Raw genomic sequence first — 125,059 nt, forward strand, 5'->3', positions numbered from 1 at the left:
AGCTTTCTACCTCTACCAGCCAACGGTTCTTTCGTGGCGTGCGGGACAAAAAACTCCCAACGCTGCTGCGGAGGCGGAGGGCGCTTTTCACTCACGGAGCACAGTGTAGATGGCGCGGCGATAGGGCGCTATTACCCAGCGTTCCCCTCGCAATTCTCACACTAACGAAGCTATTTAGTTTAAATCAGTATAAATTGGAATCACTAAGCTCACAGGCCGCATTGTTTCGGTGTCTGCGCTTGCGTCGCGCGATGGTGTAGCCCCGAGCTAGCACAGCAGGATGGCTAGGTTCCGCTGTCTCACCCTCCGAAACAGGGTCCTCTCCGATTCCTTTCTTCCGACACTGGGCCGGGCTACTGCGGCGGCGTCCGCCGCTCGAGCCCGGCCGTGGCCGACGCCTGCTGCTGCGTTCGGGACGGCACCCCCTCGAACCCCAGGTGACGGCTGGCAGAATCTCTCATTTCCCTCTTTCTAGAGCCACGTGTGTGAATTCAAGTGACTTCGCATGGGTAATTGTGGGTGTCGTTCACAGCTTTGCTTTCCAACTACCTTCACAGCGCGGATTTGAGCCATTTTTTTATATATAACAAAGATTGGGGCGAAAAATTATGTGTTATGCGTGAATAGTAATAATAAAAATTTGGCTGCCTGGCGTCAAGATGCAGAAAAATGGGGGCTAACATTCTGGCGATTCCTGAAGGTAAGCCACGCTTGTTATTTTAATTCGAAAATGTTCCTGCATGAAATCAAAAATAAATACGTTTGCTGCTTCAAAACTAGGCCTAGTCTCGAGAGAAAAAGGCCTCCGGGGATAGCAGCAGTTGTTTGTGTATGCATGTGACCAAAACACGTCTTTGGAATTTTTCTAGAAAAGAGAAGTTTCTTCCCTGCAAACTAATTTCAGATATTTTATAAGTTGCGTCAAGGAGCTATACAGTAAAGCCCGCTTATATCGAACACGGATATATCGAATTATTGCCTATATCGAACTCTTGTATAATTCTGGTAAAAATTACATGCATTTAAAACTTTTTATATCGAACGCGATTTTTTATATCGAACTCTCCCGCGCGGAATTTTTCGTTCTCCTTAGGCATGCGGCACGCTTTTCCGCAATACTTCGGGGCGCAGCGGTGGCGAATCCCTCGCGAGCTCGAGTGCGTCCAGACCGGCCGTGGACGAGTGGACCAGCTCTACGCATGCATGCCGTTGGAGCCGAAAGCGCCACATTGGGCGCTGCGGGCTCCGGTGTCACCGAACTTCAAGTCCGCGCCACTCGCTGCGCGCACTTGCTTGGTTCGCTGAGTTCTCCATTATTCGCTTGCATCCATGCCTGTCTACGCTCTGTCGAAGACGCCGAGGACTCCATACCGCTTCCGAGCACGAGCGAAGCCGTCGCTGCCATGGCCCTGCTACGGCGAAAGTGCAGTGCCACTGAGGGCAGCGGCCTTGTGCTTGTCGACTGTTTAGATACCGTGGAGCAAGCAGTCACCAGCAACGCGTTGCACTCCAAGAAGCAGGCTACACTCACACAGTTCTTCCGCCCCAATAAATTGTTAGATGCGACGCATCTATGCGACGCATCTCTTGCTCTGAGGCATGTCCCTCCTGCGTCGGCGTCGGCGGCGTCTGCACGCCACCTGCGCATGCGCGACTCTCCTCCGCTCTTCTCTCCGACAGCTGTGCGCAACACTCACTCCGTCTCATTATCATAAACAACAGCTGCGTGCGCGCGCTTCGCTCCGCTCCCGTCGCGCAAGTGCGCGCATGCGCGACTCTCCTCCGCTGTCTCCTCTCCTTCAGGCGCTGTGAATACAAAGCGGGTAGCGCGCTGCGGCGGTTCAGTCAGCGCTCGCTCTCGTTCGACTTCGGGTCACAACACGTTTCCCCGATTTAGAGAATCAACCCAACGGAAACACCAATTGAACTCCCCGATGCGTCGCATCACACCAGGGTTCCCTCGTGGGAAGATGGGCGTAATTTTTGTTTTCTTTCGGAGAAAGTGTCGTATCAATAGTGAACTGCAGGGTGGTAAGAGCTCAGCGTTAGGCTCGTGACTCCGTCGGCAAGATTGCTCTCATAGTATAAGTTTTTTGCTTCACTTTCTATATCGAATTTTTGCTATATCGAACTTTTTTATAATCCTCGCGCTGTTCGATATAAGCGGGCTTTACTGTACGTAAATTTTTCGTTCAAATTAAAAATATCAAACATAAAACACCTGTCCCATATATTCCAAATATTCCAAAATATAGCCCATAGGACGACATAAGGAATGCGCGAGGTAAGTGCTGATTGCCTATACTTCACTGGCTGGCCCAATCATTTAAAACTTTTCTTTGAAAATGCCCCACTGGTGTTGTAAAATAGCAATATATTTTGAATCTTTGTTTGCGCTTTGTGTTTATGATCGCTTTATACTAGAACAAGCTTTTCTTCGCTGATAACTCAACGGCATCGAACCGGTTGGCGAACCGGTTCAAGCTTCCGGACCGGTTCGTGAACCGGTTCGGCACCATCATTTAATCGAACCGCAACTGAACAGGAACGAAATGAATTCACCGGAACCCGAACCGTAACCAAACCGGCATTTTTTTTCAGTTCCGCACCCTGGTTAAAAACTGGTTTTATGGGGTGTATTTTTCATTTCCTATTATAAAAATCCCGCTCACGTCTAGTTTAGTTAACAGAACAGGGATAGCATCATTTCTTTATTTAAGTGTGGCCTTGATTATGTCTAATTTCTTGTGCTGAAAAATGCTGACATGTAGATTTTAATCAGTTTAGATTTGTTTCGCACATTTAAACGTGTAGTTAAAGTATTGTCTAAACTTTTTGACCGGGCAGCTTAAACGAGGGACGGACATGCAGACATTCCCGCGGCTAGGTAGCCAAAGCACGACTATCGCATTTAATAAAAAGTGCGCATGCGCAGCACCGAGGCTGGTCTTTGCCGATGACAAACTCGTTAAAGGCGTCCAGCAGAAATAAAGGTATTTAATGCCTGACGCGAGGTATACATTGAGGTGTCAACGCGTCCGCCTGTTGCTGTCCGGGAGTGGACGTCCTTGGGGATCGAATATCTTCACGCGAGCGTTGCGGCCTTCGAGTGAGTGGCTTGAGATAAAGGTACCGCATGTAGCACTTTTCCAAGGTCCGTGAAGGCATGCATTCAACCCGTTGCAATCACTGTGGTTTTTTTCCCTGCCGTAGTCTTCAAGGTGTTCGAAGCTGCTTTCAGTTCGGCGAGGGCTGGTGGCTTCTGAGTCGCGTAGTAGTGCCAGGTTTGAAGAAGTTGCTTGTCACGGCCCCCCTACTCCAGTGGTGACGAGACTGTCTGAGACACTGCTACAGTGGTTGACGGAGGTTGCGATAATGCATCTATATGCGCTGAGAATGCTGAAAGTTTCTTTAATGTGTAGCGAGTGCACAAAGGAAAAAATTGGCTCCAATCCGCGCTGTGAATGAGGTTGGAAAGCAAAGCTGTGAACGACACCCTCCACAATTCCACATGCGACTTCAATTGAATTCACAAACGTGGCTCTCGAAACAGTGAAACCAGAGATTCTGCCAGCCGTTACCTGGGATTCGCAGGGGCGCCGTCCCGAACGCAGCAACGTCGGCTACGGCCGGGCTCGAGCGGCTTACGCCGCCGCTGTAGATGGCCGTGCCTCTAAACAAAAAAAAAAAATTAGCAGTGGCTTAGCTCGCCTATGCCAGGATGTACGTATCGTGAGCTAAGGTTCAGCTGGCTATTCTTAGCTTTTATGGATGTCTAGGATTAGCTTGATTATCATGCTTAATGCGGCTTCAACGACACACACACACGGTGTACGCATTATGTGACACATGTGTATTTATCAAGCGCTTGCGGAGCAGCGTCACCCATCGCCCCAGAGCTAAGCTGGTTCCACATTCGCACGCCGGTGTTGCTGCGACGCACGACCCATGGGTTCAACACCAGGCCACCCGTGGCATGATCATCAAGTGGACCGGGCCGCCACGTGCGGAACGGAGGTCGGCGAAGACGCTGGGTGCGTGGGGTGTGTGAGAGACGCCGGGCAGCGAGCAACGTTCTGTGCACTGTGTGACGTCACTGCTCCTCGCGCATGCCCATCACGGCTCTCCAGGAGCCACGCAAAACTGCTCAACCTCGGCCAGTGTAGATCACGCTACAAAACGGAGAGGAGCATATGTTTCGGAAGGTGAGACAGCGGAACCTAGCTATCCTGATGTACCATCTCGGGGCTACACCCCCGCGCGACACAAGCGCAGACACCGAAACAATGCGGAATGTGAGCTTCGTAATTCCCATTTATACAAATATAAACGAAAAAGTTTCGTAAGTTTGAGAACTGCGAGGGGAACGCTGGGTAATAGCGCCCTATTGCCGCGCCATCTACGCTGTGGTCCGTGAGTGAAAACCGTCCTCCGCCTCACCAGCCGCCTCGGGAGTTTCCTGTCCTGCATGCCACGAAACAACCGTTTGCTGGTAGAGGTATAAAAGTTTTCTTTAAAACAGATGCTTTGCATGAGAACCTGTTCGGGTTTACAAATCTATATCGACGGCGTACTGCGCTAGTCTCTCTGTCCCCCCAAAATCTGTCACTCACAAGCAGAAAACAGCTAGATGTGGCAATAAACAGTTGCCTTCGTATCTTCCTCGAACTTCCCAGAGGGGCGTCGTTCTTGGGTACTGTTGCGGAAGCTGGCTGTCTGCCCTTGGACGAGATTAGGCTCCAAGATACCGTACGGATACATCTGCGACATCGGATGCACGCCGAAACCGATACAACAGCGCGCATGATAAAAAATGGGCAACTCAAGCTTTGGTCAAACATTGCAGACATTGCATCTTTCCATTCCCTCCCAGGCACCAAATTCAATGTCGTCTTATTTCCCACCCTGCACCCTTTCGCCATTGCAAATTAGATGCACCATCCCGAGAATTGGCTCTAGAAATGATATGCCTTAAAGCGGCTAGTTACAATTGACACTCGGCCACATTATCCGGCTATACTCAGGCACAAACCAAATTTTTACAGACGGAACATGTACGCTTGATCGCAGTTCCTCTGGAATCTTTATCTCGTCCACTGGAAAGATGTTCTCTCATCGTCTTGAGCGGGAAACGTCATCAATGTCAGCCGAGCTTCACGCCATCAAGGAAGCCATCCGGTACATTCTCCGCCAACCGCCGGGGCAATGGACCATCTTCCCCGATTCCAAGGCAGCCCTTCAAAGTCTACTGCGCAACGACTGCTTCATTCAACATTCACCAACACGCCTCTCGTGAAATAACTTACTTGCACCACCTAGCCAAAGACATTGGGCACCAAATGCATTTCAGTGAATTCCAGGCCACTATGGTGTTCCAGGGAAGGAGAAGGCAGATGAAGCAGCTCGCAGGGGTCTTCACATGCATAATAGGAGGAAGGTCTTCTTCACCAAGCATGTTGTCTCAGCTATGACGAAGGCACTTGTTTTAATGAAGCGGAACCGTCTCTGGTCTCTTCCAGAGCACCATTACGCCTTCTTGCACTACGTATACCACGAGCTCAGGATTAAGCTGCCAGAACGACTTCCGCGCGGACTAGAAACTTTATACCACCGATTACGCCTCAATGCAGCGCTCACGGAAACATACCTGTTTCGACTCGGTGCAACCTCGAATCCGTACTGTGATAACTGCGGATCGCCGGAAACCGTAGAACACCTACTGTTAGAGTGCCCCGCTTACATAGTCGCAAGGTGCTGTTTGGAGCAGGAGATCGAGCGCTAGCGCTGTTGCGCGAGGACTGGCGAACCGCGCGGCGGCTATGAGTGCCGGACCCTCGAAGTGGCAGCCCTTCGATATTAGCAAGGATCCCATGACCACCTACAACGACGTTGTGAAATGGTATCGTTTACGCAGGAGAACTATGCCGCCCCCACACCCGGGTCTCACCCGATCGGAGGCAGTGCTCTACAGACAATTACAGACCGGTTCATTACTTACTCCAGTGCTTGCTGAACATATATGCCCAGTGGTGTATGAGAGTGACGTGTGCAGATTATGCGCGAAGGAACGGGCCACTTCGGTCCACATCCTGTGGAACTGCGAACTTAATCCGTGTGAGGCCAGTGCGATGACAACGATCCCGCCGCAGTTTGAAGCTGCAGCGCGGAGTAGAGACTACGACACCCAACTTCAGGCCGTCCAACAGGTCGCGGCGGCCCTCGCTAGACAGCGACCGGGGAACTCAGCGGGGGAGGGCGCAAACCTTCCGCGACCCGCGGATAGTACCCGGATGCAATCTTAAAGGCGCTGACGTGACGACGTCCAGGCCACGTCGCGGTAACTAGGCGCCCATGTTAGGGTAGCCCTACCGTTTGCAGGCTATCAATAAAGTTCGTTCTCTCTCTCTCTCTCGAGCGCTTACGCCCAGGACCAATTAGCTTAAAAGTACTCCTCGGTCCATGGCCCTCCCCTTCAGCTTAACGCAAAGCACTAGTGGCGTTATTTGAATACCTGGACGAGATCGGTGTCACTGAACTGACTTGACATACTACGGAGATCGTGATGTTCATCGAACTGTTCTTACAAACTCCACGTAGTGTGCTTTTTTCCTTACTTCTTTTCTCCTCGTTCTTCCGCCCTGTTATCTATAGGGCCTTTTCTACCCTCCCCTACCCATGGCCCCGCTGAGTAGCATGTCAGTGTTGTGATACTGGCAAACCTCTCGGCTTTCTTTTTTAATAAAGAGCTTTCTCTCTGTGTGTGTGTTATTGGGTTTATTTGCTTCGTGTAAACAAACTGGTGCCACTCGCATTACGCAGGGAAACGCTGCATGCACAATTTTCATCCAGCTTATCTAGGCCGAGGCGAAAGTGCGCAGGCTGCAAAAACTTCGATGTATGTTCAACTTTGCGTCCCCACCGAGGCAGAGACGTTTTATGCCGGAAAGATAGAGAAAACACCTTTCTTTCTTTCTATCATGCAATATTTTTGTCACATTTAAAGTCAAAGCTTATTCTTTTATTTTTTGTGGTCGAGAGGGCTTTGGATTGGCCTAGAAAATATTGGCAAAGGGGGTACACGCACTCACCCATATATTTGAACGTGCGCAGTTGAGTTTCAACTGCGAAGGGTCGTACCGCAGACCGCTGACCTTTTCCACGTGTAGTGCCCATGTCTTGTGACAAAGTACACGATAAGATATTTTACAAAGATAAACACACGAGCAAGATAACGCCTTATCGCGCTACAGGCCAAAACTAAGGAAAATTGTCGGTGTCTCGAATAGCAGAATACGGAATGACGGTGCTGGCGCGTTACCTAGAGCGGACCAATAACACCGATTCTTAGTAAATAACGCGTAAATTGCCGGAGATTAAGTATCACAAATGATCACGGGGATTTAAAAAAATTTGGAGAAAGAGATGAGAAACTGCAGTGTAATTGCGAACCCGCTACTGTTCACGCAAACGTTTTGAGATAATCTGAGATTAATGTTGCTGATGAGTATCGTTGAGAGCTGACGAATCTCCCCCGTTTATCAGTATCGCTGAGCGATAGCCACCTGGGAATACCTTGAGTCCTGACGATTGAGAGAACTTATTGGCCACTTGAAAATGTTTTTTCATGCAACGCTTTAGGATACTCACAAATTGTAATTGGGAAACATAGAATTCAATTTTATAAGTTCGGAGCGCGTATCTTGAGCCAGTATGCCAGCGTGACGAATAAGAAAAAACATTGTTCCTTTAAATTTAGGTTCACCTCCTTGGTGGTTGATAACGTCAAATTAGATAAAAATTGGCTCGTTGTACGTGCCGGTCGCGGGTTCGATTCCCGGCCGCGGCGGCTGCTTTTCTGATGGAGGCGAAAAGCCAAAACGCCCGTGTGTACGAGATTTCGGCGCACGTTAAAGATCCCCAGGTGGTCAAAATTAATCCGGAGCCCTCCACTACGGCGCGCCTCATCGCCTGCGTTGCGTCGGCGCGTTTAACCCTACAATCAATCAATCAATCAATCAAGCAATCGTTGTACGTGCTGAAGTTACCCCTGGGTTATGAGGGTCGTCGTATTGGAGGGTTCGGGATAAACTTCGACCACCTGGGAATCTCTAACGTGCGCCGAAAGCTCGATACATTGGCGTTATCGCCCTTCGCCTCCGTCACATGAGCGTCCACTGTGGCCGGGACCCAACCCGCGTCTTTGGGATCAGCAGCAATATGCCTTTGCCACTGCGGAGTGTCTGTAGGCCAAAGTCACTCGGGGTATTGTTAAAATGTATCGGCATATATTCTCTCGCGATGTGTTCTGCAACGCCTATGGAAAGATCTACTCCCCCTCTGTCAGATTTTATGGCTGCCGTTCTATTATCGACCTTCTGGAACCCACCGGGATAGAGGGAAGAAGGGCCTCGCTAGCCGGTTACTTGTGAAAGCAGAATATAGAAAGCAGACGCTATGCAACACGTCTCCGATACGGCGCATGGCACGGTGCTGCCTAGCATTGCAATGTCTTATGCGCTGTCTGTTGGCGTTGTCAATACACGTCTATGGCGACAGAGAATCTTTGTGCGTTTCAAAGCTGCCGAACTAAGCCGACACCAAGAAACCAGACTGGGCGGTGGTAGCGGGGCCTCTGGTTCCCTTTGGTCGTGTCACTCCAATGCAAGCGCGCAATGCAAGACACCCTGACAAAAATATTTTAGTGCTCGCCCTGACAATTTCACTCCTCCCGTATCACGCCACTGCGGTGCATGCACATTTATAAGTTCATCAATATTTTTTGCATATTTTCCTTAAATATCTGTTACGGCTATACTGCAGCCGGGTGAATTAGAAAACGTTGGCTCTTTTACCTTGAACAAAGTTGTATTTTGTCTTCATGGCTTTTGTGAAGGCGCATACAACCGATTTATTTGGAGTATGCGCTCTCTATCCCAAACTGAAAGGGCATCACTCGAAACAACTGGCACCGAAACTGTATTCCTTATAGGGCCCTAAAACGTTTGAGGCCGAACTTTTCAAATCAAGCAACCATAGGTATGCTGCCACAACGAATACTGGCAACAATGACAGTAGGCATCTCGGCAAGGTTCTTTTAACTGTACGTGAGGTGAGAAGGGGTAGCTACTCCATTATGCATTTTTCGGACAGACGTATTGCAGCAGAAGGAGCTAGCTGCATAGATACAGTAGCGTCACGTTTAGACACATGTCGCCAGCTTTCAGACTTCAAAAATTTCAGCGCCAAATTCAAACATATTCAGCCAAATTATTTAGCAATTATTTAGCAATAACCTATTATCTCCACATAAACCGCTTTGCAAACACTGAAGGAACACATGCACTAACACTCAATCTGGCGTAAAAGACGCCTCCGTTTTATTCAGTAAAATACACGCGCCAATCTGCGTGCGCCAAGCTTCTTGTAATAAACAATCGTCTGTCGAAAGTAACACGTGAATGCAGAAAACACGGTTATATCACGAGCCTTTCTTTTTTCGCTTTCTCTGTTCGCTTTTCAAAAACACAAAATTCACAACCTGGAGAGGACAGGGTTTATTGTCAAAGCACAACACTGGCAGCTTACATTGCCTAACACCCTGAAAGTTTGTAATGTCCTCACTTTCCTACTTTACTTATCTTGCAATTTCTCCGCCGTTGTTTCGCTAACCGTACGCCTCTATTGTAAAAAACCGACTCGTCGCTTCGAGAACCACAGGCTACTTGTGCCGTATTAACAAATATAGACAGGTTTTATATTATCCGCTAACGGTACAAGAGTCGCTATGGTAAAAGTTACTAGATGATATTTTCCTTTTAACGCAAGCTGTCAAAACACTGGGTCAATTCGAACCTGCACAAGTCGCAGTCATTAGAGCACAAGGTCAAAAGTTACGAACTTTCACAACGACTATGAAGATCTGCGTACATGCCCTCATGCTTTCGGGTGGTTTTCTTTTTTTGCTCTGCAGTTCTGGAGTGAGTGTGGGAAACGTCGTAATAAAGGATGATAAAACAAAGGATGCTAAATGAAATTGAGCGGTATATAACCAACGTCCCGAGGAATAGGTTGAAAACTATTTTCTCTTTTCCGCGTGCTTCTAATCTCACAAGGTATAGCGAAAACCGCCATTACACCACACTTAAATCTCGACTGGTAAAGCAATCATTTCAAATAGTACATCAACATTTCGCACAGGACATGTCATCAAAAACCATGCGAACACAATAAGATGCCACAGCTTGGCTTCGGATCACAAGCTCAAGAGTCTGCAAAAGGCTGCATTGGTCACTCTTCTTCCCGCAATGCGAGAAAGGGATGTCAAGCTTGTCAAATTATAGTTCTAGCCAGATCATAGGCAGACACCGCCTCGATCTGTTTTCAGTGGTTAAGAGTTGGTCGGGGTTCAGAGCTCATCGTTGCGTATGAAGCGGTTGCCCTCGGAGTGCTTTCCGGTGTACTTGTACTTGAGCATGCCGTAGACGGTCTTGCGCTGCTGCCCGACGCCGTGCTGTGGCAGCGGCGTGAAGCGGGAGTGGCCGTTGTCCTCGGAGTCCGACATGTCCGTCCACATGGCCCCGATGTGCAGCGGAGGTCTGGCGACACGCATGAAGGCCCCCACGCGTCGGGACTCGGCCCGTTCAGCATTGCTCACGGCGCGCGAGTCGAGGAACTTGAGGTGCCGCAGCTTGTGGATCACGAAGTAACGGTACCTGCAAGGAGGGAAAGCAGGTGCATGAGCTTACGTCTTTCACACACGCAGACAAACGCACGCACACACATTTCATGTGTCATGATGTTTGATCCCACCGTTTCTAAGGTATGCATCTGAGGTAAGGAAATACGTGTGTCCATAAGCAAGCTTTTTCCCTTACCTCGCAGGTTGCAGAAGAGCTACCGGCGTTCCTCCCAGTGGTCACTTTCCAGGAAACTATGAGTAGCATTATAAACTGACTCGGCAACTCCACCCTGCCTCACATACAAAACTTCCTAGAGAAGACAAAATAAACCTCCGCCTGCTCCAAACCAACACTTTCTGTCTCCCGACTCGGCTCCGCTTTACACACCCTGACAGATAGTCTGCAGAATGCTACAATTGCTGTCAAGTGGACAATCTACCTTCATTCTAGGGCATACACACAAGCCAAACCCTCCGACTCTTTTCTCTCACTTCCCCCTCTCGGAGCTGTACGAGGACTTTAACACCAACAGTCAACTAAACGTCCATCTCCTTTTGGCGGTCACAGGGACTTAAGAACCACTTCAGAAAACAGATCATATATGTTTCTACCACCATCTAATAATGCTACACTTGTGTAGTAGTTCAACGCCGGTGGTAAGATTGAACATTTCTCCCCAGCTGGCTATCAATAGCTACTTACTAATGCGTTGATGAGAATCTGTGCAGTGGACTAAATGCGCCGATAATGCGCAATCCACAATTTTTCTACGATCAGTGCTGGTAATATAATGGTAATTGTACGTCGTATAGGGGTATTTAAGGCAGTTATTTTCCTACCATTTTACCAGACATACAGTACCCTGTGCAATTTTTGCCGCAATTGAGGTACGGTACAAATATATTCGTGGAATTTCGTACACAACCAAGCCCTACCACCATTCTCCCCCTTCCCCTCCTGGCCTATGCACAACACTGCTGGATGGAGGACCAGATCATTCTACTAGCCATGCGAAGACGACTAGAGAAACACTTCGGTTCCACCACTTAGGTTGCACTGCCACTTCAGCGCTCATTAAAATATTTTCTCTCTCTCCCTACCGTGTGGCATTGCAGCCGACGTCGCCGTCCTAGACCATTCACTTCTCGCGGTTGCCTTGTTGGGCCCACGCCTCCATCATCAGCAGCACCAGTCTATCTACGCCCACTTCAGGGCAAAGGCCTCTCTCAAAGATCTCCAATTATCCGGGTACTGTGCCTGGTGACCCAGGCCGTTTGTGCTGCGTCAGGCATTGCCATCCCGCACTAGGGACGACAACCACCCAATACGATCACTTCAAGACTAACACGCAAGATAGTACCCCTGCTGCTCCACCCACTCGTGACCATAAACGCTTCACCATCCCTCGTACCTCTGGTAGTCGTCGTCGTCGTCCTTGTCCGGGTTGCTGATCTGGTCGGGGCAGGCCGGGTTGCCCAGAAGGCTGAGGAAGGTGAGAGAAGGGTAGCACTGCTCGATGCACGACACCAGGTGCTCCAGGTTGTCGAAGTGGTTCTTGTTCAACGACAGCGTGCACAGCTGCGAGTTGTACCGGAACTCCGACGCGTCCCGAAGCTCGTTGTTGTCCAGCACGAGCTCGCGCAGCTGCGACAGTTGGTCAGAGTAAGGAGCCAGTTTATGACATTAATAACGCTAATTAGAATTCTCTGGCTTCTCGCCAAGCCTTTTGGTCTAGCTGTTTGGACTCCCTAGGTAACGGTTTCTGCTCCCTAACCTTTTTGTATTCTCTACCTATTCCTCACCCTAATTTTCAGATTCAGCGTGGCAAAAAAGGAAAGTTCCCTCCAAGTAAAGCCTTGGGAAAATACTTCCTTTTGTAAAACCATGGAAGCGGCAACCAGTCATGCACCATTCGAGTCTATCGACTTGTTTAGCTAGATCGTAATGCTAGTGGAAAAGATGCATTCCGAGATAACATGGTTTCCCCAGACCAGGAAAGAAACTATGGCCTCCGTCGAAGCAGATCCGAGTTACACGCTCTATAGTGATCTCGAGAGAATAGTCACTTAGGCCTGGCTGCAAAATCCCAGCAACTTTCCTGGACATCAAGGCCGCCTTTGATTCGGTATTCTACCGAAAATTCTTGACGCTCTTAACGACCATGTCTTTGGTGGAAGGATAGCAGACTACCGGACGGCGGACTACCTTGGCTGGCGACACTTTTATGTCTATCCCGACAACCCCACTTCTTATTACGCTGTAGCAAAGGGCATACCACACGGTGCCGTACTAAGTCCGTTGCTGTTCAACCTGACCCTCATTTCACTCATAGAAATCCTGCTGCGTGGAGTAAAGATCACATTATACACAGATATCTGGCTAATTTCCTTCTCGCGCACTGCGAAATACGCGTAAGCATTTACAGCGAGCCCTCCACAGCATCTCTAGCTGCCTCACAACGGGCGGCGTTCAATGGTCTCCAGATAAGAGTGTGGCCAAGACTCCACACGGAAAAAAACATGGATCGCCATCCATTGATACTAGGCGGGCGGATACTTATGCAGGAGTTTAAAGATTTCTGGGAATTCTAATCGACCGCAACACGAAAGGTCATTACGAAGCCGCTTTTCTTCGGGCGCTCGCATTTTTAAATGTTGTGCGGGTGGGCCGCGCTGGGGCAGTGAATGCCGTTCAATGGTCGTGCTGCGCAGGACCTATTTGCTATGTGCAGCTTCCCTACCCTACAGAAAATAAGAGACAAGCTAGAAAAGCCTTGAGACGGCAAGAGACATCAATTTACGCTCCTGCCTTGGACTTTCCAAGGCATCTTCTAGGATCAGAACCGTTACAGAGGCGCGTTGTTTGCCTCTTAAAGTAATTGCACAACAAAAAGCTCTTATATATCGTATAAAGGCTTTTCATAGTCATATCGTCTCTAAGTTCAGTTTCAGTAGCTCTGCATTGTCCCAAACGATTCATAGCATACCACTGTCGGTTTTAACCCAGCCCCCACAAATGATGCTGCCACATTTCCATCTTTGCAACCATGCTCCCCTACAAATTCAGTGTGGTATCCCAGGAATTAGCACTAAAAGGAGTATACCCTGCAGTCAGAAATTATTCACATCGTTCCAGACAACATGTACAGAACGCATTCAGTAAAAGCGATTATATTGAGTAATGGTTCACCGTCCCTGCAGAGCTCTTCCTCTGGATTGCACGTAGCACAAATGGATGAACACTTTCATTTTGTCTAGAGCGACAAACATCATCGACAGATGCCGAGCGGTATGCCGGTCACGAAGCAGTTGTTTACATCCTGGGCCATTCGGCACTATTGGAGCATCATCCCAAATTCGAAGGCAGTTCTGCTAATATCGAGGAGAAGTAGGTTTTACACCGCTAGATTTCAGCCTGCGATGTTTAAGACCTTCACCGCTTAACCTGCGTTACTGGACACAGCGTAAATCTGGAATAGATGCCTGGTGCCTGGACATAGCGCCTTATAAAACCAAGAAGCCGATGAAGCAGTCCGTAAAAGCCTTTCTTTACTCTTTTACGCCTGGTGTCTGACCGCACCGCTCAACGCCGACCGTTTTGCGGTAACTGGAAGAAACCGTTTACAAAGTGACTGCAGTATACCCATTGCTTTTTGCACTCGACTTACTATAATAACAGTCAAGGCTGCCGAGACAGCGCCCTCTTAACCTTTAAACCCTATATTACAGTCTACAGATTAATTGATTGATTGTAGGGTTTAACGCGCCGACGCAACGCAGGCGATGAGGCGCGCCGTAGTGGAGGGCTCCGGATTAATTTTGACCACCTGGTGATCTTTAACGTGCGCCGAAATCTCGTACACACGGGCGTTTTTGCTTTTCGCCTCCATCAGAAAAGCGGCCGCCGCGGCCGCCACGGCCGGGATTCGAACCCGCGACCTCGTGCTCAGCTGCGCAACGCCTTAGCCACTGAGCCACCGCGGCGGGTAGTCTACAGATTAACTCAGGGTACACAAACACTTACATGTTTTTCGCCTTGGAGTAACACAAAGCCATACTGCTAAAATTGTTCCCGGATTGAAAGAGTTCGACATATTTTAATAGAGTGTGCGACATACATGACACCGAGATCCCACTTCCTCAAAGAAATCAAACGCCTTGAACAAGGACAAATGAGACTTTTTTCTTTCGAAATGATCCAGATTTAGAAACGGACACTAAGTCGGATAAAATTGCAGTGATAAGAAAAACTCGGCAACATTCCCATTAAAAAGGGTTGGAAAGGGAATGGTGGAGATAACGCCCTGAAAACGTGTACGCAGATCGTAGTTCGTATCGAAAATGAGTAAGATCCTGCTCTTTCGCGGATCAAAATGAGCCAAAATCATTTTCCCAATGGGAGTGTACTTTTGGCTTGACTGTTCAGACCGTTTCGGGGGTCTTTTCGGAAGTTTTTGTTTTCTTTCGCTTTTCTGAGCTGGCTTATTATGAATTCAGACGGAAATTAACAGATAGGCGAAAGATCTGTCGCCAGATATTGACGACGAAGTGACCGGAAGAAGAAGTAAACGAAATGAAACTGATAGATGTATACAATGATTTCACTTCGTCCCACCCGTCCTCACGCAATTAATAACTATGGTTATATTTATTTATTTTTTACTCCCATGTTTACCATTTTAGTACTTAACTAAATATCCGCCGCTCACAAGCCTAGGCCGTTTCCCCCTGCCCCCTCCCTCCAACGTCCAACCCCTATGAGGGTACGAATAACTTCATTAAGGTGAAGAAGAAGATATGAGCAGCCTTTTTGTGAAGCGTTTTCGAAATACATGGCAAAGCAATGAAAAGCTTGCTTACTGAGTGAGTGCATTCAGGCGTGCCAACGAAAATTATCCTAGGGAGGAATTCTAAACGCTGCTAATGGGGCCAAGTGGACTCACTTGCTCTCCGTGTGTAGTTCCACTATTTTGGAAGCCCTGTTCCATATTTATAATGCCTTTTCCACCAAGACTCAATCGCACCATGCTTGAAAGCCAATTTAAATAAAGTTTTTATAGGAATGCCGCATCAGCTTGAGTGTTTTAATTAAATATGAGCCAAATTCCTGCTTACCACCCCAATATTGCTCAAATTCACGGTATACATTTAAGTACTTGTCGCAATGAACTTCCCATAGCTGATGTAAAATACATCGTATAATACCTTTGACGGCGTCGAATTTAGGTCCAGTAAAAAACTTCCGCCTGTTTCTCAAATTCGCGTAAGGTTGCGACAAAAAAACGCCTCCAATAACTCTCAATGTTTTTCTAGGACCATGGACTTGCCCTTCGAAACAGAGCCAAGCTGTAAAGAGTTTGTTCTCTTGTTTGGATGACAAGAGCCAAATTTCGAAATTATAGATTATCTGGCGCGAGCTCAAAAGAAAAAAAATGCGTGCAAGTCCGCCATCACGCGCCAAGTGCCCACCAGTTATTTTTGTAGCGTGAGCTACAGTGGCCGAGGTTGAGCAGTTTCGCGTGGCTCCTGGAGAGCCGTGTTGCGCATGAGCGAGGAGCAGTGACGTCACACGGCGCACAGAACGTTGCTCCTGCCCGGCGTCTCTCACACACCTCGCGCCCAGCGTCTTCCCCGACCTCCGTCCCGCACGTGGCAGACCGGCCCACTTGATCATCATGCAAAGGGTGGCCGGGTGTGGAACCGATGGCTCGTGCGTCGCAGCAACACCGGCCTGGGCCTGTGGAACCAGCTTAGCTCTGGGGCGATTGGTGACGCTGCGCCGGAGCCGCTTGATAAATATGCATGTGTCACATAATTCGTATACCGTGTGTGTGTGTGTCATTGAAGTAGCCGTAAGCATGATAATAAAGCTAACCCTAGACAACCAGGAAAGCTAAGAATAACCAGCTGAACCTTAGCTCACGCTACGTATATCCTGTCATAGCCGAGCTAGGCCACTGCTAATTTTTTTTCCTGTGAAGCTCTTTCTTAGGCATTTCACACCTCCGTCCCCGTTACTCATCCGGGTAGTATGTAGGCGAATATAGGCCGGGAAACCTCTCCTCGTTTTCAATAAAGGCCTTGCATCTGTCCCTCCTCCCTCTCGCTCGTGGGCTCTGAAAGAGCATTTTGCTGCCCCAAACACGGAATACATGTGAAGGAAGCGTTCGTTCAAGCTCAAGGGTTGCTGTTCAATACCTTGCAACCGGTATACGACTATTTGTGGTATGCGACCCTTTGGTAGGCTCAGAGTACGCCCACAGAATTCACAGAGCGGGCACAGATTTCCTGAGGTCGACTTTACTATAGTGCTTGCGTTCAAATTATTTCCTTCACACCTTGACTCATCGCCTAGGGTGTGCACCAGGATGAACCGAGCGCATGAAGCGCTGTCCACTACACCGCTGCGGTTGCGCGCTTCTTGGATACACGCATCGCTGTGCTAGACTCACAGCGGCAACAGTCGGGTACGTGTAGGCTCAGGCCCAGCGTTTTCCCTGGAGGTCTTACGACGGCAACCGCTGCCCGCAACTAAGCGCAAATGAGCAATTTTGCCAATGGGTGTACTGGTTGACGGTGAACCTCACTGTGGGAACTTGTGACTGACGTACCATGTTCTCGCCGAAGAGTACGTAACCTTTACGTTGATCCTTAGGATGTTCTTTAACGAAACATGCATCACGAATTAATCGTCATAATCGGTTTAGTTTAGAAGCCGTGTTCAAAAAATGGGCTCATCGTTCTTCATAGTTCGGCGTATTTACTTCGTTTTTAAATCGTGCTTCCGCAATCTTTTAACAGAAAGAAATACAAAAACGCGAGTTGCCGCTTTTGTGGTATAGGTAATGATGGTTCTGCGGACATGTCTTTCTCTAGCTCATGACCGGCCGCTGCAGAACCAACCTTGTTTTCGCGCCTGGTCACTTTTTGCGAGCCGGGCGTTCAGCTGCGGCAACACGCGGAGTCGCTCGTGCAGTTGCTGCAGGCTCCTCGGCTGTTCCTCTTCCCGTGGTCCGAGTCACTAGACGGATTGCCACCCGATTTGGATTCCGAGGTCCAGCTACTGTCCGAGTAAGCATCTTCTGCCCTCGGCGACGGCAGCCGCTTTTTCGCCTGGGGCTCATCGGCCATCTTGGCGTACCGCAACTCGAGTAATGTCTCTATCTTGTGGGCCATGTCAACCACCTCGTGTTCTGCAGGGTTGTGTCTGTAGCAGTTCTTGAATATCAACGAAATGTCCTCTGCGAAGGCATCTGTACTGTCGTACTCCCGGTTGTCCATCTTTTGCTCGACTGGCTGTTCCCATGTCCATAGGGTGCTTGATGATCTCGTGGTAATCGCGCCGCCCGAGTAGCTGCGCATCCACTGGTTCGCCTAAGGGTCAGGCGGGTGCACTGACGAGAAGCTCCTTTTGTTCGGCGAGCTTCCCCATTAGCTTGTAGCTGTGTTGTTGGGTGGCGGCAGACAGGCGCTTGATCGGTTTCTCGATGGGTCGATCGCTCACGGGGCATGCCGAAATTTTCGCTTTCTTCGGCTCTCCAGGCCACCTTGCCGAGAAGCCAAGAAGGGACAATAGCTCCAGTGGCAACGTGGTCATTCGGCTGTCTTCTTCACAGCAACTTCCACCTTGGAGGCCCCCGGCTTACAGAGGGCCATTTGCTTGACTGAAAACGACGGGTGTTCGGTTGGACGAGTAGGTGCCGACGTTCCCACCAAAGAGCTCCTTCTTGCTCTTTTTTTAAGGAAATGGTGCCAACGAGCTGCTGAATTGCAGGGTGATGATGATGCTTAGCGGCTTCCCCTTTATAACGGGGTGGCGTTGCACAGCGACCTTAATCGTAACGCTACTGTACAATCACCTCGCCAAAAAAGAAAAAGAAAGAAATCTTTATGGAATTTTTGTGATAGCCTGACTTCTTTGTTCGCATATCTTATTAACAGATTCTTCTCTGCCAGTTTTCCACCAAGATTCTAACCTCCTTTTACTAACCTTTACTGCTGTCAAATTTGATTTTCCGTTAACCATAAAGCCAAGGGCTTCTGGAAGCTGGATGTCTTCCTCACTGATAACTGGACGGATACCTTTGCACTCCGTTACAATATGCTGCATTGTTTCTGGCTCCCTGCCGCAACCTGCGCACGGTTCTTCCTGTACCGACGCGTGGATAAGCATTTTTGTCCGCAAGCAACCGGCCCGAGCTTCAAAAAGCAATGCACTCCCTTTGGTATAATCAAAGAACCTTTCACTAGTGATGTCCCACTTCCCGTTTTTGTAGATATCTGAGGACTTCTTTGCGTTCATCCTCTTTTTTCACGTTGTTGTCCCCGATTCTTTCACTTCATTTTAAAGCAAAGCTTTCTACCTCTACCAGCCAATGGTTCCTTCACGGCGTGCGGGACAAGAAGCTCCTCACGTGGCTGAAGAGGGGGACGGCGGTTTTCACTCACGGAGCACAGTGCAGATGGCGCGGTGAAAGCGCGCTATTACCCAGCGTTCCCTGAGCACCGGTGGGCGCGACGGCGGGAACCATTCCGCCTGCTTTGTCGTCTGCTTTAGCCACGGTTGTTTTGGGCCTGTTTCGGCACAGCTTCACGTCCATTGCGCGCCTTCTCCGTGCGGCTTGATTAACTTGTTCGACAGCACCTCCTCGGTAACCCGGACCCGACGGAATGAAGTGGTCGTACGGTACAGATGCGCTAATGTATTGGTTTGCAGGGCGAGAAAACAAAATGTAGAGACAACGTACAGACATCTGGTCCATAGATAAGCGCTACTAATTCGGTTGTTTTAAGAGGTATTGCAAAAGGCGAAAGGAGCAACTGGTTCTGATAAATAGCGAGTATAAGAGTTCCTTCGAAATTCTCGCAACTCTCAAACTTGCTAAACTAACTAGTTTAAATCGGTATGAATGGGAATCACTAAGCTGACAAGCCGAATTGTTTCGGAGTCTGCGCTTGTGTCGCGCGGTGGTGTAGCCCCGAGCTAACACATCAGGAAGGCTAGGTTCCGCTGTCTCACCCTTCTAAAGACGCTCCTCTCCGTTTTTTTTTTTTTTTTTTCTGCCGACCCACGGCCGGGCTACAGCGGCGGCGTCCGCCGTTCTAGCCCGGCCGTGGCCGACGCTGCTGCGTTCAGGATTCCGCCTCCGCGAATTCCAGGTAACGGCTGGCCGATTCTCTGGTTTCGCTCTTTGTAGAGCCACGTGTGTGAATTCAAGTGACGTCGCATGGGCAATCGTTGTGGGTGTTGTTTAAAGCTTTGCTTTCCAACCGCCTTCACTGCGTGGATTGGAGCCAATTTGTTTATTGCCTTCTTGGTCGTTTCCCCTGCGCTTCCATGTTTCATATACCGTGTCCTAAGCCTTCTGGTTCTCCTCCTCCTCCATTGTGTGTCCACGCGTTTCATGTAAAGGTGTCGAACACTCTGGCCGCCCATCTATGGTCATCAATTTTTCTAAGTCATTCTTCAAAACATATTTTGCTCTGTGCTTCTCTCACTTCAAAGGAGGCGCATCCCATGTCTCCCTGCACTGCCTTGTTTTACTGTGTGCTCCTAATGGCAATCGACCTACCACCCCCTGATTTACTTCCAGCCCAGATTGAATCTCTGATTTCACTCACACTACTGCGTTTGAGAACGTGAGTGCCGGTACCATTACACCCTTCCAGGTTCCTCTCACTACTTCATATTTGCTATACATACCCATAGTGCTCTGTGCTTCAAGATAGAGGCGTGTCTTTTTCGCTTCACTCTTAAATGCTCTTCATGAGTTTGTAAACAGGCCTCGCCTTCGTTTATCTATATGCCCAGATAGTTGTAATTCGTTACCCACGGTATTGTTGCTTGTTGAACGAATACCGATTCGTTACGGGAGGCGTCTTTAAAAACCAGAACTCCCGACTTCGCAGTGCTAAACTATAAGCCCAGTTCAGTGGCTTCTTCCCCGCTTTTATCTGTGAGCTGTGGCCGACTCAGCAGGTGCAGCTCAGAGGTGATGACGCCGCCGTAGATGCCAGCGCCGCCTGCTGAACATAATCGCTTGACTGTGTCGATTGGGAAGCGCCCGTCAAAGGCGGGGGGCATTGTCGCTGCTGAAGACGTTTCTGCTTGCTGGAAGCCTGAGGGCTGTTTTCCGGACGCAGCACCGCCTTTGTACAAAACGTTACCACACGCCTCAGTTCCTAAGGTGCCGATATCCGCCCGAGTCGTCCACTCCGTGAGATAAAGGAAAGACCATAAGGTTGTTAAAAAATCCGTGGCCGTACACATGCCGCTCCTCAAAGCCCAGGTGGATCTTCAGTACGCGAAATTCAGTGCGCGCCTTGGCTTGGCTTTAGTCATTATTCATACCAATGCATAAAACAACATTCAGGATTTTTAAGCATTTCTCACTTTACCGCCGTGGTGGCTCAGTGGCTAAGCCGCTGCTCTGGTAAGAAGGATGCGGGTTCAATTTGCAGCCGCGGCGGCCGCTTCTCAGACGGAGGCGAAAAGCGAAAACGCCCGCGCGTTGAGATTTCGGCGCATGTAAAGCATTCCAGGCGGTCAAAATTAATTCACAGTCGAACACTACAGCGCGCCTCACAGCCCACCTGATAGGTTCGGTGCGTCGAAATCCTAAAATGATTTCTGTTTAAGAAATGTTTCGCTTAAAAAATAGAAAAGATTAAGAAAGCCTCAGCACCTCTTACTCCATGAAATACCTCGAAGTGTTTTCATGCCCAACTATAACCCACAAATACTTTGCATTTTTTTTAGAGATATCTTGGCTAACATAAAACACAGCGCTGCCTAGGCAAATAAAACAAGCTCAAGCGCTCGTCATTTTCACAGCCTGCGTCTTCGGCCGATGTGTCAGTATGTTCAGTTCTTGGGTCACACCAGGAGCTCTTTAAAGGGTCCATGAAGAGAAAATACAACTTTGTTTAACTTTAAAGAGTTAGGCTTCAGTACCTCACTCAGCTTCATTCCGTCCACGACAGACGTTTTTTAACCGATGAAAACGCAAAAATACTTAAGGACTTTCAAATTTTCCGCCACAGTGACGACGTTATCGGCGCGAGTGACGTCATATGGGCCAACACTAAAAGAATAATTTTCAGTGGGTTAGGTGCACGTTTGTATTCAAGTGATTCGATCAAACGGAACTAGCGGCTCCACTACAATCGTCCAGTCATGTGTCCTGGCGATTGATTAGTTCGACCGCCGTCAATCGCCCAAACAAGATTCCGTGACGTCATAGAAAAGTTGCCGAAAACTGCCTAGCGAGTCGCCACAGCTCCACACGTTTTCTTGAATATATTCGTTATTTTTTGGAAGTTAATGGTGAAATTGGTATCGTTTTTATCAGGACAAAGCAGCCGTTCTAATGAACCAAACTTGTATTTTGTCTTCATGGCTCATTTAAGAAGGAAACACAAAAGAGAGGTGACGCTCGTATGCGTGCGCCTCTTTAGCGAGGAAGAGCACCAATCCACCGAATCTTAGCAATATGCGGCTTCGCTGTAAAAGGATTAGCCCTTAGAATTGATTGGCGTTTAACTTCACGGAAAGTCAAAACAGCGAAGGCACACACAGCCACCTTGTCAGCAGGAAGCACGTCATAGAGCTGAAGTACAATTAGAAAAAGCCCCCCGTCAAGAATGCAAATTCACTGAGAATTCTCGAAAGTCGAGAATGGGGTCCCAGCGGTGTAAAATAAACGAAGGCTGCGGTTCCAGTGGATGTTGCGAGACGCTGGAGACGGAGGACATTTAAACAGACGGAGGAGGATAGAGATAACGATGCTGGGAAATTGAACGTATTGATACGAGGCGAGGATGCCATGCAAAGTGTATTCACACTACTTGCAATGAAGAGGCTAGGTTACCGCTAGCGTACAACAGCACAGCGGTCACCGCACCAAGTCTCGTATTTCTGGTGGGCGTATATGCATTTCCTAGTCAGTACAGCCAGCCGTCTCCTGAGCTTGCTTATGGGGGTTATATGACAGCATAAACGTACCTAACGCATACAAAACCACCCGAACTGAAATAAATAACTGCAGAAACGGACCTGCAATAGTTGAAAACCACAGTGTAGGAAAATATTCAACAGAAGTATCCGAAACCGACCTAAAAGGGGGAAAACCCGCAAAAACGTACAAGAAGCAGTAGCTGAAACTGACCAAAAGCAACAAAAGTACCCGGAATCCCATTTTTAATGCATAAAGATGTCATAAATAAGATTGTATGCGTGATAAAAAATGTTAATATTCAAATATGACAAACCCTTGAAAATGAATGAATGAATGAATTTATTTAGAAGGAGAGGTCGAACGCCTCGTGCAGGGGAAGGGGAGGAAGAGGAGGGGAAATAAACCAGCGGGGGGATTGGGTTCAATCACAACGCATGTCCGCCCCGCACACGGACCACTTGATTTAGGTCATTTTCACTAGACCTGTACGTTCAGCAAATGCCCACAGGGTGAAAATAAAAAAACGGTAACGGGATTTGAACTTCGGTTAAGATGTTTCCTTCTAAAAAGTGAAACTACTACACAACGAGACCATGCGGTCCTGAGCGATTAAATTGAGGGCCACATGCACGCGGACATACTTTCAAACGTGTCCCTAGATGGCGCCATGCGTCGCTTGGTTGTGCTGACTAGGAAACGCCTATACGCCTTCTGGGGGTGGTACCAGTCAGATGGCTCGTACCAACTCAGGGATATTGGCCCGGAAATGGTTGCTTGAATTCCTCTGTCACGAAAACTCAGCTCCCAAGCTATTTCTTTCTCTTCTACCAGCACCCACATCTGCCCGTGCCCTGTTGAGGAACATTGTTTATTTGTTACTTACGCTCTGTGGCAAAATGGCGCAATAAAAAATTACAACATCTTCCCGTAGGGGAACCCTGAGTAGTATGCAAAGCAGCCATGGGGTCGATTCAAGGGCCCATTAGTTTTCAGTTGGTCGTTTCCCTTAGGTTGGGTACAGTTTGGTTTCCATGTAACTACCACACTTTTCACTTACCGGAACTACGAAATGGGAAATTGCATTGAGTCCATGGCTGTTTCGCATACTACTCAGGGTTCCCCTACGGGAAGATGGTGTAATTTTATTAGATGCGACGGGGCTATGTCCCTCCCTTGTCGTTGCGCCGCCCACACCCCCACTGCGCATGCGATCGGCTTGCTGAACGCCCGGTGGTGTCTTACCCTTTAATGGCTCCTTGAGCGACAGTGTTACCGGTGTCTTCCTGGGCCGGCCTGAGATGAGCCGAGCATGCGCAGTGGGGGTGTGGACGGCGCCACAATAACGGAGAGACATAGCCCCGACCATGAGATGCTGGAGCGACAGTGTTGCCGGTGTCTTCCTGGGCCGGCACGAGACGAGCACGCTTCCCCTTAAAGGGCTCCTGGAGCGGCAGTGTTGCCGGTGTCTTCCTGGGCCGGCGGATGGATGGACGACGGACGACGGACGGCGGAGCCGAGAGCAAGAGATGCTTTGCATCTAAAAACAGTGACATACACCCCCGGTGCTGCAAGGGTCGTCCCTGCGCTAAGAAATATCTCTCCAGCGACTTGCATCGCTTGAGGCGTACTGCGTGAGCATTGGTTCTCTTAATTATCAAGCGCCAATTAAGAGAAAGTTGATTTGATTGATTGATTATAGGGTTTAACGCGCCGACGCAACGCAGGTGATGAGGCGCGCCGTAGTGGAGGGCTCCGGATTAATTTTGACCACCTGGGGATCTTTATCGTGCGCCGAAATCTCGTACACACGGGCGTTCTTGCTCTTCGCCTCCATCAGAAAAGCGGGCGCAGCGGCCGGGAATCGAACCAGCAATTTCGTGCTCATCAGCGCAAAATTAAGAGAAATTTAACGCTTACCTAGTAATATTCCAATCACAGTAAAATCCCTATTTTTATCATTAATATTGGATTTTAACGCACTGAAGCTTCAACCGGCATAAACGGAGCGACAACTGTACGGCCAAGGATTAATAAAACCGCTTGGCTTATCCTTTAAGGTCCACCGAGTGGACGACTAAGAGTGATATAGACCACCTGGGTATCTTGGGCGTGCGGAAAAAATGTACAACGCGGTGCGCCCGGCAAATAGCCCGAAGGCCCAGGCGGGATTGTGCCTGAAACCAGAAACGTCGACAGCAGCGCAAATGCTCCGGCGTCTTTGGTGCGCACCTCCTAAACGCCGTGTTCAAGTGATCATCGTCAGCAGGGGGCGCTGGCATCTAGGGCGGCGTCATTATCACTGGGTGGCAATCTAGCAGCTCATTTACGGAGGAGGAGAAGAAGAAGAAGAAGAAGAAGAAGAAGAAGAAGAAGAAGAAGAAGAAGAAGAAGAAGAAGAAGAAGAAGGAGAGGAGGAGGAGGAGGAGGAGGAAGAAGAAGAAGGAGAAGAAGAAGAAGAAGAAAAAGAAGAAGCTCACAGTCCCGCGGAACCCGTTGTGCACAAGCAGTGACCATATTCACAGCAAGAGTGGTCGGTGCATATTTCCGCCATCGCGGTTTGTACCGTGGCCTTTTTAGAGAGTGGAGGATGTGGGACACTCTCCTGCACTCGCACGTGTACCGCACTGCAAAGAGAATAAAGCTCTCCCGCGCCTCGCGCCATGCCCTTGACGTCATGCGCGTGGTGCCGAGCACGCATTCCTTCCAACAGTTTGCACCTCGGGCCCTGCAACTCAACCGTCGAACCAACCAACCGTCGCACTGATACCACCATCACCACCTGCAGGTCCAACCGACTGCAACGCCCGTCCGTCACTCCTGCAAATGGCCCTGCCGAAGCCGGCGTCCTTTACGGTGAACGTTTCTGTGCAGAGTAGAGCGGACGCCACCACGCCGCCACTGGAACCACTGCTCTTCGGAATGTCGGCAGGGTGGCCAGGAGAGCCCAAGAGGGAAGAAATTTCGGCGCGCAGCGACAGTGATCAACCCTGCAGGAAGCCGATCAAGCACCTGACTGCCACCCAGCAGGAGAACTACGAGACAACGGGAAAGCTCACCGAGCAGATGAAGTTCTGCAACGCCATCCTCAAGGGGCTTCCCGCCAATGAACATGTGTTGCCCTTCCCAGAACCAGTGGATGCAGAGCTTCTTGGGCTGCGCGACTACTATGAGGTCATCAAACACCCTATGGACATGGGGACGGTGAAGCACAAGATGGACGACCGGGAGTACGACAGCCCCGAGGCTTACGGAGAGGACATTCGGTTGGTATTCAGCAGCTGCCGCAGATACAGCCCTCCAGAGCACGTGGTGATTGCCATTGCCATCGAGTTGCGAACTTTATTCGCCTTGCTGTACGCCAAGATGCCTCACGAGCCCCAGTCGAAGAAATGGCAACCGTCGCCACAGGCAGAAGATGCTGACTCGGACAGCAGCTGCACGTAAAAGTCCTCCTCGGGTGGCAGCCCGTCTAGTGACCCGGAGTACACGGGGAAGAGGAACGGCAGAGGAGGGTGCAGCGACTGCGTCAGCGACTGCGCATCCTTGCGCACCAGATCGGCCTGCTGGCAGCGGACGGGCGCAAGAAGAATAAAAGGAAGGAGTAAGGAAGGGACCGGGCGCAAAAAACAAGAGTTCTTCTGCAGCGGCCGCTTGTGAAGTAGAGAAGCCCAAGACGGCGGAACGACCACCGTTTCACGGAAGCGGCGGCGCCCGTTTTGATCTCTCTTTTCGGGATAAAAGTATTGCAACCGCTATTCAATTAAAAACGAAGTAAACGCGCAGAACTATTAAGAATCGGGCTCCCAATTGTTTCAATACGACGCTTAAAATAAACCGATTATGACGATCAATTTTTGAGACATGTTTTGTGAAGCGTCCCGTGTTTTGCGTGTCGGAGACGCGGCCATTCAATGGACCGACGGTAGGCCTCACGTCGCACCTTGAGCACTAACGTCGCCCACCGGTGCGTGCCGCTACAATGACTGACGTTGCTCGTAAAGCTCAACTTCAAGACCAACTGCACTAATGTTTTTCTTCGTCCAAATTTGATCCAAATGTCGATGCTCTTAAAGCAACCATACCGAAATCCTAAGCTTCGTAAGCACAGAGCACAGTACCGTCGTTCAAAGCACTTCCGCGCAGATGACGTTTGCACCTGGCGGCTACGTAAACTCGTCGGACGCTTCAAAGGTTGGGTACAGACTACATTGACTTGAGCGCTTTTTACAGCGCTCGAAAGCCTGGCTCCACCCGGTCTGAGTACGAATAAAACTAGTACTAGTATTCATTTATCCCACTATAAATATTTTCCGTGGTTTCAATGACTACGGCTTCCACCCCGGCCTTAACGGAGAGACACCTCGATACGTGTGCTTTGGAGAAAAAGACACGTACGAGTTCGATCACCGTGTGGCCGTGGAAACGTCGCGGCAGTTAACACGTTCCTTCAGTAACCGTGAGCTTTGTGCCTTCAAGGGGTCCTGAAATACCTTCCGCCGATGCATGGATGTACATGTAACCAAATAAGGCAATGTATTAGCAATCTCCTCCCGCAAGAAATTTGTTAAAGCGATGAGTATTAGCGGAGAAATCGTAAATCAAAAACCGCGCATTATCGTCGCGCCGCGTTTCCTCCTCTTTTCAACTGTTGACGGCGCGCAGCACTCCCTCCCATGATGCTGCGCTAGTCAGCGGTGACGTACTTCCGCATTAAGGCCGACCTCCATGCAGCGAAGTTTCTCGGCGAACTTGGCGCGGCGGACGCCGTGGTTTGACGCGCCGCTCAGTTTTCGTCCACCCCAACCTCCATGCAACGTGACCCGGCGAACGCCGCCGATGGAAGACAGGACAGGAAGTACAACGAAGTACGAGGCTGTGATTGGCTGCGGCCTCAAAATGCAGTTTGCCGCTTCCGGTCGCGTTCGCCGCCGCGCGTTCGACATCTAGCTCGCGTAGATCGCCGACGAACAGCCGTATTTTCGACGCCGGCGGCGAAGCGGCCGCCGCCGGGAGACGTTCGCCGCCTTTTCGCCTACATTTCGCTGCATGGAGGTCGGCCTTTACGCTCCTCCGACTGCCGTCTGCTACGGGCAAGTTTTGTTGACACCATGAATTCCGCACTCCGCTCAAGGATGGATAAGCGAACGAAAAATCTGGCCGCATGTGTGCGGTGGCCTGGCCTTGCCCTTTCGCGGTGTGCGTTGCTGCAGTGCAGCACGTAACTTTTAATCGGCGGCGAACTCGCAGCCGCTGGGGAGGATCTTGCGCTCGGTCCCTTTCATGCACCGCGCACTGTTTATCCAAAAAGCGCCGTATCAGATGTGGCCCCGCTGATGGCGGTTCTTATTTTGCGGTGGTGCTAATTCCTGCCGGAGCCATGCGAAAAAGACATTTTAAACCGATACAGAACCCGTGCACAAAACGCTTCAATCATGCGACCAGTTCAGCTTGGGGCGACGCGTGGTGGAGAGCGGCAACGTTGGCAAAACATGCTCCGGCGCGGCTCTGAGCTTTCTAGCGCTGGAGCGAGCGCCTTTCTTTGACGATCTCAAACATCGGTTGCCTTGGCAACAAGGCACAAACCGCCCCAAAAATCAGTTACGGTTGCGTGATCCCGGTTCAGCTCGGGGCCCCACCTCGCGACATGTGGGCACTGCAGGCGTACCACTCACTCTTATTAGGAAGTGTGAGATGCGTTTGGCATTACAGGAGGCGATGGTGTGTGTGTGTTGTGGACGCCTTTGTTTCGCGATGAAATGCGACGTTGTGCTTCTGCGGGTGGATAGTGCTTCCTAGAGTCACTAAATAAACCTTATTTAGTGACACTAGTGCTTCCCATGGTCTGGATTATCTTTCTCGAGCGACGTACGACTCAACCTCGCATGGGGTATGTGCAGTGTGCGTGGCTAAAAGCGATCTCGGCTTGCGCGCCAGAGTTAAGTGACTTGCTGTTCGTCCCCGCAAACCGCGCGCGAGGTGAGTGCCGAATTTACGACGGGCAGGAGGAGGCCACCCATCGTCTGTCAATCTAGGTTCAGACTTGCAACGCATGTTATGACGTTGTGTTCGTTCGAAACGCATCTCTGGATTGTTTTGAAGTGGAAAAAAATGTATCCGTTAAACCCGGGCATTCGGCTCAGGGCGTTCTCTGCGATTGCACGAAAGAAGTGCCACGGGGCTTCAACGCTTTCTTTATGGAACGTACTCCGGTAAGAGAATATCCATGTCGTGTTATGACCGTGTTGCATTCAATACGAACGGTTAAGCGTTTGTTTACACTTGTTTCGTTTGTCGTAAAATGTTCAAGCACTCCGACACTCCCCTGGCAGATCAGCCGGCGAGTCGACGCTGTGCAGACGACTCATCTCTTTGCCGGAAGTGCGTGAAAAAGCCGCTCAATAGCAGGGTGTCTAGCTCATGACGAACATCTGGGAATCGATGATGTAGACATGTGAAGATGGCGGCGTCCAAAAACACGAAGGAAAGGGTGAGAAAAAAGCGACAAACTTTGCAACAAAAGTGTGAGCTTTCCGCTGCACGTAAAAAGAGTAATACTTGGCCCAGATGACCTTGACGACCCAATCTAATGATTGCGCTACTTCATTTAGTGTGCTCAAAATGCCTTTCAGGGCCCCTTTCAGTTTTCATGAGTGACAGCATGGGAGCCTGAGAGCTGAAGCGGAACTTCTGCTTTTGTCGTGATCATTTTATCAAGAGCCAAAGTAATTTAATCGCCCAACAGCCCAAGCTACGAATTCTCCCCCCCCCCCCCTCATTTTACCACCTGTGTGGAATAAAGGCTGGCACCGTTAGTTAAAAATGTCGCAGAGTGTTAACGCCAGCCTGTATATTTAGGGACGAAGCCCCTTAGGGGGTCGGTCTGTCGGCCTTTCTTGTCGTCGTCTTCATTCGTACCATATAAGCACGGTACCGAAATAACGAGACAGTTGATTTCCGAAGCTCGCGCTAGAACGTTGCATCTTCGTGGGCAAAAACGCGTACTAACAAAACACACCGGGACACACTTTTCAACGTCTCGCACTAGAACGCTTCGTGCTTCAAGCAAAGCTGCATACCTCTACCCCCAACGGTTTCATCTTCGTGGCGAAAACGACAAGGCAATAACAATACACGGTATACACTGCATGCTTCGCCCCTCCTCAGGTTTCACGTTAGTGGAGATGGTTTGGGATTTTTTTAATATGTAAGCATTCTTTGCCGAGTACCTAAAAGATCGTGTTGTGCCTTGCAAAGAAACCAAAAAGCGCGCGACTAGTTGCCGCGGATAGATCGAGGTGCGTCAGCTCGAGAGAGAGAGAGAGATCAAACTTTATTTAAAGCGGCCCATGTCCGGGCTGCCGAAAATGTGGTTCTGGTGGGCCTGGAAGACTTTCAGGTGGGAATTCCGCAGGTGTCAGGGCCCCGCACGTGGGCAATGTGCCGGGCGAGGCGAGGCCAAAGGATGGGGCGAAGATCAGGCGGAGGAGCGGCCCAGTTTTCCCATGAGTATGGAATGTGGGATGGTAAAAGGTGTGGATGAAGAAAGTGAGGTGATCTCCTGGCGCGAGGACAAGTCCAGTAGGTGTGTTTAACGTCGGGATAGGCACCACACACCTGACAGTGGGGCGTGCCATCTCGGGTCATGATATAGTGAAGAACGAGGTCACAAGGGAGGGAGAGAGTCTGAGCCTGGCGGATGTAAGTGCCTTCGCGGCGTGTGAGGTCAGAAGTGGGAGGAGGAAGATTACGGCGAGATCTGCGAAGGTCCTTCAGCTGTTGCCTCCGGGCCTTGCGATGGGCGGCGCGTTCTTCCTTGGGGCTGTAGTCCTGGGGCCAGGGTTGAGGGTCGCTCGGGTTTCGATTTGCACGAGCAAGGGCATGAGCCCTTTCATTCCCTACAATTCCCGGGTGTCCGGGGACCCATTCTAGAAATACGTGCAGGTGACTGTGGGCTGCCATGTAGCATGTCAGCTCGTGATGAATGTGCGCAGGTAAGGAGTTAGTTGCGAATTCTCTGAGGGCAGATTGGCTATCCGTGCGGATGGTAATTTGGTCAGTTGAATGGGGTTGCAGCATGATCGAATCGGCAATGGCTTGAATTTCAGCAGCTGTAGAAGAAGGTACATTACAGTGTTGACGGATGGTTTCTTCACGTGGACCTACCGTGACAGTTGTGGCCATGTTGTCGGTAAACGTGGCGTCTGTGTAATATGTGTCATGTGATGGGCTGGAAAGATGGAGGGCTCTACTTCGGCGCCTGCCGGAGTCTGAAGACGGGTCCATGTGGCGTGGGATGGGCTTGACCATTATTCTAGGAATGGTGTCCCATGGTGGAGGTTCTTTTGGTAGAGCAGGTAAGTGAGATGTCGCAAACCCTATATCAGCCAGGATGGTGCGACCTTGGGTTGACGTCGTGAGCCTGTGCTGTTGGGCAGCGATGTGCGCGGCTACTTTCTCCTCAAGAGTATTGTGGAGGGCCGTGTCGTCAAGAAGATAGTTGGGGGCGTACATGGGCACCCCGAGCTCAGTTCGTAAGCATTTCCGGATGGCGATCTCCAATTTATTGTTTTGAGTTTTCGTGAGTTTAAGGTAGGGAAGGGCGTACAAAACTCTGGAAAACATAGTTGCTTCTACTATCTTGCGAAGCTCGTGTTCCTTGAGGCCTGTTGTGTGGCGGGTGACTCGACGAAGCATGTTATTGATTAGATTGATCTGATTGGTAATACTTTTGGTCCATACTGTGCTCTTCCCATCTTGTTGCCATGTAAAGCCTAGGATGCGGATGTGGGGTCGTCGGGGAATTGGGTGGCCATTGACAGTGAGGCTGATAAGGGAACGATAGATGTCTGCTTGTTTGTTACTCTGATTAAGAACAACGACGTATTCCGATTTTTCTGGGGAGCATTCCAAGCCCACGGATCTTGCATGAGCTTGAATAATATCCAAGCCATCCTGGAGGGCACGCTCCTGGGCACCCGGACTGCCTCGAAAACTCCAAATTGTAATATCGTCGGCATAAATGGCATGGCGAAGATCCGGAACCGAAAATAATTTAGAGGGCAGGTTTTTCATAGTTAAATTAAACAGAATGGGCGATAGGATGGAGCCTTGAGGCGTACCACGGCGTACGGAGAAGGGGGCTGATGATTGGTTGTCGGGTCCAATAATGCGGGCAGTGCGATTGGATAGAAAATCTTTGATATAATTGAAAAGGCGTGTGCCAGGCCGAGTTTCTTGAAGGCTTTGGAGGATCGCGTCATGCTCGAGTCGTCCAGCCCAGACGCATTTCCAACACGCTGGAAGCACTTTGGATTTGGAGAGGGGTGCATGGACATAAAAATTAAGCAGAAAAAAAATTCACGCATCTCCACGAAGTGAATCATGACGAGTGGGCGAAGCTCTGGGGATCGTTCTTACCGTGAATACCCCGTGGCATTGCCCACTCGCGCCTGTAAATGATAGACAACGCGTGCGTACAGTATATACAATTCCAATCCAATCCGATACAATTCAATTTAATCCAACCCAATCCAATCCAGTTCAATGCTCCTCGCGCATGCGCAACACTATGTACACGGACGCAAAGCCCCGGACAAAGCGAGGCCACTAAAATCATCCGGCCTCCCGCCTAACGACGACGATGGTTGAGTGCGAACTTTTCTTCAGGCGGAATAGAACGGGGAAGGGTCAAAGTAAAAGCCGCGTCGATCAAACGACCAAACTGCGTGCGGGTAAAATTCGAAGCTGAACCAGTCAAAGTCCAAAGAGTACGCGAGTCTAAGTCCAAGCTCAGACAACAACCAAAAAAAAAAACTCCCCCCACCTCCCCGAAGGGGATCGTGCGGAAATGCGAATGCATTGGGTGCACCGATGAGTGCGCTGCGGCAAGCAGTAACGGAGAGAGGCGTGCGCTCCACTGCATTTATATACATTTTCCGAGCGCAGCGAGCGGAGAGAGGGTACGCGGAGAGGAGAGAGAGACCCGCGCAACACGCCCGCCCCGCGCGCGAGCTCTCTCTCCCGCCGAGCTCCGCGATGCGAGCGCCCTCACACGTTCGAGAGCGCTCCTCCTCTCCACTCACTCTCCGCTACTCCGCCCGAGCTCCGCGATGCGAGCGCCCTCACACGCGCGAGCACGCTCCTCCTCTCCCCTTGCCCTCCGCTACTCCCGCCCGAGCTACCACCTGCTCTGGTTGCTAGGCGCGGCACAGCTGTTGCTAGGGGCGGGGAGGAGCGCGGAGAGATATACACCTGCGGGCGCACGCCGACGGAGCACGACACCCCCCCCCCCCCCGCGCCGCGCCGAGACGACGACGACGAAGGCAGAACTACGAGGCGCGCGCTGGAGGAATGCAGGCGCACGCCGACGGAGCACGACAACCCCCGACTAAGAAATGCATTCGCATTTAAAATTACGCCCACCTCCCCTCGCGGGAACCCTGGTGTGATGCGACGCTGAAGGGGGTTCCAATGTGCGTTTCCGTTGGGTCGATTACTCGAATTGCGTGAGCAATTGTCGGGTAATGCGAGAGAGAGAGAGGGGGGAGCAAGCCTAGCACGGACGACCGTCGACTGAGAGACCGGCCGGAGCACGGCACTCCGCTTAATGCGCAGCGCGCCCGAAGGAGAGGAGACCGCGGAGAGAGAGGGCGCTCACATGCGCACAGCGCGCTTGCGACGCGCGTAGCGCCGCCCACCGGCGGAGTGAGAGAGCGCGCCGCACTGCACGCGCCACAGATGTTGGGGGAGAGGGCGCGATATCACGGCGAGAGGAGAGTGGGTGAGCGGAGGAGAGACGCAGCCATGGAGAAAGAAAAAGTTAGGAGACTGCGCTACCGGAGAAACGTGAAGCCTATACATAAAAAGTAAAATCGAAGTCGGCCCAGGCGTCACTGCACCACGTGACCCCACCGCGCTGCCGCCGCGAGCTCTTCAATTTCGTCTGCTCGAAACTACTCTGCTGCCCGTTGTCGCGAAGCCTGCTATATGTTGGTTTTTTTTTTTCCCACGGCTTTTGTCTTTCGCACATACGCGGCACTCCTGCCCGCACGCGGGCATGAGATCACCAAGCAAACACATGCAGAAAGGACGGGGAAAAGCTACCGCCAACCAAACACGAGAGATCCGCCGGAGTCGGAGACCGCCGCCGCCGCCGCCGCCGCCGCCGGCCCACCCGACCATGGAGGTCACGTGCTGGGCCGACTTCGGTGGTTTGAGAAAGAGAAACGGCGGAGGGAGCGGCTTCAACGGAGCTGGGCTTGCGAAGGCTAACTGCGTGACGTCATGCCGTCTCCTAACTTTTTTTTTTTCGCCGCTAGGTGGCGACTAGTATGGATGGCGCTCACGTTGGCTCTGTGTTTTTGCCGCAATAAGTGCGGTTCAACCACCCCCAGTGACCTACGAGTTACACCATCGTGCTTGTAAAGTGTTCCGCTACACCACGGTGGAAGTCCCACCTCGAACAGTCCTCCCGAGAACCTTCTGTGAGTCACGAAGATTCCTTGGTGAGCTAAGCCTACCCAGCGACACGTCATCGCTGCCGCCGCCGCTGCTGCGGCCCGCGATGCTGGGCCGCCAGCAGGGACCTCAGAAAGGCCCCGCTGCCACGACGTCGCGTCAGAAGAAGAAACTTTCGGCTGAACAGCGCATCGCAGAGGTGCAAACTGGCTCATCACGACCACTAGACTTGACCGGACGGCCCCCAGTCCCTCCCGACCCAGACACCCAGATGGACCATGATCAGCGCGTTGAAGACAGCGGGGACAGTGATCCCGGACCTGTCTGGCAACGCAACCAGACGAGTGCCACCGCAACTATAACCAAGACAGACCGGGTAAGTCGGCCCCGTTTACTACTCACGCTCAGACCACTGACCAAAATTAGTATCAGAGACATCCCTAAAGGCCCCTTTGCACACCTGATCGGCATTACAGCCCCTCAGACCTACCTCTCTGAAATCGCATCTCACAAATACGATGTCGCCGGCAATTGTATACACATTACAGTGTACGATGAGGAACACGCCCAGCGTATCGTTCAAACCACAAGTATACAAAGTCGTCACAATGGCAAAATCATCGCCATCCCCGTCGAGGTCAAGGAATCGCATCACCGCCCGAACACGACACGCGGAGTCATCGAAGTCGAACCGAATGAGTCTAATGAAGACATCCTGAGGTGGCTTCGATGTGAGCAAGCTAAGGTGCTTAACGCACAAAGAATAGGCAAGACCAACAGAGCAGTCGTCACTTTTGACTCTCCAACCCTCCCTAAAGTTGTGAAGTACTATATGGCAATTGTCAAAGTAACAGCCTACTCCCCGAAGCGTATGGTATGTTACAATTGCCACCAGATCGGGCACATGGCGAAACACTGCCCCCATCCTAGCGTCTGCCGCACATGTGGCAGGGATCATGATGGAGACCAGGAATGTGCCACCACCGTTTACTGCGCTGCATGCAAAGACGTTGGTCACATAGCAGTCAGCCCGAAATGCCCAAGCCGTATCCCAACTCCTTCGAACACACCAGGTAACGACGCAGCCCGTGGTATTTCATGGGCTAACAGAGTGGCACAGTCCAGCAGCACTACAGCCTCTAATGGAGAGCTCCCCATAGCCTCGAAGCAAGATCACCAATCCTCGTCTTTAACTGCGTCAGTCAGCGCAGAAATCCTTGCTCAACTTGCCTCTTTACGCAACGAACTCCAACAACTCAGGAAAGAGAATCAAGAACTCAAAAAGGCCCTTGCCGAAAAGACAAAACCAGCACCTCCGCCCCAGCCACAGTCCACACCTCCCAAAATTTCTTCAAGACGTAGCCGGAGCCCCACCTTTAAGCGCACGCCCACATCTCAGTCCAGAATTGACCCTGAACTCAAGGAATTGCTCAACATTATCCGATCGGACGTTCAGAAAGAACGGGCCGCTCGACAAGAAGACATTAGCAAAATTCGTAGCCTTCTAGAATCTCATGTAACGAAAACAACGTCAATGATACAGACCATGACAAGTCAGCTACCGCAACAAGACCCCAAAGAGGAACCACCTCGCAAAATTCCACCACGTACAAGTGCGCAAGGTCAGTAGTGGCTGCACCCATAGTATTACAATGGAACTGTCGAAGTTTTTTGCAAAATTCACCAATATTACTGCAGAAGATTCAACAACTTAAACCGCTGTTTATTCTCCTTCAAGAACCCCGAAGCATTCCTAAAATCAATGGATATGTTACGTATTCGGACCCTGCAATAACATGCAAGCTAACAAGCCCCCGAAACTCTGCCCCTCAAGCACCAGGGTACTCCCTGATACTGGTTCGACAAGAAATTGCATGTCATCAGATCAAACTCCCTGGACTTACATCGCAACAGCACGAAACAGTAGTAATCCGTGGCAGACTTCCTAATGGCAAAACAGTTCTTGTCGCCTCGTCTTACTACAAGCCGATCACTGGATCTGCTCGACACACCTCTTTTCAATGGGTCACAGAACTCATGCACCAATATCCTGCCACGCAGACAATAATTGGTGGCGATTTTAACGCCAAAAACACAACGTGGGGATACGCAGCTACGGATGTTAGAGGAAAACTTTTGGAAGAAACGATGGAGATGAACAATCTTATGCTGTTAAACGACCCCTTCGAGGCAACGAGAGTTGGATTGCATGCTTCCCAGAAAGACACCTCTCCAGACCTCACCTTCGCGTCACCGGGGTTAGTAACTACGTGGAAAACATTCGACACCACTTGGGGCAGTGATCACTTTCCAATATCAATTTCCCTTCGTGGTAAGCGAATCCGGACGGCAAAAACTTTGGAACTGACGAACTGGACCTCATTTCGTGAAATTCTCAACGAATCATCAGACCCAGCAACAGACTTTCATACTTTCATAAAGCGTATTCAGAATGCTGCCCAAACCTCTAAAGAGTCCATAACATGCTCTGAGGACACACCTGCCATGGACGGCCACTTAGCAAACTTGTGGAACCGAGCTAAACACCTAACTCGTAAATACAGACGACTAGGGAAACGCCACGTCGACCTAGTGAAACTAAGGCACCAATACAAACTGATTCAAGAATATCAGAAACAATTGGCTCATGAGCACTGGCAAGAGCTATGCTCAACTTTAGGCAAAGAGCGCAAACTCTCGAAGCTTTGGAGAATCTACAGAGGCATGACAGGAAAGGGCAAACAACGTCTTCCCCTCTTCGCGACGCTCACGCTCCACAACACCCCGGAGGTAGTCGAGCGGGATATTATAGCAACGCTTTTCCCTTCAGCAAGTACGCAACCCCGCCCGTACCTACCTATAATCGAACTAGACTCGGACGACTCAGCTTTAGACACCCCTTTTACGATGGCAGAACTTCGCACCGCCATCCGACAAAGCAAGGTGAAATCATCCCCAGGACATGATGGAGTCACGTGGCAACACATTCGTAACCTCGACGAGCCTCAGCTAGAACAACTTCTTGGCCTTATAAATCATTCCTGGAACACAGGAGAAATTCCTGACACCTTGAAGCTTTCCCTGGTTAACCTCATTCCAAAGCCTGGAAAAGACCCTTCTGTCATCTCCAACCTTAGACCCATATCTCTTACACCCACGTTATGCAAACTGATCGAACGCCTGATTAACAACCGGCTACAATATCATTTGGAATATGTGAACCCATGGTTTCACCCGTCCCAAACTGGCTTTCGTCCGTACCTAGGGACACACGATTGCCTCTGGCTCTTACGACGGGTAATCAACAGATCCCCGTACGACCGCGGACTTCCTGACTACGTCCTTACTGTAGACCTTCGGAAAGCATTCGACAGAGTAGATCAAACGACGATTTTGACTGAACTCGCCCAAGCCTTCCCCAGCAAAAAAGCACAAGTTTGGGTTCGTAACTTTCTCCATAACCGGCCCATTCAACTCAGCAGCACGCACCCTGGATGGACACCCAATACCTACTACAACGACAAAGGTGTTCCACAGGGATCTATACTCGGACCCGTGCTCTTCAACATCGTCATGGCCAAGTTAGCCAAAACTCTAGAACAGGAAACGTCAGCCCGTTTCGCAATATACGCTGACGATATTACGATATGGACGGAAGGTAGAGACTACTCGTCAACATCCGACATGCTGGTCGAACTGCAGGCGGCGGTGAACAGCCTCGAAGCATGCATACCGAAACTTGGCCTAGAACTCGCCCCAGAAAAGACAGAACTTCTAACGGTATCAAGCGATACCAAAACGCACCCCGTGGACCCTGCTCTGCTGTACATTGGAGACACAACTATCCAAGCGACACGTGGCCACGTACGCCTCCTTGGTCTCCCACTTGGCAGTAACAATAGTGCTAAGATATGGTTAAAACAACTACGACAGAAATGGAAACCCATGCTCAAATTAATCGCGAGGCTGTCTAACAAATATGGTGGCGCAAGTCAACAGGCATGCCTCTCCATGGCCCGGACAGTTGCAATCGGCACTCTCGCATATGGAGCGCCAGTATACAACCTGAACAAAACGAACACAAAACACCTTCGGGTGCTCCATAGAGCCACATTGCGTACCATCACAGGCCTCCCAAAACATACAAAAACAGAAGCTCTTGAGCGAGCGGTTGCGCTCCCTCCTATAGACGTAATCATGAAAGAAACTCGTGAACAGGCAGACACCAAACGTGGGCTCACCCGACAAGGGCTCCTTCTCACAGCATGGGACGAGCAGAAGCCTATACCGGTCATCGACCTTCCCATCCCTTTAGCACCCTGGACAATCTCGGAAAACATCACCGGCAATCTCACCAAACCTATTCCCCGCTCTAGAACGGCAACAAGATCTAAACGTAGCCTTCACTTGGAGAAGTCCAAACTTCCCAATGAGATCGACATCTATACCGACGCCAGTGTGGCAACTTCACATATTGGCGTAGCATGGACCTGTCCTGAAAACCCATCCCTTGGAGGTCAACTCTCCCTCAGACACGATGGTGCAACTGCACTGGAAGGTGAACTCCATGCCATCAATGGTGCCCTTAATCATATCTGCTATGACCTCAATACCCGACCACCAGCCAAAATACGGATTCTAACGGACTCGTTCGAAGCAATTCAAGAACTTCGCAAGCCACTCTCCCTCAACCCGCTCGGCAACTCTATAATCTTACTCAAAGAACTCCTCAAAAGCCACAACGTGCACATCAGAATTGACTGGACTCCAGGCCACGAGGAAACCAGCCCAGGGAACCAGTCCGCCCACGAGGCGGCACAGGAGTGTTTGAACTTTACGCCTCCACTGGTTCCCCTTTCAGCATCCACACCCACTCCTCCAGCCCTCCTACTTCTCCGGCTAAAGAAACGTAAAAGACAACGTTACCAACAGGTTACACCCCCTGGGTATCTTGCCAACATTGTCTCCTGCAGTAGATCCGAGGAAGTATTCATTAACAAGTTATGCGCGGATGCCGCCTACACTCCTCACATTACCCAGAAATGGACAAGATGCCCCAACACACACCCACGATGCCCCTACTGCAACACTGATGTCAAATCAAATCTCCACCACCTAGTGTGGACATGCCCACACTTTGCCAAACATCGCCCAGAAAGTTTAACAAACATTAATCCCGATACCCTACCATATGCAGCACATACTGGATTAGACGCATCTTTATTACGAACAATTGCCGCTTTTGCAGTTAAGAGTGGTCTGGCGCGAGTAGTCTAACTGGGGCCGACCCCGGTGAAGACTTCCAGGCCCCCATAACACGAATCCCCTCTTCGAATACGGACCTTGATTAGTAATCCCCTTCCTTCCATCCCTCTCCCCACTCTACGGCAAACGCCCTCCTTGCTCCAATAAAAAGACTCAATCAATCAATCTTCCTCCATGGACGCAGCTGTGCGGACGCGGACAACGACAACGACGGACGCAGGACAGGGCCGCCGGCAAGAGATGCTCCTCCCAGCGTCGCATCTAAAAACTTTCATGAGAAAGCTTTGCGTTAAGCCATCCTCGTTGTTGGAAGGAGTGCATGATTTTTCAATTGTAGGTGGCATGCTTGTTATAAAACGCGACCGCCGCACTGAGTTGTGAAACTGAGGGCAGGTTTTTGGCACCTTCAAGTCTGTCGTCCTTCCGCCACGCAGTAATAGCTTTTTTTGAAGAACCAACTAACTAGCCAGCAAATATTGCAAGTCTTATTGCACGCATAAGGCAATGCTTTTCCACGACACACAACAACGTTCTACTGTCATGCGGTATTTATCCTGTAAATGATTCCCGATGGCTGCTGTAAACGTATTTCCGTGAAATTAAACACGTTTATACCGTAATTAATGAAGTACGTAGCGTCGTGCCACAGAATTTTTGTTTTGGGGTAAATGTTAGAAGACAGCCCCCAACTTTGTCTTTCGCTCGTGCACGACGCCGCTTGGTCATCACTTGCGAAAGGCCAGCGCCGTAGCATTCCTGGATTGGCTGCAATGTATTCCTCGGTACACCAAACTGCTCGCAGGCAACAATACTGCATGAAAAAGTTGCACAAAGGAATGGACGTGCACTCCTACCTTCACTTCTATATTGGCGCATTGAGCGTCGTCTGCTATTCGCAATTGTTGTGTATGGGAGTAAATCATTCACATGACGTACCTCGTGAAGGTCGTCTCTACTTTCAAGATTTACCGATCTGGAAAAAAATCCATGTGGTCATCTACGCTTTGCAAGCTGCACCGCAGCAGAACGACAGCCATGCACAACTACGCCGCGCTGACCGCCACCGGCATTCCACTGACGAGCTGTTCGCTACAGGCGGCACTGTTTGCTGAATCGACGGTGCTGCCATACAACGGCCGCCGGTCCCCATAGGCCTATTAACGGTCGCTGTCTCTAGCGCTGCAGACCAGAGCGAAAACACAAAGGATGGCGAATATCTGTGTACGACGCCGATGTGGGGTGATTCGGTTCGCCACAGGCGGCACTGTTTCCTGAAGCGACGGTGCTGCCATACAACGGCCGCCGGACCCCATAGGCCTATTAACGGTAGCTTTCTCTGGCGCTGCAGACCAGAGCGAGAACACAAAGGATGGCGAATATCTTTGTACGACGCTGATGTGGGGTGATTTGGGCAAGGACGCCCAAACGGTGCCCGTCGATCCAGTGGCCAGGTGTGGGGATGGCTGGCAGGATTCCGGCACGGAACGAATCCTTACGACACTTCCCCGCGGCCGGTGAGGACCCGCCGAGGGAGGTTTAATTCACACAGCCGAATAAGTGCAGATGGGGAACACCGAAACTCGTCTTTTCCAATGACCAACGTGGAAACGGAGCCTAAGCGTGAATAAGGGCATCGCCGGAAGTGTATACCTGTCGCCGTGTCCGCCTGTTGCTGTCCACGGGTAGACGTCCTTGTGGCCCAAATTATCTTCGCACGGAAGGTAAGTGTTACGGCCTTCGAGTGGATGGCTTGTGATAAAGGTTCTTGACATAGTATCTTTCGATGCTATCGCACAGCATTCGTAAAAGTAACGACAGGTTGCCAATGCTCGGGCCTAAGCCGTCGTATGCACAGTCGTCAAACTTGGCGTCGGAAATTGCTCCCAGTTCAGCGAGGGTTGACGTTGTTCTCTGAGTGGCGTGTACCCTAGTGGCAGATTGGTTTTTACACGCCGAACCTACATCTCCGCTGTGAGGCCGCACATTCATTTTGACCACCTGGTGGTGTTCTTTAAAGTGAACCGAAGTCTCGACACTCAGGCGTTCTCGTTCTTCGCCTCCACCAGCGAAGCGGCCACCGCGGCCGGGAAGGAACCCGTGTCCTCAAGTTCAGCAACACAACGCCTTAGCTACTGAGCCACTGTGGCGTTTAGGTTTGAGGAGGTTGCATATCAGGGAGAAGAAAAAAATGAAGGAAGCTCACACTAACTCTTAAAACTTGAAGGTAGCGAATGAATACGAAACGTTCACGACCATCACGGTGGTTTATGCCCACGATTGCAGCCGATTTGGTTCTTATTCGCTGCCGCAACGACCTTTACTCCATCATTGTTGCTATAACAGCGAAGAAAAAGCGAATCGAAGAAGCAGAACGAACGAACGGAAAGCGCGGCGCACACATACATGATCTATGTTGAGCAGGTGGCGTGATTCCTCGCCCCACAGTCACAGCCGAGTAAGCTGTTCGACTCTCGGGTACTAACTGGTCACGCCGCGAGTTCCTTTAAAACAAGAGAGGCCATCTGCCGAGACAAACACGTCTTTGTCTCGCCTACTTATTTCGTGTAGCACATACGTTGCACGGTGCGACGGGCGTTGAAGGCATTCACGTCAGATGCTGCAGGTGGCAGTACTTACCTTATCCACCTCTGTATTTTCGTTTTCTTTTCTTATGATCCCTCGCGTCAACTCTGAATCATGCTTTGTATATATACTGCAGGGTCCGCAATTACTTAGTGGCGTGTTTTTCTTGATGCTTTGTGAGATTTATTTTCATGCTACAAGCCTCGTTATTGCCTGTACCAGAGACATTTTTCCTATATATGTATGCTTCTGCGTGTCCATATGTAAGAATGTCCCTCGGCTGTGCTCTTGTGTTTTCACTGCATATCTCTCGCTTCGAGGTTAACTGTACCCATAGTTATTTGTGTAAATAAAGTTATCGTTGGAAAAAAAATACGGTCATAGCCGAGTGTGTAAGACGACTGACTAACTCCGTTAATCTACCAGACACAGGTTCGAATTCTGCCGTGGCCGGTGATTTATTTTCTTCATACTGAGTTTTGTGTAACGCTGTAATCAAGGAATTGCGAAACAGCTTCGCTGTTTAGAAGAAATTAGCATAAGCTCGGCTATGCCAGGATATACGTAGCGTGAGCTAAGGTTCAGCTGGTTATTCTTACGTTTCCTGGTTGTCTAGGATTAGCTGATTATCATGCTTACTGCTGCTAAAACGATTTCCAATCCAATCCTATCTTATCCAGTGGCGGCGGCGGTGGCTCCGGCGCGCCAGCTGTGCGCCGTGAGACGTCACTGCTCCTCGCGCATGCGCAGCACGGCTCTCCGGGAGCCACGCCAAACTGCTCAACCTCGGCCAGTGTAGCTCACGCTACAAAATTTTATTCAACAGTGAGAACGAGCTGGTTATGTCACGGCTGACGACTGCTGTGGCGACGGGAATGCCTGAAATGCAGCTGCAATCGATGCCTGCGAAGGCTGTGAGTTTCTAAAATGATTTGCGGGCGCTTAAAGGGAAAACCGTGGCTCTGCTGAACAAACTGTTGTTGTTTGCGAATCTGTGTCATACGGTTCATTCGCGTCGTAGGCAAACCGGTGTAAACTCGCTTTTCCTAAGAGCTTCTGTATGCGTGCACGCACTGAGATACTTCAACGTGAAAAGCTGTTGTTTGCCAGCAAAACATCGAGCTACGAACCGCAGATCTTTTACATCCTGTGACAAGATACATGATAACATACGTTAGAAGGATAAAGAAAGACGAGCGCGATAACGCGTTAACGCGCTGCCAAGGCAGCACTGACGAAAACGGTCGGCGTCGACAGACAGCGGACGATGTAATGAAGCCTTATGAAGGTGCTTGCGCGCTACTGGGTGGGAGCTGCCCAATAACACCGAGTCTTTTCAAGTAACTTGTAAAATGGTGGTTTTCGAAATAAGCGCAGGAAAGAGGTGGAAAACTGCAGCGTAACTCTAAAGTTACTGCTATTCAAAAGAAATTTTGAGGTACCGTCAGCGATGTTCCCCTCAGAGTACACCGGGTCCTCGCAGTTGAGCGAATTCTTCGGTTAACAAGATAACAAAGGGCTAATAGCCTTTACTGAAATTTTTCGGCTACGTTCAAAACGTGTTTAAATACTACTTTGAAGAAATAAAACCAATAGTTTCACACTTCTCACACACAAGGGTGTGATCTTCAAAAATCCTAAAATTCACTTATATACGCTCAGTACCGGTTAGTAAGAATTTAGTTGCATACCTAACGCAGAGCAACCGATGGCGGCCGTTTATGGAAAGAATGTTTTCGTTTGAATCGAGGTTCGCTCTCTCGGTGATTGATGAGGGCAAATTCAAATCCTAAAAAAAACTGCGGTTGATTCCTCTGTCAGGAATCGGCAAAACATGAAAGTGAATTGTGCAACGAAATCTGCAGCTGAGCATGATTTGCGGGTCGGCGGCTGTCTTGTGGGTGTGCTTGGCGAGCGACATCCTGCTGGCGGGTCGCTTCGGCAAAGTTGTGCTGGCGCCATTTCCGTGACGGATATAACGTCAGTGAAATCTTGGTGTATCCTGGCATAAAGCACTTTTGTGTTAAAATATACAACCCGACAACGAACAACCCTAAGTATAACGTACTCTTTAGTATTAAAGGTTGCTTCCCCGCAAGAAGACCCTGTGTGCAGGGGTGCTTCCTTTACGGGCGCGCTTGCTTCGTTGTACTGGCGTCACTTCCGTGATGGATCTGACGTAAGTGAAATCTTTGTGAATCCCGGAATAAAACACTTCCGTGTTAAAAAAAAAAAAAAACAATGGGATGATTTAACGCGCCGGAGCCACACGTGGACAATATGAGGCGCGCCGTAGTGGACGGTTCCGGGATCATTTCGACCAATTGGCAACCTTTAACGTGCGCCCAAAGGTCGACACATGTGTGTTTCGCTTTTCGCCTCCAGCAGAAAAAAGCTACAGTGGCCAGGATTGAACCAGCGTCCTTGGCTCAGCAGCACAACGCATAATTTGGGCAGCTCGAATGGCAAAACGGTTAGGCGTTTGCATGCATAATGTCTATAAGCAAAAAGCTATTCCAAAGTTCAATTACCTAAAACTATTGAGTAACTGCCAAAGACCACTTCATTCCGCTGCCATTTTGATAAATACCGTATTTACACGATTCTAACGCGCCCCCGATTCTAATGCGCACCCGATTTTCCTGGCAAGAAAACCGAAAAAACTTGCACCTCCTATTGTAACGCGCACGGGACTTAGTGACCCAGACAAACGAATGCGAGAGAAACGGGCGATTTATTTCCCGAAGTAATCTCACTCATCTCACTCCTCGTCGCTCTCCGCTGACCACAACATCTCGGCCTCGGTGCCTTCAAGCACGTTCGCGATGCCACACTTCTGAATTAACGTTCAACCATTGTCTATGGGATCGTGGCCCACGCCTCGCACGCCCATCCCGAGAGCTTCTCTAGAGGTGCACGCTTCAGCCGACCGCTCATTTTGAACGCGTGGGAGCCGCTGCTGCCATTGCTGTTATCAAGCGCGCAAGTGAAACGATTTGACGATTTGTGTGAACTCCGATAGAAAGGCCTAGGCGCCTAGGCTTGCTGCGTTCGAAAAATCGTTGCTAAAAGCTTTGGCGCCATCTTGAGATGGCGATGGCGATGGGTGGGACGAAATTTCCGCTGTTTCGGCAGTTTCAGTTTTGTATCCGATTCTAACGCGCATGCGATTTTCCGGCCTATTTTTTCGGAAAAAAAGTGCGCGTTAGAATCGGGTAAATACGGTACTCCTTTACTGAAAGTACCCCGTTACAGAAGGAGGTGCGCCGTACAAACTTCAAGTTCTAACGTTCCGAGCGAGTTTGCGTGGGAGACAGTTGAGGCATCCCGTAGCCTGCACACTTGTCTTCATAAGTATAGATGTTTGGAACACGACCAACTATACTTCGGACCTGCCCAGCGAGCGCAGCCCCAGCACCGCCGTCGCAGGGAAAAATTTTGCCGCTCCGAGTGGAGTGGCGCTACTTACGCCCTGTCGTTCGTCGCTGCCCGTGCTCCTCGGCCGCGGCCGCCGAACGCGCGGGCGCAGCCATGCAAACGCGCAACTGCAGACGCGGCATGGCACGTAAGCTGCGTCTGCTCTATGTAAAGCACGAAGTTCCCCACATGAAAAATACAGCTTATTCAATCGACTGAAGCGCGTATTTCTTTTGAAGGAGCACGATGGTATACAGTTTCGTACCTTATTGTAGATCTGATGAAGGTAAGGTGACAAATGTTTCCTTTCACGAGTTCCCCGTCACTGAAGTTCGATACAAATGGATAAAGACAATTCCAAGGAAAGCTGAGAACACTCCCCGTTTTATTTTTATTTTTTTTCCCTTCACAATTGTGTTTGATTTATGTAATTATGCGCTTTAATCGCTCGACCGAGAGTGACACATTGAAGCTAGCATGATTCGCTGCGCAGTTATTGTATTTTAATATGGTCGATTGGTATGAAATGGCAACGCGCAGCGGTGCGCTGTCTTTACATCTGACCCTGCCTCTCATGTTCACAAGGAATTTATTGGTACTTTTTTTAGGCCATCCAGTTCCGGTTATCAAGGCCAGCACACTGGGCCTCATTGCAGGCTGCCTTGTGAGAACCGTCGAGGAACACATTAAGTGCTCACTCTGCGTGGAGCGGCTTAAGGCGTCTCGCTCATCTGGACCTGCCACTGCGGTGATCTCAATGTGGACCGGGGTGGGCTATTTTATCCCAGATTTGAGTTCCTGGAATTCGTCTGTGCAGTGGAAAGAGTGGCCAAGCATTCGCAGAACTTGCGATATCCTACAAAAAACCGATGGCGGTGTTTGTGAAGACGATTTTACAAGCTGCACGGCAAAACAAGCTTTTCAGCCACGACGGCTCATCGTATAGTCAACGGAGGGCAGTGGTTGAGCTTATACTGGAGAAGTTCAGCCGACCTTTTTTCACAAATTTTGCTGCGGAGAAAACGGCAAGAGTGGCAAAGGAAAAAGGATTGCGAAAAAACCAGACTTCAGAAAAGAGCTGAAAGTCTGACTACTGTGCTTCAGTGTTCATTTGAAGTGTAGGGTTGTGAAAGAAAATGAACTCTTGAAAAGAATGCCAAAGGGAAAAAGATTGTGCAATACCAGCGTTCATTAATGTTCTGAAAACCTGACTACAGTGTGGCATTATGAGCCTAAACTGTGGCATTGTGTATGTAAAAAAATCAGCCTGTAAATAAGCTTGAAATGACATCGTTATTGAATTAGTTGTGTAGGAGGTCATTGTAGCACTTCACATGCACTCTCCGAAAAATTTTCAATTTATTCGTAAAGAAGGGGCCAAATCATTGCCGCTCATAAGTGTGTGTAAGACCGCAACTGGCATCTTCGGTGCTTGTATAGGGACCTTGTACTTCATATGAGACCACGAAACTAAATGCGCCGCGTACACCGCAACGCATCTCAAAACGGGAAAGCCAGTCAGGAGGCCCCGCCCCGCCCCGCTTTAACACGCTTAATCAGAAAAAAAGAAAAAAAAACATTCATTCAGGGTTGGTCACCGCACAACTGCTACTTTTTCATTCAGATTCACCGAAATCAATTAACTGTAGTGTGACTAAACACGAATTTCCGCGCCAGACGGCTGCTACTAGCACTCGAGCACGCTCCCACAGCGTAGCCGCCGCTCGCCGCAACAGTGCGTAAAAGCGCCCCTAGCGGCCAGGCTCGAAACGAGACTCGGCGCAAGCGCTCCCATAGAGCGCCGCTGGCTGGGCAGGTCCGATGTAAAGTTGGTCGTGGTTTGGAATCGGCATGCAGAACCTTCGATTTGACGTGTTCGGTCGCGCAGTAGCACCAACCCTGTCCTGTCCAAACTTTTCACCTACTTTAAAAGCTCCGGACCGCAACTGCCGGACCGTTTGCCCGCTCATGAGAAAACCCACGCAATTTACCCCTGAGCCCCCAAGTGTAGCGTACCCCGAGAGCGGATAGCTACGGCCGTGTTGCCGTGAATGGCCGTGTCAGGCATGGCCCGACAACGGACCGCAAGGGGTGAAAGTTGAGATGAGAGGGAAGATCGAGCATCGGGGTAAATTAGGTGTTAAACTCCTCAGCCCGCCGCGGTGAACGGCGCTGGTAAAATAAACAGTTCTAGCAAAACGAAAACCGCTACAACCACTGCCTCAAGGGCGAAACATGTGAGGAGAACGCCCCGTCTCTGCACGCGTTTTTATTCTTTATGCAACGTTCAGGAGCATGCGTAAAGGCTACAGGACCGGTTTCGGAGAAGAAAAAGATCTCGCTGCCCTCCACACTTGGCCACCCCGTAGCCATATTTTGCCCACGCTGTAGTAGAAACAGAAAATCAGTTTGAAATTACTTCCACGAGACGGCTTTCATCCGAAGACGCAAACGGACGCAAACACCAGGAAAACACCAGCAAACAAAGTAGTGGATTCGTTTTTTGTGTGAGCAGTCGTCGGTTTGAGTTGTACTCAGTCCACGTGTACATATATCAGCTAAAAGATAGGGAGATATATTAAATTTTGAACGCCAGCATCCAGCGCACACAATTGTGGATAGCTCAGCCAACACGTTTTGCACGTGTTGTGTGGCGCGGGGTGGCGGGGAGGTCCAGTTCGTCCGAGTCTGGGCTTGAAGACTAGCAGATGTGCGGATTCGAGGGTGGATTGATTCTGGAAGCATTGGCATGCACTTTTATTTGTCACTCTTAGCGATTTGGACAGTTAAAGTATATTGTTAAAGGCCAAACACATAGGCGAAGATGGACGCGTTTCCCTGCGCGGTTTTTCCCTCTCCAAAAACCTGTCCTGTAGCCTTCATGCGTGTTCGTGACCGCTGCAGTCGGACCGGTTTCCAGTGAGGGAAAACGCGTGCGGATATGCGTCGCTCCCCTCACCTGTGCCTGGCCCTGTAAGAAGTCTGGGAAGGTGTTAAATGTAGTGCCGGAACAAAGGTGCCACTACGGCGGTGGTTTCCCATCGACGGACGATGGTGCCGCCCTCTCATGGAAAAGTAACCCAGGTGAAAATATATGTTTTTTTTTCTAGCTCGATTATTGAACCAGAAATTTCTTCTGGCTAGAAATAGCAGAATTTCTAGCCAGAAATTCAGTTTCTAGTTCATTTATAGCTGGATTGAGATTTACTTCTAGCTAGCATTTGTCAGTCTAGCTAGAAGGGAAAAAAACTGCAAGCTGGAAATAATCGTTTCTAGCTAGACAAAGAATTTTTCTAGCTAGAAAGTTGTCGATTCCAGCGAGAATCTAATAATCAAGTCAGAAATGAAGCTGGAAATTATGATTTCTTGCTAGAAATGTTCTTTCCATTTTCACGGGGGAATGTTTGATTAATTGATTGACTGTAGGGTTTATAACACGCAGACGCTACACACGCGACGAGAAGTGCCACGTAGTGGAGGGCTCCGGATTAATTTTGACCAGCTGCAGGGGATCATTAGCGTGCAAGGAAACCTCGTACACACGGTCGTTTTTGCTTTTAGCCTCCACCAAAAAATCGGCCGCCGCGGCCGGGAATCGAAACCGCATCTCTGGGCCCAGCAACACAACGCCTTAACCACTGAGCCACCGCGGCGGGTCGGAAGAGTAATTAGGTTGCAGGCGTTGGCGCGGGGTTCTTAGAGGCCTGTACGTCCCAGGCTGTCCGTTCAGACGGAGGTACGCCTGGTTGTATGGGGAGGGTGAAACTGCTATAAGCTCTGTGTGTCAAAACTGGTCGGGACATGGGTATGTATGTTAGTATATGCTCGGGGTTCAGCCCTACTACACCTATTACCCTAGTTAGGCTTCTGTTGTGACAGTGAATCGCATGCATAATATGTGGGCCTGAGAGATGTCCTGTCACGTGATCGAATCGGTCAACGAATTGTGAGCAGCGTGCGAAGAGCTAGCTGCATGTCTGTCTGGGTGCATGACTCTCTTTCATCGAGCGGCCGTGATTTAGGTATGGGCTTAAATCAACTATGACGAAAAATACAAGTTTGGCTCATTAAAGAGTTATACCAGAGCGGAGAACCGGCCCCGCTACGCTACCCGGTACACCTGCGCATGCGCCCAACCAGTTTTTCTACCTCGGCACATGCGCAGTAGCGCTGGGCGCCTACCGGGTATCGTACCGGGATCGCGTCTCCGCTCAGCCATGAGATTGACCCGATAACAACGACACCAATTTTATCGCAAACTACAAATAGCGACTATGGAAGAAATCTGGCGGCCACAAACCTCAACCATCACCGTGAAACACAAATGGGGATTGTAGTGGGGCCTCGCTTGATCGTATTACCAGTATTACCCGGTTGCTCAGCGGCAGTTGACACACGAAGGATTTTTTAGTGCTGTCCCATATTAAGTCACTTCTGACGTATTGCGTCCCCTCAGCGCGAAATTTGAAACTTTTCAACATTTATTGTGTTTTGTTTTTCGGTTCAAAAACGTCTTTCATGGTTAAAATGTGGCTGAATGAGGCACCAAAGGCTATCTTCTTTCAAATTGAACAAAGTTCCTCGGCAGTAAAAGGATCGCGTCGTACGCTTGATGTGAAAGAACCCCGCGTCCTCGTGCACCCGTTTAATTAAGCGTTTTTCAAGTGGGTTGAAGATTCTGGACATCATTGGCGCCAAATCGTAGTACGCCTAGGGCAAACCTTCTGAACTTGTGATCTGACAGTCGATGAAAGTTTGATACGGGAGCTCACACGCTATAGGCCTCCTGCGCTGCCCAGGGGGCGCTGCGCAAGCGGCTTCCGGGCAATACTTCCGGGTAGTACAAAGCTGCGCGGGTCCCATAGGATCCCGTGTTGACAGAAGCAAAATGAGCTCGACGCTCCCGATTATTTTGCGACGTGGTCACCAGCTCATCCCCGACGCGTCCGATCTATTTCAGCGATCAACGTGGCATTAGGGGAAAAAGCTTTGCAGCGCTAAACACGTTTACAGCGCCGACGAAAGTGCCGGGACCGTGACGGCGTCTGCTACTCGCAGGTTCACCGATCGATGGTCGTACGAAGTGAAATTTTAAGTGAAATTTCTAGTTTAAACTAATACTCTAGGTGACAAAGACTTCTCAAAAACAGCCGATCAAAAAAGAAGAGTGACGCAATCGGAGATGATCGTGCTTTAAAAAGCCAGCGAGCCCGGCGGACCGCAGGCTCGCCTGCTGCGGTGCGCCGCTCTTTTGCGTACCTGCACACTATGCGTGCACTTTCATTAAACACTGCTCGTTTGCGTCGCCGTTACGAATGTATGGTGGAGCGTTAGCTTGCCGTTTTGTTGCGTGCCTCAGTGACAAATTGCCGCGACCGTCAGAAGCGTGAAATCTGTTTTGCGATTCCGAAATTAGTGGCCGTAAAACAAAGTGGGCGGGCGAACTAAGAGGCCGCTCGCTTTCCTTGTTTGCTCTCACTTTACTTAATTACGCTCTTGCAGCATACATTCCCAGTTCGCACTTAATAGCCTAGAATGAGGGTCAGCAACGGCCGAGTTCCATGCAGCTGGACGGCAAATCGAGGGCGGGGGGGGGGGGGGGAGAAGGAGGAGGAGGAGGGGGCTTTGAATGCAAAGAGAAAAAATTCAGCGAATTTCTAATAACATTTGATAATATTCTGGCGAAGTGTGAACATCGGGGGATGGGGTCAATTCAACTGGAGGACGCCAATTCTCTGTTCTTGTCTCGCTGTCTAACTCCATTTGAAGTCAAAACTGTCGTGTCGGCGTTCAGATTCGACGACCCCTGCACTAGAAAACCAACACAGTCAGGGATGATCGTATGTAAATATTCGGGGCCCCGCGCCGTGTATGCGGCTGTGTTATGTTATGCTGTGCGTGTGATTTGGTGCGTGTTTTGCGTCCTTTAATAGCGCTTAATTTGTTTATTTATTTGGCGCAATTGCCCCACCTACTCGCTAGTATACATGTACCCTGCCGTTCGTAAATCATGCGGCGTAAAACGTTACGCAAGAATCATTTAGTTTGCGAAAATACGAAACAAAATTTCTACTCGTTTCAAAGGCGGTGCCAGGCCAGCAGTGTCAGCTAGTCGGCTGCGCAATTCTTGCGTTCGCTTAAAGCTCCCGATGAAGCAACCTTTTGCAGTTACTTCAGGATGTAAGATGAGCATGCAGCGTTCCGGGTTTATGCTACTCGTGAACTTTCCTTTGTCGACCGCACGAAAGAAGAAAAAAACTAACTGTCGTCAAACAGTTAAACCACCGACCTAGCGATACTGTCCCACGCCGCGACCGCCGTTACAGCTCGCTCAAAAGAAAGCCGACAAATCGGCTTCTTTTAGGGGATATTATTTTGTTTAGCCTCTGCAGCTACTTCAAGGGGCTATTTCATACAGTACGCAGTCATTTAAACACGCCGCAAAGCGCCACAACCAACTTTCACTCTGGCTTGTAATTGAAAACACATGGAGGGCGGCGAGGGTCGTCTGCTTTTGTACTACCCAGAGGCGTCGGCCGCTAGGGGCGCTGCATGTCGCCAAAACTCCAGCGCAGGAGGCCTATAAGGTCGTTGCTAAGGTCGACCTCATGAAGTGACCTTCGAGCGAGAACGAGCGCATGGCTGCACGGGCGGACTGGTTGGGGCAGAAATATTGGTACTCAGCCGTTTTGGGTACCGTTTCGTGAAACACAATCAATTCTTGTTCTGGTGTTTTAAAAAAAATGGGGGGGGGGGGGGGGGGGGGGGGAATCCTGCGTTTGGATTTGACCCCCCCGTAATTCCAGCTCGCACGTCGCTCGTTAGTTACTAAGTTTGATGAAAGAAATAGTAGCAAGAATACTTCCTAAATCATATGCAGTGCAATATGTCGTTATTAGCAGTGGTTTTAGTCACTTTATATCCCCTAATATTCCCGATTTTGTTCCCATTTTGGGAGAAGTCCAATTTGAGAGGCGCTTCTCATTATTTAGCATAAATATAGCCGTATGCACAGTAGGGTCATTCACTGTGGCTTGAAGATCTCAGCCCATTAGACGAGTGGTAGCTTGCGCACGTGTATTCAGCGCATTGCTGCACGCAGGGCCACCCCCCCCCCCTCCACACGCACACACACACGCAGAAATTTTCGGCCTTGCGAGAGGAATAGAGGGGGCCATAAACCAATAATTATTTTCGTGTCGCAAGCTATACGCATCAACGTTACACGGCTTCCATATCGGCTGCCACGTGCACACCGGTAAGCCATTTTGCAATGTGTTTTCAGAAAAAAATACAAATAAAAGAAACAATGGTTTTTTATTTTTCTGTTTGTTTAAGCTCATACTAAACGCACACGATGTCCCAAATTTTTATTTTTGAATTGAGCTCTTCTTTAGGCCTTTTCCAGCCTTTTCGTTGTCACTTCTTTTTTTCTTGTTTCAGTTCTCCCTCTACCTTTTTTACAGGTCTCCCCGAAATATAATCCCACGTATACTTTTCCATGATCGCGTTTTAGAACAGAGAATATACAGGCACTGTAAACAATAGGAAAAATGGTGGCAACGTTGCAAAGATGGATGGTACGCGGCGGCCAAGTGCTTTTGCTTCAAAATTGGTACCAACATACAAAGAAAATCTGTACCAACAAATCAAGCATGCCGACCGTGTGACCCGGCGTTCTAGCACCAGTCTTTTGTGAAGGCATCACTGCAAGCTCTCAAGTGCCACAGCTGATACCTTTGCAAACAGTGCTGCACATGTTTTGTAACGTATACTATCTGTGATCTTTAATCTATGTACACACGCAGCAGCCATAGATAGTTGCGAATAGGGGCATCTTAGTCCGTGCGTCCATACCTCGGACCCACTATATTTTCTCATAATTCTGTTTCAGTTACCGTTTCGCACTAAGAAAGGTCACAATCCATACCTGGACGAAGTGTTCAATGCCCTGGATGGTGCTCAGTTGGTTGTAGCTCAAGTCCAGGCGGTACGCCGCGAAGGCGTGCGCGTGCACTAACCGGTCCGGTATGGAGCGGCAGTCGTGGCCCACGTAGGACACGTTGCCGTTCCGGAAAGGTTCGTACACGGATTCGTCGGTGGTGCCGTTCCGGGTGACGAACGACGCAGCCACGGGAGCGGACGAAACCGCCATGACGAACTGAAGCCTGCTCCTCGCACTCTTGTTCAGGGATCGGCGTTGACCGGCTGCGCTCTGCCTTCTTCCTGATTACGGCTTCGTGGCTTCGCGTCGGTGCCGTATCGGCTTCCGTAGGGCCCCACTCGTGACGACGATCGCGGTGTTGATATAGCGCGATAACACGCGATCGTTTCCCAGTCCGCTTGTACGCCTATTAAAACAACAAATTACGGCAAGCCCAACGCCGTATAAACTGTTATTGTAAGCCGCCTTGTGGAAAATGTGCCGGAAATACACTTTTAATAGGTTTTATTGGCATTTGGGTGCTGCGCAAGGCTTCACTGAGGTGATGGCAGAAATGTAGCAGACGACGCGGTTAGGAGCAGACGACGCGCGAGGCTACGTCGGCACGGAGCCGGATACGGCGGACGCCGGTTGTCGAGTCCGCAAACACTGGCGACCGCGGCAATGGCGCCTCCGTGGAGGTCAGTGATCAATGTGATCCTCGTGCAGTTTTATTAGTGGCGTGATTTACGAATTACATGAGTTCCGTTTAGTGCTCCAGCTTAACCGTAGTCATGAAGAGCTTCCCGTAACAAGCGAACGTTGTTTAATAGGTGTTTAGAAAAACTTGTGTGTGCCGCCAGCTTTCTCGCTATGAGCCTGCTACGATGCCGGTGCGTTTCTGTCGCCGCGATGATCTTTTCGGCAGGCACGGTGTCTTGCGCGATGCTGTCGTCTCGAATACCGGCGACCAGGCATTGCGGTGGCGTCCGCTGCATAGCGACGTCGAGGGCTCGGCTGTTCTTCGGCCGGCGCAAGCCGCCGTCCTCTTCGGAGACTCACTTGGCGCTTCGCGAAAGCATGTTCAAGAGCGAAGAGCTTCGCAACCGCGAGGGCTTCATGGAGGTCGTCGAGCGGTTCAAAGTGAACAACGAGAACCGCAAGGGTCACGTTGAGTTCATCAACGTGGCCACCCGCTACGTGCAGGAGTTCGGCGTCGAGAAGGACTTGGAGGTGTACAAGACGCTGTTCGACCTGTTCCCCAAGGGAAAGTACACGCCCCGCACTCTGGTGCAAGCCGAGTTTTTCCACTTTCCGTACCACCAGGACTGCGGTGTGCGGCTGCTCGACACCATGGAGTCTCACGGTGAGAGGTGTTGCGGCTACGGTGCGGTGAACGGGGGGAACGTTGAATTGGTTATCATTGAAAGAGCAGCTCAGTTGTTCGATCCAAACGTGTCTCCCGCGGTAAGAAAGATTTACCTTAAAGTCACAAGTGTCGATCAGACCCTGTAAACAGTTAAACGCATATTTGCAACCCCATTCAAAGTTATAAATGTCATTGGCGCCTCATCCATGCGGCATAGCAAGCCAACTGACATCGCAAGTTTATTAAATGTCGTGCTATCTCTATATCTCTCTCGCGCGTGAGCCAGTATTCATGATAACCACCTGTTGTACCGTAAAAAAAAAAGAGAGTAGGGGATTGCACTGCACTCTACTTGTTTTTGGAAGTTTGCCTGCACCGCCTGTAATGTGACACCCCGTCCACAAAAACTCGCCTGGTGTTGTGGAAAAAGGCGACGGATTCCACTATTGCGGCCACACCGGCTCATTCACCGCAACCAGCTGTTGTGCATTGGAGGGGGGAGTTAAAATAGTATGCGCTCAACTTGTTACGCCCGAACCTCTGCAGGTCGGACTACCTCGATGAAATGCGAATCTTTTCCCTGGTATGCGCGTGCAACACTGCAGTGCGCCTGTTACTACTATTGCACTGCCACAGATTTTTTTCCCCTAAACATTAGAAGCGGCAACCTTAAGTGTTACTTGTCAAAGGTTGAAGCGTGTTTCTCCATCCCAGACAAAGAGTGAATCATAATCCTGCCTCTCACTCTGTTCCTTGCACTACTGAGGAAGGGGAGGAAACATAGTGGTGCCTTTTTAGGGAGTGGGTGAACTGTCTTTGCACTAGTGGTAAGGAGCAGGTTTAAATGCCAATGCTAGGATGTGGGGGTCCATGTCTCCACGTTCCTGTCGCAAGTGACAAGAGGAATGTAAGGTGTTTGTATTTATTAGGAGCTAGAGATTCCATTCACCTGCCTGGTTTCTTTGCTAGTGATGAAAGAGGTGGATATGTACTGCCTGTCGTACGATGTTCCATTTTGCTTGGTCACGAAATTGCGCTGCTTTTTGCGGATTCTCACATCTGCGGGGAGAGGGCTTAAGCGGCATTCCTTATTTCACAAGCACTCATGTTATGTCTCCAGCATTGTGCAATCATGTAGCTCAAAGGGGTGCAAAGATATACGTATTTAATGGCTCTCTCTTTTTGATAGTCTCGACAGTTTTGGCCTCTCTGACCTCCTTGATAAAGCCTCACCAAACTTGGGTACAGGCCAGCAAAAAAAGCGATGCCTCCACAAGAACTGCCAACAGTAGACGAGACAATCGAATCAGACCCTTAAACATGCACTCAAGTGTAAAAGCAAGTCGGCGTACCTTGGTAGATTGGAATGTCTGGAAAACAAATATACCACTCGCACCCACTGTAGCTGTTTATGAACGCTGAAAGGGCCAGAAGCATGGAAAGAGGTACTGCTGCCCCATCCACTTTCCCACACTATGTTTTGTAACATCACAAAGCTAGAATGGTCTTTAAAGGAGCCATGAACACAAAATACAAGTTCGGTTTACTAAAAAGATGGCTTAGTCCCGATAACAATGATACAAATATCATCGCAATCTTCGAACAAATAACGGAGATATTAAAGAAAACGTGCGAAGCATTCGCGACCCCCTAGCCAATTTCCCACAACTTTTCTACGACGTCACGGAACCTTGTTTGTGCGATTGGCGGCCGCCTAACTGACCTGTCACGACTACGCATGACTGGACGTCTGTAATGGGGCCTCTGGTTCCATTTGACCGCATCGCTTGAATGCTAACGTGCAGTTAACGCACTGAAAATTATGTTTTATTGTTGGCCCGAATGACGTCATTCTTGCTCGTAACACGTCACTGTGGCGCAAAATTTGAAAGTTTTTAAATACTTCTTGCTTTTTTTTCGTTAAAAAAACATCTTTTGTGGCTGTAATGGAGCTGAGTGAGATACTGAATCCTAGTTCTTTCAAATTAAACGAAGTTGTATTTTCTCTTCATGGCTCCTTTAAACATCCCCAGGTGGTCAAAATTAATTCGGAGCCCTTCACTATGACGCACCTCATCGCGTGCGTTGCATCGGCGCGTCAAACTCTACAGTCAATCAATCAAACATACTCTTGTTCATCGTGTCCTTTTTAAAAGACGCAAACCTTCGTTAACAAACTTTACAAAATGGGACGCCTCAGCCGAGGCTTTGTCTCAGTTTCGATTTCGTTGAAATGTTTCCGTTGTGTACAACCACAATGAAAAGGTGCATGCGTGCAACTGCACACATTGTAACTCAGTAGCCAGTACAAGTTATTCATAACCTCTGCATGACAGCATCTGTGACAACTGCACCACCAAAGCACCGTATTTTCGCAATTCTAACGCGCACTTTTTTTTTTTTTGCGACACGTTGGTCTAAAACTTGTGGGCATGTCACAATCGGAGTCAAAAGTGAAATCCAACTTAATCTAATACAAAACCATCCGCCAACATTACGTGAGTAAATTTTGGTGTACCTAAACTGTCTTCTAAAATAAAATGTCATCTGTCAGATACAGGGGCGTTGTCAGAAGTAATTGGAACAAATATTTGTAATTATCGCAAAACATTTGTCTTGCTTGATCGGTGACAGCCATTACCAGTTTACAGGAAGCTTTTTCTATTAAATAGGACTCCTTTAAGCGCACACAAGAGCAGCCAGACAGTTTCCGGGAGAGCAAATTTTCGTAAATTCACGAGTCCTCATTCCAATTACTTTTTACGGAATCTGTACGTTGCTTAACGTGGTGTCATGGTTTTACATCTATGCAATAGAATCAGTGGTAAACTACATTTTTGAACTTCCCCGAGTAAAGTAACCTGCGCATTACGATCGGAGGGCGCGTTAGAATCGTGCAAATATGGCAACTGCTCATGAGTGGAGATGGGACTTAGCGTTTATACGAATGCGAGTAACTGATTTTTGCGAAGGAAAATTTGACATCCACGTCAACACAGCCATACAGCTACAAAGGAAAGCTTAACAGCTTTCTCTGAAGCTTTGCAATTGAAAAAAAATTTGTCGTGATCCAGGATTTGAACCTGGGACTACTGCCGAACCAGGGAAGTCGCTCTACCAACTAGCCGTTTGTAGCGCAAGAGTGAATTGCAGAAAGTTCGCAGAAACTTACTCCACCTTGGGGATTTCCCGGAAATGTGGTCGATTAGAGTAACTGATTGTATCACTCAGTAAAGCGAATGAAAGAGTGCACAGCGCGAGGTATTCTGTTATCGTTGAAACCATGGCGGCACCTCGCATATTGCACGAGAATAGCAGAAATAAATTTTGGTGGCGTACACATCGTGCATCACAAAGCTGTTCGATTAAATTGGTGAAAGTTATTGCGCTTGTTTGCAAAATGATAATGCAAGTAGTTAATTTTGACAGTTGCTCATCGGTCCAGCAACAATTGGAGAGCCTCTTATAATGGTAGTCAACTGAATGTTTGTAATATACAGTAAGTTGAAGAAAAATGCCGTATGTAAAATCCATTTTAACCGAATGCAGATGTATGGCTAGCAAATATTCTTTTCATATTTTATAAAACGCCTGCCGTAGGCTACTGCTGCCACAGCTAAATGAGGGCATGTTGAGCTTATCCTGTGGTTAGAATGGAAGAGTGCTTCTCTGCAAGACTTGGGGGAGCTGCGTTGCTGCAGACCTATGGTTACGCGGCAAACTGTAGAACCGATATTTTAACCCAGAAAGAACTTTCGGGATTACTGTTTTTGGGGTACATCATGCAAGTACATCATGCAAGGGGCATCAGTTTGACCTTTGAACTAAGCAGGAGGTGGGGAGAAGGGGAATCGCCATTGTCGTTACACATCTTTCACACAATCGGATGAATGCTGATCGCATCATTCCAACAGTTGTTGGAGGTGGCTGTTGGCTACATTTCTTGTTGCTGCAATTGTAGCTTGCCCAGTTGAGCAAACCTGTGCTCAAATAGGACGCAAGGATTGTGCAAACTTTCATGACACTGTTTGAGAACTTTATTGCAGAGTGTAATCCCTGTTTGGCTCTGGGCAGAACTTTGGCTATATGTACTGTCGTGATGCATCGTCTCAGTCACCTGCCTCTCAATAGCACCCAGGCAGTAAAAATTTGCATTGAACTGTAGCTGTGCAGTTATTTTGTGTTGTTTCTTATAGGTTAGCTCATTTTCACGGTGTTTTTTTTTTGTTTCCAGTGGTCTAAAGCATTATTTGGTTATTACTTGAGTTTCGTTGGTTCAGTATTGCATCTTTAGCGGCTTTGTTCTTTCAGTTGCCATTGGGGCTTGTTGAATTTTTAACTGCTTGCCTTAACTCAGCAAATGTGTCTTTAGGGAAAGCGTGTTTAACGCCAACTTCATTGCACTGTTAAAAATCCTTTGCTTCATGTAAAAACATAGCCTCGCAGTTAAGACAAAATATGTGCAAATGTAACTCACCAAATTTAAAAGATGCCCACGAAACATAGCGAATGATAGAGGTGAACAACTAAAATGGTGTCTGTATGAGAGTTCAGGGCTCATTCAGATTTGTTTTTTTTTTGAAGTTCCTCATTAGAGCAGATGTCACAGCCAATGTTTAGCTTGGGTATTTAACACTCCACTTTTAATATTTAAACGTATCGGGAATGGCAGTTCTAGGATAACATCGCCTATTCAAAATAAATGCTTCAAAAAAGTTACAAATTTTGAAAAACTGCCGAGAGCAGCAAACTGCATTTTGTAGTCAGTGACAGACCATATCAGGTTAGTCTAATTTTACCCTATTAAAGCATTTCAAGCAGACAAACTTCCATGTGTTAAATTTTGTCCTCAGCAGGTGGGGTAAGACTGTGGCATCTGTAAAATGTCCTCAAGCAACAGAAGATCAGATAGGAACACACAAAAGAAAGTCATCCGGTTGGCCTGATAGAAATTCTTTGAGAGGGGAAATTGATGACTATTCTTGGTAAAATACAACGGAAGCGAAGTTCAAATTGCAAGTTTTCACATCCAGGTGGAATTTTGGCAATAGTTGTTGTTCTGTATAGACAAAACAGAAAAGTGGTGTCTACAATTATGATCTGGAAAAAAAAATAATGTTCTGCTTAAATGCAATATTTCTGTTGAGTTGTTCTCTTTGCGCCACTGAGCAACTGCCAAAGCAGTCATGTGGCAAAGGGGTCAAGTCTTCACTGATCGCTGTAAGGAATTGCAAGCTTGCTTTTCAAATCTTTAGAATAACAATTTTTAACTTCTTGCGTCTTTAAGGCGAAAGTTTTAAGTGCCTCACTGCGCAAAGAAGCAGCGTTGTTGTCTGGTACAGAAAATAGCTGCTGCTGTAAAGACCTCAAACCACTTACATACAAAAGCAACGAAATTTGGACCAAAGTGTGTATGTGGATTATTTTACTAAAGTAGGTCAATTAGCTTGAAGCAAAAATAGGGCATGTATGAGTTTGTATAGAAATGGAACCCAGGCCTCCAGAGTAAAAGCTGAGTGCACTACCACCATGCTACCTCACTACGTTTCCAGTGGTGGAGTGAGTAGGGTCGCCACCTGACTGGTTTTTTAGACAACGGGCCGGTTGCCGGTCTGTACCTAAAACCGGCTGACATTGGCCGGTTTTTTTGGGCATTGTGCTGCGGGTATTTCTATTTTGGCCATTTGTAAGCGTCAATACAGCCACTACGATGATAAATATGTGTCGACCAGCTATGAAAAGACACGCGAGCTGAGAAAATACGTGGCCGAGCACGATTACTGAGATGGAAGGGGAAAAAAACGGAGGAGCAACACAAAAAAATGCCGTTGGCGCGGTCAGCAAGTGTGGTTACTCTTCAGTGAAGCACATTCACAGCAATAACCAAAATCTCAATCAATTTCGGTTCAAACGTTATGTGGGTTTCTCTGTAGAAAAACGCTACAGTAAATGACATTGCAAGTAAAAAAACCAAAAACGTGGCGGCTGTTTTTTAACAAATTCAACTTTCTATATACGATGCTCCCCTCCCCGCCCCCCATTCCCCCCCTTGAAGGGCCGGTTTATTTTTCGGGGAAAGCTGGCAACCCTAGGAGCGAGAGTTAGCCTAGTACATGCTTCGACGACATCGTATCATATGACAAATCAATGTGACGACAAACGAGTCGAACAGGTGGGCCCCAGCTACACGAGCTCTTATTCTGGGAAGCTGTGTGGTGAAGTGTCCCCAGTTTCCCTGTCTAAGCAGTTCGTGCCAAAGATGACGAAAAGGAAGCGAGTAAAGAGACACAAACAGGTTGTAGCAGTGAAACAGTCTTCGATAAGCCTTGCCAGGGGAAGCTGTAACGCTTTTGTCTTCAAAGCACATAAGCAGACGTAAGGGACCATGGAGATAAAATACTAGGCGGGCTCATTAGAAAGACTGCTTTGTCCTGATAAAGGTATTGCCAGTTTTATCACAAACATCAAACTAATGATAAAGATAATAAAGAAAACAGCTGAAGCAGTGGCGACTTCCTTGCCACTTTCGGGTGGTGTCTGCATGATGTTGCAGATATTTGTTTGCGCGCTTGGTGGCCACCAATCCAAGACATGCCCAGAAGCATGACTGGATGATTGCAGTGGGGCCTGTAGTTCTGTTTGATTTCATCCCTTGACTGCTAATGGGCAGTTAACACGCTGATGACTATGTTTTCTGTGCTGACCCATAATGCATCACTCCTGCCCATATTACATAACTGCTGCACGAAATTCGAAAGTTTTTCACTGTTTCTCGCATTTTGTTAAGTTAAAAACTATCTTCAGTGGTGTGGATGGAGCTTGAGGGAGTCGCCGAAAATTGCTTCTTTCAAATTGAGCAGTGCTGCATTTTGTTTTCATGGCCTCTTTAAGTTCCCCTAGGCATTTTCTGTCCCTCCCTCATCTTCTCCCTCGACTCCCGCTCTCCCGCAGGGGTGATCCCGGACCGTGAGCTGCGCCAGATGGTGCTGGACACGTTTGGCTTCCGCAGCGAGGTGTTCAAGAAGTTTGCGCGCATGATGTACTGGATGCCCAAGTTCAAGCACATGAGCCCCTTCCCGCTGCCCAACCCCGTGCCCAGGGACGCCTTCGCACTGGCCCAGCTGGCCGTCAGGCGCATGTGCGTCGACATCCAGAGCGCCGTGTCCGTGCACCAGGTAGGGTCTCGGCTGCCCCCGCCGCTTGGGGACCAAATCCGTTTACAAGAGACACCGTTACAAGGGACATTTGAAAGTTGGTTTTCTTGTGTTTGTCATATTAGCAACATCGCTTACAAGAGACATGGTTGCAAGAGACACTCTGTTGCTAAAGGCAACTTTTTTAGGTCCATAGAAGAAACTCTTTACAATTACAAGAGACACGATGGAAGGACGGCCTTATGTGTAAGGTCCTGTGAAAAATAGGCTTGGGCCCGCATCCAAGAGACTGTAGAGGTTCCAGAATCTTTTGAGAAGTTTGTGGCTGCAGGTGGGGGCAGTAAAGATTGTTAATGTTTGTTTCCCTAAAGTCTGGTGCCGATCAGAAACCCAATCGACTGGGCTCCGGTTGATTTGGCAGGAGGCTCGCAGGGCGATGGTGTTGAAGTTCTCGGAGATGCTGTTCGAATTGACGAAGTCAAGGCATTTGTATTTGATGAAGGGAAACAAAGAGTTTATATACAACTATTTACATTAGGATAACTGGGTACATATGGAATAAAAAGAAAAAACTCCAAACGGCAGTTAGACGCTAGCTCCAAGTGTGTACTACAAGTCACTCGAGCTTCTCAACTCCGTCTCACTCACCTAAGCTTGGAGCGTACACAAACCGCTCGAGAAACGAGGGCGGGAACGGACCCGTCTAGTTGCCTAGTACACAGCTGTACCCTAAACTTCCGACGCGATCTTCCAGTCTACCTCTCGTTGAGGGAACTCACAAATCCCAACCTAGCTTCAGTGGTCGAGACCTGCCTCGCCGGGAACTGCCCAGCTGAGAGCTCAGACAAGAACGCTCTTTAACGAACTCTTCGGTATTACTCCCTCTCTCGGGAACGCCCCTCTAGCTCTTGTACACTCGTAACGGTGGGCCCAAATTCATGTAGACAGCTGTCACTCAGCCACATGCAGAATATTCAGTTACCTAGGTGCTTTACCTTCGGGTCAAAAGCCTGTGCGTGGGCAAGCAAGCAAGCAAGCAGTGGTGAGTACACGTGCCTCCGAAGGGTGGGGGTGAAAAGCGGCGGCTACCGAAAAGCAGCTGTTCGTAAGGTGGCGCGCAAAGAAACCTGGAATTCCTCTCTCCTGCTTCCTTTTCATTTTTTCGTGATGTAGCCTATGCGTCACAAGCTAGGAGTGTGGCACCGGTGCAGTCTAGAGCGTAAACAGTTGGCGCTAGGCGGTCTCATCAGCCTGGCAACGGTAGCTTTTACATCACCAAGCCATGGCCAACCACCGCGAACGTTTCTTTGACCAAGGAGGCTGGCTTTCCCTTTTATTATTTGTCACTGACCAACTAGAAATGCTTTTCACCACTCCAACGGCTGTTGTGCCCATATACACCGGGCACCTAGATTTTACGTTGGCCGCAAACGAAGCAGCAACAAAGTATCGTGCGGAAGTGGCTGCCCGGTTAGGTGTCGCTGAAGCGGCAGCCTTCATCTCAGCTCATCTGGCGATCACGTACATCTCATATTCTCTTCTCTCACGCGACGCGCCAACCTGGCGTGAAATACGCACTCGCTGCCCTCACCCGTCTCAAGTAGTCTTCATGGCCGAGGCTCCACCCGGCACTAGCATAACAAGGGTAAAGTTACGCGCGCATGAGTTACGGGTTGTTTATCAACAGTGGCTCGCAGTGAACAGAAGAACACAAGTTCAGATCGGTCGGATAACCCCCTGTAGCAAGTACCCTAACCTTTCATGGGAGACAGGTTCGAACAGGGCACGGGCATGCCTTACTGATAGCAACATCCACCTGTGTAGAATGGATTAGAAACTCAGGCAGGTCGCTTAAAGGACTACTGACACCAAAATTTTCCGTTACTTTTTTAATGATTCTATCAATGCTTAACGGCCTGGCGAACCCGAAACAGCACTTGAGCGTGCGAGAATTAGTTACACTGAACGGCCTGAAAATCGTCCGTCTTGGTGTCCCGTGCTTCCAGCTCGGAGGGCGCGTGTGACAGAACCATGGAATGACCTCACCATTTTGTGCGGACGTCAAAACACTGCAAATGGAGGAGGAGGCATTGTTTACACTGCCTCACCGCCGGAGCCGAGCGGATTAACTGCCTGAAGGGGTTAGGCCTAGCAGTGCAGCGGAAATTTGATAACCGCTTTCAATAAAAGACGTGATGGTAGCTCCTGCTGCGATTCTGGGCTTTATTATTGGCTGCTTTCCCACGTGTGGAACTTAATTTTCTGCAAGAGTGCCTTTCTGAGGAGCGGCTATGCCTGTAGCTCTGGCTGCGTGTATTACTTGGTGAGCATGCCAGCGCCCAATTGCGGCTCACCGGGCCGCGCGCGTGAGGCAACGTCACGAGTTTCTGATGAGTGTTGGAGGCAGAGGGCTACGTAACTTCTTTTTCTTTTCTCACGGAGTGATGTCACGCTGATGTCCATTTGCTGTGCACCGCTCTGCGTGCTGTTCCGTCGGCGCGCTAAATCAGATCAAATTGAAGTGTGTTCCACGTGTCGCAAGCCACTTGTATTTCAGCCAGGGTATGCTGTTACATAAAGGAAGCGAAATGTGTAATAATATCATCACCAAAAATTGGTGTCGGTACTCCTTTAAACACGTGCAGTGCATTTTGTTCCTTTTGCCACCTCCTGTCGCAGATATCGCTTGCAGAATCTCGGTCATTCACCGTGGTAGGTTATTGACTTTGCTATTTGCACACCAATGCTTTTCCAAAACGAAACTGAAGGCATGATTGCTGACAAGTGTTAAGGAAGCTGCCTGTCTCGCAGTGTATAAAATCTGTTGTGTGGGTTTTTTAAATTACATCAGCTCATGGGAAAACTTTGATTTACATTCATTTCACCTGCTCAACCGCCTCAGAACTGTTTATTTTGGAAAAAAAAGAATTTATAAATGCTTCTTCAATGAGCTCTCACCGTGCACATAAATTGTGACGTCACAAGAAGTAGTACCTGAAAGTGTGTGAGGCATCGGCACGCGTTTTCACGTTTCTGGCATTTTGTGCATTATTAAACAACTGCCGGTTGCGAAAGTGGCGAATTTGGACTCCCAGCACCTTTTAATGTAGTGATACAGGCCAACTTGTTTCACCGTTTAGTGTCCCTATAAAGGTTGTGAGCGACAGCGGGGGTTGCAAGGTGAAATGGTTTACCTCCAGAATTTGGGAGAAGAGGTAGCACGATCTGCAATCACTGAAACTACTACGAATGATTCTTTGAGCCATCCCAAGCAGTTTCCTGCTGACATGTTTAAACCCATTTTGTTGTTGATGGCCTTGTCCAGCTCCTCAGTGTCTTTGAATTTTCGGTTGCGAGTGATCTAGTTACAAAAAACATGTTTCCTGGGTACCTTGAGTTTTTCTTGTAAGGAGGATGCATATATTGTAGATGCGCTTGTGCAGATCTTGTAGATGCGCTTGTACTAGTCAACAAGCTTGTGCATTACCTGAATTTGTGGAGGATTTTAGATGCGACACTCAGAGCATCTCTTGTCGGCGGCCCTGTCCTTCCTGCGTGCATCCGTTGTTGTCCGCAGCCACTCTCCCCCTCTCCTCTCCGATAGCGAACACTCTCCCACGAGGGGCATTGGATTGGATTCGATTGGCTTGGCTTGACTTGGATTGGATTGGATTAAAGTGGATTGTGCTGGATAGTGTTGCGTCATAGCCGCGGCACTCTCTCCGCGGTCTCCTCTCCTTCGGGCGCGCTGCGCATATAACCGGTGTGCCGCTCTCCGGCGGCCTTTCGGTCAACAGTTGCTCTCCGCTTGCGCTTGAACCCCCGCAGCGTCGCATCACGCCAGGGTTCCCGCGAGGGTAGGTGGGCGTAATTTTTAATCGATTTAGAGCACGTGACTTCAAGCGGAGTGCTGATACACAGTTGGTTCTAGCTTAATTTGAGGTTCCTTGGGAAGGTCAAACAGTAGTACACAGATCTTTTTTTTTTTTTTTTTGAATTTGTAGAACACCAAAGCTGCATCTTTGCTCAGAGATGTGCCACAATGGAGGGCTTCTGGTCAATTTAGACAACCTGGGTATCTTTAATGTGCACCGGTATCTCAGCACACAGGTTTTTTTTTTTTTCCCTCCACCAGAAAAAAAAAGAAAAACAACCCCAACACAGTTACAATTAAACCCACATGTTTGGACTCGAAAGCACGTTTGTTCCACCGGGCCACTTTGGCAGGCAGTACTACACAAAAGGTTGCGTCAGTCCAAGACAACCACCATAATATAAATAACCCTCCATGGTTCAATTCATAAAAAAAAAAAGGTTATGATTGACTGAATTATAGTGGAAATCACCCTTAGATTAATCCTTTTCATGTGGGAGATGGAATTTGACCCATTCAAGGGTGCCGACCTGTGTTATTTGTGTCTGACGGAGTCTTTTTGATTAATTTGTGCGTGCCGGCAGAAGAATCAGTATGTATCTGCATGTCTGGGGAAAATGACATGCACATGTTTTTCAACACAGAATTTTACGAAGGAATTTTTCCTCGCAGGCCAAATTTGACACGTTTGAATACCTTTGTAAATGGCAAATCCTCCTGTTAAATAACAGAGGGGGTGAGGGAGATTGTCTCAAAATGTTTAGTGTGAATACAAACCAGATAACAGAGTACAGGGGAGAGGGAAAAAAAATAATAAAGGCTTAGGGGAACTCTTAGCCAAGGTGGTGACGACAATGTGTGAGTATCAAATTGTGGACTGCAAATTGAATGCAAATAGTGGGAACTCACTGCAGATTGAATTGAATATTGAATGTCTTTGCCTTAGTGTGTATATAGCTTCTAAAACACAATCAAATAATAAAAGAAACTGTGTAGGTTAGGCTGTCAGGACTAAACAAATCGGAGTGTTTATGTGCTAGGGCTTAATAAGAAAATGGTACAGGAATGAGAAGTCAAGATGGCAAAGCAGTAAAACAAAAACTTGGCATACACTGCCATGAAGAAATGCGGGTTCCTCAACATGCTTTGAGTACAGCAAATATATTTACTATGCTGCAGTTCCTGCACTAATTGAAAAGAGGCCCTTCGGAGATGTGCCAGTGGCTGTTATGAACGGTACCCTACTGCAAGTAATAACTCTTGATTTCTCACCCAGGCCATTATAGCGACAGGGAACTTCAGCTGGTAAGCTTTGCACAAGCAGCAATCCACTTTGGCTAGAATACACCAGAATTCTCATACACTTGTTTTGCACAGGGCTGGCTTGGGTTGGGCTTTTCGGCTTAGCTTCGGTGTCGCGCAGGAAAGATAGCTTCAAAACGGAACGAACGGACCGTACAGTATAGCTGGAAAGTTTGCATATCATACAGCAGAGCTAACTTCTACTCCTTTATTATTTGTAAATTTCGAAACTTTGAATGCTTCCCACGGTACAACAGCTCTGCAAATGAAATCAAATAGCAAGCTGTATTCCCTACGTATTGGAATTTTCGGATATTGGCACAGCTCTAGTGAGGATATTAGGGTTAGTTTTTCTTATAAGAGCTATCCCTTTACCATCACGCTTTTAGAGCTGAGTTTTAGTGTTCTCGCTGATCATGTTTGTCATGTGAAAACGGGTGAAGTGAGAGAAAAAAAATCCCTGGCCCTCTCCACTAACGTGAAGCTTGGGGAGGGGCGAAGCATGCAGTGTATAAGTGTATTCTTGGCACCTTGGTGTTTTTGCCAACGGAGATGAAACCGTTGTGCGGTAGAGGTATACAGCTTTGCTGTAAAAGTCTCTTGTCTTTGAAGCAGGAAGCCATCTAGCGTGAGACATAAACGAGTGTCCCGGTGTTTTTCTAGTACGGGTTACGTACTAGCACGAGGCGTAAATGACTTTCCTGGTGTTTTAGTTGCGTGACTACATGAGACGATGATTACGACGACGATGGACGGCGACAGGAGACACCAAAAGCCACACTCCCTAAAGAGCTTTGCCCCTAAAACTAGGGGTGTGCGAATATCAAATTTTTCGAATACGAGTCAAATACGAATATCTAGGCTCGAATATCGAATCGAATACCGAATACTTAAAGGGGGACGTGGCCTTCCCAATCAACTTTTTTTTATTTCTTTGTGGATTTTGATGAAAATTAGCAAAGCAACTGGAAATGCTTCTGCGATAGCACCATAAAAATTTCAAAGCAATTTTTCGAAAACTTTTTTTTTATAAAATTTTCTTTCTGTTCACGTTGTATCAAGCTTGAGCGGCCTAGAGCATGATAGAAAACTTGTTCGAAGTGCTTTGCTTTCCCAAATGAATGGACGACGTCGTGAAAGTCTTAGATCTTTATTTATTAGGAGTCAATTTTTTTTTTCGTTTTCAGTTTTTAGAGGTGAATGTACAACATGCATATAGACCATGAACGACTATTTGAATAAAAAATTCACAAAAAGTCAAGATGAAAAACCAAGAGTGTTGCGACCTGAACTGTTCATCAAGGAATGTAACGCAAAGAACGGAATCAAAAGCGGTCACGAAGAAATCACTGGAACAAGAGACGTAGGTGGCAAAAAATCTATTTTGAGAAAACGCCTTCCGAAGTGGCATCATAGATTTCATTCACCAAAAGTCGCTAGGGTTGTAGCCTTTCGTGTCCGTTTTTGAACGCGGGGCTCCTGGAAGGCCTTGCCTTAAAATTGGAGTGCCTTTTGCAGCCTTTTTCTTTCCATAATAAAACATCATTTCTAGCTCCTCTGGGAAGGCTACATAGCACAGTTTGCGGACCAAACGAGGGGGAGATGGCTTTTAATGCAAAGTAGGTTAGCTGGTTGCTTGTATTGCACCGGACAACTTCCCTATGCAGTTTTGTCACCATTACAACAAGTGAAACACTTTTTTTTTTACTTAAATACTGAGATTTCGCCTTTTTATGCTTCATAACCTTGCCTGGAGCAGCAGCTTACGTTCAGGTGTTCATTGCCACATGTTTACATACTACAAGGACACAAATGAGCTACTTTGAAGCTTGGTATAATATTCTGCATAACTTGAACTTCAATCACATGCACATTTTCTAGTACTCTTGAAATTCAGGGCATCCAATATTCGTAGCAGGGCAGCCATATGCACTGAACTATTGATGTAGGCATTGGTGTTAACAGTTTCCCTAAAAAAAATGTGTTTGTTAAATTGAACGACCGTACGGTACATTTTTAATGCCCTCAACACGTTTTTATTCCCAACTCAGACCTGCTTGAATGATTACTCGAAATGCACCGCGGGGAAACATAGCGCAAGAAAGCGATATGGCTCGCCCGCATCGCGGGGCTAGCATATCATAGTTTGTTTATCTCTGACATGGCTCGTCAGGCCCAGGCAACTATTACTGGCGTTCAATCAACTACTGGCATTCAATCGCACCCAGTTGTGCAGCCAAGCGATGCTCCAACGCGCAGTACCTACACCGTGCGCGCCGCAGCTTGTGACGTGACGGCCACCTCTTTCCCAATGTTAGTGAGTCTACTGTTTAGCTTAGCAATATCTAAGTGTGTAAGCATCGCAAATCAGACGAAAAGTCCACTTCGCCAACCGCTATCACAAGCGCGCACACCGCGTTTCACCCTCCAGGGTAAAGTCACGCGCACCACGAAGCGTTCGATGACCACCGCCTTTCGAGCCACGCAACATCTCAGGCACTCCCATCACGATAATGTCTGTGTTGAATACCACAGTAGATAAAATGACTGAACAGTAACTTGGCCGAGCGAAGCAGCGCAAATGAACTCAGACACGCGCAGTACGTAGTTCAGGCGGCCGCCTTCTTGCATTGTTGCAGCGACGCCCAATCAGGAGGGCCGTTTCCACGCGCGCCGACCGAAAGGCCAACCGCGCTTCGGCTTCTATTTCTGGCTTCATTTATGCGTCTTTATTTTTCTGTTGTTCGCGCGTTTGTTAATGAACGAAGATAAAAGAGACGGGCAGGGGCGGAAAGGGATCGCTCGGCCGATCCAATGGTACCAAAATGGCCGCGCCCACTGGCACCATTGCGAAGACACAGCGCTCCGAAAATTGCCGTTTTTTTCGCCCTTTTGCGCTGACATTTTGTCACCTCGGCTGGCAAAAGTATTTTTATGCCAATTTGCGACGGTTTTCGGCGGAAAATATTTGCAAACGCACAGGATAGAAAACGTAGAAGCCGAATATGTTGCTTTAATAAAAAAAACTATGTTTTGGTCATTTTTCCGAAGTTGAAAGCCGCGTTCCTCCCTTAAACTAATCACTCCAAATAATCGGTAATACCCGATTATTCGAACCCATCCGAGTATTCGATATGTTTCGAATACATAGTTTTCGAAGCGAATACGAATATAACATATTCAATATTCGCGTAATATTCGAAATTTTCGAATATTCGCATGCCCCTACCTAAAACGCTTCTCATGGCTGGAATCGAATTAGGGTTCCTTGTGTTATGAACCCGGCATCTGTCCAATTGCTCCGTCTCGACACGATCGAAGTGGTTTGGAAAACCAAAAAAATCCGTCACGAGAAAGCTTCGTGTTCAACCGTCATCATTTGACGGATGGGTGCATGGTTTTTGGTGGATTAACCCACTTGATCGGGATTGGCATGAAAATGTGCCAAAGATCAAAAAGACTGGACACAGAGCGAATGAATACACTTTGATCAGGGAGACAGAAGCATTGGCTCCGGCTGAGCTCAAGCTTTATTTACTGTGAAACATGGTGTGAGGACGGATGCTTTTAAGCTGGTGGGCACGTGACCCACGAAGGAGAACCCCAAAAAAGTGACAGCACAGCTAATTAAGAATTCAAAGCAGAGTATGTTCGGTTGTGGAAACACGGACAAGCACACAAAAGAAAATGATGAGAAGGAACTAGAATAAACACACGAAACTTTGACCAAACGCGCAGGTTCAAAACAACACGCAGTGCACTGCTCACTGCTTGGATGATGTGGTGTCGATCAATTCAACGTTCGGAGATCCTTGCGCTGTGGTGGCCATGCCTTCAGGCCTTGATGTATTGGGAACACAACAGGAGTTGAGCTGTTGGGAGGCTCATGCTGCGGAGGCAGTAGCTTTGAACGGCCAAGTCGCGCACTGGCAGCTCTGCAGCCTAGTCCTTGTCCAGGGAACAGTGGCAACCCAGTGAGTGTGGCCCTCCCAGAACAGCCCCGGAAACGGCACATAGGCCCGGTCCAAGCACATGCATCCTTGCGAGGCTGGCCACGATCAACCTCTTGGTTGTTGTCCTTTGGCACGCTCCCCCAAGCTTTGTCGCCACTAGCTCCCGCCGGTCTCCTGTCTCTTCCTCTTCAGTCGCTCGTTTGTTGCTGTTGTGTGATAGTTATTTTTGTGGTACGACGATGCTAGTCATCACACATGGATAAACCACTAGACATCAGAGTGGAGCCAGTGGGACACAATACACAGCCTTTACACAATACAGCCCTTACTGGTGTCAGGCCCGAACAATGCATTGTTGTCGCTATTGATGAGGAGGATCGTGATTTCTTTCCTCCATGTACCAACCAATGAAGTGTGGATAGCCTGCAGTGGAGAGAAACGATTTGACTCTAGATCAACGAGCGAAGTTTGTCATTCTGCTCTTTTTTTTTGTGCTAGAAATTGAAAGATGGCATTGAGCCACCCAGCCCCTCATTTGCTAGCACGTGAGCAAATTCTTGTTTGAATGCAGGAATGCATGATATTCTGCGGTGAAAACTTTACTACTGATCAACCAGGGAAATCTACCTGTGCAAATCTCAGGTGCATTTCCCAGTTTTGTCCGTTTTGTGTCTGTTTCGAAGTGTTTGTTTCAAGCAAGCCTCGACTGGCTGAAAGTAGATCATTGGATGTGGCGCTGCATGTCATTGTTCAGACGCCTTGCAAGTGAAACTGCGTCACAATTGAAATGAATGCAAAATGGACATCTTTAAAGCGGGAATTCCACCCCTGGTTTTCATTGTTTGATGATGCTCTATCATTGTTACAGCTGAGGAATGTTGTGCGTGTTCCTCAGTTCAGCTATTCGGTGGGGAAGGCCTTTAGCAGAAACCCAACCTATCTTTGGATTTTCTCGTGGGAAGAGGGGATTTTCAATGCGAATGTTAGGAATGAGTTTGAAGTAGTGTCGGCACCTGAACGAAAGCTGATGCCGTGGTTTTGGAGGAGGGGGCTGTGGTGACTACACCTCAGTTTCTCCGCAAATTGGGTGGTTTCATCATGCTGCTTTATCTGCTGTTCGAAGGCCCTCGCAGTGGCATTTCTGGTTGGTATTGTGTTTCGATTGAACTGGAAGTCACGTTTTTCTGTTTGCTCAAGGAAAAAAAAAATCGTGAGAGCATTGAGAACGAGGCATTTCACTTAATATGCGAGTAGGAGACTTCTGCAACAGTGAAACAAACCCTACTCAAGCTGGAGCAGTTTGAGTGGGAAGACTGCCTGCTTATACTAATGCATATACGTATCAGTGCTCACCCCGCCCTGAAGGCAAGACAGCGTATGTTCAAATATACAATCACTGAATTGCTCTTGCAGTTTTTGGCAAGTTGGTTGTTCGTGTGCTGCCAGCAAACTGTACTCAATCAGGCATGCATCATGCATTCTTGCTTGCTTGCAAGATTATTTCGTCGACTTTCACATTTCAGTCACTCGTCATGAGTTTTATGAAGGGAAAGCCAAACAGCACATCTCGTTTTGGGTGGCATTTGGAACAGTTTTGAGTACCATTTAGCCTATGCGTGTCGAGTTAAATTCTTTGGCATCCTGCGTAATGTGGACGTGCATGCAGGGTGCTTTAACAATAAGTGAACCTTGTCAGAACTTTCTCTTAGTGAACCAATTCATTCCTTGCATGAAGGTAACATTCCGTGGTCTGTATCTTTTTTAACACCAAGTTTGGCGATTCATTAACACCAAATTATATTGAAAAAAAAAAAGGACACAGAGGAAAGTGTGTTAGGATAAGTACTAGCAAAAGAGAACTGTGTTAGCAAAACTCGAAAATGTTACTCGCAGGGCCAATCTCCACAGAGCACTCAGCAACATTCAATCAGACAATAACACTTCGACATTCATGACTCGATTTACTGATAGCACGGTTTCTCACGCCGAAGTTAGACCTGGGCCATGAGTCATGCCGTTGTAAAGGGCTCCTGATTGAATCTGACCACCTGGGGGGGACCGCCAATGTGTGCCGAAATCTCAACATGCAGGCTTTTGCGCTTTTCCTTTAGAAAAGCAGCACAATGCCTTAGCCATTCAGCCATTGTGACTGGTTCACATTTCCAATTCATCAGAAGGGCTTAGAAAGTTTTTGATGTTCGTGCACATTTGGTGTGCATCACAGCCCCGATGTAGCCTCTGCAAGTTCAGTGCCGGTGTGATTTCCAGCCTTGGTGTTGCAGACGAAAGAAGAGGTGCAGGACTGTGTGGACGACACCTGGGTGGTGAGCGGCCAAGCGCCAGACCAGCGGAGGCTGATCGAGGAGCACCCGACGGACAAGCCGCTCCGCATCGAGGGGCCCTTCTCCATCTACCTCCGGAGCAGCTGCATCTCCTACTTCATCCTCCGGGCGGAGCCCGTGCCCATCGAAGTGATCGAGATCGACTCCGACGGTGAGACCTCCGTCCACACTGGCTTAGACGTCCTCGCTCTTTCGCTTTGGGCAGCCATTCTGATTTATGCTTCAGTTGACACTGAAAATTGTCTGATCACTTGAGGGTGAAGTTCAGATCGCGTACAGCCCACTTGAAAGGGGCCATGACAACATACAACTTTGTTTAATTGGAAAGAATTGGGGACGCACCCTGCTCTATTTCACCCAGGAGAAAGGTTTTCTGAACAGATAAAGCACAAGAAATAATGAAAGAATGCAATATTACGCTACAATGGTGTGTAATGGGCAAAAGTGACATAATATGAGTCAGCACTAAGAACGTAAGTAAGTATCAGTGTATTACCTGCCAATAGCATTCATCTCGTACAATCAAATGGAAGTAGAGGCCCCATTATGATGGCCCAGTCATGTTTCTTGGTGGTGGCTGAGATCGGATGCTGCCAGTCGCATAAGCAAGATTCTGTGACGTCACACAGAAATCCTAATCACATGCGAGGCAATCTTTAACGTGGACGGACACCTCGAACACACGGGCATTTTTGCTTTTCGGCTCCATCAGAAAAGCGGCCGCCGCGGCCGGGAATCGAACCCCCGTCCTCGTGCTGAGCAGCGGAACGTCTTAGCCACTGAGCCACGGCGGCGGGTGACCGCAAAAACAAAATACAAACAAGAATTTGGTGTTTACCAATAACAGAGTGCAGGGGTGATCCAGCTGCGCCATTTGCGCCATTTTGCTACAATTGTACTCTCCTGCGCCCTGCTGTGCCCAATTATGTTTTACTTGCGCCAAATGCTCCGAACCGCTTGAACCCGGTCTTTCGGCCGAGAGTTGTCCCCTCAAACCAGCTAAGCGAGAGACGATCATTCGGCCGCTACCAGCACGATGGTTCCTAGGTTGGCAACTTGGAGGAAGCGGTGCGCTCGATTATTCGGTTGCCCCAGCCGAGCTCCGCTCATGGTGCAGCCACAGTGCAGCAATACTGCAGCCACGGTGCTGCTTCGGAGCAGAGATGGTGATTCGGCAAGTCGGCATGCATACACTCCAGTGGCGTGGACCACAACGGAGTGGTTTTCCGCACTGCTGCAAACAAGCATAAAGGCATTACTTAATGTGTATCGCTTGTAGAAAACTAGCGATTGACGTTCGGCCACTCGTGACAAGATGCACAAACAAGAGTCTATTAGGGCTACTGCAGTGGAGTAGCGCCAGCCAATACTCCATCAACGGAAGTTGTAACAACTTGCCGCTTGGGATTTTCGCAGCGGGTTTCTCTTTGTTTTTGTTTTTTGTTCTTTTTTTTTTTTCATTCCGCGTGACGGTATTGGAAATAAAGCCCCTTCATATTGCTCTTATCCACTGCCCGAGTGGCCGGGAATGTGGTGCTGGTGTCGGCAATGAAAAGCGGCTCAGGTGGAATTTGGAAGAAAAGGGGATCTCATGCCGTGCATTGCTGAAAAGGGCTGAAAACATTATTTCATCAGGGCAGGCTTTATTAGCAGAAGGCAACTCTGCCTTTAGCCACACTCTCTCTGAGCTGAATGAACTTAATAAGAAGGCAAGCAAGAAGCAATAGTATGGTGTGACGTGTGAGAAGTGCAATATTTTCTGTCTAAATATTGTCGAGCCGGACCCTCCGAGCTGGATGAACTGAACGAAACGGCAAGAAGCAACAAATCAGTGCAATATGTTTGAGATAGTGAAATATTTTTATTGTAAATAAAATGGGCACCCTTTTGGTATCAGTAAGTTTTTGTAATGATTACTTGGTGTTTTTTTTTTAAGTTAAAGAAACGCTTGTCATCTGCTTCACTTGCAGCGGTGTCTAAAGGCTGTGGGGCACACATTTTTGGTGCTTTAGTTACCAGCTTCAGAGTCTACAACTGTGGGGAAGTAATTAGCGTTGCCTGAATGGTTGCCAGCCTTCTTTATCTCCAGATAAATGAAGCTGCAACATAAGTTTTGTGCTGCTCCCAAGTTGCTCCAAAATCAAGCTCTGATACAATAGTGCTCCAAAATAACATTTTTTCAGCTCCAGAAATTGCTCCAATAGTTCGAATGGCTGGATCACCCCTGAGAATGCAATTTTAGAGACAACATTAAACAAACTGGGTTACACATTTGGCGAAACAGATAAAGTAGGGATGATTTCACAGCCACTTTGTCGCCCAGTCCTTATGTCGCCTTACGGACATAGGGGAGTAATCACGAGAGATGGGACAGGTGTGTCCGGTCGACATTTTTTATTTTGACTTAAAGGGATCCTGCAACACTTAGAACCGACTATTTGGAATGCATGTTAGGATAAAGTCTATTGTCTCAGGAATCTCCTCCCGCAAGAATTATTAAAATTCGTTCAGTATCACCGTAGATACGCGCGATAAAAAATCGCGCATAATCGTTCCCTCTCAACTCAGCGTGGACTACGCGGCCAAGGCTGCGCGCTCTCTCCCGTAGAGGGGGGAGCCTCGTGACGCCCTCTTTGGGAGCCTTCGATGTGTCATGGGCCGGCAGGTTTTCTCTTTATCTCGGCAACGCGGAGTCGCTCGTTTCCGGTGCGGAAGGAGCGGTGCGGCAATTCAGGCATAGTTGCCTTCATGTGGGTTATCCGACTGCTGTGTTTTCGGATACCTGCTTTCGCTACCGTGCGTTTCGTCGTGCAATGGACCCAGCTCTGCGAGCGCGGCTCGAAGCGGCGAGCGCAGACATGGGTTTCGACCCGTATGCGGACACTCCTCGCCGCAAAGTCAGGAAAAGAGCCGGCGGCGGTCCCCCGAAGCCATACCACCAGGCCGACGACGACATGCGGGGGTGCGACGGAGCGACGGAACACCGTTTGCGCCCATCCTTTTCACTGCTCATTGCAAGCGCACTCGCGGCACACCCGCGGGAACGTTCGCAGCCACAGTGCGCGCCGTCGACGGAACTGCTTTTGCTCAAAACAGGGCGACTCATACGCTCGCAAGCGCTCGCGCAGACTCGCTGTATGCTGAACACCAAGCAGGTTGCCAGAGGTTGCGGCCTAGATGAGTTTAGTGCACAGCGCCACCGACGGCAGCGGATTGCACCGGAAACACGAAGGGAAAATATCTTTTTTGCCATTTTGATCATTTTAACTATGACGTCAACAGCACGGCCCGAGTGACATCCCTTAGGCCATGCCAGAGCTGCATAATGAGGAAAATAGAAAGGAGCGCGGTTGGTTTTTCCGCGTCTTTCACTGCGATTCGCGCGGTTACCGTTTCACGTGCACGTGTAATATTTGGCTCAGGTATTCCTGGGGGTGTAATCTAAGTGTCGCGCAGGTTTACTTGCACTGCTCAAAGAGTGTTGCAGGGTCCCTTTAAAGTTTTGATATAGCCCCTTGTTCACAGGTAATAAAATATCTGAAGTTATTCGGCAAGGAAAGCACCTTTCCTTCCCTTCCAAAAAAAAAAAAAAAATGCCGAAGCCGATTTGGGTTGCAGATGCGCTGAATGAATCACACGAAGTTCGAAACTCTGTAAAACACGTACTGATGATGATGATTTCTATTGGTTTCCCCTTTGTATCGGGGTGATGACATGTCATCTTACGAAAAAGGACTAATATACCTATGTTATACACTTTTGGTTCAATACTAGCGCTGCTTAGGGAAGGCACAAAAAGCTTATTAGGCACAAAATACTTTCTTTTCCCTGTTACAGGTGGTAACTGTCCTAGGCAATATTCCCCTCTCTGCTTTTCGTCCACCAGCATTCTAATCTTCTTTTCGTCCCCCCCACAGCCTTGAAGTTAACTTCCTCTCTGATACCCTTAAATCCTAGGGCTTCTGAAAGCCCAATATTCCCTTCATGTAGATTTGGATGGATACCCTCACTAGTGCAGCCATCCCCGAACTTTTTTTTTATCGGACTTTGCAGAAATTTCAGTGAGTAAACATGTTTATTTTTCATGTCTGGAAAGAACTCTTTTCAATGAAAAATTATGAACACGACGTTTTCAAAAATTGTCGCAATGTCAGTTCTGATTTTTCTGCATTTACACAAGCTAGGAAGTTCAGTTCTTCTAGAACACACCACGGTGGCTCACTGGCTATGGCATCGTGCTGCTGAGTTTAAAGATATGGGTCATATCCCGCCCGCAGTGGCTGCTTTTCTGATGGAGGTGAAAAGCGAAAACGCCCGTGTCTATGAGATTTCGGTGCATGTTAAAGATCCCCGGGTGGTCAAAATTAATCCGGAGCCCTCCACTACGGTGCGCCTCATTGCCCAAGTGTAGCTTCGGTGCGTTAAACACCACAATCAATCAATCAATCAATCAAATCAATGTTTTTAGCATTTGTTTTCGTCATTTTTTGTTCATCCTGCCATTTCAGTTTGTGTAGCAAGAATGGTTCAATTTCAAAAATTTCCTGCACTGTAGTTGTTGGGTACCCATTTAGGTCTAATTTCAAAACCAATATAAAAAGGTCATTTTTGTCCAACTTTCACAAATCGAAGCCAGGGTTGTTTTTTATCACGTGGCCCCAAAAGAATTGCCTCAATTCTGTAGCTTTGTAGCTACAAAGCACGAAATATGAACTTGTAGCTGCATTGTGCTGACGTACTAGAGCGATTGGTGATTGGTAACAAACTTATGATGTCAACACAGGACAACTTATTGATTGATTAGGAGGTTTAACGTGCCGACACTACGCAGGCAATCAGTCGCGCCGTAGTGGAAGGCTCCGGATCAATTTTGACCACCTGGGGATCTTTAGCGTGCGCCGAAATCTCCGACGCACGGGTGTTATCGCTTTTCACATCCATCAGAAAAGCGGCCGCTGCGGCCGGCAATCGAACCCGCTTCCTTGCACTCAAGAGCACAACGCCTTAGCCACTGAGCCACCGTGGCGGGGTCAACACAAGACGAGAAATCGACAGTATAAACTTGTTCACTCTACACATACTGAGAAACTAACGATTATACCAGGCATTATGTGCGGTGATGACACGTTTGGTTATGTGAAGGGTGGCACAAAGGAAAGGATCTAACTTTGTGCTACCCTACAGAAATATATCTCTTACCAATTTGGTGGTTATTCGATAGCTGAGGGCACCGAAAAAGAGCCCTAACTATTTGTGTCTGAACTCTGTGCAGAATAATTTAAAACCAACTGATGGGCCTTCTCTTTTTGTTTTCCCACGAAAACACGCTTGTAAAAAAAAAAAAATATTGCCGTATTAGATTTTGTTGCGATTGATGTATATATTGTAGGGCGGCAGAAAAGCGTTTACCACCTGGGAATGTTAAATGAATGTCAGTACAATGACACACAACCATTTTCAGTTTCGTCTACATCATAGAAACAACGCCCGGTGCGGTGATCGAACATGCATCTTTGCCAGTGCCAAAGCCACTGAGACACTTCTGTCTATAACGTTTGTCAGGTAGTATTTACACTTTCCAGGTGTGCGACCTTATATACCTATATTTTACACTCTTCATTTAATGCTAGCGCTGCTCTTAGAACAGGCAAAAAAATACTTATTAGGCACAAAATACTTTTTTTTTGTGTTACAGGTGGTAACTGTCTTAGACAATATTCCCCTCTCTGCTTTTCGTCCACCAGCATTCTAATCTCTTTTCCGTCGCCTCGACAGCTTCGAAGTTAACTCCCTCTGTGCTACCCTTAAATTCTAGGGCTTGTGGAAGTTGAATATTCCCTTCATGTAGATTTGGATGGAGACACTCACATTCGAACACTATGTGCCGCATAGTTTCTGTTTCTTTTCCGCAGACCACACATACCCCATCATTTTGCGAATACTTCCCCACAGTGCTTTTAGTCTGCAAGCAACTTGCTCTCTCCTCAAAAAGCAAAGGACTGCCTTTGGAATTATCGCAGAAATTTTCCTTTCCGTCATCCAATTTCTCATCCCTGTACATCTCTAACGGCGTTTTAGGTTCCATTTTTTTCTTCCCATTTATTCGTTTCTCTCTGCCTTGCCTCTTTTTTTGGTGGGCCTTGGCTGTCTTGGGTTCTCCACTGTTCTTTCCATATCTCATCGTTAGCAAGTACACTTGCAACCTGAATGCCTTTGTACAGCTGCAAAGATGGAAGGGCAACGTAGATGTTTCATATCGCCTGCAGAATGCCGAATGGGTATCATTGCTCAGCCTTGCACTCGTCACGCATGACCACCAGCAACATTCCATCGCAACATTGGTGTGCATACCTTTCCCCATGTTGCGACCACGCATGAAGTAGTGATAGTGTTGGGATGACTCTGAAGGGGAAAAGTGCGGCAGAGGCTACGAAGTTGCTCTTGCGGGAAAGGGAAAGGCCCGATCGACATTGACTGTAAATTAGCAACAACGGGTGGTTAAATCATTTGGTTGTGAACCAGCAACCATTATTTATTTTCCCTGTTGAGTTCTAGGTTTGCGTTTGCACAAATTAACAGTTTGCGTTCAGGTTTGAGTTCAAGCAAAAATACTGGTTCGGTTCCGGTCTTTGGTTTGGTTCAGTTCCGGTTTGAACGTGGGCTTCGATTGGGGAAACACTTTGCAAAACTGTTCGGTGTAGCGGGAAATACGGAGGAGAACCTTCAGTACACAAGAATTGACTCAAGGGGTACGCCTTCCTTGCCCCAGCTATTCAGCTGAGCTAAACGTATTTGCATGTAAAGAGACAATAATCTGACACCAGGGCATGAGGGCTTGCAATTAATCCGGAGCCCTCCACTACGGCGCGCCTGATCGCCTGCGTTGCGTTGGCACGTTAAACCCCACAATCAATCAATCAATCATCAGGGCTTCCAATGCATCACAAACGCAACTCGTGCGAATCACTGCTTACATCAGTGTGATTAGTTACATTTATAAGTACATTTGCACAGTTCACTCGTCACTTTGCACGTAAATAAACAAAAGTGTGGTGAGTACTTAATTAAGTTGCGTCAAACACAACTCGCCGATGCAAGCCCCTTTGCGGAAGTCGTCACTGTGCTGCCTAATTGCTTGACCACTAAGTGCCCAAGTTTAGCGGTCATAAGCTTGCAGCCACTGCCCTTCGAACCCACAATGTGTGTTGTCATACCAGACAGGTTGACTGACAGATATAAAAACAAGCATCTGCTGAGGGAACCGTTTACAAAGAAGTCACTACCAACTAACATATCCATACATCGACTCCATTCTGTCTGTGGGACTGGTGGTGCATCTAAGAGCTACTAAGGCACAGAAAGCAAATGCGCACACAAGGCGTACCATATTTACTCGCTTAATGAGCGCTTTTTTTTTTTTTTTTTTCGGAAAGTCAAAGCAAAGTTGGGGGTGCGTTTATTATGCGGGGAAATTTTCTGCAAACTTTTTTGGGATGATCAAAGGAGGCCGTAATAAGAAGGCTGTTATACAAAGAAAAAAAAACACTTTACATAACCTACCTTTTGCAGCAAATATATGCATTCACTATTTGCAAACAGACAGTGTTTTTATTGCACTACACTCGGTTTCATTTCTCAATGCTTCAGTCCTCATGGGAATCGCTAGACCCGTCATCCAGGTCACTGGCCGCTTCCAACTTTGTTCCACAACTGGTCTTCCTCACTGCTGTCCAGTACATTTGAGAAGCTCTTGAAGCTCTTGGAGGTGAAATCTCGAATTCCCAAATACATAATCTATGCTGATTCCTTAAGTGTTGTTCGAATGTTGTCATCAGAAAAAATCTTCTAAAAACCATGTGGTCAATCATCTCATTAATACCATTATGTCTGTATATGCATTAAACCTCGAAGTGACTATGTGCTGGGTGCCAGGTCACTCTGGGATTGCAGGAAATGAGACCGCAGACCAAATGGCCACCGGTGCTGCACTTACAAATACACCGGACATAGCAACAGTACCGTACACCGACCTCAAGTCACACATCAGACAACACCCTTGCAAAACATGGCAAGCACTCTGGAATAAACACACAGGCAACAAACTACATGTAATTAAACCACACTTGGTATCATATACCACCGAAACACGCAACAGACACACAGAAGTCGGCTTGGCTAGATTGCGGATGGGCTGCACCATCGCCTCCTGTATTTTTACAATGCCAAACGCATCGCGCACTTCCCGATGGGAGTGAGTGGTACGCCTGCAGTGCCCACATGTCGCGAGGTGAGGCCCCGAGCTGAACCTGGATCACGCAACCGCAACTGAATTCGAGAGCGGCTTGTCCGATGTTTGAGATTGTCAAAGTAATGGCGCTCGCGCCAGCGCTAGAAAGCTCAGCGCCGTGGCGGAGCATGTTTTGCCAATGTTGCCGCTCTCCACCATGCGTCGCCCCAAGCTGAATTGGTCACATGACTGAAGCGCTAGGAATGCTACTGATTGGGGGAGAGTGGGCGGAGTAGAAGGAGAGGGCTTGGTTGGCCGGTCCGGGCTGATGCGTTTGGCACTGTAAAAATACAGGAGGCGATGGCCGTACGCATGTGACGCACTTACACCTGCTCACTGGATCTCCAAGACCCGGTTGTAGTAGGTGTGGGGAGGGCCTCTCCGTAGCCCACATCTTAATCACATGCAAGGCACTCGACACAACACGGCCCAAACACTTTCCCCAACTCTACACACAACACTCCACTGCACCCATAGTTGTTTTTGTGTGACGATGCTATGGTTTCGATTAAACGTGTCTTCAAGTATTTGTAAGATGTTAAGTTTTTAAACCTCATTTCCTGTCACGCATAATCAAAACTGGCCCTATACACCAGCCATCCCCATTGCCTTTAAGTGATTTTACGAGTATTCTGGCTTACGTGTTTTAATACCTACTTTTTGTGTTATCTACTTGTGTTTGGTGCTCTTTGCCCCAGCTGGCCTTGCGGCAAAAAAAAAAAAAATTCAACCACCATCAGGTGGCAGCGAGCGGCATGCGTTCACTCGCCCCCACCGTTTTATACTGCAGAGCAAACTTTCGCTATTAAAGAAAAAAAAAAGACTCAGGAGCACATGAGTTCGACAGACAGGCTCTTAATATCGCCGGTCGACGTCAAGGCGCACCCCTGTGGTCCATCCAGTCTATGTGAAAGCGGGGCACACTATCTTTGACCAGGTTGTTCATGCGCACGTCAAGGGGCTGCAGGACCGAAACGAATACACCCTGTATAGGCTCCGTGCAGTCAAGTTTGCCGAGCGGGCGTAGCGCCATCTACCGCGCCTCCGCGCAACACTGGGTAGGCCGAGCTGCACCGTCCTGGCTGGCCGCCTGCTTTAGGCACTGTGCACGCGCCCTTGCAAAGGCTTCTATCAAGTGGTTAGGTGTGCTTAAGCGGCTCAAGTTTGCGGAATACGCTGCAACGGCGACAGGATGGAGTGTTATCGACCGAGAGGCTTTAAAAAGAAACAAAGCGCAGAAGGAAAGCTACCGCCTTCGCTGCCGTGAATCGTCCGAGTTGGGAAGGCTGGTCACAGTCTCACAGGCGGCACGATTCCGTGAAATTTTTAGAAAATACAACGGCGATGACTACCAATCAGATTACATGCTGCTGTCAAAGTAAAGTATGTCGGTTTGTCAGCTGTTAATACTCGTGAGCTTACAATAAATTTCCCCTCCTAGCGAATACCGCGCGCATTGGCAGTATTTGCACGAAGGTTGGTTTTTCTGCTTTGTGCATGTGTCTTCCGCGGCGTTTATAATGAAAATTCATGCGGCACGTAACACTCAGCTGCCGTTTTAACAGGGCTCACAACAGCAACTTCAGAGAACAATAAAAAATAAACGGAGTTTATTATGATTCTTGATTGATTGTAGGGTTTAACGCGCCGACGCAACGCAGGCGATGAGGCGCGCCGTAGTGGAGGGCTTTGGATTAATTTTGACCACCTGGGGATCTTTAATGTGCGCCGAAATCTTGTACACACGGGCGTTTTTGCTTTTCGCCTCCATCAGAAAAGCGGCCGCCGCGGCTGGGAATCGAACCCGCGGCCTCGTGCTCAGCAGCGCGCACCTTAGCCACTGAGCCACTGCGGCGGGTTTTATGATGATTCTAATATTTGGAGGCCCTGCTTACCCCGTAAAAAGGAAGAGGTAGTCTTGCAGCGAAACCCGTGTACATTGTGAATGTATTCACGGAAAAGGAGACAGAAGGCACAGAGGTTGTAGTCTTTCGCTCCTAAGGCGATAGTTGACTTGGTGCACGGAGCAAGAAAGCTTGCTCGCTCCGTGTTCTCGGGGTGGGACGAACTGGCACCAGTCGGAACGAACTGTCAGGGGCGAGGAGCAAGGCGCATTCTGGGAATGTTTGGCGATAACTCAAGCCGTGAAATCGAAAATCGTCGTCAGGTTCGTTTCCCGGCCGCAGCAGCCGCTTTTCCGATAGAGGCGAAAAGCGTCAACGCCCTCGTGTTCGAGATTCTGGCCACGTGAAAGATCCCCAGGCGGTCAAAATTAATCCCGATCCCTCCACTACGGCGCGCCTCATCGCCTGTCTGGCGTCGGCGAGTTGAACCGCACAATCAATCGAAAATCTCCCCCAGTTGGTGCGCAGTTCTCGATGCTTCCCACCCGCATGATCCACACTGGAGCCCACGTATTTAAGGTAATTTTACTTGCTTTGAAGTCAATGCTACTAGCACGTAGCGCAGCGTACACACCGCACTACACCCAAACAATCGATCCTGTGAGACGGGCACCGTACTCCCGAAACCACGGCGGTCCGATTTCAAGTATGCGAACAAAACGGCTTCTTTCCAATGCTGTGAGCAGCTAATTAATTTGTGCTTTCTAGTGGAAACACAAATTCACTGAAAAAACTGTGTGGAAACGTGAAAACGTGCGCACGAAAGGCTCCACCTGCGTTCTGGCTATGCATGGCAAAGTCAATATCGCTTGCTTTCCTCCTCCGTACGCGTAGTCAACAGTTCCGTCCTTCAGTCTATTCCTACCCCAGTGCGGTAGAATTACAGTAGTATGTTTTAATTAATATAAAACTTAAAAATTGCGTATACTACATTTGATCCGGTGCCGCCAAGCAGGAGCGCAACCGAAACCCGAGCACGCTGGCGAGCGGTGGCCGACCCAGTGTTTTTCTTATTCCCTGATGGCGGTGCTGGGTGTCGCGGCTCAGTGTCGCCCTCTGTTCACTGCACGGTGCCTATGATGGCGACCTTGGTGCGGAGCTCCTCTAGCTGCCAGTGTGCGTTCTCTCTCAGGTGACCGTGAAAACTGCCCAGCGCGAAGAGAGGCAGAAGTTGCAGGGCGCGAGGACGCCATACTCAGACAATGCGGACCCAGTCAGCCATTAGTTCGGCCATACACATTTTCCAGCTCCAAGTTCACCTTTGGCAGAGTCTTCCTCTCACATATCACGTACAGTGGCAACTGCCATGATGGCCAGCATTACCGCAAAACTCTGTGTTTCAGCGCTTCCCATTTTGACGAGCACAGTACTTGCTCCTCTTTGCTCGACCGTCGTGCTCATTTTGAAGTTGATGGACGTCTGGTTGGCGTTCTTGATTAGCGGCAGGACAAACTCTCAGTCCTTCTGCAGACATATCAGAAGCTTCTGAATGTCCACCACCTTTTCTTGGTAGCAAGGAGGCAGTCTCTGACAAAGCGTTGTGCGCCTCCTCAAGCGGAGTCCGTTGAGCCATATGAACCGTGTTGTCCACCCTTTTTTCACTTTGAAAGTGGTGAAGGTGGTGCCATACTTCCTAGTTGTGGCTTGTGAGTGCCTCCTGATCATTTCATGCAAAACGACACAGCCTGCCCTCCACAGGTCCCTTACATATTCCAGGGCCTCTTCTGCCACACCAGGAATCTTTCCGGTCTTCGGTCCCCTGAATGCACGCCACTCCTGATTCATAGCGAGCAGCTTGTCGTGTTGCTTCCACCAGTAACGTGCACCGACTTCGCCATTTCCTGAATGCCCTCCGGCGGCACAATTCCCATGCTCTGCTGCATACTCTAGAGCATGGTTTCTCAAAGTGGGCTCCGCGGAACCTAGGGGTTCCGCAGGCCCCTCCTCAGGGTTCCGCAAGCCACTGATAAATTTTCCCTGGTTCCGCAGTCGCAAAGTCTTATATGGTGAACTTGGGGTGTGATCGATCTAAGGAACCTCCATTACTCACGCCCGAGTGTCAGTAAGCACATCTCAGCGCATAACAGAAACGCGCGAGCTGCGCAATAAATCTTGCCAGCAGCTTGTAGCCAGCCAGACTCTGAAATCGGGCCACGTGGTTAAACTATTGCACTTGAATCTCGGCCTCGCATTACCCCCATGCGCATTTCTCCTGTTTGGAGATAGGTGCCACTAGCGTACGCATTCGCGTAAAGTCGACGGGAAAAAAAACAATACCCTTGCTTGCTTTTGAATTTTTTGCACGTTAATGTAGCATGAACGGAATGAAAAATGGTGGGAAGGGGGGGGGTTCCTTGTCACTTAACGGAACTTAGCAGGGTTCCCTGGGACCAACATGCTTGAGAACCCCTGCTCTAGAGCTTTCGACTTAAAACCGGCCGTGTAACTGCCATTTCGGCCCATCACCGGCTGTGACGCACATGACAGGCAGCGAAACAAGCAACTGACAATGCTGTCACTGACGGGAGATGGCAGCCAAAAAAAAGTAGGGCTAGACCCTTTGAGCGTCGCTTTGATTGGCTGTCCCATGACACCACACTGGATTGCTCATTTTTACTCCGAGAGCTGGCTCTCGGTTTTATGTGCAATCATCACCAGCCGGAGTGAGTGAAGTGGGAAAGTGGGGAGTGGGAAAGTATGGCCGTTTGTGGGATTGCAGGGTGTCAAAGTTGGGGGTGCATTTATGTTTTAACAACTAAGGTTGGGGGGGGGAGGGGGGGGGGCATTTATTATGCGAGTGCGGTCATTACGCGAGTAAATACAGTATGTGGCAAGAAGCGTGATGGTGTCGACAGAGCAGCATCCGCATCGAGCACCTCTAAATTGCTCGGTGCTGGGAACATGGCTGCACACCCTGTCTGCTCGTCTTCCACAAAGAAAGAAATGAAAAATTGGCGCCGCTTGCACTAGTGTTGCAAGGTTGGAGAAACAACAGAGCTGGCGGGCTTACTCCCTCTGTGAAAGACCCGGGTGTTGCACCTTACATGGATTTCCGAACTTGCCACTGAAAATTCTTCATGACTGGCAAGCCCGGATCATTTCATCCACAGACTTTCACATCTCTCCCAAAGAGGACCACTTTAGCTCGGACTACTAGATCCTACTGCCAAGTCCAAAGCCAGCACCCACACGCTACGAACCCAAAGGAAATGCTGTGCGCCCGGAATGCGACAAGCCCAGTTGGATAAACTCTGATTTCGTAACGCGAGAGACCCAGTTTGATTCCGAACATGGGAAGTGTTTTTTTTGTCCTTTCCAATTGACCGCACATGTTATTGTTCCCCACCTCTGCGAACATGTACCCCTCAGGCCTTTGGGGTGGCCTAGTGGTTAGGTTGTCCGTTTCATGCATAGAGGTCCAAAATTGGGTTCCCGGAGCCTCCATAACCACATTTTTTTTCTTGAGGCTTCAAGGTTTTTGGTGCAACAGATTCCTTATAAACAGCTCTGCTGTTAACAAATCAGAACCCTGCGAAGAGGGAAGTCCAGCGAAAATGCCGCTCGGGCGGGGTTTGTTGTAGTATTGCGGTTTCGCTGTGCTGGAGATTTGCTATGTTGAATTGTGCCGACACTGGCGAGATCTCTGCATCACGGGCTTAGTAAGGATCGACACTCATGATTGTTGGGTAGAGGCAGTGGCTCCTCAAGTGCGCTGCACAGGCGGCCGTCGAAGAGTGCACGGCATTGTTGCACAATGTTGGACGGGGAGAGGCGCCACGTGTGGCAAGGAGTATACACAACATGTGGCAGAGACAGCGGCAATGGAAAGGAGTGTAAAGCGGTGATGTAGGTAACCACTCTCCCTTTGTAGATAACCGTGCTAAACCGTGATAACCGTGGCGGAATCCTAAAAAATCAAACGGCAGCAGCAACGAAAGGTTGTACTAGACAGGTTCCGCGTTTCGCTTGGAACGCTTGTGGAGTAGGGCAACATGGTTCTACAAGCGTTGTAGTCAAGTATCTGGATTCACTCGCGTCTGCATCGAGGCACCGGACTGAGAGCAGTGGAACGCGGTAAATTTAAATTGACTGAGCAAGCCTCTAGCGTATTATCTTGGAAGGAACGAAACGAGAGAGGAACAGCTTGAGTGGCAAGAGCGGGAAAGATAAGGGATGCATTTACGTGCCAGGGGCGCCAGTTGACTATCATTTTGTGTCGACATTTGCAACGGAAAGAGCAGATATGCTGCCATTTTTTTTTTCATAGGCAATATAAGGCCTCTTATATCAAAATAAAAGGGGGCTGTAGGACTTTTTTTATTATTATGCATTTTTTTCCCATACTCTGCGAATTGTTAATGTATGCTTGGTCATTCACCAGAGACAATCTCCTGGATCCTAGCCACGGACAGCTTTGCTGTAAAAAATGAAACCCACCGACGAAAATTTGGCAGCAGGCTTACAACGATTCGTGGCTTTGTTATTTGGGGCCGAACCAAATTTTCACTGCCAAGCTTTGTCATCCTACTCTCCTTCTTGTTCTGTGTCGGACCCGCCGTGGTGGCTCAGTGGCTATGGCGTTGCGCTGCTGAGCACGAGGTCACGGGTTCGATTCCCGGCCGCGGCGGCCGCTTTTCTGGTGGAGGCGAAAAGCAAAAACGCCCGTGTGTGCGAGATTTCGGCGCACGTTAAAGATCCCCAGGTGGTCAAAATTAATCCGGAGCCCTCCACTACGGCGCGCCTCATCGCCTGCGTTGCGTTGGCGCGTTAAACCCTACAATCAATCAATCAATGTTCTGTGTCGGCTTCTAATATTGTGTTAGTGTTGCCGCGGACGCCCTGCTTCACATCATGCATCATACCAAACTCTTCATTATTCATTTTACTTTGCTTTTTAATGTATGGTGCACTCTTCATTCATCCTTAATGTGGTATTCACTCAAAGGAGAAACCTGTTTTTTTTCCCCCCCTTCTGTGTATGGCCTGACTGACATGTGACACATTTGCGCAAGTGTTGGTGTAGCGGGCGGCAGCTGTGCTGGGGTCGAAAAGATTGGTGACAGTTAGCCCGGGCTGCTGAAACGATCGCTTCGTCGGCGGAAGGTTTATCCACCCCTTGTTTATCTGGTTAAGCTGGCGCCAGTGTCTAGGCGAGTGGTGCTTCAGTGAGCATGCTCTCTGCTCTCATGTATCAGGGAGAAGCGTTCCGCCTGTACTTGGCTTGGCCCATGAACAAGCTCAGAAGTTGTCTGTGGCTGCGAAAATAACAATATTATTGTTAAAGCATTACTTTATCTTGTTTTTTCAACAGAGAAGTGGAATACCAAAAGATTTTTTGTGAGGGATTATTTAGAAGCTCCATGCAAGACAGACAAGAAAAATTTATCCCACCTCCCCTCGCGGGAACCCCTGTGTAGATGTGACGCATAGGGGGTTCCGTTGTTGTTTCCGTTAAGTTGATTCTCCCATCGCGTGAAACGTGCCGTGAACCCCCTGCCGCGGCTACGGCGCAACACAATCCAACACAATCCACTTTAATCCAATCCAATCCAAATCCAAGCCAAGCCAAGCCAATCGAATCCAATCCAATGCCCCTCGCGAGAGTGTGTTCGCTATCGGAGAGGAGAGGGGGTGAGCGGCGGAGAGCGCAGCTCGCGCAGCGAGGAGAAGGGGGGAGGGGTGTGGACGAACAACAACAACGCCGTATGGAGGGACAAGGCGAGTGAATGAGATGCAGTCGCATCTAAAAGGAAGTACCCATTTTTGTTGATTTTGAACACAAAGGAGCCATGTGGCTAGCCAAGCCAAGCTTGAGAGGAACACTGCTAGTGGCCATGAGAGCACACAGTTGCAGAAACAGAGTTCCCTCAAGTAAATGTTAGTGTGAAAATGCACAGAGGGGGGGGGGGGGAGGGGGGTGTTGACGGAACATATGTACAGCCAACGTGCCCCTGTGGGGAATAGCACCCGTATGCCAAGTTTGTGCATGCGCATGTTGTAGGCTTTCCCGCACAGTGCGGTTGCTATGCAAGAGAGCCAGTATACTTGTGCGCACAGTGAAAATTTGCTGTCCCGATTTAGCAGGAATAAAAGGGGCCGGTAGTTTTGTGATTGGCTTTGCAAACCCCCATTAAAATAGTTGTAGCGGCGCGTGTCCACCGCGCCGAGGCGACGACGACCATGGAGGGCCAGAACCACCGAGCTGTGACGAGGTGTTGAGTTGCTCGGATGCCGGGGTGACTCTTGCCATGCAGGGTGTCAAAAACGGCTCGACGAAACGCCGGTGGAACATAAGGTCGGGAGACGCCAGCTGACGTCTCACATGTGATTGTGCCTTCGGTAAACGGCAACGGCACATCCGTGAAAGTCAGCGTGGAGGTGTCAGAGCGGCGTTGCTGGAGCTCAGGGTCTTGTCGCTGTGCAGAAGCAAGCTCTTCCATGGAAATTGGTTGGGGTGTAGACGAAAGTGCTTCGACGCGAGACAGCACGTCAGCAGCAGTGTTTATCGGGCCGCTGACATGGCGGAGATCGACAGTAAACTCCGAGACGAAGGAGAGGTGACGGATCTCACGCGACGAGTACGAGCTGTGGTTGCGCTGGAAAGCGAACGTCAGGGGCTTGTGATCCGTAAGGGTATAGAAGTCCCTGCCTTCCAGGAATTGCCAGAAATGTTTGATGGCAAGGTAGACAGCCAGTAGCTCGCGCCCGAAGGTGCTGTACCTCGTCTCGGCAGGTTTCAGCCTCTGGGAGTAGAAACCAAGTGGCTGCCAACCGGAGACGAACTGCTCAACCACAGCACCGACATAGTCATTTAACAACCGTTGCACTATTTCAATTTTTAGGCCAGGAGTGTGTTTCAGTGTCCGGCAGCATAGCATTGCTTCAGATTTATTCACGTTTATCTCTCACTGTCATCTGTACAAACACGTATTAGATAACTCCTTGCAGGGCACCCTTGAAAACGACCTGCTAACACGGTGTCAACCACGAATCCCAAATTGATCAACTGCTCTCGATGTTATCAGATGCGGCTTCCTAAGCAGCCCTTTTCATTAGCTATGCAGTTCAAGAAGCAAACGGTGGACTTGTAGGCGAAATATACAAAGACTGTACGGGCACTTTTACCCTGTAAAGACGCATCTGACGCAACTGTTTGAAGTTATTCACAGCCTGCTTAGCAGCAGTATTCTGAAGCTTGTGCGTGATCATCTTCGTCAACCAACTTCATGTTCCCTGTGAGACAAACGCCTCTCCCATTGACTTCCATTTGCACCCACCTTGCGATACCTGATTCCGTTCTTTGCCCCCCATAATCCTTCCACTCAGTGGATTATCTTCCTCTACTTCTAGTCCTATTTCTTGGTTTTCTCATTAGCCACTCAGTTACCCTGTTAGTCCACCGGTTGTTGGTGCTCCCCACTTCCGGTTGTGAACATGTGTGAACTGGCAAGGAGAACAGCACGCAAGAGATACGGCAGGAACACTGGGCAGAGTGTTTGTGAAGATCAAACGGTGGCGGCGCGTGCGGTGACGTTACAGCTAGGCGAGGCTTGGCCCTGCCTACATGGCTGGGCGAAGTTCATGCCAGGCAGCGCAGTCCAGACGATTTTTTTCTTGGTATTTTTTCGTGAACGCCAATGGACCAAGCTAAAGCTTAAAAAGCTCTGCTTTTAAAAGCAAGGACATTTTGTTGTAGACAGCACACTGAAAACTGATTTTATTCTAAATGAGCTTGCTTAAAGGGACCCTGCAACACTTACCATCAACTACTCGGAATGTATTTTCGAGGAAAGTCTACTGTCCCAGCATTCTCCTCCCTCAAGAAATATGAAAATCCGTTCAATATTACGGAAACTACGCGTGATGAGAAATTGTGCATAATTGTTCCCTCTCAACTCGACCGCAGACTACGCGACAAAAGCTGCGCGCTCAGTCCCGGAGAGGGGGGGTGGCTCGCAGCGTTCTCTTCGGCGAATATTACACAGGCCAGAAAGTTTTCCCCTTTTCTCCGCAACGTGGAGGCGCCTATTTCCGGTCTGGTGCCACAAAAAAGCAGGCATGGCTCCCTGCTCGCAAGCAAGTGCTCAGGCTGGTAGGGCTTTTTGGAAGGAATAAATGTTTGTTGTCGAGTGGTCTTGTTGAAAGGGGAGTATTGAGTCCGTCACTCAAACTCTGCGTGCACTCAAAGCACAAAAGCAACGGAACAAACTATGCGTACAGGTTCAGGTACACAGCGCCGATGATGGCGGATCATCGTAAGAAATGGGAAATAAGCCGCGAAGTTGATCAGCGACAGCCAAGAGGACAGCCATGGCCCAAATGACGTCGTTTAGGCCATGCTAGGGGTGCATAATGAGGAGAACAGAAGAAAGCGCAGTTGTTGGTTTTTCCGCGTCTTTCACAGCGATTTGTGCGCTTACCGCTCCATATGCACGTGTAATATTTGGCTCAGGTATTCCTGGCAGTGTAATCTAAACATCGCGCAGGTTTACTTGCATTGCACAAAGAGTTTTGCCGGGTCTCTTTAAGTTCACTGCCCTGTATACGTACTGTCAAGCAAGTACACAGCCCTCAGTCCCCGGCAGTTGTAAAGCACCTGTCCACAGTGGTGTTTAACTCAGCAATACAGCAGAGGGTGCTAAGAATCTCTGAGAACAGTCGGGCCTTTTCTGGAAATTGGTAATAAGAAAACGCCCTTGTGTCATTTTCTGCTTGTATACAAGCATGAAGTGATTGGAAGGGTCATCTGATAGGCAAAAGTTTGACAAGTAATTGGGGAGTCTATGGGGAAATAAAATTTCAAGTGAACCGCTAACCTTTCTTTTCTCACTAACTGCATTAAAAGGTTGGTCCTGCTGTATCAATGGATGCCGTGGCTGAATGAACAGTCAGCCTTCCTAAAAACACTTACAAAATCCAATTCCAATAAGTGTTCACTTTCTCTTTTTAGATGATCAAGTTACTTTGCTATGCCACGCCGAAATAAAATTATAAATGCAGTGAATCAAAGGCAGCCTAATGAATTTATTCTGCTTCATAAGAATGATGCCTGATGAAGAAAATGTCAGTTTTCAGTCCACCGTTATACATACACAAGGGTAAGGGATGACTGGCTGCTTGTTTTAAGTCTTATGCATTAAGGCTTAAAAATGGGATAAATGTTGATTGCACGTAATACCAGATGTGTGCCAAGCAGTTGTGTAACCAGGACATAACTACAAGCAGGGAAAAACCGTCTGCAAAGTTTCTTTTTTTTTTTTTTGAAGCATGAAGAAAATGTTATGGTACAGGCATAAGAAGTGAGAAGTTTGTGTATTTGTACCGTCACCGTAGCAGGGTTAAAACATGCCCCTAAAGGACTGTCGTCACCTTCATTTCTGCTGAATTTGACAGTGCAGTGACATCACCGGCGATTGTGGTATATCTTTCAGCAAATAACAACCAAGACTGATTGATTGATTGTGAGGTTTAACGCGCTAACGCTACATAGGCGATGAGGCGCGCCGTAGTTTGACCATGTGGGGATTTTTAACGTGCGCCGAGATCTTGAACACGCAGGCGTTTTGGCTTTTCGGTTCTATCAGGAAAGCGGCCGCCGCGGCCGGGAATCGAACCCATGTCCTTGGGCTCAGCAGCACAACGCTTTAGCCACTGCGCCACTGAGGCAGGTGCAACACAAGATTGGTCCGCAGGGCTGTGTTTCCATTCCTAGTACTTCTGACCAAAACTAAATTTGGAACCGCACCTATGCAGCTGTACGTGGTTTAGGTTAGCCTCAAGCCTTAACTATGAGGCAGGTCCCTTAGCCACCGCATTAGCTGTGCTTCTGAGTAATGACACTTGTGGCCATTTTGGTGCTGTGAGCATTTGGCACCAATGCAGCTCGGCGGTGGCACTTCTTCGCACTGTTGCGGCCATTTGCTTCACGTTACGAGAAGTACCACAATGCCGAACATGCTCACACGTACATTGTAAGGTGAGCAGTGTGTGTCGAGAAACCCATGTGCCATTCGGTTATGCGTGAACCCCTTGTTGGTGCATGGCTGGCAATGCTGCAAAGCAGCTAGTGCTGGCTATCAGCTTTCACGCACGATGCTTCATCATCATCATCATCATCACCAGCCTGTCTACGCCCATTGCAGGGCAAAGGCCTCTCCCATTATTCTCCAATTACCTCGGTCCTGTGCCAACTGTGACCAATTTATCCCCGCAAACTTCTTAATCTCATCTGCCCATCTAACTTTCTGCCGCCCCCTGCAGCGCTTGCCTTCTCTAGGGATCCACTCTGTTACCCTTAAAGACCAGCGGTTATCTTGCCTTCGCATTACATGCCCTGCCCACGTCCATTTCTTCTTCTTAATTTCTACTAATATGTCTTTAACACCAGTTTGCTCCCTGACCCACTCCGCTCTCTTCTTGTCCCTTAATGTTACACCTATCATTTTCCGCTCCATTGCCCGCTGAGTCGTTCTCAATTTAAGTTGAACCCTCTTAGTGAGCCTCCAAGATTCTGCCCCGTAGGTGAGTACCGGTAAGATGCAGCTGTCATACACTTTCTTCTTCAACGACAATGGTAGGCTGCTATTCATTATCTGAGAATGTCTGCCATATGCACCCCACCCCATTCTCATCCTTCTAATTATCTCTGCCTCATGGTTGGGATCTGGGGTCACAACTTGGCCTAAGTATATATATTCACTTACCACTTCCACTGCCTGGCCATCTATCTCAAACTGCTGTTCACGCACGATGCTTAGTGCACCAAAAATAGCCACGACTTCCCAGCTCTTGCAAACTCCCGACGTTAAGTTTCTCTCTCTTTCACCAGAGTTCTAAATTCAATCGTCTTTAAGAGACGATTGTCTTACCTGGGCAACTTCAATGGGAAGATGTTGGTTTATCTATGTGTCTGTCTGCCCACTCACCCAGAGTCTTGAATGGGACGTTTATATGGGGAAAACATTTCCAAACTACTAAGTCTGGTACAATGCTCAATACTCGTCAATATTGTTCAGCAAAAAGAAAACATCAGGCATATTTGAGACAAAGCATCAATACGAGACTGGTACCAGGCAGTGTTTTAGTAATTAAAAACATATGGGCATAATTTTCGCAATAGTAAACAGAAAAAAATGCTTTAAAAAGCAATGTTTTAACAACAAAATATAAAATGTGCTCGTGCTGCAGCCTGGAGCTCGTGGCTCAAGTGCCAAGCCCAACAGAAACCAAAGGGGCCAGTGAATGGTGCGTCACCAGTCTTGATGAAGGAAAATTTAATTGAATTCAGCAAATCTCTATTGTGGTAATCATGCGAGAACTGAGACAGCAGGGGGACAGAGAGGAGAGGTAGCAATGTGGCATGGGCGACAGAAGACTAATACCTTTGAGGAACAGGTGCAGCCAGTTTTTCCTTTATTACCCCCTTACGAACAAGCAAGTCTCAGTAGATTTGAAGCACATCAAGCCACGCTAAATTTTTTTCTCTCTCCCTCTCTCCCGCAGATGTCTCCAACATCCCGATCACGGTGTACGGAGAGAAGCCGCACTCGGAGCTGGCGAGACTGTCGACCGTCCACGAACAGACCGACGGGGTCATCCTGGCCCTCGGTGCGACCGGCACTTCCACCAGGGACTCTCTCCTGTCGTGGCTCAGAATTCTGCAAGTGCAGAACCCCCGGCTGAAAGAGATACCGGTCGTGTTCATGCTCAAGGCGCCCAGCAAGTCCCTGGTCACTGCTAACCAGCCGCAGGAGGAGTTCGATGGACCGGCTGAGGAGGAGGACGAGATTGAGACCAAGGAAGAGGCTAGGGCTGCCTCCGAACAGACGTTCTGCGAGTCACAAGAGGGTCCTGAACAGGCGAAAACGTGATGGACAGTGTTGCGAATAGTGTACATAAAAAGCGGTATAAAATTAGATTGTTGGAAATGGGGTTTGTTGTTGGTGGGTATGTGGATTGTTGGAGGGCCTGCTTGCAAAGAGCGTGGCTCTGGGAGAAGAGGGCAAAAGCATCTATGGGGGCTGTTCATAGCTTTCTGAAGGCCAAGTGCGTTGCATTACTGGTGCATTTAATTCAGCTAAAGCTATGGTAGGAGTTTCATTAGACTAAGGTATTCGCTCTCAATATTCTTATCCCGAGATACGTGTTCTTAAATGACTACATATTGCTAAAGGTCATTTTAAAGCCATTTGTTATACAGTCGAACACGGATATATCGAACACGGGTATATCGAATTATTCTCTATATCGAACTCATGAATTATCCCCTTGAAAATTCTGTGTAAAAGTATAGGAATTCGTACGTTTATATCGAACAGTATTTTTCCCGACATTGGGTATATCGAACGCCGCGCGAGCTGGAAGGTGCTCTTCGGCGGTCGCTGCTCCCCCGATTTACGCGGTCGCTTAGTGCCTTCGCCGAAACCCGACAGGGACAGAAGCCGGGGCCTCGGAGCGCCATGCTTGCCTTCTCATGGATAGCTGCTCGGCCAACCAAACCACCTACGAGCTCGACAACATCAAGCTCAAGTTTCTGCCTCCGAACACAACAGCCAGGCTGCAGCCGCTCGACCGCTCGACTAAGTCATTCAAGTTTGGGTACAGGAGGCGACTCCTCAATAGGCTTTTGATGAACCTCCCCGTTCCCACGGTGCCCACGCGGAGGTGCCCACGCGGAGGCAGGCCAGCGATTTCTTTTCACGAAAATAGAGCATCCTGTTGCGTCGTTAGTGCGGAATTAGTTGTCATTCTTGAATGCGCCGATCGGTAAGTCGTCGTCCACCACAGGTGAGGTCTCAGAGCCCATATTTTTTATATCGAATTTTTCATATATCGAACTATTTCGCGATCCCCTTGGAGTTCGATATATCCGTGTTCGACTGTATGTCAAAGCTTCAAAGCTTCATGAGTCAAAGCGACTCAAAAAGAGTCAAGCTTCATGAGTCAAAGTGAATCAAAGCTTCATGAAGGACATTCTAGGAGGTGTCCAGTTAGTAGCTGTTGGACGGGCATAACCAAAAATTGTGGTGCTGTCGTATGCGCCTATGTGCGGTTGAGATATGACACCAATGAATGCAGTAGGTTGCGTTCTAATACATGGGAGTGTGAATTCACTAGACATGTGCAAATGTCAAATTTGGGACTGTGAATTGAATATAAATACATTGTAAAAACTGAGTGCAAATCGAATAGTTTTGAATGCAAATACCTTTGCTTTAGTGTGAAGAGAGCTTCTACAACATAGCTACAAGAACAGAAAATGGTAAACTAAGCAGTCAGGATTTGGCACGTTGAAGTGTTCTTCCACTAGTGCTTGATGAACAAAAATGGTAAAAAAAGTAAGATAAAGACGGGATGCCAAAGCATGGAATAAAACTGGTGTATCTTGCCATGCTGTAAATACAAGGTATATAGTAATTGACTGGTTCAACCAGCCATTGTAACGAGGCTGGCATGACCTTGTTGGAAGCATTGCCAGCAATTAAGAGCTTTTGATTCCTCAATCATGCCGCTATAGGGGCCGTGCAACAACACTTCTACGCTGTCTCGTGGGTGCTTCCTAAACTACGCGGCGGGTAGCCAAGCAGACAACGCTGGTTGTTGTTGTTGGTAAACTTTATTGACACACACACACACAAAAAAAGGCCCCCAAAGTCCGGGGTTCCAAAGGGGAAAATAATTCATCTATACAGACGGGAGGACCTAACGAATGTGAGCCACCAGAGCTCGCCACCAGACCGCTCGGTCTGGTCCCTCCGGCGGCGTGAGCCAGTCTTGGAGAGAAGAGGGAGGAGGTGAAAGGGATTTAAGATGAGTTGAGAGTGATGGTTTTGAAGCAGAACAGTCCCAAAGAACATGCGGCGTGTTGGGAAAGCCACAACACTTAGGGCCCTATTCTCGACTGCACAAATTGCCGGCATTTCGCCCATGTTTTTTTGCGTAAGCACGACGTAAGCAATCAGTGACGTGCTGCACCTATAGCTATGACGACATGCAGTGTAATTTGACGAGTCACTCATAACGATCGCTACCAAGGTATCAAATATTGTGCAAGAAAGATATAAAAACACTTGGCATGTACTATAAAAATTAAGACGGTAGCTGAGGCTGACAAGAAAAACACATTTCTGGAGGTCAGACTTGGCGTCAACACCACAAGGCGATCGAGTAACGTTGATGCAAAAGCGAGCGAAAGGCGGATGTCGAGCTAAAGAACATCACACAATTTTTTTACCGTATCTATTTATTTCTTTCAATCGCTTTTATTAACATAGCTGGGCTCTCTGCTTCAATGCAAGCTTTGTTGCGTTATCACCTTCCCTGCCGCCACCGCCGCCACGCCATCGTCTGCTGCTATGTTACAAGTTTATGGCGTGATCACAGAAAAAGACGGCCGCGACTATCGCTTCTATGACACATAAGAGCAGCGAAGCTCTACGCCTGATAACCGCGGAGCACACCGATGTCACCGATTCACTCATTCGTCAAGCTCGACTGCAATCAGCGCTGTAATGAACTAAATAGTCACTTTTCATTGTTATTTTTCTCTTGAGTTCGATCATGTGACCCAACAGCTTACTAGGACAAGTATGGACAAATGCCATGCATTGGGTTCTCTTTGTCATGGAGAGGCTTGTACTGCCCTCTTATGTTGCGGTTACGCCAAACAAATATTTTTTATTTCATTGCCAAACATAAAAGCAAAATACTGCATGTTATTTGTATGTCGCATGATCGCTGACTTGGAAGCAGTTGAAACTATAATTTGTTTCGGTAGGAAACATGCTTTAAACAGCGCGCATGCGAAACTGCGCCTGCTGCAAATTGCCGCACATTTCGCGGCGCCGTAAGCCGGGGCAATATTGTGCCCTATTTTGCTTGTATTTTGCGACAAAAACAACCGCCATTTTCATGCTGTTACGTAGCATTACGTCACTTTTACGCAGGCTGAAGTTGCCAATGCAGGACGTAATCGTTCCCGCCAACTGTTTAAATTACGTCACACCTTCTCAGCCAATCACAGAGGGGGTGTGTATTACAAGCAGTATTGTTGTTGAATAGCAAAGACAGGCTTACGTTGTCATGTCCGCCGCATTTTGTCTGGTTTTTCATTGCCGGCCAAGAATTATGCGCCTTTAGTAACGAGAAATAAGGCAAACTTTAGAACTGGTGTCCGTTGACGACATGAAACGTCAAAATGACGACACCACACACAACCGCTTTGTCAGCCGGAAGCACGTGACCAAAATTGAAAGCCAATCAGAAAAGACTTCCGGAAAATTGCCTAAATTGCCGGCAATTTGTGCAGTCGAGAATAGGGCCCTTAGACACCATGCAGGGCTGCGATGGCCTTCTAACGCTGGTGCATTTAAACTGAGGCAGTCACTCTGTGGTGTGTGCAAAAAATGTTATGTTGTGAACTGGGCGATCCCTTACTCTAATACTCCTCTAGAAATGAAGTTCTTTTAATTTTCAGCATGTTCGCCCCTTCTTGACCAGCAGAACACAAGATACCGTCAAGCAGTGTTGCAACAAACCTCTGCGTAACGAATTCCTCGACTTATTGAAGTTTTTCCATTCGCCACTTCTACCTCCACTGAAGCCCTTGTGTTTGCAACCTCCATGAAACGAAGGCGTTGCAGCACCCCTTGGCTGCCATGGGATGATGGTGCTGCCTCAGTGGAACAGAGCGCCCTCTAGGTGTCGCATGCTCCCTGTATTGACAGGAAACTTTCAGCTTATAGTAAATTTTACACAAGAGGCGTACCACTGCAGCGAACCTGCGCTTGCTTTGCGCAAGGCCCGTGCGCAAGACACGTGTCAAGCTTTCCTGCACAGCTTCGGCGTCGTGTGGGAACGCCAGTGTGGTACGGCGAGACGTGAGGTGAAGCTTAAAAGTCTGCCAAGTTGTGCGGCAGAGCCAACTATTGTTCCCCAGCTTTTTGTGGATTTCGAATGTTCAATTTATTATTTTCGATTATTCGATTTCGAGTTATTCGAATGTTTGATTCGGATTATTCGATTTGAATTATGGGAATGTTCGATTTATTATATTCGATTTTTTGTTATTCTTGCTACTGAACTGCAAATCAAATAGAACAGCACAGCTCTCTAGAAGTTGAGCATATTGGTAGCACACCTTCGAATTCATAGTGTAAATGTGCGACAAGGTACGAAAAATAGGATGCAGTATAAGCAGTTACGTTGAGTCCTCTTTCGCGTCCCTTATCTCGTGTTTGCGCAATGACGTCAAAGATGTTTTAATACACGTTTGAAAATGAGCTGTGCCTCCTTTTCTCACTATGAATAGCCATAACTGGGATATGTTAAACCCTGTAATTCCCAACATATCATGATATAAGATGCACCATCTTTCGTTTTTTTTTTCCCTCGCACGTGAGCCTTTTGTCCCCCAAGAAATGCTCACTGTATCATTTCTGATACCTCCTAAGCGTTGCTCAAAAGCTATAGTTCTATAACGAAACATGCCCCATTTTCAGAAATGTCCAAAACAAAATCACTGACGTGTCTCGCACGCCAACCCAAGACTCGCGGTACACGTCTAATGTTTCGATTTGCACGTCTCGACGCATATCGAGCCATGCCAAACACTGCTGTCATTAAAGGGGCCAGGAACACCCCAAAAAATTGAAGTGCAGTTCCACCAGCCATAAAAGCTGTCAAGTGTGGAGCATTGATTCGCTACAGGGGTCTCTGGCGCCTTATCTTGGCTAGTTTCAGTACCATCTGGACTTTGATACCACAACTTAGTCGCGCGAGGGCACCGCAGCGCCTGAAAAAAAAAACCTGTAAAGAGACATTAGATTGAGTTTTCACTAATTTCGGAAATTAATTCATTAATTCCTGATTTTAGATGCGACTGCATCTCATTCACTCGCATTGTTCCTGCATACGGTGTTGTCCGTCCACACCCCTCCCCCTACACTATAAAAAAAAATAATAGTTAGAGGCGCTTGGTTTCGATCCCACAACCCTGTGCGTGGAACGCGAGGTACATGGTGCTCTTCCCACTGCGCCACAAAACCGAGACAGAAACTAATGCTACGAACGCGCCTTATATCCTTGACTCATTCAAAATACGTCAAGAAGCTACTGATACAACGCATGATGGGGCAATGATTAACACTTGCAATAAAAGAAAAGAAGCTCCCACACACAGCAACAATGATGGAGTTAAGGTCGTTGCGACAGCGAAGCCCCAAGCATACCACTTAGAGAGATTGACCAAGATTGGCCAGTAAAACAAAATAATAATCATAAAACATAATAATCATACGCGTTCCCGACACGTTTCACGCGATTTCAGAATCAATCCAACGGAAACACCAAGTGAACCACATGATGCGTCGCATCTACACAGTTCCCCTCGCGGGGAGGTGGGCGCAATTTTGTTCTGATTTTATTTAATTGCTTACTTATTCGCAGCCTATGAACGGCAGTCTCCATGGCAACAACGTAGCACAAAGATCACTCCAACACTTCTTATTTGACAGACTGCCTGCGTGGTGTAATGGGATGGGATTGACATCGGCTTCGCAACTTGAGGAACCTAGGTGCAATTCCGACCGTAGAAGAGAGAGAGAGAACATTTTTATTGAGCATTAGATGTGGGTGATCCATTATTTCAGGAATTCATATCACGGCCACAGGAATTGGTGACCTTTCCAAAGCCTCCGTGTGCGTGACGCTGTGTTACCCATTAGATGCGATGACAAGCCAGGCCCCCTAAAGCATGCCGCACGTAATAAAATTTTCTTTACGAAAGATTTGGTATTTTATAGAGCCCCCAACGCTTGCCTGGCAGCAAACAGTGCTTTTTTCACTGAGAAATGAAACACTTTACGCCGAAATGTTCTTTTACTAAATCATGTGCTTTGTGGCATCAGCAACGATGCATTAAGGGACTGTGCCTAGAACGAACGTTAGTATGCTGGCTACGGCTGCAGCAAACGACAAAATATTGTAGTCTTTTGTCTTGCCGTGTTTACCTTCATAGACGGCAGGAAGATGCCGCTTGAGAGCTGCTGTTCACAGTTGGTCTCTCTCTGACCGCATCTGTACGTGGCTTGCTGTGGCTGCAGTTGATTGTAATCATTCGTGAAACATTTGGTGTGCTCGTTAAACAGGATCACGAAAGTAGCGATGTCGCTTATGTCAGTCGGCCAGTGCCGTGTCAGGCGAGCCCAACGCGCCCGTTGGCTGTGCAGATTTGGCCAGCGTAATGCGCGCTGTACGTACGAGTCCTTCTATGCTTAATATTAGTTTGTACCTTTGATTGTTCACCCCACCATTTTTACTGCTATAAAAGAACGTGCACGAAATTGCAGCGCAAGTAGCTCGCTCTGCAACATTATAATCCCTGTTTAATTTGCGTTACATTTTTCTCAGTCTCAGCCTATCGCAAGGAGATGCCCATAGTACGCCATAAGTTGAGCGTGGAAAAATAGCTAGAGCATCGCATGCCCATTCTCTGTTTAAGTCTTGGACTCACTGTGCTGTAAAAGAAGTGGGTAACACAGGCGAGTTCATACCTAATGGTTAAAGAGGAAAACCGCTAAATGCAGGACGAAAAGAGGACCAGCGCTGCATGTGTGTAGCATTCCCACCCGTTGCGGTGGCTCAGTGGCTAAGGGGTTGTGCTGCTGAGCATGAGGTCACGGGTTCGATTCCCAGCCGCGGCGGCCGCTTTTCTGATGGAGGCGAAAAGCAAAAACGGCCGCGTGTACGAGATTTCGGCGCACGCCAAAGATCCCCAGGTGGTCGAAACTGATCCGGAGCCCTCAAGTACGGCGCGCCTCGTCGCCTGCGAGGCGTCGGCGTGTTAAACCCGATAATCAAATCTAGTATTCCCTTTTTCCTGTCTTTAGCGCTGTTTTTCTCTTCAAACTTTACTCAGTGTACATAGTCTGTGGGTATTTAGACAATTCTCCACTCCGTAGAAATGTATGTGAAAGAGATTTTTGAACTTGTTCCTGGGGAGTCCACGATGAGTTCGAGACTGGTAATTGAAAACCCCCCCTTGTGTAACCATGGAGCCCGTCGGGCTCGCGTTGACCCGCATCAGCAAGAGATGGTTATTTGTGTTGCGCATGCAAGTTCACAAAGACTTGATTCAAGTCGCCAGGACAGGTGGCATTGCAGTTAGACTAAGTGACTAAGGAATAATTGCTCTTGCAAACCTTAGTTGGGCCATTAAAAGAAGTGATACGAATCTCGGCCCCAATCTGATTGCAACGAAAGATTGGTGATCGGATTATCTATCAATGCTGTTTGTACCCTGCTCTGGCACAAAAAAAAAGAAAAGAAAAACAACACAACCCGCCGAAAGTTCCCCGGCATGACTTATACAAGCGTTGAAATCAAGTTAAAAGAAGGCTGTAATGTGTATGTTGTATCATCACCAGATGAAAACTTATTTTCCTATATGGTTGCCATGGGTGCCTTGTTACCGCAGCAAGTGCAACATCTGCCACTCCTGTTGCGTCAGCTCGAGGCCGGTTTGTTGAGAGATAGTATGACGGTGTAGCACTGCTCGTAGGTCAATAGGTGGAAGAAGAACGACTTTGACGACTATGGGATCATTAAAGTCCTTAGAGTGAAGCTTTCTTTCAATCACTGGTAGCACCGAAATGCACTGCAGAAAAGCCAACGTGCTCTGACGATGATGATGATCGTGGATGAAGGGAAGCATGGTCGAAACGCGAAGCTTTCTATGGTCGAAAAAGGGTTGTCTTCAGAGGCCAAATTCAATGCAAGTCCAAATCATTATGCACGAAATGCACTGCGGAAAAGTCAACTTACACAAGGGTCTCCGCAAAGGCACGTCAAGTGCCTCAAGACATAAAAGGCATCCTCTGGTCGAAATACTAAAACCTGCGTCCCTCGCGTTGTGAAGTCGATGTCTATCCAATGGCGTCATTCTGAGAAGGTCAAAGGAGTTTGGATTTTTGGCTTGGTCTTTGACTCATGTTGCATTGGAGAAAGCTTTGCACCTTTAACCATCTTTTTCTCGAGAACGGGGCTTTGATTTTTGTCTTGTTTTGCATCCTCTGGAAGTGAGCGAAGCAAGCAAATGGCAAGGGCAAAAGTCGAAATTTATTGTCCGACCTACAATTTACACATTAATAAAATTTATAACCGGCGAGGCAAAATAAAGATCCTTGAAAGTCGATAAAATAAAGAAATGTAAGCGGATAGAGAGAGAGCGCAAAAAGCCGAGCGCGAGCAGTCTGGAGGCGTACATGCAGCGGTGGCAGTGGATTCCGTTAGTATCCATAGCGCTCCACAGGTTTCTTGGTACGGGTAGAGCGTCGTATCTGGGCAGGCTGGTAGGCGGGAAGGTTGGTGGCAGTGGCTTTCGGAGTTCTGCATTCTCGTACCGGTGGGTCCGGAGGTATCTGGGGGCTACTGGGGACAGGGGAATTGAATGATCCGTCGTTGCGCCTCCGCCTGGGCTGGTCCTTATGAGGGTGAACAAGCCCGACCTCTGTGTCTCCAGACACGATGGGAGAATCTGAGATGGACTTAACGTTTCCAGGGTTGAAATCGTCGCCAGAGCCGTAAGCGCTAAGGTGTGCAGAATCTCCAGGGCCAGGGTTCAAGCAGGCGTCGTCAGCAGGCTGGCCCGCATCAGTCGCCTTGCTCCTGGGAGGAAAACAAATGTCCCAACAAACATTTCCCAACAATATTTCCATTGGCAAGCACCCCAAATACACAACAGTGTGTTTCTACAGCTCCACAGCGTATTAGCCACAGTTTTGGAAAGGCCTCAGTCCGAACGCTTCTTCATTGCATTTTTATGATTTGCACAGCAGGTCTTAGCAGACTATAACTTTCGGTAAAGTAGGGTCACAGCATAACGTAAAATACCCAGTTTCTCATTAGGAACTTGTTGAACTCCCTCCCGAACAACTCCACGCTTGTCCCAACCATGTCATCGTTTTAGTTGTTACGAAGTGGGAAAAACATCTCAGCGCCACATCATTTGCATGTTACTAGTGATGTATGGATGTTTTTGAACGAATATCGAAGATTTTTTTTTAGTTATTCCCAAAAGAAACTTCTTGTTTTGGACAAGCGAACAAACAAAATGGCATGAACTTTTTTTCGCCAATTATTCCTTTGCAGTTTCCAAAGCTGAGGTGCTTTGAATACGCGGCGGACGGGCATGTCTTGCATTCGGTTATACGTGTATTTAACTCCACTGAAGCAATTGGTGCATCCAGTTTTGCACATAATGCATTACTACAAGTGCTTTACCATTCTCAACTGTTTTACAGCAAGGCAGGAATTATCACTTTCAACGCGACCTTTCGTGAATGTTGCTGTCGTAGGCACCGTGGAACCACGTGCATGGATTTCACACAATTTTTCTCTAGTCCCGAGTGAATGCAAAGATCGCAACCCCTATCCTTGTTTTAGTTGTAAGAATGATGATGGGGTAGTGCTTTCCGCGTTCAACACTGGTGCTTTGTCTCACTGGTGGTGTTCGGGATGCGGCAGCACTCTCCAGTCTCCCCCAAGACATACAGGGTGTTGCAACAATAATTGGAACACTTCAATATTTTTTCCTGAGCAAACCGCCGCTTTGTTCGCGCTCAAACTTGCCACGAAGGTCGCAATTTGTGGTCTATTTTGTTTGATACCGGGAGCAACGATGGTACTTACCTTTGTATTCTGAAAATATATAAAAACGATTTTCGCCTATGGGAAAATGGCGGCTGATTTGGACGTGCGGGCCAGCGCAAGTTGATGTTGGAACGACGGAACCACCTGCAGAGGGAAACGCATGTTCGGGATTCACGTACGGAGACAAATGGTGCAGCAGACGATCAGAAAATGCACCTAGAAATGAGCTAACAGACGATCAGAAAACCCGGTTTTCGGGCTCGCACGTCCAAATCAGCCGCCATTTTCTCATAGGCGAAAATCGTTATTATTTATTTTCAGGATAAACAGGTAAGTACCGTCGTTGTTCCCGGTGTCAAACAAAATAGACCACAAAATGCGACCTTCGCGTGAAGTTTGCGCGCGAACAGAGCGGCGGTTCGCTCTGGAAAAATTTTTAAAGTGTTCCAATTACCGTCGCAACACACTGGCCGGTACATTAAACATGGGCGTGTGTGTTTCAAATCCGTACAACGCCTTGTTGGCAGTGACGCGCCTGCGGAGATTTATTTGCAGAAGCTGCGCAAAACATATACAGGCAAAATGGTCAGAACTCTGCAAGTCAAAGTATACTCACATCACCGAGAACCCGGACAGCTGCACTGGTAGCTTTTGTTTTGGGCGAGAACTGCGAAGGGAAATCACAGGTTGCGCGTCAGAGCAACGCGGGCTAGCTTGCTTATTGGTTTAAAACTGCAGCGCGCACACATACCATCAAAGAACTGCTCAACAAGGTTTTCTTTTGCTCCGCCAAGTTTAAAACACGGCTGTTACAAGTGAACAAATATTTACATTTCGGAATTTATTTGCTGAACACGGCAAATGTCACTTTCGGATACTGCGGACTGTTGATAAACAGAACTTCAAGGAACCGAAAAAACTAGTTCCATTTAAAAAAAGTATGTTTACTGCGAGAGGTGTGCTACAGTGAAAATTTATGTGTGTACGCACTCTTAATACCATTCCATGTAAATCTAAGCACTACAAGGTGAACGTAGCAGATAGTTTTTCAGACAACAAGAAAACCACAGGAGATTTAGGCACAGCATTCACAGTTTATTTGGCAACAATTAGTCACTGTGAACTAAAAAATGCATGAATTTTTGTTTTGTTTTAGTCCTTGCAACTGCATATTCAGGATAGGATCTTCAGCACGCAATGGGTCTGACAAGAAGTTCCATTTCCGGTTCTGTTTACACGGTGACGCGGAAATTTGAGTTCGGATAACTGAAAGTTTTTTTACGTTATCTGAATACAAAACCAACCAACTTTACAGGCTACAATTCCATTTAAGCGATTTCCGTTTATCGAGACTCTGCTGTATATCGAAATAACGGCCTCCGGTAAAACAGCAGCAATAGGGCTGGACTTTAAAAGGACACTGAAGTGATTTGTAAACAATGGGGGACTACTTTCACAAAGAAGTCTGGAGCCCCTATGGGTGGTATTCGTTGAAAAGCTTAGCTGTCAATTTCTTCGCTTGGCAGCACTGGAAACAGCCAGACATGGCCGATGCGCCACAGACATGGCGCGGCTTGGGCCACTGCACCCGCACGCCGAAGAAGAAAAAAAGCACCGGCGTGCGTCGTCTGCTCCGTTTTAACCCGATTCTCAACGGTGGGATCAACAGAGATGTTATTAATGGCACAGCTCACATTGGACTCGAAGCAATACTTCGCGTTCGGTGAGGTAGAGTTTGTAACGTGCATGTGCTTAGCACGGACAAGTACCGCCATCCCGCAGAGCCCGACGTAACCACTGACGGCGCACTCACACGGTTGCCTCCATGCGCGCCTCGCCAGTGAATACAAGCAATAGGCCCCCCATTTTCACCACACGGGGAGTGTCTGCAACTTTATTTACTAGAAAAATCAATTTAAAAGTGCTGTCCTCCCCTATATACTTTCCTTACCGATTTCCTGTGACGTTTCATACGAAGCCTACTCGAGCAGGCTTGGCTTGGCTGCACTACTAAGTCAACTAAGTGGCTCGCCAACGTCCTAAAGTCAGTGGGCCGACCGCCAGCGGATCGTCGCAATTCGTCCGTTCAGTCAATACTTAGCCACAACAAGATTTGTGCCCAGAAGAATGTGGATTTAGTCTGTTAGTTTGTAGACCGTATGGAGCTTAGTACAGTATGAAGGTAATATAGCCCAACACAAGCGCATATGCGACTTTTAACTCGCATGGCTTTGCTGAAGCTGTAATCTGCATATGTCTGTGAGACTGGTACGCCAGTAGAAAATGTAGGGCTAATTGAAGGTCAGCGAAGCTAATATAGGTAATAAGGAAATAAAATCAACCGCGACTCTTTTTCTAAAGCGTGCAACCAAGGTACGGGAAGCACTTTGTTTGCGCGGGGGAAGTAGTACAGCGGTCAAGCAGTATTACCACACATTTGCATACGCTTTTCCTGCCCGAGGGACGCAGTCGACCGTGACAAGCTATTCGGGCAGATTTGGGCGACGCTTACTGCACAAGCGTTATTCAAGCTGGGAATATCGAAATTAAAAGAAAAATTAAACGGCCTATACGATATATATACCCTGTGTTTCCCCCCAGGTACATACGTGCTTTTGGTAAGTGGTTTAGAGCACTGGATGTAGTGTGTCGCATTGAGAAGGTTCGCATCCCCCGTGTCACGTCTTTTTAAAAGCAAAGTGCAACGCTTTACAAATACCGTTCAGCGGTTTCGCCGTCGCGGAAAATTTGACCTTCCACTGACCGCAACTGCGTCGTATCCTTGGCACTGCGTCACGTGACTAGTTAGTATGAAACTCTATGCCCCCAAGAAGGCCGCGTTCGCTGGCCGTCGCCGCTGCCGGCTTGGCTCATGCGCTCGACCGCACCTGGGTCACCGCCTGACCACGTGACTCGCCGGGCACACGCGAGCTTGGCCATGGATGATTGGATGATAGCGAGGCCAGAACGCGTCTTCTCTGAGCGTTGCGCGGGAGCGGGAGCTGTCGTCGTGAAGCGGCGTCTGACCACCCTGTGGATATCGCCCGCCGAACTGCTGTACTGGAGAGCACGGAGTTTCATACTGTATATTAGTATGAAACTCTATGCTGGAGAGGGTATGGAATGCCAAGAGCGTGAAGCTAGCATCGGAGGCTAAGGAAAGGCGAGCCGTTCGGTACGGAAAATGCCGGAAGCGGGACCACAACCGTAGACAATAGTAGGCTTTGGACGAATAGTAAAATAACTACAACTAAATCAACAGTTTACCAAGTGAAACAAAGGCTTAACCAGGATAAGCCAAGCTTTCGCTTTGCATATCTAGGGTTAGCCAGCCACGGCCGGGCTAGTGCTGCGACGCGCGCTGTGTTAATTATATTATTATTATTGTGATGATGATGAGCATGGCGTTTTCTTCGCCGGTTGCTTCCTACCCCGCCCTCCTTCCCCCTCTTTTGCGTAGGTCCGTAGCCAGGATTGTAGCGAAAAAGAAAACGAGCAGCAGCGGCGCATAGCTTGCCCGCGGAGTGGGAGGCGTGCGCATCAGTGGAGTGGGCTCGCAGCGCCGGCTCCTTGCAGCGGCCGCAGGCAGGAACTAGGCCCCTTGCCTAGGCCGTACAGTCGCGCACACGCCGCCGCTCTAGCCCGGCCGTGGCTTAGCTAAGCAGCAGCGATTTTTTAAAGTTGATTGCTTTCTGTTTAGGTAATGTTTTCTATACTGCATTCGCCATATTGCACCGCAACCTTCACTGCCCTATAAGCGAGTTGGGAGACTGCGTACAAACCGACGGTTACGCGCTGGCTACTTCTCGTTGGCGTGGTGTTGACATAAGAATCGACAGCTTGCAGACACTGCCGAATCAGCCGACTTTAGGCCTGGTGCGAACACGCCTCTTACGGAGCAGACGAGCTCGAAATTAAGTTGGGGGCAAAGCGCCTCACAGTTTCAGCGTCTCCGATGACGCGGAGGGCATGCGTATGCCTGGGCTATTGAATTTTACGACTCGCGCTGGCATGCTTATCTGACCCACAAGGTAGCAGACGCGGCATGCCGATTCCAAAAAGATATCAAGAATGCCGAACCAACGATTGCGTCGGATGTCAATCATGTCGCACGAAACGAAAGTGGATTTAAATGAGCCACGAAGACAAAATACAAGCTGGGTTTATTAGAAAGACTGCTTAGTCCCGATAACAATGATACCAATATCATCGCAATCTTCGAACAAATAACGGAGATATTAAAGAAAACGTGTGAAGCAGTTACAGGCGCTACATTGCAAAATACATCTTCAGGCTCAAAAAGACACGGACGAAGGACTGAGGTAAGCAAAAAGAGGGCGCCACTCACAAGTTAAATTTATTTGGTAAAGAGGGAACATATATATACACACTACCGGCCTAATTTACGCAATGATACATGTTCTTATCTAGATATGCTACTCCTTGCCGCGATAGTCCTAGGGACGGCTGGCTGACACATTTTTCGCCTTGTTTTTTGATTACGTAGTCTTCGAGCATCTCCCTGGTTGTTTGACAAGTATGTTTGTACAGGCACGAGGTAGCGCCAAACTTTTGCGCGCATCAACACTCATCGCAATGGGTTGCAAAATGTGAGAGTTTGTCTTTGTTGTTGATGGCCCGTTCATGTTCCGCGCATCTTCCCGTTTGTCCGACATAGCTCGCTCGACATGATACTCCGACATCGTAAACCACCCCTGTGGTACATCTTGCACGCTGGGACCGATGTTTTGTGCCACAGCCATTGCTTGGCGTTGCGCCCATTGTTTCCACTTTCTTTTTGGTGGCTGCGCATATACCTCCCGGCTTTCTTGGTGCCTTAAAGGAGCCATGAAGATAAAATACAAGTTAGGTTTATTAGAAAGACTGCTTAGTCCCGATAACAATGATACCAATATCATCGCAATCTTCGAACAAATAACGGAGACATTAAAGAAAACGTGTGAAGCAGTCGCGACCCCCTAGCCAATTTCCCGCAACTTTTCTATGACGTCGCGGAACCTTGTTTGTGCGATTGGTGGTCGCCTAACTGACCTGTCCCGACGACACATGACTGGACGCCTGTAATGGGGCCTCTAGTTCCATTTGACCGCATCACTCGAATGCTAACGTGCAGTTAACGCACTGATAATTATGTTTTATTGTTGGCCCGTATTACGTCATTCTTGCTCATAACACGACACTGTGGCGCAAAATTTGAAAGTTTTTAAATACTTCTTGCTTTTCTTCGTTAAAAAACACCTTTTGAGGCTCTAATGGAGCTGAGTGAGATAGTGAATCCTAGTTCTTTCAAATTAAACGAAGTTGTATTTTCTCTTCATGGCTCCTTTAAATTACCATGTGGAACACCATCCAATCACATCCCAACTCGACTGCGTGCCACTGCTGTTGTAGCGGCCGCCGCAAATATCGCTTTGGTATTTTTTATCTTTGAGGTTTTATAAAATAAATACTGCTTTATCGAGGGGATAACTGATTAAAAGTGTGTTTATTTGAGCCAGTCTATGCAATGCAAACAAAACTGAAGTTCACCCGCCGCGGTGGCTCAGTGGCTAAGGCGTTGCGCTGCTGAGCACGAGGTCGCGGGTTCGTTTCCCGGCCGCGGCGGCCGCTTTTCTGATGGAGGCGAAAAGCAAAAACGCCCGTGTGTACGAGATTTCGGCGCACGATAAAGATCCCCAGGTGGTCAAAATTAATCCGGAGCCCTCCACTACGGCGCGCCTCATCGCCTGCGTTGCGTCGGCGCGTTGAACCCCACAATCAGAATCAGAAAACTGAAGTTCGACAAATTTACTTCAGTGTCCCTTGAAGTAGCCGTTGAGATACCCGTAACTCTCCACCGCTTCTTGCAACGTATGTGATGGATATAGCATTCATAATTAACATTTAAAAAATCTATCTGCCCTTCCACGCTGTGAAGAAGGACGACCAGCGAATCTGTTATGTGTTGTTCTACAATAACGACTATAGAAATAATGGGCGCGACTGTGGTGGGAAGCTGCCAAGACTGATCGTGCGTCGGTCGATGAGCCTGGCCCGTAGCAGCAACTACCTCATCAGCAAACGCACCACACGCTACACAGAGTCGCTGTTTGGCACCGCCGGCACGGATGCGCTGTTAACTGAGCAGTGGACGCAAAAATGCGGAGCGAAGCCGAAGTTTGTGGAAGAGATAACTCGTTTTTCGCGCACTGAACGCGCACATTTTGCAATGTCACGCACCCTTACTCTTTCCCCGTGTCCCCCTCTCCGCACCCCCATCACTTTAGACCGAACGAGCAATAGACGCTCTCACGGTTTCCTTGTCCACGCGACGGTGTGAACGCACTGACGCAGAAAATTTGCCGGGGCAGCCATACACAGCTTCGCTGTAAAACAGGTCCCTAGTCGTTATCCGATTATTACTTCTACGAATAAGAATAGGCAACACCGCCTTACGATGAAGAAGAACTCTTATACAATGCTCGGGTAAACGTACGTCAGGGTGGCGATGGCCCGAATGATGATCCAGGTCAATGCAACCTTCACCGCTGTCGTCCGAACCTGGAAACAACGTAAGGGCGCTTGCAGTCACCGCACAAAAAATAAAGGGTCAGAATTCAGTTTCGCTTATTTCATGCCCGTTTCATCAAAGTGCCCATTTCGAACGAGCTCTTCTGATTGGCTGAAAGCAGAGACGAGCCGGATGTGAAGCACCACAAGCAATGCGGGGCGTCGGCTTCCGTGCGTGCCATTGGTCAGACGACTCGCAAGTGCAACTGCGTCACGGTTGCAATAGGTACGTCCTCACTTGCGGCGCCGCGCGCGCAAAAACGCGCGCCTCAAAGCGCCCTTTCGCGGCAAGATTGCTCTGCCGCGGAAGGATAGGTCTTGGACCCATTTTTGCGGCAGAGCGCTTTACACCAAACTCAACGAGCCAATCAGCGCCCGGGTCACGTGAGCTGCGAGGTCAGTGCTCTTCTCGGGGAGCTTGGCCGGCGCGGAGAGCTCGCGACTGCGCAGACCTGTTCTTCCCTGTTCCCCCGTCGGAGAGGGCGAGGACCGGGTTGCACCGCCGCCTCCGCCACTTTTGCCGTCTCCGCCACTTTTGCGCGCGCGCGCGCTCCCAGTAGTGTTGCCGTCAAAAAGCAGCGGCGTTTCTGAGCACGCGGCGCTGCGCGAGATTACTGCCGCAAGTGAGGACGTACATATAGGCGCGAAATAGACGTTCTTGAAATTCTGAACTCTGCAAAATATGTAAAAGTTGAGTGAGGGCTGTGACTGACAAGACATGTATGACAGCACACAGCTTTCACGTATCCAAGTAGATCAAGCGCAAATGCGCACTTGCAGGGGACCGGTCGGAACAGGAATTGAATTTTGTTATATTTTCCTTAGTTCGAATTCCTTCTCGTTCATATAAAATTTCACCATTTGTCCGCGCTATTTCCTTCAAATGTCCCCTTTCTGAAGTTAGACCGGAAAGTGACTTCCTAAAAAAATTATTGCGTGTAGGAAATTTTCACCAACGGCCGTTTCCTTTAATAAGTTTATGTAGCCATATTTATACGTCATCTCGAGCTAAGCATATAAAACTGAAATACGGTTAGGTGAGTCTGGGAGTTTACCTTTTTGCGGTGGATCGCACATGTCGCGCGTTGTAATCTCACCACGGTAAAATGATCGCTTTTTCAATTCCTTTTGTTGTGTCAGAGTAACAAAAAAAGGCATCGTCTTCATCTGCTTTTTATAGTTCGCTTCCGTTTATGCAGACGCGAACTAAGGATCAAGTTGTGGGCTTCTATGCCGAAGGTGTACTTGGGATATGAAGTGCGCCTCTGGGAAGGGCTGTTGTTCAGCACAAACAACTTGGGGTTTTTAGCGGAACCTACAATCTCTACTAGCGGGCATATTTTTACACCTCCAGAAAATCCCCCTATACCACCTATATATATCATCACCATGAGTGGTCCAACGCCTTCGCCTCGCGGCGGGTATCAGGGGCAAATCAGGACTGAAAGTAAAGACGAGTGATCGGGAGGGGGGATTATTCTAGACTAAGTGGGCCATTTCTTCGGATTGGGTTTGGGGGAATATGTGTACAAGAAGGGGCACGCTAGCGAAGTGAGTTCGATTCGTCTTTGGTCTATTGAGGGCAAGCACCTTGGCTAACCACGGTTTTCTTTGAACTGGTCAGGGGCTGCCTATTTCGAGGTAAAAGCTGCACAAAAGATGCTGGGCATTATTGTACAAGAATACATGAGTGTACTATCGACGTGACTTGCCAGGTTGGTAGAGATGATCCCCCACGCGCACATCGTCATGGCCGTCACGCGCACGCAGGAGCGCATACCCACGCGGAGGAAATCTGAAAAGGTTTTGGAGAGAGGGACAAAGACAGAAGAATTAGAAGGAGCTGAGTGACCTGTATCAAACGCACGAATCCAGCCTGATTGGACCATTCGCTCAAGTAGCTCAAATAACTATCGTACCATTTGCTGAAGCTTACTCCCTGTTGGAATACCGAGCACGCTGATAGAGACTGGTGAGCACGATAAACATGATAATGTAATGTGTTGTAGCTGCTGGTCATCCACGTTCGAAAGCCACTCTTGTGTTTCCTGTGTCCCTGTGCAGAATCTGCGCTGTATTGTCTTCGCTAGACAGCACGGCGCACACTTTATGCTTTAATATCTCTGGCTAGATCTCGTTATCCCGGTAGCCGTATCTCCCAGGACGTGTCTGTTTTCCAGGGACCGTCTTTCATGTGATTCTGCAGTGCGTAGAAATAAACCTGCGCGCGTGCATCCACTAGTCGGCGTGTGTTGATACCCCGCTCATGATATGCCCTACTGAAGGGTAACGCTGCAGTTCTGCAATACCAAGTACAGAGCTGGATATGCTGAAACTAAGTAACGAAATGTGTCTACGTGCACCCAGTAATGGTAGCAGAACAGAGGTGACACTGAGATGCTGATGTAGTTACCGCTTTCCGCCAAATCAGAAGTGGTGGCCTTGCAGTACGCCCTCTCAACCGCCAAAGCAAGGAAATTGGCCGCCTTGAGATAAGAGAGAGAGGATGAGAGAGAGAGAGAGAGAGAGAGAGAGAGAGAGAGAGAGAGAGAGAGAGAGAGAGAGAGAGAGAGAGAATGGGATTTACTTAGTAATGGATGGTGGCAGGCGCACTGACAGTGCTTTTGTTTTATGCAGTAACTTTGTTAGAGTTCTCCGCAAACATGTCCGCTTGTTGCCAGCGGCCAGAAACTATAACACAAGTATGAATGGTTTTTGGTCGAAAGACTAGCGCGATTTCGAAACCACATGGAAACAGAGATTTTCGATATATTACAAGCATCGTGAAAATCATTTTCGCCTCGTGCTCGCGATTGAGTGCAACTGAAGAACCGCTGCGATATCACAGCCAGTTTAAGTGCGGAGTTGATATAGTGCAGAAAAATACGTGCAAAGAGAAAGCTCCGCTTACTCCATAGAGGAAGGCAACCATGCCAATATTAGGCATCTCGGAGCACGACTCGAAGAGCATGTCGTCCCAGGGCCAGACTCGTTGACGAGTGTTCGGGGTCCCTGCGATGGTACGACGATGCCGATGATGGTGTTCGTAGAACGGCACATAACCATATTAGGTGTTAATCGACCAGATTTAGGGGAAATCCCCAAGGTGGAGTAAGTTTCTGTGAAGGAGTAAGTTTCCTTCACAAAAACCATATTAGGAATAGTTAAATTATTAGAGTTTAAAATTGTTAATTTTTGTGACAATCTGTCAGATGATGGAGTACTCCTGATTTGAATGGTAGTTCGACGGAATTCGAAGGTCACTCGAAGTGTACAGCACCTGATGGGATGCTCGCATTCCGTCGTGCCGAGCCGCTGCTCTACACAGCACGGTAACGCGGCCGTTGCCTTGGCGCTTACCCAAACCAGAGTCCTTCAATGCTTTACTGGTCACGAAACTGCTCCGTAACTCAATGGGAGAGCTTCATATGCTGCGTTTGGGCGCCGCGCGGTGGCGCCACCCTCTCACTGAGGTCACTCCTCGGGCTGCGTTGCGCTGGCTCGAACGGCGGAGCGTTGCGCTGGCTCGAACGGCGGAGCCGCGGCGAGTTGTGTTTGTTTTATGCGGGAAAAAAATGTAACGTGCATATCGCGCTCTTGTGATGCGACTTAAGTAGTGCAACGACGATGCCGAACATGTGTTGCGTCCCGGGATGTCGTTCCTTGTACAACGATACCACAGAAAATGTTTCCTTGTTCTGTTGAACGAGCTACGGGCAGCTGTGTGAGAAATGGAGGGTCCGCCATTCCAAGGCAAGCAACGGGAGATTTCAGCTTCGATTATAAGTGTGCGACAATGTGTGGAAATGCACTGTGTGTGAGAATGGAAAAAGCAATGTACCCTTGTGAGCATCGTGGACCTAGAATTGTACAAGGCTAACTTAAAGCCGGATTTTTGTCATATCAGTCAGGTTGTAGCGGTGCTTCATTACCTGTTTGCAAACTTGTATTACCTTGCGCTCAGGCTCACGCGTAAAAAAAGCTTTGGGACGTCCTTGTGCTTTTACTTTTCATATTTCCGCGAATTATCCCTTAGGGTTCGTTTTGTTTGTGTTGTAACCGCGCGTGGCCGATTCCGGTTTCTTATCTGGCGTTTCAATCGGAGCGCCCGTTCGCTCTTTTTGTCGTACGCCCTGTCGGGCAATATTGTTTGATATGGAAAGGGTGCCACCTTGTCGCTAACTTGATTTTTTGTTTCTTCGACTATGTTCTCGATCCGATTTCCATGGATCTGAAATTAATGACGTTCCAAGAGTAATCATGCATAGCAAACGCCGCGCTACTCACTTTATCGACGTTCATCTGTTCACGTCACACTGCGGACTGCTTCTTCTACGTTTGTGTTTCATTCTAGTCTTTTGTAGTGCAGAAGATCACTGCGCAGAAGATCACAGAAGAAGAAGATGCTAGCTCACTGCGGTCAGAAAAGCTTTGCGTCATTCTTGGCTACGTGGCAATATTCTGTGTCCTCCGTGCGCTGCACATCGCAGAGCGAAAAAATAAATTTTTGTACGCTGGTCCACGCTCTTTTGTCTCCCTTCGTAACATTGAAATTTTTTGTTCCGTGTGATAAAATCAGTTTCATTGTTCTTTTCTCGCTTCCTGTTTTTGCAAGGATTGCAAAGCGTGGAAGCAGAAAGACACACGGTGCAACATGTATATCCCTTTAGCAACGTGTGGGTACGAGCGAGTTGGTAATTCATACGTTGTCATAAACTTCATAGTCATTTGAGCATGTTGTGATTTTTTTCTAGTTATATGTTCCGTGGTTTTCATTAAAATTCAGTTGTAAGTAGCGCTCGTCCTTGTATCCCTCATCCTCTGTTCTCTTTGTTGCGCTCAACAAAGTTATAATGTATATCTCTTCGTGTTTTGATCCTTCGCGTTTCTGCAGCGTTTTTATATGTTCTGAAGTATGTACCCACTCATCGAAACGACAATACTATTGGGCTATCTCTTTTAGCGTTCTGAGCATTATAGAGCAATCAACAGATTCATTAAGTGTAGTCTGAACGACGCGTACATGGTTTCTTTCAGTTTTTTTATTGTATTATCGATAGGCCCGCAGCAGTCCGTGACTACACAGCTACCGTATGTGTGGTATTTACAACTTTGCTTTAAGAAAACAAGCAATAGAGATTTAAAATTACACTCATCTCCCCGAAGGGAACCATGAGTAGGATGCGGAGCGTCATGGGGGTTCCGTTTGCGTTTCCGCTATGTTTGTTAGCCAAATTTGGTGGAAATGTAGTGAACCCCGTAATGCTCATATATCCTAGTCATGGTTCCCTTCGGGGAGGTGGGTGTAATTTTCCTTATTGTATGCGTATATAAGCGAGTGAGACGAGATTGAAGTGGTGTATAAATGTCTTTATTTAGGTTTTCACGTCTTGTTACTGTGAGTATGACGGCCTTATGGTCGCTGAAGTGCACAGTCAGTGGATCTCGTAGCAGCGGTTGTATGCAGTCGTCGCCGTTGCATTTGGTAAAGACGAGATCTATACACGTTCCGTGGATTCTAGTTGGGTGTATTTGCTGTTAGTGTTTGCGCTGATGCTCTCACTTAATTGCGTCAGCACACTCACTGACGGGGCTGTTGCTTCCATCCTATTTCATCTGAAGAATCACGGAGTCAAGTGCAAGCACAACCGGAGTTGTTGTTGTTGTTGTTCCTCTTCTATGGCACGTACCCACGTGGGGGATTGGCCAAGAAACGGTGGTGTGCGGACGCCGGACCACCGCCGACGCCGTGGGATATACCCCGGAGTATAAGACGTGGGGGATTGGCCAAGAAACGGTGGCGTGCGGACGCCGGACCACCGCCGACGCCGCGGGACATACCCCCGAGCATAAGACGCTCCGCATCTAAAAATCCGTAAACACGACGGCGCAGCGCTTGTGCCAGAGCACACAGAAGCCGTTGCCGTTCGCGGTCGAAGTCTACGGTAACTTACTTCGAAAAATAAAACCCCATTGAAGGCAGGTGATAAACAGAATAACTGGACTATTCATAGCTAACTACTACAAAAAAAAAAAACACTTAATCAGCGCGCAGACACCAAAAGCAGCGAGCGTTTGCACGCCAAGAGCTGGCCAATACGCCGCACACGCGGCGGCGGGATGACCTTCGTGCGGCGGTGGCGCCTGTAGTGGCGCGCGCGGTCCCTATATGAAGCGAGCGCCGAAGTTTCGTGACCAGTAAAGCATTGAAGGACTCTGCCCAAACTCAAGTTGGGACCGCAATTACCAACTATGAATAGGCTTGTCGCAACTTCTCCTGCGGCCGAATACAAAAAACTGCACTTACTTCACTTACCAGCCACTATCGAGACCCGCCAAGATAGCCTACGCGCCTGCGCACGTTGGAGTTTCAGGGCATTGCCCTTCTCACTGCTCAAGAGTTGACAGGCCAAGCGTTCAAAGACGAAGATCTGCGCCCGCTTCCTAAAAAAGCTTCCAAATTTTTCTAATTTTCTTTGAATCATCCACCTAGGCAGTAATCTCATTCGAATTAACGACTGATGTTTGGCCGATCCCCTGATTGGGCATGCGCCAATATCAAGGAACAACAACAACAACAACAGCTTCCTCTAGTCTCGCATCATGAGATTACCGCGCACTATCGGCTACCGAGACAAACGTAAGCCCTACCGCACAGACCCAATGGCCACGATAGAATACCTCGCGCCTTGCAAACTACCGCATACCCCCACCCGATCACACTACTATATAGTCCCCAATCCCTATACCCCTTTGTACCCCTTCTGAGTGGAATCCGGGACACTTTTCACGCGGTTTGGGTCACAATTAGGGCGCGGTCATAATTAGGGCAACACCCTGGATACAAAGAGACAGGTCTAGAAGAAGGAGAAGGCCAATAACAACATGGAAGGAAATACGGAAATTCGGTGGCCAACAGTGAATTCAAGCGGCGGAGGAGAGGAGCTGCTGGAAGTCATTGGGAGAGGCCTTCTCCCTGCAGCAGCCTGGCTCAGCCAGCAAAATTGGGAGGTGGTTTGCGATCGCATGGAACATAGCATGGGAGTTGCCCGGGCATGGAACACCCTGCGCTGTTTATTAGACCCAGAAGGTCACAAAACTACAGAGTAGAACAATCTCAAAGCCCTGCTGCACAGTTGTGACGACTCCGATGAGGAACTTTTCCGGGAAATACAGCGCCGCTTTATGGGCGCTCAGCCCTCGCAGCCCCTACCCAAGTACACCGGTAGCCCTAATCCGGAACTGGACAGTCCTCTATCCGTGTCGGAAGTGTGCGCGGCAGCACGAGGGCTACGCAGCAAATCCGCCCCCGGCCCGGATAAAATTTCTAACGAAATTCTTTTTAACCTAGATGACTCATCTCAGAGACTACATGAACCATTGCTGGAACTCTGGCACCCTCCCGCCGGAGTGGAAGGCAGCCAAGATTACTCTCATACCAAAACCCGGAAAGAGCCTTCACATAGACAATGTGCGGCCCGTCTCGCTGACCTCCCGTGTAGGGAAACTAATGGAGCACGTGGTCTTGACCCGTCTTCATCTTTACATGAAGTCTTACAGCTATTTCCGTCCTATGTTCTGTTTTCGGCCACGACTCTCCGCACAAGATGTCATGCTCCAATTAAAACATCCGATAATTAACCCCGGGTCATGCCCAGCAGGAGACACTAGAGCCATCGTGGCACTCGACCTAACTAAAGCTTTTGATCACGCCCGGCAAGATGCGATCTTGAACAGTCTGATAGACCCCCATGTGGGCCCCAAAACGTACGACTACATCAAGGCCATTGTTACGGACCGCAAGGCGAAAATTGCGGGTGGTGGCATGGAATCGGCTACCATCTCTCTGGGTAATCGTGGCACCCCCCAGGGATCTGTCATATCGCCGTTTTTATTCAATGTAGCAATGATAAAACTCCCTCATCTCCTGTCTAGTATCCAGCATGTACATCACATTTTATACGCTGATGGCATCACGATATGGACGGCCGGAGGCAGCTACGCGCACCTCGAAGACCTCCTGCAACAAGCTGTCGACATAGTGGACGCTTACGCAGGAGAACGCGGTCTGATGTGTTCGCAGAAATCCGAACTTCTTCTGTACAGTCCTCCCGGCAGGCGACATCGTCAAGGTACTCCAGACATTCAGCTCTCATTACAAGACCGCGTTACCCTCATCGTCCTGTGCATACGTGTTCTTGGACTCCGCATTCACCAATGAGGCTCCAATACATACACCATCAAAGCCCTCTCTGCAAGGTAACTCCAAATAAGCCGTCTTATTTTCCGAATTGCGCACTGCCACCATGGACTTAAGGAGCGCAGCCTCATCCAGTTAGTGCGAGCCTTTATTATAAGCCGTATCCCGTACGTCACTCCATACCTCTACCTAAAAAAGCGGAACAATGTAAAATTGACTGCATAATACGCAAAGCCTATAAACAAGCCGTGGGCATTCCCATCACAGCATCCACCGAACGCTTCATGGATGCTCTAATGGAACCTGTAGAAGCGCAGCGCGCAGCCTAATACCCGATTATTTAGCAGTCACACAGGACGCCTTCTCCTCCAGAAACTAGGCATTGGGTACGCCAGCCAACATGGAACCAAGACTTCGCTACCTCCTCACATTCAAAAGGCCATCTACGTCTCCCCCATACCCAGGAACATGCACCCGGTACACCACCAAGATCGCCGTCATGCCCGAGCGTCCGCGCTGCACCAGCGTTTCAGAGATGAACCTGATGTATGCTATGTTGACGCCGCTGATTACCACCCTACGCGCGCCATGGCCATCGTGGCAATAGATGCTAAAGGCAACTATTGGCATCCGCCTCTATTTACACCAATTACGCTGAGGAAGGAGAAGAGGCCACTATTGCGCTTGCCGTCGCCTCCACAACTGCTAAAACCATAGTGAGAGACTCTAAAACAGATCTCCGGAATTACGACGTTGGCAGGACCTCTAATACCGCCCTACGCATCTTACGCTCCGTCCAAGCCGCTAGTATGCGCAACGTGCCAATATTCTGGACACCGGCCCATGCATCTCTCCCAGGCAGCGAGCTAGCACGCGAGGCGGCCCGAGGTTTCAACTCCCGGGATTGCCCTGACGACGCTGCTGGCTCGGACCGGGCTAGGGACAGGCTGGTGACCTATCGGGGCATCGCTCAGTACTATCGCGTGGAGCGCCAGAAATATCCTGCAGCGCATCCCACGCTTAACAGACGTCAATCTGTAGCCTGGCGTCAGCTGCAGGCTAATGCCTGCCCCAATCCTGCAGTATTGACGCACATTTATCCCGACCTTTATAATTACCAATGCAAGTGGTGCGCCCAGCGAGCCACACTCACTCACATGATTTAGGCTTGTGATGCTGAGCCGCGAACTATACGAGCATGCTCACGAATCAGCAGTGCGGAGCAGTGGGAGGCCTGTTTGCTTGGCTCCGACCCCGAAATACAGATCAAGGTCGTTCAACTGGCGGAAGATGCCTCTCGCGCCCAGGGGCTGCAGGCCGCCATTGTGAGGGGGAGGAATTCAGGAAGGCTCTCACGTCGCCTTCGTCCTTTCACCCAGTTTTGGGCAAAATAAAGTTATCATCATCATCACCATGATATTCATCATCAGTGATCCTGAGTAGATAATTGATGATGATGATGATGATGGTGATTTAAGAAACAGCCGCACCTGTCACAGCATGCCACGTCGCAAAGTCGGTAGCAGAAAACATGCCCTGTCTGTTCCTTCATAAGGTGCCTATCTCTCCGCCTCTTCTCGAGCCAGAGAGAGGATGCGCTACGGGATGAGAGTGAACGAGCAGAAGTCGCTGCTCTTGCGTGTATAATTTCGGGCACATCATGGCGCGCGCGGCCATAAGTCCAGCAAATGTGCGGGGCCGCGGAGGAACGGAGTCTCACAAGTTGAGAAACCAGAATATAGTCAGTTACTCTGCGAGGGGACTAACCGTTACGCAAGGAAAGAAACGGAACCAAGCTAAGGCTAGACAGTAGGCCTCTGGAGGTGTGTTGCCATTTATTTGCTGAAACAGGTAATTTCGACTTACGTTGGCGTTGGCGCACACGGCGTTTTGTAATGTGGTCGCTTTTTATGGGGAGAGGTTCGCGCGAAGCTCCTTGGCCCCGGCGGGCGTCCACAAACACAACGAAGGTAGTGGCGAATACTCACTTGGCAGGTAGTTCTCAAACGGAATGGGAACATGGGTTCTACACTAATAGTGCAAATATGTGTTTACTTCGCCTCCAGCCCTAATCATGGCGCCCTCTGGGCACTCTGTCCGAGGGGTCTTTAGGGAGTAACCTAGTGGGACCACGACGACATAGGACCAAGTACCCAAATACCCCGAAGCAAGTACCCTCCGCTGTTTTGACAGCTCTCTAGGAGTCGCCTACCTCTCCTCCGCTATTCGTGTTAACAAGCGAACTGGCCAACCTGAAGCCATGCATGCGAGGACTGTCCACCACCAGAACCATAACTGCAGCAGAGCGGGACTTTCTCTCTGCTCCTCTAAGTGTGCGATTACCTCTCCCCACGGACCGTGAAGCGTGTAAGGGCGCTATGCAGAGCCATTGCAAGATGCCTGTAATGCCTATGGCTAACCGCTCTATGTCCTCCCCTTACCCCCCCCCCCCCCTTTCCTGGTTGAATGGCTGGCAGGCGCTCTGCGTACGGGTTTTCACCTATCTGCCACGCCCAGCACGCCACCCAGGTTGGTCCCTCTTTCTCTTACTTCTTTACCCCTCTGCACTCACCTCCTGTGCAATAAAGATCATTATTATCATAAATTATTATTATTATTATTATTATTATTATTATTATTATTATTATTATTATTATTATTATTGGCCTTTGTTTTGGCGCGCGTATTTAAACGTACATGCCGCCACCCCAGTTGGCAATCCGGGAATCAAGGCGTTCATGAAGTGCAGGTAGTTCGAGGAGAATTCTAGAAGGTGGCCTCAGAAATACTCCTTATGCGGCCGGGTGTCCTCTGAAAGACGTTCCTGGAGGTCGGAGTACCCATATGTCTTACTGTGGCGATTACCGAGCTTTTAAAGGGGCCCTGAAAGGCATTTTGAGCACACTAAATGAAGTAGCGCAATCGTTAGATTGGGTCGTCAAGGTCATCTGGGCCAAGTAAAACTCTTTTACGCGCAGCGGAAAGCTCACACTTTTGTTGCAAAGTTTGTCGCTTTTTTCTCACCCTTGCCTTCGTGTTTTTGGACGCCGCCATCTTCACATGTCTACATCATCGATTCCCAGATGTTCGTCATGAGCTAGACATCCTGCTATTGGGCGGCTTTTTCACGCACTTCCGGCAAAGAGATGAGTCGTCTGCTCAGCGTCGACTCGCCGGCTGATCTGCCGGGGGGTGTCGGAGTGCTTGAACATTTTACGACACACGAAACAAGTGTAAACGAACGCTTAACCGTTCGTATTGAATGCAACACGGCCATAACACGACATGGATATTCTCTTACCGGAGTACGTTCCATAAAGAAAGCGTTGAAGCCCCGTGGCACTTTTTTCGTGCAATCGCAGAGAAGGCCCTGAGCCGAATGCCCGGGTTTGACGGATACATTTTTTTCCACTTCAAAACAATCCAGAGATGCGTTTCGAACGAACACAACGTCACAACATGCGTTGCAAGTCTGAACCGCGATTGACAGATGATGGGTTGCCTCCTCCTGCCCGTCCGTAAATTCGGCACTCACCTCGCGCGCGGTTTGCGGGGACGAACAGCAAGTCACTTAACTCTGGCGCGCAAGCCGAGATGGCTTTTAGCCACGCACACTGCACATACCCCATGCGAGGTTGAGTCGTACGTCGCTCGAGAAAGATAATCCAGACCATGGGAAGCACTATCCACCCGCAGAAGCACAACGTCTCATTTCATCGCGAAACAAAGGCGTCCACAACACACACACCATCGCCTCCTGTAATGCCAAACGCATCTCACACTTCCTAATGAGAGTGAGTGGTACGCCTGCAGTGCCCACATGTCGCGAGATGGGGCCCCAAGCTGAACCGGGATCACGCAACCGTAACTGACTTCTGCGGCGGTTTGTGCCTTGTTGCCAAGGCAACCGATGTTTGAGATCGTCAAAGAAAGGCGCTCGCTCCAGCGCTAGAAAGCTCAGAGCCGCGCCGGAGCATGTTTTGTCAACGTTGCCGCTCTCCACCACTCGTCGCCCCAAGCTGAACTGGTCACATGATTGAAGCGTTTTGTGCACGGGTTCTGTATCGGTTTAAAATGTCTTTTTCACATGGCGCCGGCAGGAATTACCACCACCGCAAAATAAGACCCGGCACCAGCGGGGCCACATCTGATACGGCGCTTTTTGGATAAACAGTGCGCGGTGCATGAAAGGGACCGAGCGCACGATCCACCCCGAGCGGCTGCGAATTCGCCGCCGATTAAAAGTCACGTGCTGCACTGCAGCAACGCACACCGCGAAAGGGCAAGGCCAGGCCACCGCACACATGCGGCCAGATTTTTCGTTCGCTTATCCATCCTTGAGCGGAGTGCGGAATTCATGGTGTCAACAAAACTTGCCCGTAGCAGACGGCAGTCGGAGGAGCGTAATGCGGAAGTACGTCACCGCTGACTAGCGCAGCATCATGGGAGGGAGTGCTCGCGCGCCGTCAACAGTTGAAAAGAGGAGGAAACGCGGCGCGACGATAATGCGCGGTTTTTGATTTACGATTTCTCGGCTAATACTCATCGCTTTAACAAAATTCTTGCGGGAGGAGATTGCTAATACATTGTCTTATTTGGTTACATGTACATCCATGCATCGGCGGCAGGTATTTCAGGACCCCTTTAAAGCTCGGTAGTGCTGCTAATGCTAGTAATACTGCAGTGTTTCTTGAATGCGGTTATCTTGTTACGCCCAAGTTTACCGATTCGCGATCATCATACCTTCAGATTAGCCAAGCTGTAGAACCCTTGAATTTTTTTTCCAAGCGAATGAATCACACGATGTGCAACGAGAAATTTTAAGTTCTTTCAAGATTATCCGTGTTAGTGCATATAAAATATGTGTGCGCGTTATTGGTTTTGACCTATATGATGAGGCGAATAAACGAGTATTAATATTTTCCCGGTCATTGAAATTCAGGATCTTTTTATCCCCGGAAACTTTCCCGTGTATGATTGACTCGTTGCCGTGAAAGGCGGAATTGCACTTTATATATAGGAAGAATGAGCATGCATCAATGCGTCACTCCAATTAGCAGCCGTACACAAGTAACGAGTAACCTGTGTCCCTATGTTTTGTTTCCAATCTGGGCATCCCAGCATTCTTTCGACAAACCATTCCAGTACAACTGGAGGCAGCAAAAAAAGTCTTAA

The 125,059-nt window shown here is 48.6% G+C and overlaps 3 protein-coding genes and 1 long non-coding RNA gene across 4 annotated transcripts; 1 reads left to right on the plus strand and 3 right to left on the minus strand.

Annotated features, from left to right (window-relative positions):
• Positions 1 to 9,538: 9,538 nt before the first annotated feature.
• Positions 9,539 to 53,652, minus strand: LOC144138792 (leucine-rich melanocyte differentiation-associated protein-like). Its single transcript, XM_077671262.1, has 3 exons — positions 53,288 to 53,652; positions 12,091 to 12,323; positions 9,539 to 10,712 (listed from the first exon to the last, which is right to left on the minus strand). Exons 1-3 carry the CDS (start codon positions 53,510 to 53,512, stop codon positions 10,406 to 10,408), a joined length of 765 nt encoding a protein of 254 aa, XP_077527388.1. The 5' UTR covers positions 53,513 to 53,652; the 3' UTR covers positions 9,539 to 10,405.
• A 131-nt stretch (positions 53,653 to 53,783) lies between these two features.
• Positions 53,784 to 95,394, plus strand: Ecsit (evolutionarily conserved signaling intermediate in Toll pathway, mitochondrial). Its single transcript, XM_077671261.1, has 4 exons — positions 53,784 to 54,647; positions 61,602 to 61,825; positions 73,216 to 73,426; positions 94,969 to 95,394. The coding sequence occupies exons 1-4, from the start codon at positions 54,155 to 54,157 to the stop codon at positions 95,334 to 95,336; spliced, it is 1,296 nt and encodes a 431-aa protein (XP_077527387.1). The 5' UTR covers positions 53,784 to 54,154; the 3' UTR covers positions 95,337 to 95,394.
• Positions 95,395 to 103,716: 8,322 nt separating this feature from the next.
• Positions 103,717 to 111,673, minus strand: LOC144139482 (uncharacterized). The gene is made up of 3 exons (XM_077671813.1): positions 111,611 to 111,673; positions 105,731 to 105,781; positions 103,717 to 104,130 (listed from the first exon to the last, which is right to left on the minus strand). Coding segments are annotated over exons 2-3 (381 nt in total). The 5' UTR covers positions 105,733 to 105,781; positions 111,611 to 111,673; the 3' UTR covers positions 103,717 to 103,751.
• A 1,722-nt stretch (positions 111,674 to 113,395) lies between these two features.
• On the minus strand, positions 113,396 to 114,707 carry LOC144139483 (uncharacterized). Its single transcript, XR_013316224.1, has 3 exons — positions 114,596 to 114,707; positions 114,098 to 114,170; positions 113,396 to 113,479 (listed from the first exon to the last, which is right to left on the minus strand). It is a non-coding gene; the product is annotated as an uncharacterized LOC144139483 (long non-coding RNA).
• Between the last annotated feature and the right edge of the window lie 10,352 nt (positions 114,708 to 125,059).

The sequence above is a fragment of the Haemaphysalis longicornis genome, unplaced genomic scaffold (genome assembly GCF_048455015.1).
Source record: "Haemaphysalis longicornis isolate Haplotype H1 unplaced genomic scaffold, Haemaphysalis longicornis Haplotype H1 scaffold_5, whole genome shotgun sequence".
NCBI lineage: Eukaryota > Metazoa > Arthropoda > Arachnida > Ixodida > Ixodidae > Haemaphysalis > Haemaphysalis longicornis.

Bases quoted from the DNA above. Each gene is read 5' to 3' on its own strand.
- LOC144138792 (XM_077671262.1), bottom strand. From the start codon at position 53,512: ATGGCGGTTTCGTCCGCTCCCGTGGCTGCGTCGTTCGTCACCCGGAAC. The intron at 12,324-53,287 runs GTATGGATTGTG...CAACTGTCGCAG, and splicing joins GCATTGAACACTTCGTCCAG to CTGCGCGAGCTCGTGCTGGA. The intron at 10,713-12,090 runs GTACGAGGGATG...CCCTCCTTGCAG, and splicing joins GACGACGACGACTACCAGAG to GTACCGTTACTTCGTGATCC.
- Ecsit (XM_077671261.1), top strand. From the start codon at position 54,155: ATGAGCCTGCTACGATGCCGGTGCGTTTCTGTCGCCGCGATGATCTTT. The intron at 54,648-61,601 runs GTGAGAGGTGTT...GCTCTCCCGCAG, and splicing joins CGACACCATGGAGTCTCACG to GGGTGATCCCGGACCGTGAG. The intron at 73,427-94,968 runs GTGAGACCTCCG...TCTCTCCCGCAG, and splicing joins GATCGAGATCGACTCCGACG to ATGTCTCCAACATCCCGATC.